Raw genomic sequence first — 128,511 nt, 5'->3', positions numbered from 1 at the left:
AAATGAAAACAAGTCATCAGATTATCTTCACTCATACTGTCAGGCCTTATGTCTGATAGTAGAGACCAATCTTACTGTAGAAAAATTTGCCCATCTCTCAGTGTCATTTGGGATTGTTGATTTTATTCTCAAAACCTCTGTTCTGGCTAAAACTTCAGTGCTGCCAGTTGTAAAAATTGACATGGGCACAAAAATGCTTCTACTCATGTAATTTACTCTTTTGGGGGAAATGGGTATAATCTACACAAGCTAAAGCACTCTTTTGCTTATAAAAGCTGTATTTCCATTAGGAAGTTTACTGCCAGATCTCTGTAGGCATTTTACATCACCAGCAGGTCATGATATAATAGATACAATAATCATATCTAGCCTAGAATAAGTCCAGTATGAAGAGACCTATACAGAGAAGTCAATACAGTGAAAGTTCCATTTACGATCAGATTTTTTTGTAGTGTCTCTAAAAACCTGTGGATGGAAATAATACATTGAAAGAAAGGTCTTAACTTTACATAGAAAACAAGAGGCTCTCAGCTGACTACTATCATTCAGACATGAAGCACTGACATGATGCTGAACAGTTGTATAAATACATTGGCTCATATATCACTGGTAAGCAAAACAATGGAAATCAAATATTTGAAAATATTTAGGGAAAAGTAGAGAACAAACCAGAAAACATCATTATTGCTCCAGTATAATTCCATGGTACAGACAGATTTTGATTACTGAGAGCAGTTGCGGTCCCCCATCTCAAGCCAGGCATGGTGGAAGGCAGGAGGTACAGAGAAGGGTGGCCAGGGTCTGAAGTGGCTTTGCTCAAGGAATGACTAGGTATGGTAGGAGTCTTCAGGCTGGTAATGGGGTGACTGAGGAGAAATGCACAGGTCTCTACAACCTTTAGTAAGGAAGGTAAACAAGAGTAAAGGTTTCACTGTTACTCACAGTCTCTTCCCATACAAGTAGTTGCAAAGGTGCAGATATGAATTAAATAAACAAGCAAGTGATGTATAAAAAAAAAAAAAAAAAACCAACCAAAAAAACAAAAACAAAAAAAAACCCCCCAAAAAACCCCACAGTCCTTCTGGTTAAGCAATTCAGCTCCCTGCCACAGGGTCTATGAATGTAAGGGTCTATGAGGGTTTAAAAAGTGATTGAACTTCTTTTTTTGAAGAAGACAAAAAGTCAGTCAGGGACAACAAAGGACAAGCATATAGCTGAAAAATCTCTCCACTGACAATTTTTTTGACCTGGGAAATTGTCTGGGAGAGCTATCAGTATGTGTTTTTGTGTCCTCTTCCAGCATCCACTGTTGACCATCATCTGATACCTATCAGTAGGCTAAAAGATCTTGGTCTTGCTCTGTATGTAAATCCTTATCCTGTTAGCATCACCCTCTAGTTTTGCTTCTCTCCTTCCCACCTTCTTTTATTTTCTTCATTTTTTTTTCATTCTCCCGCCTTAGATTTCTTGTCATACAGAGCATTGGTAACTTGCTGCACCCTGGGAGAGCATACCTATGACTTTTTCAGTGCTTTTTTTCTTCAGTAGCTAAAAGTATTTTGACTCAAATTAGAGCTGTGAACACCTTTTCTAGTCCTCATTATTGCTTGCTCACGTAGAGACATGTTTTTTTTATTCAGCCTACAATTGCACTTTGTTGTATGTAGTTGTGCAAGAGATGAAAGGATGCCAGACTGAAAGAGGAGAGGAAGAATTTCTCCTCCAAGCAGAGTTTCATTTAAGTCCTATAGGTTTCTTTTCCTAAGTTAAGATGAGAATTCCTTTACATAACACCCTAAAAGCATGACCCAAGCATGACCTCCTAGCTTTCAGTAGAGAACACTTTAATAGCAGATTTTGGAAGTGGGTTGGACAGGACACTTTTCCAGAGGGATGCCTGGGTGGCATGCACTTGCTGTACTTCTACCACTTTGCTTACTCACCTCCTCTGCCCTCTCGGGAATATGCTGGGTTTTGCTGGGACAGAAAGAGGAGCTGCTGGAGCGTGCTGTGCTCGTTCATGGTACTGGCACTGACCCATCTGGCGTGGGCTGTAGCTTGTCTCCCTGCCCAAGGAGATGTGCTGGACACAGCTAATTATATACCAGACCAGAGCCCTTTCTCTCTGTCCATGCAAAACTGGAAGTTTGAGACTTTAATTCACCTATTTCTAATATGTTGACTAAATGGCCCTGATGTCTATTGTACCAAGCAGCAATTTGAGAATAAACAATGAATACTTTATAACTGTTCTTTTTTCTTATTTACTTGAAAATGGAGCTGCTTTCCAGACATACTGGATAGCAGAACCACACAGCACCAAATCATGGTATTTCAAAAAGAGGAAAGCTTTATGTTAAAGAGGACTAATGCTTGGGTGAAAAAGCAAAGCTAAGAAACAAGTAACATTTTAAGTTCATACAAGTCATCAAAGCAACAAACAGTTTGTTAAAAGTCATATTTTTGGCATACGTGTTCAACTGGATCATTATATAAAATCATGGTGGTCCTGGGTGTCATGTCTCTCTCCTTTTTCTTCCTCCTCCTCTTTAGCAGCTGCTCCTCAGCCAAAGACAGCTGAGGCTGCACCTTCTGTTCATCCATGTCCTCATACCCACAGACCCTATTGAGGAGACGGAATGCCCCACCAAAGGGACAGCAATGGCACCTGCACCCTCCCTGACAATTCAACCCAACGGGAGAAGTAAGCCATGCTGCTTTTCACCACTATGTAAAGGAAAAAGCTTCAGCCTTCATAGCTGTAAGGGATCTCCTATATCCCAGGTTAGGAAGTCTGTATGTCATACACTGTGTCATACCTGTCTTGGTTTAATCCTTCCATTCCAACATGTGGCTGGTTTCTGAGCCTCACAGGGGGTGAGAAGTAAAAAAAAAAAAAAAAAAGAAATTGTAATGAAAATCAGAGGAATCTTTGGCTCTGTCAATGGAGAATAAATCTAACTGAAATTAGGTCTGTTGTTTAATAGAACTCAATTCTTACAAAATAAAGTCTTTGTTCTACTGTTGCTGTCAGACACTTCATTCTGCCCTTCTGAAGGCTTCAGGAAGTTTTATACTCCTGCTTTTTATTCCTACAGCAATCAATTGTCCCTACTGTGCAGAGAGAATGACAGAACTGAGCATGCCTTGAAACACGCCAGTGCCACTCAACCATTTCTAATGAAAAAATGACCTCTACCAGTCTTTGTTTCTCCTGGAGTTTCTATACTTTATGTTACTAGAATAATTTAAAAGGAAAATAAAATGGATTTGGAACTTAAGACATTATTTACGTGGGGAAAAGTCTCTTTGTATCGCAATATTTTCTGCCACTCTACTTTTTCACATTCAAAGGATAGGATTATACCAAACTTGCATAAATCATGCATGCATATATATATGCATAGTCTATATATATTGCATTAGTATCTAAAGCTCATTGATTACTTAATGGGGATAATGGGAGAGGAACAGTACAGAAGATTTTATAGCTAAGACTGAAGGAATGAAAGCCAAAATACGGAATTTCTCTGGATTAAGCAGTCTTGTACCCTGTCTCATTGCATTTTATATAACATGCTCACTGTCTGCTGAAGAAAACCAGTATTCATGTTTGGGCACTAACACAGCACCGATGTGTTCCAACAGTCATTGCCAGAGAGATTTCAAATATGAAGGACAACAACTGCAGGTAACTTCAGAGCTCTTCTTTAGCATTAAATGGGTGGTTTTAAAAGAAGTTAGTCATCAACAGAGCATTCTCTGGGGTCTGCCTGCTTCCTCCCACGAGGGAGGCTGTGCAACAACTTGTGCGTTGCACTGAGTGGTGGCCCACAGTCAATATGAAGGTTTTGTTGTTCATCTTAATCTTTAAAATTCCCACTATGACCTGCAAGTTGAAAAGCTTCTTACCATATTGTGCTCCACCACAGCTTAAAGCAAATGACATCCTAGGGCATTTACAGACTCATTCCTCTGTGCCTAAAGAGAGTTTGGGAGAAGCAGGGCCATCCCAGTCTCATACATCTGGTGACTAACAAGGCAAAGTCCTTTCTAGGGGTCTCGACAGTAAGGAATTTTTTGTCATTAATCCTCTACAGCCCAGCAGTTGCCCATTGCATCATACAGGCAAGTATAAATGAAGCTGCCCAGTTCACTTTGACTGCTGGGGGCCTTGGGCCCTTTCCTTGAAATGGCAGGGGCTGAAGTGAGGAAACAGGTGATGAAACAGTGTGTGTTTTGTTAGCTGAGAGGCTGAAGAGTGTTTTATTTTTTATTTATTCCACACTTAACGTTAATTAAATTTTTATTTCCTCCTTGCTAATTTGGGATGCTTGTTTTGATAATTTATGGATGTGTATAATTGTTTAGGTTGAAATTCCATCTTGCTACATTGACTTCCAGGTGGCATCACATTACTATACACATGAGCTTCCAGATGCAAAATTCAATATATATTTTCCAAGAGCTGGTGTTAGACAACTGGTTGCTTTCCCACCTGTGGTGCCTCCTGAATTACTCTCTGCCTTCTTGTCATCTTCTTACTCATAATCTGCCTTTTTATTTTGTCTTTAGTCTCTCTGATAATTATTTACTATAACTCGTATTTCAGGGTCAGAGGCTTTTTGTGCAGATCTAAGTTGTTTGTGAGTTTAATGCCATTTTCAGAGATAACTCTTGGACTAGGAACTTTTGAAAATGATGACAAATGTATCTCTGCCCTTTGTTCTCCTAAATGCCTGTGAGACCTCAACATGAGTAATTTTAAAAATATTTTTTCATTCCTGTGTCTTAATGGATCTTAAATATGATAGCTGACATTTTATTTGTTAATTTACACTTGCAAAAGCTAGGGGAAAATCACTGTACTTAGGCAAGCTGAAAATTAATAAATCAATAGTGGAATTAGAGCCTTTGTTCACCAATTTGTTGGGCTTTCTATCATGCCTGTTACGCTGTTATCTGCATCCTGGATCATATCCAAGCTTCTTACATAATGCCCTAGTGCTTTTGGAGAAATTAGAGGACTTCTGGCACGCATCAAAATAGTAAAATCAGGATATCGGGTTTTCTGCCTGGTACGTGTGCATGGAAAAAGCTCCGTAGGTGTATTAAGAAATATATATAACAGGTTAGTTGCATGGCTTTTGATTCAGGGACTGCATATTTGAAGAGCAAGTGAGAAAATTATTTGCCCCAAATACCCTTCCTTGTGTGTGCTGACACGCTTTACGGGGTTTTGAATGACAGGCGGTGTCGATCAGCTGCGACTGTACCTACCACAGCTGCTGTGCTCTCTCCCCGGGCTGCGGGAGCGCAGCTCGGTGTGCCAGTGAGGCCCGAGTCCCTGTTTCTATGGTGACTTTTCCCATCACCCCGTCAAGCAGCCCCTTTTCAGTGCCTGGTGGTGGGGAGGGAGAGGAGGTGGAGACAAGGAAGGAGCATTTCCAAGGAGAAGCCTGTGAAATCAAAGTTGGAACATTACCTCTGTAGCCTTTATGGTAGAGATGTCATTCCTGCAGGGCAAACTCTGGGGAGCTGCTGGGCTCCTCCGCCCTAACTCCCTCCTGCACACTTTGCATCTGGCAGGAGCACAGCAGAGACAAGGTGCTGATAGCCTGATCGTGTTTGGAGTCCCAGTGAAGCAGTGTTATTCAGCACAGCGCATCTACTCTGGTCTAATTATATTACAAGTGAAATAACAATCAGGCTTTGTGGAGTAAGGGCAGGGCAGGTGACGTTGGAGTCCAGCGACCAGGCTCTGAGTCACACTGGCATAGCAAGACATGAACCCTGGACAGCTGATGCCACTGTCCACAGAGAATCAGGATGCTGCAGGACAGATCTGAGATAATCCTTTATTGATCTGGGGTGCTAGAGACCATTGAACAGTACCTTTAAGCTTAAGGTAACGCCTCTGGGCTGGAAAGCGTGCTGCCGAGAGAATCTTTCTGTCTCCCTCTTCCCTGAGTCTGAGTGTGGGCTTAACTGGGTATCTATCCCAGCAAAGTCAGCAATAAATCCAAGTGTTTCTGTGTTTCATTAATAACTGATCAGTTATTAATGAATTATATATACTGCAGAGGATGCCTCACAGGTTTCATTCGTTAGTGATGGAGCAAGTCCAAGGAAGGCACACAGACTTGCCCTGCTGTAAACCTATACTTGCTCAGAAGAGCTGTGATCCGCTCTTTCCAAACTCACCCTCTTCCTGTGCTCCCAGTTGTCTTGTAATTGTGGAAGAGGCATGTATAGGAAGCAGCAAAGCCTCATATTACAGGGCTAGCCCTTAAAATCTTCTGGGACTAAATTTTGGCTCCACTGAGGTCAACAGCAAATCTCACATTGTCATTAAAATGGCCAGCACCAAATGTTACGATTCCTTGGCCATTTTACTTAATGTCTCCTCTAAGCTGGCACAGGATTGTATACAGTGATTTGAGTACTGACAGATTTAATTTAGGAACTTTACTAAATAAATTGCTATAAAGCAAACACACCTTTTCAAATCACTGCTTATTTTTTTGCCATGATTAGAAAAATACAATATTCTGTTCACTTGAAATACTTCAAATAACCGGAAGTATTCTGGGAATTGTAATAATTGTACTACAACGAGATTTTAGGAGTAGACTTTATTAAAACAGCAGTTGTCTTTGCTGTCTTTGCATGTAACAAATTTCTGTGTGACAGAAAAAAATAAGCAAAATAAAACTCAATGCAGTAAAGCAGATGTCAGTTTTATAATGAAGATTTTCTTTCAAGAGGAAGTACTGTGGTTACTGGAAATGAAGGGTCTGTGTGCTCAGCTGGGGCTGCCGAGGCTCTGGCAAAGAGCAAGGCGGTGCACTCCAAACTCCTGCTTGATGCTGGCCATGGGACCACATGACTTTCAGTGTCACAGTCTCCTAAGGTCATGATAATATTTGCTGCTACCTCTTCCCTCCCTAACCTTAAGATCTAATCCTGGAACGAGCTATGAAAAACATTAACTCAGGGAAGTTAAGTCCCTTCTCTTAGAAAGCACTGAATTCATTTTTTTTGAGGGGAAAAAAACAAAAGGCATTTTTGTCCACTTTTCATTTGCATGCACTTTCCATTAACCCATAATAATTTAAAAAATGACCGAGTCAAAGCACAATTCCAGCTTTCTTTTTGTTTACCATACTCTTAAGCTTGCAATACCAAAAACTCCAGTGCTGAAGGCTTCACTACCATTAAAGCCCATAAAAAGACACACGTGAAAAAAAATTTTGAGCCCAAAATATCCCTCTTTCAGCAAGAATAAGTGGCTTCTTCAGCGACTGCTGTGGTGACATTCTCTCTTGTTGCAGGATTTTCATGAGCCATTGGGAGTCTGCACACTGAAGTATGAACCTGATTTGATTATGTTGGTTTTTATAAACTCTCAGCCCCATTTTCTAAGCTGTATGTGAGAATTTCATAATTATAATAAAGCAGTTAGACTGGATTGCACGTTGGGTACTGTCTTTATAATGCAACAGGGACTTGTACCCCCAAAAAGTGTTGTGCTCCTGCAAAGACAAGAAACTGAGGAGCTGTGAAACAATCTCATTTTATGACTTCCCAGAGTAAGGAATGCTTCTGCTAGCATCCTTCTTGCCATACTAGATAAATTGAATAGTTTCCTCACATGCATAAAGGAGGATGTTGATCTTTATAAAGCAATTGGAGACATATATAGATAGGTGTTTGATGTATACTGTCATTGAAGTAATAGTGATGAAACAGAAAACGATGGGCCTAAGTGCAGGGAAGCTTTATTTCCTATCACTGGAAGCTGAAGGTGCGTACAGGGAGTAATTACAAAGGTTCAGTTGTATATTAAAATATTTTTAATGAGTTCACGAGCTTAATACATAACAGAAAAGTCTTGCTGAGAATGAAAACGTCATTAAGTCAGAACTTCTCTAGTGTGTGTAAAAGAGGTAACAGCTTCTGTTCCCCAGTTACACTCATCATCATACTTGTAATCATACTCAATTGGTAGGGACCAGAGTCGCTCTCAGGCTCTAGAAGAGCATTATAAACCCTTGTGCTCTAGCTTGGATAATGCTAAAATTCAAGTATGTTAAGGTTTTACCACCACAAATCTCTCTTCTACAACAACAAAAGCAGCCTTCACAGCTGCTGTGCTGTGTGTTATCTAAGAGTGTACATCTCTGCTACAGTGGTGGTTGCCTTGGACAGGATTTCTCAATGATGCTTTGCTGGATCTACTCAACGACTTCTGTGAAATTCACTCATTTTTGCAGAAGCCTGCTGCGTAATTTTAACCTCCTTTTTTTCTGTACTCTACTCAATAGTCTTGCCACAGTCTGCCCTGTACCTCTTGGGACACTGAGCACCTACAGACCTTTGCAGGCAGGAGCGTGATGCTCCAAGGCCCTGCAAGCAAGGGCCATGCAAATTGTCCCACAACAGAATTGGATTCTGCCAAGAGTCCAACACTGGAGGATTGCTAAACCCAGTCCTGCGGTTTATGTTTTTCATGTCTTTTCTGCTTCAACATAGACAGTAAATGAAAAAAGTTGCAAGAACAGGGTATAAACACAGTCAGAAATATCCATTTTAGAAGAGAGGGTAAGTTGCATGCAAGTGGAATTGCTGTAACTTTTTCTTCCTGTATTCATATCAGGGTGTGTTCAATAATATATATATTTTCTCAGACATTACAAATACTTCCTGATTTTTTCTCTTTATTTTAGATCAGAATTAAGTGAACACTATGATTACTAGGTCTCAAATTAGTAAAAATGCCATAATACTTTTATCATTTCCAAAAAGTATGACTGCTTTCCACATATAAAGCAACAGAAAAGTGCAGCTAGACATTTTGATGTTTGAATGACTAGGCAGTGGAAACACCTTCTGTCATTTCAGTGTAAAATTTCAGTGGTGTTAATGAATGGTTTTATTAACATTATGCTGTAATTAATGGAGTTAATACATTGGATAGGTTTTGGGGGTTTTTTATATGGCAACAGAAGACTCAAGACGTCTGTCAGGTGACATTATTATCTAGGAATGGGGGACATGTGGCTGTTATGTAGCACCATCCCTCTGTTCTTTGCCAAGTCAAGAACCAAGTAAGCATAGTCACCCTATTCCGCCATGTACCTTGGTGGGCAAACCTTTAAAGAAAGACCAGAGCAGCAATGGTGAGCCAGAGCCTGCCAGAGCCAGGGGATGAAATGCAAGCCTTGCAGGGGCAAGGCAAAGCCCAGCACAGACCTTCACTGCTCCATATGTGTCCCTCTCAGTTCTTGGGGAAAATTAGGACCTCAATTCTTCCTGAACCTCGTTCTGTTCCAGACTGGGATAGAAACAGTATGGGAGGCATGTTGTCTCTCACCTCTGTCATATAGGGGCAAAACTGAACAGCTTCCTTTGAGGAAGGGGAACAGGAGTAGGGGGACACTGCTAGGAATGGCATATGACAAGCAGAGTGTAGGGATGATGCTTACCTAATCATGTTATCTGGTGTGGCTTGAGAGCATGCAATGGGTAAATTGTGCCAAGCAAAATAAACATAATCCAAGGGCATTCGTACATTTCAACCTTAAGCAAATGAGCAGATTGACTGAATATATTTTTGTATGAAGGAACAGGTAATTTTATCCACTAGGACCTCTAATACTTAATCAGCGGTTTATACAACTTGGCTTAGTCACATTCCTGAAAATGAATTTATTGGGCATCTACCTAGTCGACAGAGTTTGTCTCTGCGTTGTGGATTGTAAAATCCAGAAGACTTTATGGAGGTACGAGACTACTTTTCACCACTGCAACAGCCCTAAAAAATGACCAAAAAGAAGAAGAGCAATTAGATTTAGCCATTCAACTCACATTTTGGAAGGGTTTTACAGCTCTTGGTGAAGAATCTTTTAGAGCTATATCTTGTAATCACTACGAAAGCTTTGGCAAAGGATCAACTAATTCTTCAAGCAAGTTTAAAGCACAACTCAAGCCCTTGTGCCCTCATCAGTTACCCTTCCAATTAGTCTGTTTCAAGCCATTCAGATACTGGTGAGATGCATCAGTGATGTGAAATGAGCACATTTATGACAGCAGTTATTTCCATGACTGCCTGGTGAGCACATTTAGTGCATAGGCAGTGTCCCCTGACCAGGGAGTTCTAGAAACCGCACAGATCAATACCTCCCTGGGGCAAGAGCAGCTGCTAGTCTGCCTCCCAGACAGCAAATTTTGAGCCTCCCCTTCAGTATTTCTGCAAATGATGAAAAACTCATGAATATGTGGACAGGGACTTGTCTGTATCTATAACTACATCCATCCTGAGACTTAGATTCACTGGTTGGTTAGTGTGACACAGGGATGTGACATGTATAAAAGACATCATACATACAAGAGTCATAGAGACCAGAGGAGTTATTTCTTATAGGAAAAACAGGAAGGAGCTATTTTCTTATAGCTTATAGAGGAAAATAAGAGGAGCTATTTTCTTATAGGAAAAAAAGTCAGAACGACTCTGAGCCACAGCCTTTTTCTGTACACATTACCTGGCAGCACAAGCTTCATCTGGATCGAACCCAAGCTGACTTAGTCCAAATATAGCACATGATGTTTATGCCGGTTTAAGGCATTATCCTGACTGCAGAAAAAGAGCTGATACCTGATCCAGTATAAAAACTGCAAGGCAAAGTTACTTTTTTACCAATTTTTGAAAGCATCTTTGCTGTTAAAGGTTTGTTTAAAATCATTCTGTATCACATTGCCACAATACTTTTGGTCTGGCACAGGGAGCCCTAAAATCAGACGTACCCCCTTGTTGCATCCATCTGACAACAACTGCTGACTGAGAGAGGAATGTAGATTTTTTTTACTGAAGTGCTAAGATTTGGCTGATGTACATATTTGCCAGTGTATTAAAATCAAGTTCTATCCCAGTCTTCTGATACATTTTTGTGTGTGTGTGTGTGTGTGAAATAGAGATTTAAAAGTTATATAGCATCATCTAGTGGTCATATACAAATTTACAGGAGCCTGCAGTTTCACCACCCTTATTCAGAGTACCTGGCACCAGTGCCGACTCCAACGGAAAAACTGAGGTAAATTCCTTATTTCTAGCAGGCAGCCTGTGGACCGTAAGAAAAAAAAACAAAACCGTGCATTGGGTTAGAGGCTGTGTTATGCTTACACCGTTCGCTTTCATAGTTGTGGAACAAGAACATCAAATATCTTGTTACAAGCTTTTTGCAGGTGAGGTTAAGCCAAAGAATTTTGGTGTGCAATTTTAGTATAAGGATGGTGAAAGCTCGGGATCAGAGCCTGGTGTACGCAGTCAGATTTGAAAAAATAAGCCGTAATACTTTACTTTTTAATTACTTGTTCAAAGGCAGAGTATCAGAAGACGAATCCAAATCTTCTGGCTCTGAGGCTGAGATATTTTAATGAGATTAATTAGAAGAAAATGCAACAGATATCCATGAGGAAGTCACAGACTTCAGAAACCTGCCTTCTGCAAAACTTGGCTGTTTGTGTTCACTGTTCTGGAGGGGTTCTGTCTTCTGCCTCCTTAAGATCTTAAGATTTCAAGATTTTAATATTGGTTGTGCTTAACTGTGTACTGTGTTAGCATGTGTAAATTAACCCATAGTAAAATTACCCCTGGTCTTTCATTTAAATCTAGGCTATAGTGTAAGTCTTTCCTATATCTGTGTCCATGGCATTCCTAGTCATCTCTAACAGGTCTCATCACTCTTCAGAAAAGGCAATCTTCATTATTCCTAGGGAGCACAGCAGCTCTCTTCACTACCTGAACAGCAGAAAAAAGCTCAGACCTTAGTTCCCCAGCTGCTGCTGCTGGATGGTTTCCCATGTTACGCCACCCACAGTGAGTGAGCACTGTGTTGTGGCCCCCCACAAAGACCACAGAGCATGACCCATGTGGCAGTGCAGGCAGGGAGAAGATGAAGACAGGTTATATTGGGAACCAAGGTGGCAACAGGACAGAGAGCGGGATGGGAAGCTGAAGGAGACATATTTTTTTTCAACAAAGACTTTTCTCATCTTCCTGATGAGAATAAAACATGGCAATTAAATTACTCAAGCTGAATAAGGTCATGTACCACATTCATTTGAGGAAATGGCTTTTTGGATTAGGCCAGAAAAAATTAGGAATTTGGACATTTTTTCCAGCAAAATGTTTCCATTCAAAAATCTGCGTTTCTCTTGCATCCCTTTGATAATCCAAGACCTAATTTTTGGTGTCGCAGGGCGATGGACTAGAAAGCCCTGCCCCACGACAGTTGCCCAGTTGTGTGCCTCAGGGTTTGCATTATGGTCCCAAGCTTGGCAGCCCTTGTGGCACTTAGTCATGTTTATGTTTGCTGTGTAACGTCAGCAGATAGCAGTCAGCTACAGGAAATATATTTCACATGAATCTTTATGCATTGGACACTTGTATTACGGAATTGATATTGGTGTGTATGAAACCATGTCGTGAGAAATCTCATAAGCAGAGCCCTTGGGGAGCATCCAGAGTTCGGGTTGCGATCTAAAAAGAAATAAAAGTGAAGTGAAACAGAAGCATGAAAAGATGGACAATGGAAATATTTAGTATGTTTCCAGAAAAATATTATGTTTTAAAAAATGTATTTTCTGTCATGTCTCTGATGTGACATCACTCCATATGCTATCATTAGGTCTCAATTCAAAACAACGCTAGCCTTGCTGTGCAAGTATGTGTCAATACCCAGTCATTTCTCTCTTAGTATCTGTTCATGCATGTCTGCTTCCTTCTTAGAAACCTTTCCTAGGCCTACAGTACTATGATTACATTTCAGAAACGACTGATTTGTTGTAGGAAGTACATGTTAAATATACATCTTAATTTAATAAAATAGGATTGGGATTTGTTTCTAGTGAGATACTCACACTTCTCTAAACAAGACTGAAATCTTCTTTTTTCTTGAAAGTCTTCCTTATTTCCTCTGTCATCGTGAATGAAACAGCAGAACAAAACTACTGTGTTGTATACCAACACAGAATATCAATTAGAAGCAACAAAAGTGTTATTCTTTCCCATGACAGAAGCAAAATTAGGCAATAAATGTAAGGATAATTTATATCTCCTGTCCTTTATTTTACTACATTTCTTTCCAGTTGTCTTGTACCAAATTTATTTTTCCTGCTTACAGAATAAAGACAAATCTGCTTCTTTGAGAAGCATTTTTCCTAGCTCCCCTTTTCTTTCTTGCAAGGGAGCTTCTCCCCTCCCCCTCCCTTTTATTTTTTCATTCTAAGGAAAATGGCTGCAGCTGGAAGAAGGTGGATCACAGTCCTCTGAAAATATTCTCTGCAGTCTCTGAGTTTCAAGTGATGAGAATATCTCCTGACTTAAATTTCAGAATTAATTGTTTATTTCTTCCAAATGGCAAAAAAGCTGTTTTGGTCCAAATTCCTAGTTGATGCTGTCATTTTACATACTTCACATCAGTTAATCTGGGCGCTAGCATCTAGCTACAGATTTACTGCTTTGGATATTTGTGCCTTTTTTCTAATGAATCTTTGCCATTATGCTGATTTTTATAATTAGTTATTCCCACTTATTCTCATTTTCATGTAATTAAAATGCCATGCTAAAAATATAAGTGAAGTTTCAGTTAATTTGTCTTATAAATGGATGCATAATTAATGAAAGATTGAAAAAAGCCAACTCATAATGTGATTCTGGTACTTTTTTCTGCAGTTTGCTCTTTCCTGAGTGTTATACAAATAAACAGCGAAAAGATTTCCTTGAATTTACATGCAGACTTAAGGCTGTATTTGAGTAACTATCTCCAAGAGAAAATAGACATATTATATTAAAAATTTACTATCCTCTTCCTACATTAGACAATTGTTTACAACCCTGATGTTCTCAGGAATATATCTACCTATTTTGGTTTCACCAGATTTTAAATATGTGTTTCAGTGAGTGGTGGTTTTGTGTGGTCTGCCTCAAAGGAAGGAATTCCATCATGTTATGAAAATAAAGTTGATGTCTTTTGTGGTTAGTGTTGTTAAAGAGGCGATGATGAAGATCACGTATCTGTAGGTGATAAGTACTAGAGATATCAAACTCCATGATCAGTTCACCTTCACCTTCTGAGCTAAGGATAACAAAAAGGTTATGGTACCATTTGAAATAACCTATAAGGTAAGTATACCTCCATAATATCACTGTGAAAATGAAAAATATACATGAATTCAGTTTTTCCTCATTCAGGACTGATGGAGAGGAGCTTGCTTGCTTGCTTGTTTGTTTGTTTGGTTTTATGTATATATACCTTAACACTGGTCCTGCAAGCAAGCCTGCTCAGGAAATTTGAGTGCTGCCTGTACTACTGCTCTGGAGCACTCTGGTCTGAAAGAGTACATCTGGGACAGCATCAGGTACTCATTACACATCTCATGTGTAGGCTTGCCCCTAAATCTGTATCTTTACCTTGCTGGTAGTTGATCTTCTTTTAATATTAGGAATCAGAACTCTGGAAATGTAATGGAATGAATCTGGGTTAATTAACATTGATAATATACAACCGTGGGTTGGCCTCAGGGGTGGCAGGTTGGCCGATGTAGATGGGGTGCAGGTGTGGCTGGTTAAGTTAAGTGGTTGAGAGCCAATGAAGAGAGAGCAGCCGAGGAAGAGAAGGGGAGAGAGGAAGAAGCAGGGAGAGCACATGCCCTGGATAAGGTGAGGTGAAGGCAGCAGAGGGACTGACATGAAGAGTATGCTGGTATAAGGTGGTAAAAGACCTTGTTGTAGCTTGATAGCTTGGAGAGTGCTGTGACATGGAAACATGGGATCTACACTTGTTTTTGTAGCCATTTATCCAGCCAGCCTCATGCAGAAATGACTGCTTCATCCAGGAAAGAAAAACTGCATATGGTAAATGTCTTCCCCACAGCTATGAATATGATATTTCCTAAAATAGGAGTGATTGGACTGGATTTGGAACATTATTCATTATCAATTTATTTAAATGTAATAATTTTTTGTGCTGCTGTATGCCCAATTCAGTAGACTGCTTCTGTTAAAAAAATAAAACAAAAGAAAAATATTGTGAACATTCTTCATCAACAGGATTAATTAGCACAATTTAAAGCCTGCATTGTTGGGATCTGCAGTGCAGGTTACTCGGTTACTCTTTCTGATGAGGCATGATCGGCAGACAACATGGGAAGGCTTCTGCAGTGAGAACAGGAGTAGTAGCTAACATGAGAATGATGTTTTCTAAAGAAGGAGAAACTTTATGTCCATGGATACATGGAGAAGCCAGGATATGAGGTCACAGCACCTCCTGCTAGGTCCACCACACATACAATGTAAGTTCCCCTCAGATGCCTGATGCTCTTACCACAACGTGTGCTGCTGCATTAGTGGTAGAGTCCACTCACGTGGCCATGGGCTTTGGCTGATGACCTTTACTTCCAACCACACCTAAAAGAGGTGAAGTAGCAGTTTAAAGTCCCTTTTATAGCCCCATCATGTAGTTTTGCTGGAGGATACTGCAGCCAGAGAGACCCTCCCTGACAAATATGAAAGGTCTGTGACAAAGAGAAAGTCTGTTCAAAGCAGAAGCTGCAGACAATAGCAACAGAGGTTGGTAAGCAACCTAAATATATTCACTGCTACAAATTTATCCAGTGCAATACGTGAAGAATAACTTTAAGCTACAGTGTGGTCTTGTTTACTCTGGAATGGCTCACAATCTCTGATGGAAGTGTCAGGCCATGAAAAAAGGGGTGCCAGGGAGGCTCATTCAGACCAACATCCCATCTAAACGAAGACTCATTCTTCTTCCCCTTAGGACATTTGCCCTAAAAGAAAGTGGGTGAACCTGTTATTGATTTTTTTAATAAGTTAAGATTGATTGACTTTGATTAATTGATTTTATAAAATAATTTTATAAAATTGAAAAATAGAAGGTTAAGAAATATTTTTAATGAAACTTATAGTTGCACAGTAAAAGCTGCTATGAGATCTTCTGTACATCCTGTACCAAGGCTAGAAGAAGGGGCTGGAACCATTGTTAAAACTTAGGTAATAACTTTAGGGTTTGAAAGGTTTCTTTGTATCTGAGCAGTCTTCTGTATGTAGAAGTGTATTGAAATGTCAGAATATGAGATTAATGGAAACTGGGGAGAGTCGACTGGAACAGCTTGTAGTTACCTGCCAAGAAACCGTGAACTTTAGTAAAAGGTAATTCCGGCAGGGGGAGATCGCGACCACCGACTCATGTACCACCTACCCAAATCGTACCCCAGACCCATTTCTAGACCTTTCTAAGCTCTACTGCACAGAATAGGATATAGGAGGAGAATATGTTAACAATTTACGGGAAATATCATGGTTATGCATGAATACTTAATGAATATGTATGAATAAGTTTTATATATTGTGTCTAATTTTGAGACCTGGCGTGCGTTGATCGTGAGAGGACTCGCTCACACACCCAGCCATTAATAAAGAAGTGTCTGCTTATCTACATCACATTGGTGTCGATAAGTTCTTCATTCCGAGATTTCGGTAACAAACCCTTCCTTTTAGTGCTGTTTTACATGACTGTAGGATAGTGACACCCCTGACTACCTGAAGGTTTCTCACCTGCAAAGCTCTGCGTCTGTTCTGAGTTCATTCCAGTGAGGGTACTGATGCCTCTTCCTCAGTGGCTTGCCAGTTCCTTCCTCAGCACGTCCCATCAGAACTAAGGAACTTTATGTTTTGATAGTTTGGGGACTTAAACATTGGCTGCCATTTCTTCTTATAACCACCTCAACTAATATGATGTTTGTTAGATTTTCTGCAGTTACCTTGAAGCAAACTCTGCAACCCAGCTGACAGCTAGTGTTCTCTCTTCAAACTGGGCAACAACTATTGAGATCTGAATTTACGATCTGTCACTATCTAAAGTCTTTTCCAGGACTTGCTGGTCTGTAAGAGCACAGCTGTACTGAGTAACCGGTAGAGCACTTACTAAGAGAGTGGTGAACAGAATAGTGATGCTGACATCACTAATTGTCTTCCTTAATCTTCCACTTACTTAAAATGCTGACATCCCTTAAGGGATGCTATGACTCAAAACCTGACACCAACACCACTCAAGTACAGATGATTTCACATGAGTTCTCCCCTTGCCCTGCTCAAGGCAGCAAACTAACAGGACTGGATTCCAAGCTGGAAACACCAGTGCCAAACTTTCTTGAAGGAAAGTTGTTGTCCTTAAAGTCTTACAAAAACTTCAACTTATTTGCCCATAGAGGTAAGTGGGGAAATGGTGTCAGAGCTATAAAATGAATTATAATAGTTTGCAGGAATATTTTTTATTATGTTAATCTAAAAAGTTATTTTGACTCTTTAAAGATTATCTGGGATGCTGAAGTCCTTTTGTTACCATAATAAGGCAAAAGGCTCAAACTTCAAAAAGTGAAAGAATTCAGCAGAGTCTGTCTAGTAGGTGTGTTCTTGTTGTGCATTACTTACCATTTGGTATATAGCACAAACCCTTTTTTTATCAGATAGCTCAAAAATGACATAATGCAAGCATTATATCATTAATTTATCTTAATTCTTTATTATAAGTCTTTTGAGAAAGTATCTTTTTGCACCCAGACTAGTAATTCATATTTGTATGCCTGCCCAGACTGGTGTTAACGGAGTCTGCCTTTCTAGATGGCAGAGCAGGAGGACAGTTTTTCATGCACGATGAAGTTTCACACAAACAGGAAACCAGTCAATGTACTACATGTAATCTGCCATGAGGATGTAAATGTATAGTATCTCTGTGAAAAATTAGATGTTTGTTCACATCTCTTTACCTTAGGGACCTAAAGTGAAATCACTCATGAAACACAAATGGCTGGTACTTCTCACTAGGAGAATTCAAACACTCCTCTTTGATTATAGAAAGGCAGAGAGAGTTTAGACTTCCAAATTGGACACTTCTTTCAGTGGTGGTAAAAATAACCCCCACCTTTACTCACTCCTTTGTGTCCCCAATTTCTGCCCTAGTGTGATTATGACCTTTGTGCCTCTTGTTTCATAGAATCACAGGTTTCTTCCATATGTCCTGTGCCCTAACTAGTGCCTTTCAGAATCTTTGCTTTTGAGGTGAGCCTTACTGCCCATTACCTCAATTAGAGCCATATATATATATGTAAAAACACAATTCTTGGCATTTATCCTCAGGATTATTTTATAGAATGTCTTCATTCAAGAAAAAACAAGTACCTTTGGAAACATTTCAGAAATCATTATATAAAAGTAGGTAAAAATAATATTGATTTTATTTAAAGTGTTTTTCTGTGCCTAAAGCTAAACTTGAAATTTCAACTCCCTCTACAGTCAGCCAAGAGCAATACATCTTGGTGTATTTTAAATGAGTTACATTCTGGACACGCCTGATTCTCTGCTTTAGCTATCAAAGGAATCTACACAGCTAGGTTAATGTTGAAATGTCCACGGTTAGGTTAGATAAATGCCATCTGTAGGAAGTTAATGAAAGAACAACTTGATTATTTGAAACCTCTGTGAGGCGGCATGATTAGGAAAAGTGTTTTCAGATCTGTGCTAATCTCTGTTGAACACTGTTTTTTAAAAGCCTTTGGGTTTCTTTCTCAACAGTGGAGCCAAAAATAAAAGTAACTATTGAAAAATTGTTATTTACTAGAAAGTATCCTTAATAAATAGAGAAGATGGAAACAGTTTGAACTGAGCTGATACATTTATCTTAAATTTACTGTCAAATATTTGCAGCCAATTTGGACTAGCTTTGATCCAGGGTTTAAAGTTCTTTAAGCACAACCAAAACTCACTCACTTCAAAGAAAACAGGCACTTGTGATTTTTCCCATGCGAAAGGGAGACTACAGAGATAATGAATGATGTGTTTGTTTGCCAAGTGCTCTTTTGTAACCATTGCTTATCTGAGAAAAAGCAGCTGAAGGTTATAAAGTCCTAGAATTAGGTGAGGTGAAGGTAGCTGGACAGTTTTATTTTTGCTGGAGTATAACTTTGACACTGATTTTATCAGTGAAGGGGTGGCCTTTGTATTCCCTTCGGAGTCTACAAGATCATGGAAGTTTAGTGGGAGACTTTAGATCTTTATAATGACCATTTCCACACAAGACAAACAAACACTAAAAATACAGCTAGCCAGCCAGGTGCTTCACAGCCTGCAGCCAGCCCGATTTGGCTGCTTCCAGCACTCTTACAACCTGAAGCTTGCAGGCAGCTGTCCAAAGGCCAAAAGGCAAAGGTGCCGTATGGTCACTGCTGCCCCTTGGTCAGAACCTGGAGCCTTCCTCAGGGTACCTCAGTCCTGACCTAACCCTGCCTGTGCCTGTTGTGGTGTGAGCTCTGTGGCATTGCTGTCCCTTCTTTATCCAAAGGAAGTAAGCAGGGAAAGGGAAGATGACAGCTAGTAAGAAACACAGGGACAACAAGGTTGATAACACAACTGTATAATCCCTACTGCAGCACCTCAGCCTTTTGGGAGAGTGGGTATGTGCCACAGGCAGCACAGACTTGGACGTTTTCTGGTCAGATTGATCCCTCTTAGACATCTGCTGCTGCTCCCCACATCCCACTGGGAGGACAAAGCATTACTCACAGTTTGCTAATCTGGCAGCTCCACCTCAGGGTCACTGAAAAGAGGGAAGGGAAACAAAGACCTGTGCATTTGAGTCACCCTTTTTTGCCCAGCCCTCACCTTTCATGATAAAAGCCCTGCAGCCACAAACAGCTGGCTCACAAACCTCCGCAATGCAGCCCTACTTCAGCATACATGCTCTTCTTACACTGACTGTTACCCTGAGTCCAGTGACTGCTGCAGGACAGAGTAAAAATGATGCCACCAGAGAAGATGTCTATCCCCCTCTGTGGGACCTTGCCCCTGAAAGCCTGCTGAATTTCCTAGTAAAGGACAACAAAATTGTCATCAATGCTTGGAACTATCAAGAACGACTGGGGCTGTATAAGAATTTGCTAAACTCTTCAACCAAATATTTTACTGCCTTTGGATCCCAAAATTTTGGCAATATTCTCTGGGGATTACCGTTGCAGCATGGGTGGCAATTTCGTACAGGTATGAGTTATGTCCTTACGCTGCTGAAACAATAAAGTGTTTACCAGACCCACTTTGGGTCATCCTTTCCAAGGGTTCTGCCTTGCAAACCCAGGATAGTCTCAGACAGTGTAAATTTTGGGATACTGAGATAAGATGCCTATTTGAAAAAGGAATTCTGAATGAAGGGAACGCCCTTGCCTTGTTGAGCAATAGCAATTAAACTTCCTAACAGGAAAAGGTATTGCTCCACATAGGACTGGTCAGAATCCAGAAGATCTGTGGTTTAGAATGGCAATATTTTGCTTAACTAAAAATCTTTGAAAAGATATTCCCAGTTGCTCCACTTTACAGTAGGTATATTTCAGGGCCTGCACTCTGCAGTGCTGTTTTTAAATTGTTAACTAATTAAATTGTTAATGTTATGATCTTCTATTGGTGATTTGATTGTTGGAAGTCCACCTCTCCCTCTGACAAATTGTTTCCATTTGCCCTTTTTGATCAGTTTAGGAGGAGCCTCATTATTTTCAAAATATGTTTTTTACAAAAAAATAAATTTTGTTCTGTTTGTTGGGGGGTTGTTTTGTTTGGATTTTGGGGTTTTTTTTTGTGGTTTTTTTTTCTTTTTAATGATGTTTGAATTCTAATGTCTCATCCCCCAAAAGCCAGTTGTTATCTGGGGCAGTCATGCATGTTTGCTTGTTGGCCGTGCCAGGCAAGCAGAAACAGAAACACATGTGAAAAGTCCCTTGAGGCTAAGGCTGCAATATTTTATCAGGGACTTTATCAGAGAACATTTCTCCCACACGCTACTTCACATGCAGGAGCCAGTGAAGCTTTCCATTCAAAGCTAGAGTTGACTTGCCTTGTTCTAGCAACCATGAGAGGTGGGAAGAAGGGAATAAGAGTCAATGATGTTTTCAGGAACTTGCGCCTGGTGGTAATGAAGCATGAGCAAATGCATCTGTCCACCTGTTGTTTTCTTTATTGGTTGTAATCTGTAGTTTCATGAGGTGGTGGTTTGGCTGAAGCTGTACATTTGGAAGAAGACAGAGATGCCACAGCTGGTGGTGAAGGAAGTCTGCCAGCATTTAGTCGCACCTAATGGAAAATTAACTGCTAAGTCAAAAGGAGGAAAAGGAGGTAGAGTAAGCAAAATCCAAGCAGGCAACTAGCTGGCAAACATATAGCAGCAAGAAGAATTTGGTGGAGTTTAGGCAAGCTTTTTCCTCTTTCCCTCCTTTATGTACAGGAAAAGAAAGGAGATGGAGAGGATGGCTGGTGCAGCAGGAGAGTTGACCCAATGTGTGGCAGAGGCAAAGATGACTGGATGCAGAACTACACTTGAGTGGTGACTGCTGGAAAGGGTCTAGTTATGTAGCATAGACTCATCCACAAAGCGAAGATATGCCTGGTTGCAGTGACGGTTCCCAAATAGAGATGAGGGGTACGGTAGGTGACAGGAAGATCTGCACCTGTTTGCACAGACAGGTAAAAACTTACTGTGACCTGCCAAAGAGTCATAGGGCTGGTCCTTAGACAAGGAGATATATTTTTGAAATTACGTGATCAGAAGGTTAAAAAATTAGTAGAAGGAAAAATATCACATGGTTGGAAAGAGTTTTACAGTAAAAAATGTGAGAAGTTGAAAGATAAATGGGCAAGGGGGAAAGGAAGACATAATTTTGGTGCATACAGTAATGAGGTTAGCAACTAGCTAAACCTAATACAGATAGGCAGCTGGACTAGATTAGTGAGGAATGAACAAAGCACTTGTATATTGACATAATAAACTTTGGCAAACAAAAGCAGGATTTGAATTCATGGTGCAAGACAAAAGGTCCTTCAAAATACTACAAAAGCTGTTGAATTAACAATTCTGTCTGGTTATGTCTGTCACTTATGGTGCTGAGAAAATATTTTTAGGGATATGGCCCTATGTAAACCATAAAGAGCAAGTGAAGCTGCTATTTAATAAGAGTGGTACAAAGATTTTTGATAATCCATTCATGGAAATAAAATTAAATCAGTAATTTTCCTAAATTTACAATAGAGAATAATGTTGAGACACCTATGGCTGACAGAAATGAGACTGTGGAAGTAGAAATTGTCACTTAGGAGTGTGAGAGTTCTACCTACGCAGACTGAGGAAACTGGATAGTCTCTACCCCCACTTGGAAGAATTGACATACAGAAGTGCAAATCCAGGAGCAAGAACTTTAAGAAAGACTCAGGTCATATTGTATGTCTGAAGAGTGGGAAAGGTTGTACCTATATTTAAGAAAAAGGAAAAAAGGGATAAGGACATAAAAGTATTTTTTTCTCTTGCGTCAGCAGTAGATGATACATTAGAACAACTATAGAGGAAAGAATATTTAAAGAAATGGAGCTAAATGGAGGAAAAGGGATAAAGCATAGCTTATGTGAATCAAAGGTAAGTTGTGTCAGACTAACTTGATATCTTCTTTTATGATATAAGTGGTTTTTTATCAAAGTCCAGAAATGCATTTCCTCCCTTTGTAAAATCAAATCACAACAGCTGCGTTTAGCTTTCTCATTACAACCTTGCCACAAAAAAAATAGCACAGAAATCTTGCTGATGACGTTGCACATAGTTGCTAAGAACATACAGCTGGGAGGGACTGTCAGTATAAAGAAAGACACGAATAGCTTTGGCGTACCTGAAGACTGAAGTTAATGATTGTGTTAAGCACAGGGAATAGGAGGGAGGAGAGAACAAAACTGGAGTGTAGACCTGAAACTGGAGTTAGTGCTCTCAGCTCCAAGTAATTCATACATGTCTTATAATTATCACTAATACTGCCTGGGACTCCTCATTTTCCCAAAACACGTAGGCTAACAGTTTTTGGTAAATCTCGCATACAATTCTTCTGCAATATTTCGTCTTTTTCTTCTTTTCCTTTATCCTTCCCATTCATCTCCTTTATACAACAGTGAACTACTGCTGCCTATTTCTGACTCTTTTTGTGGAAGCAGGATCTTGGGAAAAAAAATTGTCTTTCTGGAAATACTAAAAAATACCATTTTTCATTTAAAACCCCCCTCCTGTTGAACTGCATTCCTCACCACTGCAAGTTCATGTTCTCAGCATTCTGCCACTGAAAGATCCAGCCTTGAGCAGCTGGCATGCCCCAAAGAACAAGCTCTGTCCAGTCAGCTAGAGAAGATAATTAGGATAATCTGTATGCACATGCTTCATGATCATCTCTTCTTGTCAAGTAAAAAGTATCAGAAAATTTGGTTTGGCTTTTAAAGACTGTAATGAGGTTTAGATGTCAGAAACGACACAGTCGTTATTCAGCTGACTCATCAGACAGTAAGTGTTCTGCAGTGCCGAGCTTGGAAACTTCTGGAGTAACTCAGGTCATTGGACCTGACCATGGTAATTTCATGTCATACACCTAGAGCAGACTTTCTGACTCACTACATGATTACTTACCACATAATGTACATGTACATTATGCTTTCAGGAATTAGGCTGTTTCTCCAGGTCACGTGCTTAAAGTAAAATATGCCTTACATGCTGTCATGAATAATTGTGAAATGTCTTGCATGTTTGTTAAAGCACACATGCTTGAGAACCCTGCTAATGAGATACAACAACGTTTACATGCTTAGCTTCACAGTAAGGCATGTCTGTATGCGTCACTGAACAGGAAGGGATTCTGTACCACACAACCCAGTTAGGTGAGACACAATTACTAGCACATTTAATTTGTGCTATTCTGCTCATTACGCAGCTCTCCTACACTAGCAGCCTTGCATCTATTGAGAATGTTGCATCAGCTGTGCATGTGTTCATGTCCGTATGTGCATGTATATTTATATCTCCATAAAAATATCACTGCAATGTCCTACTTTCAGACAATTCCATAAATTCTTAGAATACATTTACAGTGAGGAATAAATTGAACTGTAAAACACAATCAAATTACTATGCACTGCATGAAGTATTGACTGAGAAATTCAACTGCTCTATGAACAGTAGTTCATGAAGCAAAGCAACAGTAATTGTTCTGCTTCTCTGAGCAAAATTCTGCATGCTTTACTCCTATACATTTTTTTTACCACATTGGGATTTCTTGTGTGAAAAAGATTGAGAAGTATTTGGTGTATTATTTCATTTGATTCAGGCAGATTAGCAGATCCTTCCAGCGTGACTTCCTGTGGCTATGAAGATGGAGACCTCTTGTGCATATCTGTAAGAAGCTGGTGGTCCTGTAAGTATATGCTATTACAATGTTCTTCTCCAAGATATGATTAGTGTCCTAGAAGGCAATTTAGAATCTTTCTTCCCCTTAGACTTCAGTATTACAAAGTAATTTCAGTGCTACATAATTCTCCATCAAAAACTTGCAGCAAGACACTTAAGTGTGAGTAAATGAAAGTTAATTGACTTCAATAACTTATTTGAGGAAGGATTGAAATGCAAATTTGCAGCCTTAAAAATGTTTACACTGCAAAAATACATGTAATAATGTGTGGGAAACACCATGATGAGTGTTTATATGGGTAGACATTAGTAGAAATTAGTTTTGAATTACTCCAGAGCAGATTTATTTGGTTTAGATGCTAGTACTTCAAACTAAAACTTAGTGTGAGAATATCAAGCAGGAATCTTTGTGGTTCTTGCATCACACTTGGTAATACAAATCTGACAGGACCTTTCTGCCTTCAGTTGCACCTCCACAACTTCACTGTGGTCGGTAGGCTACACAGAATGAAATAAAGGGAGGCTGTGCCCATGATGTCCAAATAAATTCATTACCTTCATTACACTGACATTTACCCATCAGGCTTTCAATATTCAGCTGGAACTTAGTTAATCCTTTGGCCTGATGTACATGAGCTATGAGGCAATTTCTGTTCACTTCAGTACTGGCACTGGAGTTCTGGTAGGTTAAAATGTTGTTTAATTTTTTTTTCATTATTCTAGTAAGTAACAACAAACTGAAGACAATGGCAGAAAGAGAGAGAAGTGTAAAGATTTGAGTTTCCAGTGTCAATGCCCCTGACATTTTCAGTGTTTTCCTCAATATCTCTAAAAATACACTTCCAGAAAACTCAGTCTTCCCCAAAATGGAAACATCCAAAATTCCTGTTAATTTTGCTAATTCAGGCCATTCATATGTTACTCTGTTGAAGTGGATCCCTCCAGTTAATACATGATTTCTCTTAGCCTGAGAGACACTAGAATTTCATTTGTGAAAATGTGTATCACAGGTGTAACAGGAGAAAGGGTCTATCCATTACACCAAAGCAAATATACATTGCAGGAAGCAGTGCCATCTCAATCACTGTGGTATCAAATTTGGAACCACCTTTGCACTAGGCAGCACAGAGAAAAGGCATAGTGACAAACCCTGCTGAAGGACCAGCTGTGAACTAACTCAGCCATAGGTGCTGTTGGCATCACTCCTGGTAGATGTGGCAGAGCACCTTATCCTCCTGTGGGACATGAGGGTAGGTCCACTGCCAGGATGATGGGAGAAATAACAGTGTGTAAGACAGGATACTATAACCAGGTTTTTAAACAGAAAGGAAAAAACGTTTACATCCACTTCTAGCTAAGAGCTTTGCAGAAGAGGAAAGGAAGGAATCTGGAATGCTACATGCAACTCAAGGGTACCCATTTATTGTCGCACAGAGCAATCCAATGAATAACACTTGTAACATCAATAGAAAAAGGACTGATACTACAATGCTCTTTGTCTCAACTGCAAGAACATGTGTAGCCTATTTCCCTCTGGTATTTTTACAGCTACTGTTGATATGGAAACAGGCTCCTCAAACAACAATGCATACCTAGATTTCCACAGAGTTCATCTTACAAGGCAAATTTTTTCTGAGCCCATGAGAAAACATAAAAAAGTGTTAAATTTTCTCATTTGATTAATCAAAAATATTTGATTAATTTGCCTACACAAATTGAACAACCTATCCTAACCAGTCCAAATAGAATCTTCCAAACGATGTTTTTGTTTCCGTTTTTCAAAAGCTGAATGAACACGTTATTACAAAAAACAACACACCCTTTTTCTCTGATTTGCATCAAAGTCAGTATTTTTAGAGACTCAATTTCAGACTTTTTTCTGAAACTGGAACTCTGACTATTTTAGAAGGTTTATTTTTAAAGAAATGGAACTGATAGATAGGATGGGGGGAAGAAAGACAAGACCAACCTATAGATTACAATCCCTACTTACATCTAAAGGCAATAAAATGATGGACTTTTTTAGTTAAAATATTCTTTCCCTTCCTAGGGAAGGGAAAGCCTCATGTCCTTCTTCTTATAGCATATTTTCCCTCCATCACTTCTGTCCCTCGCTCCATCAGCTTCCCTGCTGTCCTGTAACAAGTCCCCCTTTCCACCAGACCTGCTCTGTTCCTTCCCTGTGACATAAGCACTTTGGTAGAGGCCCTCTGAATGAAGCTTCTGGCTGTGAGTCAGCAATTAAATGTATACGTCTTCAAGCAAACAAAAGCGTAAGCATAGATTAAATTTAAAATGTAAATGTAGAGTAAAATGAAAGCTCACTGTGATACTCCAACTTCAGTTTCCAGTCTCTGGGTGGCTAGCACTAGGTGCTCTGTGCGAAGGTGTCCCAAGCAGTGATGAGTAACAAGGGTCATTGCATAGCCCTGTGCAAGCAGGGGACCTTCCTGGAATGCAAACCACCACCCCTGCTTTCTCGGTGTTTGCATTCCTGCTCCTCACTTACTTCTAAACACTGCACATTTGCTTGATACTTACTTTGTTGCCTCCAGAAAATGTATAAACTCAGCCTTGATTTACCCTATTGCAGCAGCAATGTGCAAAAAGCCTTTCAGAGTGCACAAAAAAGTCTTTCTGTTCTGAGCATGTAAGGAGTTTTGGCTGGCCTTCAGGGCAGCCCTCTATGGCATGAGTAGTTTTGTGAGGCCAGGAATGAGCTTGACCAGTAACTCACATTTAATATGCCCCAAGGTGTATGAGACACTCTGTGCTTAAGACCTGCTGTCCTTTTTGCCTAGAATCATATTCTGTATAGTCCTCTCCTGCATTGTTTTTTGCCCTCTGAGTCACCCAAGCAGGTACAAATAAGTAATATATGCAAGCCCACTTAAAAGAATGTAAGTACTTTCTGATGTGAAATCCAGGTTTCAACACTTCTCATGAAAACAGTGAAGAAGTAAGCCCCATCTTAGCAACGACTCCCAGCAGGACACTTCTCATCACTTGAGACTTCTCCTTTGCACTTCTGACTGGCCACACGTTTCCCACTGAATTCCCAGCCAGGGCCACTTACAGGAGGTGGAACAACGGTTTCCCATGAGTAAGGACAGAGATACATGGTAGGGGGTCAGGTTTTATTGATTTTGGTCCTCACTGCTGGGACTGTATACAAAATACCTAGGCAGTCCGTGGCCCTGAGACCAAAGGTGAGCAAATGACTTCTCAGCACGACAGGTCAGGAGTACCCACTCAAGAGGGAGAGCAGCTCGTTTCCAAGATCTTCTTCACTTATAGTTATTAAACTTTATTTCTATGAAACAAGCAAAATTAAGCGGAGAATTTAAAACCCTCCTTTCAAATGAGGAATATCAAATAACTCTATGGGCACTCTCACTGGAGATGTGGTCTGCCACAGGTGAGAACTGAACCTGGGTTCCTATGTGCTGGGTCTGAGTGCTCCAACTTACGGACCAGACCAAAGGAAGCCATCATCCTAAAATAAATGTAAACAAACACACAGGGGTAACTTCCAAACACTTTTCAGTGAGAAAAAACTTTTTTAAAAGGAAAATTATTATTTTACAGTAAAACATCACTAGTATTTTAGTATAGCCTTTTCCTTTCTTATATGCCTAGGATACATAGAAGAGGGTTTTGTAGGAAACCAATACTCATGGAGTACCCCTTAGTCTTTCTGTACTTAGTTTGCAACTAATATTTGAGAGACTTCTGATGTCCTGTCCGTGACAACCTATAAAGATCTAACTTCTGTCAGTTGTTTGTCATTTCCTGCAAAGTATAGCACACTGCCAGCTCATACAAGGCTATTAACAGAAAATATATAAATTAATATTACAGATCATATCTCAGTCGATACAGAGATCATCATTAATGTGTTTCAGTACACGTCCCACTGCTGAATGCAGTTGTATCAGTGGCAATCAGTGCAAGGTTGTATTTGGCTTGGGAGGGTGTTCATTTTTCTCTGCAGGAATTTTTCATTTGCTTGTGGTTAACACCTCCTCCTTTTCAATTATTCTTTCAGGTATGAATTACTACCTGGCTGTCATCCCCTTTCTGGGGGCAGTGGAGGCTGGCCTCTTCGGGCAGCTGCCCTACGAGATAGAAATATTGCCACCAGAGGAGCGAAGAGCTGATTTCTGTTACAGTGTTGCTGACTGCCGGTCTCACATTCCCAAGCTCATGGATGACTGGAAGGCCTATTTTGAAGTACATAATTTTACTTCTTTTTTTCATATTTTGTAAGAAAAGATACCAGAATATTACCTTTTACAACTATTATTACTGTTATTTGTAAGATTCAGACAGCTTGGTTTCCTCTCAATAACAGCTTGGTATAAAAGTAACAAGCAGGAAAAAATGAAAAGCATAACATAAAGTGAGTCAGGGATTAGAAGGCCAGGATTTTTACAGGTTATGGCTTTTTATTTCCTTCCTTTAAGATAATTCTGTATTTTGGACTCTTTCCCAAGAGAGTGTTTTGTTAACAGTTATATTTGTATTCTTCCTATACTGCTTATGTTAGAAATGCAAAATAAGCATGTGAGATAGAACACTACCTTTGAGAAAGGCCTTGCGTTGGTTTTATAGGGTTCATTTATTCCTTTGAACATCTGAAAAACTGAGAATGTGGAAGCTTCATTCAGAAGGACACTTATATATGCAAGTAGATATTCTCTTTCCTCCTCATTCAGCCATTCCCTATCCCAAAGATGACAAGATTTGTAACTTCATAGATTCAATACTATTTTCATAGGTAGACTTCTATATTCAATGTTTTTGTTAGTATTTAAATAATTGATAATGATTAGAAAGTTTAAACCATAAGCAACTCTTGGCAACTGTGAGTGAAGGTAGAGGTTTCAGGTGCAAGACTGGATTTGTTTTCTCTAAGATTTTTCCTAAGCAGTATGTTCCAGAAGTCATTATAAAAGATCCACTCCTTAAATAGCCATAATGATAAACATTAAGGACCATTTTCTTATTTTCTGAAAACCCTCAGAAAACTGTGGCAAAACCAGTATAAACATGTTTTCAAGGAACCTAGTGTTTCAGCATGGAAGCATCCACAGCACTGAGATACAAAAGTCCACTGAATTATTGTGACAGAATACCTAAACTATGTGGATAAAGCCCTTGCTCTGTTGAAGTCAAAGAACAGCAACTCCCGTTAACTTCAGTGGGGATATGTATTCACTTGATAAATAATCTGTGCTTATCATCTATTTGTCCCTATGTCAGACATTACAGTTACTTACAAAGCAGCACATTCTAACTACTCAAAAGCATTTTCCTTTAGCTTGCAAACTTACTATTTTATGAGGTATGTACATAAGTCTAAAAAATTCATTGTGTCTAAACCTCCCCCCACTTCTCTACCTTGTTTCCTCCCTGTTGCTGCAGTACCTGTTATCTACAGAACACAAAGCCGTGAGCTCTGCAACCTTCTCCTCCTTCAGCCTGGATGGTGCCCTCCATCTCATGTGGAAGGCGCATGTTGCCTCCATTGCTTATGCACTGCCCAAGTTTCAGGACAGGTACGACTACAAGAGAGGTGGCCAAGGGGGGTCTTCCCACCTACATGCCTCTTTGGAAGGACTGTACCACAACAAAGCCTGCATGAGCTTTCTTACGTTAGGCCTCTACTCTTCAGGCTCTGCTCTTCCTTCCACGCTCTGGGAACACGGGATGACGAGTGAGAGGTGGCTGCCCAGGCTGCGTGGGCTTAAAATGAGATGCTGATTCCTCTCGGGGAGCCAGGAGCTCTGTTTAGTCTGGGCAGGGGCAGCGATGCCAGGAGAAATTAGGTGTGAAGTGCTGAAGGAGACTTTAAGTCACTGCGGCACTGAAACCACTCGGGATTTTATACTGAACAAAATACACTTGGGATAAAAGATCGACTAATGTGTTCTACAAAGGGTTTCAATTACCTATTACATCTTTATTCTGATCTCTTTCAGCTTAAAATATCTCTCTGATCCAGAAGCAAATTTCGGTGAAGACTGGGCTAATGCTGTAGATTTCATTGCAGCCACACACTTCTCTACAGATTTACTGACTACACACAGCTTCCAGGCCTTCCTGCCCCAGAGGATGCTCATTGAAGGGGATGCCCTCCCATCCATTAGTGACTTCAGTCCACAGCAAAACAGTGTCCTGCTTTCGCTGAGAGCTCTTCACAAAGCAAATCGATTAACAGGTACGAGCCTCACTTACAAATGTCTGTAGTCTGTAAATATTCAATATCTTGCTCTCTCTTCCTATAGTTTCTCCATACAAACACAGGGATTTTTGATATAAAATAGTATAAACACTTCCTAGAGACTAACAGTAAGAATACAACCATAAGTAAACACCACAGGAGAGAGCAAATGCAGCAATGGGATAACACTGATGATACACAGTGAGGATTTCACACGAGGCAAATGCATCGTTTGCTGGAGCAGATGATCTTACTTTTTTTCCCGTAGTTTTCACAGGACACAGACACCAGTTTGTGTTTTGCTGGTGTCCATAAAAGCTGTAAATCAAGTTATTAGATCAGTTGAGGTCATTGCAAAAAAATGGGCAAATAATCATGAAAACAGTTTGTGTGTGTTCTGGGGGTTGTGGGTTTTTTGTTTTTGTTTTGTTTTGTCTCAGCCTGTTGTTTAACAGAGAATAGTACCTGTCCCGGCAAAACTGCGTCCTTAAACAATACTGGCTTCATCGCGCTCACTAAAATAAGTTGTGCATCACCATCCAGCGGTGACACACAGAATGACACTCTTCTGAGGTTTCAGTTCAGTCGTCGGTACTGCTGGGGTCGATACTTTTGTCTGTCCTTTATGAAGGAAAGTTATTTTGAACCTTTAAATGAAAATACAATACAAAAAATACACTGAAAAACTAGTATCCTGAGCTATGCAATTTGTTTGGGTGATCCTCTCCTGTCCATACGTTTCAGTGAAAATTCCCTCACTAACTGTATTTGTAGCTGGAAAAGACACGTAATGAAGCTATTCAGCCTTACAAAAGAACATCACAGTGAGAACATACCTCATACCCTCCACACAGCATTATTTCTCGCAGTTTGAATTAGGGGCCTTAACACCTCTGTCCCACGCCTGGCAGTCTATGCCACAGTCAGGGCTTCCTGACCTGCCTCCGGGGGGGAGGGGGGCACAGCAAGGAAAACCCCAACCTGTGGGTTCCGTGGAGCAAGCAGAGCTCCAGAGCAGCAAAGCAGATGAGAGCAGCACTGGAGGGAGAGAGGAAAAGAGACATGATGCTGAACATGGTAGAGGGAAGCAAACAGAGGGATGAAGAAGTTTCATGCAGGTGCAGCCATAATAATGATGTCCGTAGCTGAAATACCTTGCTTTGCAGGGGGGAGGTTTCCCTTACTCTGAAGGGATGGGCTTTGCATTCAGCTGAGAGTCAAATGCCAGCTAACTTGACCTGGTGACTGATTTGCAGATCAGAAAAGGAGCTTTAAAGTAAATTTTACTTAAGTCTGGATCCACAGCTTCAGCGGGGACCTGAAACACTAGTTCCTATTGCTACAAAAACTCGTGTAACGTGACATACCATTTTTGTAGAGTTGGATCCCTCAGACTTTTAAATATATCCTATGACATGTGAAGTGCTCTTCTGGTACTACAAACTTCAACAGCAGATAGAGCATCTCAGTACCTCATAGGATGGGACCCTGTCCAAACCAGAGTGAGATTAATCTCTTGATTCAGAGTTTAATTACTCTCCTTTTTCATCTAGATGCCTCTGCCAGTCCTGCAGGGACCAGTACGGAGGGAGTGCTGTGCTACCTCTAAAGCTTCTCGACTTAAGGGCAGTCAGAAGCTTTAGTTTTTATGCTCTGCCCCTCACTGACATCCAAAGGCAGAACAGCAGATGCCTTGTTATTCAAGACCTTTTCCGCTGTTGTCATCTTTCCTCTGGTCCATCTTGCCTAGGCAAGAGGGCTGTTTGTTGCCTCCTCTTAACTCCTCATCTCCGCAGTACAATACTGTGCAAATTCAGTTCTTCATTGTTGCCAATTTTATATAAAAGCATACTGTGCAGGAGAATAAACTCCTCTTGCTTTTCTAGCAGGCCGTTTTTTACTTTCAGATTTCCTCTGTGGGCCCTTTATCTACCATAAAGGTCAGCACTGAGAGGAGTGGGGAGCCAGTAGTAACTACCCTGTGAACTGGTGCTAATGCTGGACTGGTCAGGCATGCTTCCTAGAGACCCACTGCTTATTTCTTGGATGAAAGTATTAGGATCATTTGCTTCTTTAGCTTGAGGCCTTAGCTGGCAGAAAGTGCAAATTCTTGGTTGCTTTAGAGTGAAAAAAAAGATGTGCGTGATTATAACTACCAGGCTACTGCTTCATAAGACATGAAGCTATGTACAATTGCAGACCAAGACCTTAACACACATCTTCAATCATTTTGACTTGCAACACTGTTGACAAGGGAACAAGCCCAGCTGTCTGTCAATACAAAGCATCCTAAGCGAAATGAATGGCCTGCTTCTCCCTACACATTTGTAGATAGTTCTTACCCCATCGGCATGCTCCAGCTTTGTCTACATTTCACTGTCTACAGGAGAGCATTGGGTGTTTGTTGCCAGACATGCGCTTCGTCCCTGGTGTGCCGCGAGCTGTGTGTGCTCCATGTTAATTTGACAATGTCATGTTGTGTTTCTTTCCAAGGAGGATTGCTGTTGAAGCTCTGGCAAAAGGCTATGTCCACTGAAGCAGGAAGAAAAATGGGCCGCAAACTGATTGAAGAATTGGTTATGAGCCAGAAGTTTGACCTAGTGGGAATACATAATGATTTGAAAGGAGCCAATTTGACAGTGCCCAGCTTCTTGAGGAAAAGCAGTTCCAACATTGATTGATTTAATCTTTTAGCAGATATGTGTCTGGTAATCTGGCCTTGGTAATTCCTTACAGCAGGATTTCCTGAGTAGCCATGCGCGCATCTCTCTCACACTGATTCAATATTTTTATCCTTAATTTTTCTAATTAACTTATTTGTTTAAATCAATTCCTTATAAATAAAAGACCTCACAGAAAATCTTACTTTATTACTTTTTTTGACTTTCTATATAATGTATCGTTATTGAAGACAAAATTAAATAAAGGCAACTTATATTCTGTTTCAGACTGGTTTGCCCCTTGTATACAAGGATCACACCAGATACGTAATTACTCAGGTCCTTGATGGTCTAACAGATGAACATCAGAAACTTTTCTTTGAAGTTCTGATCCCAGACCAATGCCTTGATTGTTTCCTACCACAGCTGTTATTTTGCAGACCAGCGGCGATCAAATTTGAAGGTTTGGGGCTGTTCAGATCAAGTACTAGAGTATAGATGGATCCTCTCGGTATGCTGATTTGCAACAAGCGTGTGCCTCCTGTGGTACTGTGGAGCCAGCCTTGAGAAGTCCTGAAGCAAACGAGCTTGTTCTGTAGCAGCTCGGACATGAACAGCAGAGATTTCTGGTATTTGATTAATTTCACTTACCTCAAGAAAGCATTGATCTATCAGTTTATGTGATTACATAGTCTGTATAGCCAGGGGCTGTTTTTCCATTCCCCCATATCTATACCTTCTTCTTGCAGCGTGTCACATGTTACATTTGATTACTGAGGAAGAGACGCATTCATACTGTTCGCACTCCCAGCACCTGGCACACTCAGACCCAAGTGCTGATCCCAATCTTCTGGGTGATAAGACATATTGGGAGTTTATTGTAATAACTTGGCATCAGAGGTTGTGGGGAAGAAGGACAGGAGTCCTGCAGGCAGACAGGGGTTGAAAATTCTTAGGAAATCTGCTGACTTTGATCATCCATCCTTATGAAAACTTCCCCTAGAGACCAGGCATGGCTGGAGCTCCCTTTCTGTGGTGAGCAGTGGATGGCCTCTGCCTCTGCATCCTATCACATTATATCCTGCAGTACAGCGTAGTTAAAAATAACACAAGCCTTAGACTCATAAGTCAAAATAAGGGAAAGCACTCAGCCACCAGTTTAGGTCTGCCCCACATTTTCTGTTGCACCTAGCATCTCTGTTGGTAACTGTGCCCCACACACCCTGCTTGGAAGGAGAAAGGCAAGTGCCACTCGCTCCTCTGCTGGAGCACACGGTTCCGCCCTGTTGTGCTCACGTACATCTGTAGCCATTGTAGCAACAGCTCTTCTGAAATGCGTACAGCAGTCAAAGGTTTCCCACAGACGTCAGGGGTGAGATTTAGACTCTTCCTCCAGCGCCAGAATGGCTGATAGAAGCTCCCTCAGCCTTGTTAGCAGCTGCGCGATGGCACTTCCAGCAAGGCCCCTGGCAGGGCGCACCCCGGGTCGGGGGAGCGGCCCCCAGAGCAGCTCTCGGGGCGGCCGTGCCGGGGCGGCTGTGCCCAGGCAGCCGGGAAGGGGCTGCTGCCCCCGGTAGCGCTTTCCGTGTGAAGCGTTCCGCCGCTGCGCGCCCGCCGGGCACCAGCCCGCGGCGTCTCTGTGCTGCAAGTGCAGCTCCGCAGCTCCAGGCAGCCGAGAAACATCAGCTCCTCGGGAGCCCCCACGCCTCCTGACCCATTAACCAAGAAAACGAAGGAAAAGAAAGTGATGTGTGTTTTCCCGTGCCACTTTCCCAGTTTGACTGGTCCTTTCTCCCTGAACTTGCATAGTATTTGCGTGGCAAATTAAGAAATAATTATCAACACCTTGAGCAGTTAAACACTATTCTGTCCTTAAACACTATTTAATAGTTAAACACTATTTTGTCCCAGGACAAAGGTTTTAATTACTCATTGTCATTTTATGGATAAACTCTTAATGTACCATCATTAGCTAATAATTTTCAAAGGAAATGCATTAATGAGGTCTAAGAAAATATGGGAGGTTTTACCTTAATTACCTGGTTCATAGATCAGAGTAATTAGATTCCAACAGACTTTAGGTATAATCTAGAAGTAATTACAACAGCTGCCAGCTGTTAAAATATTAAGTTAGTTGTGCTCCAGAAAAGTTTGAAATTTTTTTTGACCCTTTCTGTGGTTAACTTGGATTTAACCTAAGACGCACTTTGAGAAAAAAAGAAGAGCCATTAACACAAATAGGGAAAACAAATTTATAAACTGTAAACTGCTGCATTTTAGGGGATATTTGTAAAACACATTTTCAAAAAGCAAGTATCTCCTTACCTGAATTTATGACAATATTAGGCAATACTTCAATAATTTGATAAAGAACCATCTTTCTTAACACAGCACTGATCGTTTATGTATTGCCTCAGACACTTTGCCCTAATCCAGGATGCCAGCCAGCCAGGTAAAGGCTTTAGAAATTGGCCAGCAATTGTGCTTTGGATGTTGAAGGACGTATAAATGCTCAGGCAAAACACAGGATGGTAGATTCTTACAAGTAGAGCAGACCCAGGTATCTTGAAATAGAATAGATGCATCCTCATAAGAAAACATGCAGGTATCAGAAACTAAGCAGAGAGAAAATTATCAACAGGAGGCTGAGCAGGTATGGCAGGATGTCTCTGGAGAAGGATCGGAAAGCACTGGAGGAGTCTGCTTATTAGTTAGAGCTAACAAAAGATATCTACCAAAGCAGGGGTTTGTCCAGCAAGGAGGACTCACAAAACAGAAGGGTATTTCCTATTCAGCATTAGTCTGGGGTTTGCAGTCCTGTTCTCATGCCTTTTACACGTGTAATCTCTTTGCTGAGGGCTGCTTAGCCTTAAGCAGGGCCAGGTCCTGTTTGACAGAGGTGCTGTTAGAAGAAAGCATAAATACAACTGGCTGCAGCTCTGGAAAGCCAAGAAATTAAACTTCTGTACATGTTTGCAAATTGCAAGGCTAAGGGAATTGAAACAAACAGCATTTGGGAGGGAAAGTTAGAAATGAAATGTAGTACACAATGAAGAAAGAACTTGGGAGAATAAAAATCTCAGGAAGGAGCCTGCCCATCCTGAAAGCTTGGGCAATGGTACTGAACCCCATGCTCCTCCCACAGCTCTGCAGGGCTGATGGGGGAACCATGGCCTTCCCCTCTTCAGTCTACTCTACTCACACCCAAGTTCATCCACGATTATTTTAGGCACATCAGCTCCTTATTTCTGAGATAATCACATTTATGAGGAATGGTCAGAAGTGAGGTTCTTGTCCTTGTCTACATGTTTGCAACTGGCAGTGCAGCCACTGTAAAATGGACCTGTGCTTTACCAAACACTGTCCTACACTGTCATACTAATAGACATGTAAGGGCTGACTTCTTCAGCAATCTCTCTTTTTTTCCATAAGAGGAATGGCACCCTTCCCTTTCTCTAGGAAACATGCCTCTGCCTTCACAGAGCTGCAAGCAGGTATCAGCAGTCACTTCTTTAGCTTTCTTAGGTATCAATACATAGAACTTACAGGGCCTACAGGTATGGACGTCACAGAATTGTAGAACAGTAGAATCTTAGAATCATTTAGGTTGGAAAAGACCTTTAATATCATTAACTCCAAACATTAACCCAGCACTGCCAAGTCCACCACTAAACCATGTCCCTAAGTACCACATCTACACATACTTTAAATACCTCCAGGAATGGTGACTTAACCACTTCCCCGGGCAGCCTCTTCCAATGCTTGAAAACTCTTCCAGTGAAGAAATTTTTCCTAATATCCAATCTAAACCTCCCCTGGTGCAACTTGAGGCTGTTTCCTCGCGTCTTATCACTTGTTATTTGGGAGAAGAGACCAACATCTGCCTTGCTCCAACCTCTTTTCAGGCAGCTGTAGAGAGCAGTAAGGTCTCCCCTGAGTCTCCTCCTCTCCAGGCTAAACAGTCCCAGTTCCCTCAGCTGCTTCTCATCAGACTTGTGCTCCAGACCCTTCCCCAGCTCTGTTGCCCTTCTGTGGGCACGCTCCAGCACCTCAATGTCTGTCTTGCAGCGAGGGGCCCAAAACTGAACACAGTGTTTGAGGTGCAGCCTCACCAGTGCCGAGTACAGACAGACAATCCCTTCCCTTGTCCTGCTGGCCACACTGTTTCTGACACAAGCCAGGATGCTTTTGGCCCCCTTGGCCACCTGGGCACACTGCTGGCTCATATTCAGCCGGCTGTTGACCAGCACCCCCAGGTCCTTTTCCACTCAGCAGCTTTCCAGCCACTCTTCCCCACGCCTGTAGCGCTGCGTGGGGTTGTTGTGCCCCAAGTGCAGGACCTGGCACTTCTCCTTGTTGAACCTCATACAACTGGCCTCGGCCCATTGGTCCAGCCTGTCCAGATCCCTCTGCAGAGCCTTCCTACCTTCAAGTAGATCAGCGCTCCTCTCCAGCTTGGTGTCTATAAGGGCTCTTTCTTAAACCTGTGCAGGCTTTTCCGGCTTGCTCCCAAGCCTTGGATGTGGAGATAAAGAAAAGGCTTTGTTCATTGTCTGGGTGCCAGACTGCAGAGTGATTATACCTTAAAATGTAGTGAGGAAACAACTGGCACTAAATCTGGCTCTCTGAACTCACCTGCAAATCAATTCTGTGCACACCTGTCTGCAATGAGGGTGTGCCCAAAGCCTCCCACACCTTAAATCCTGATCTGGGAAGAAGAGATATTGTCAAAGGAGCATGGAGAAAGTGATCAGTTCAGTGGGGTGTGAACTGGCTGGAAAGGTATTTCACTACACATAAGCACATTCTGGGGCAGAACCTGGGTGGATAAGTGATTGTATATAACCAGCAATTATGTATGCAATAAAGGATCTCACTTGAGGTCTGTGCCTTCTTATACCACAGGTGTCATCTGCAAACTTACTGAGGGTGCACTTGATCCCCTCATCCAGATCACTGACAGAGATATTAAACAGGACTGGACTCAGTACTGAGCCCCAGGGAACACCACTTGTGATTGGCCACCAACTAGATCTAACTCCATCCCCAACCACTCTTTAGGCTCAGCCATCCAGACAGTTTTTTACCTAGTGAGGACTACACCTGTCCAAGCCATGAGCAACCAGTTTCTCCAGAAGAATGCTGTGGGAAAGCAGTGTCAAAGGCTTTATTAAAGTCTAAGTAAAAAATATCCACAGCCTTTCCTTCATATCTACTAAGCAGGTCACCTTGTCATAGAAGGAGATCAGGTTAGTCAAACTCAAAATAGGGTTTGGAGGACAAGGAATGGAGGCAGTATCAGATAAAGATTTGTTACGAGGTGTTTATACCTGCTTAAAATATGACTCATGTCATATGTTTATCTAGAAAAACCGTGATAATTTTAAAATGTTTTTTAACTGTTTGGTTAAACTCTCCAGGACAGAAAATGCAATGAAATAAAATCCTTTATGTCTCACTTCCTTCGCAAATCGTTTGTAGCTGTGAATGAACTGCTTTTTGTGTACGTTTGCAGGAAAGGACTGCAAACTGGAAAAAAGCAGCAGTTTAGAAATGTGCGATGTTAGGCCCTAAAATACTAACAGAAGTGATCACTGAACCTAAGGAGAACAGGCACCTGGAATAAGGCAGAAAAAGGAGAAAAATCTTTTTGCTGAGTATGTACCCCACGGGGCAACCCCCTGAGCCCCACTCGCACCCTTCCTCTGCACCATGGGGACCAGGGAGGTGATGGAGGAGCAGTGTACTTGCAAGAAAGAAAGATTGTAACTTCTGAGGCTGCCCTAGGAAGAGCTACTGCTTTCTGAGGCTGGCCTGAGCCACCAGCTGCCAGCACTGCTGTGCCCAGAGCCTCAAGGACAGCGTCACTGAGAACTTGTGGATAAGGCACTTGTACGTACAGGCATTTCTTAAATCCTGGCAGATTCAAGCCCGCGAAACACCATGTAGCCACTTCCACATACTCCCAAATCTAAACATACAGGAGGGATTTAAAGTTACATGAGAACATAAAAATGGCTGGACTGAGCTATCCATCCTGGTACCCCCTCTCTGGCGGTGGCTGGCAGCAGTGGACTGGGGCAGGAGCAGCAGCAGCAGCCAGGCAAAGGCAGGGTACCCCCTCCTCCCGCCCAGCCTGCTGGCAGCTGGCAGCCTGCGCTTAGACCAGACCCGCATGGTTCATCAGTCCCAGAGAAAGAGTCTATCTTTACTTCAGAGTAAAAGGCTATCCTAGAAAATACAGAAACCCAAGAAAAGAGACAGAGGAAGCTCATCAAAGAGATGTATTACTGCAAAGCACAGGAAGACTCCCAGCACACAGGCACATTAAAAAAAAAAGAGAGGAGAGGAAAATTAAAGAAAACAGCAGCAACAACCTGCCACTAATACATGAAGTCGAAGCAAGAAAACTCTTTCTCTTTGGAGACTGTACTATCAGTTTTAATATGGTGTCAAGAAGTCGAAAGCTAACATGGTACAGGCGCATCAAAGTGAAAAAATGTTAGCAAAACACTTGGGCAGTCTTAGCAGAGGTAGGAGAAGTATCATACAGGTTAAGTGAAAAGATAACAAGAATAAACAGTGGCTTCTTATTGGGAGGAGTGTGATAGATAAGCATTTGTTTGACACTTTGTATTTAAACAAAAAAGCTTTTGGCATTTAAAGAAGAATGCAGGGAGAAGATTCTTCTTATCTTCCCAGGCACAAAGGCTGGATATATAAAAAATGTGCATGTTGATCATTCAAACAGAAAATGCCATCTCACTAAGGGCTTATGCACACATGGAGTGCTGCGGAAGCAGCTGCTCCTGAGCAGGCCTTCAGTGAGAACTCTCTGGAAATACTTCTTAGCATTAAAAGAGATAAGCCTTTAAGCTAACAAGTCTGTGCAAAAGCTTTTGCTGTGCCAGTCTTTTGCAAAGCAAATATCTTATTATTGAAATACACTTGTATTCTCTTGGCATAGCAATTGCAGTCTGTGTTCAGCTGAAAACGGCTTTCCCCTTTGCAACATCGTCTTCCTGAGCATTAATGTCTGGGAACGATAACCAGATCCCTCAAGGATTGTGATGACATTATAGCTTTGTCAAACATGTATTAGCAAACAGTACGAAATCACTGTCGTCATCTGTATGACATAAGGGAGTCACAATACTTACAAAGTCTTAAACATCAAACACAAACCTTTTACTAGGCTCTTACTTCATGCCTCCTCCCTCCCCTTCACTTTCCCCAGCAAGACTGGATGTCCTGTCCTCACAGAAGAGCACCATGGCCTCCCTTCCATGCCAAGAACTGAATGCAAATGCCACTGTCCTTCTGCATCATGTAAACTGAACAGCCAGGCTAGCTCGCATGTCTGTGATAGGATATGATGTTGGCTCATGTGCCTGAGGAAAAGATACCAGAGACATCTCTGCTACTAATATATTTACAGGGTTCATAAAATCTGCCACTTTTACTCAGATGCATAAAACTCATTGAATTCAATGAGGCTGAATGTACAAGACAGGATTGTTGCGCATGACAAGGGTGGCAGAACCCGATTCCTTATGTGACAGGATCTATGCAGAGAAGAGAAATTGCTTCTTTGGAAGCATTTTAAAGGGAAGAACATGAAAAAAAGGATGATAAGTCTTGGTTTTGTTCACAAACTAAATCCAAGGTTTGTTTTTTTTATAGAATGTCTGAAAGCAGCTTGGTTTTTTTGGGAAAGTAACTGCATTCCACCCTGTTTACACCCATCCTAACACCTAGAGCAATTAACGAGTGCGTTGTTTTTTCTAGCTCTCTCCTTGTATGCCAGATGCTCCAAGTGCTCAGTCATCTTTATGCCCTTTATTGGACTCACTCCAGTGTGTCCATGTCCTTCTTGTACTGGGGAGTCCAGAACTGGGCACAGCAGTCCGAATGTGGCCTCGCCAGTGCTGAGCAGACTCCCTCCACCTTCTGGCAGCGCTCTCCCAACGCAGCCCAGGAGGCTGTAGGCTTTCCTCTCCTCCTTTCTAGCTGCAGAAGTCAGGCTTCTGGTACCTTTGTGAAAGAAAATTGTGGTAGTAACATATCATATCTTTCAGACATCCAGCAGAGGACAACACCACATTCAGTAGAAAAAGAAATCAATAAAATACACAACAAATTCCTTTTATTCAAATACCAGATTGCATTTGCTAACATAATGAATGGGACAGTTTTGAGATGCTGCAAAAAGAAATAAGGATTTTTGTGTAAAAAGCTTAAAATGTATTTCAAATACCCACAAGTGATGTCAGCTAGTTACAAGTTTTGTACATGCCTGCAAGCCTCCGTATTAACTAGTGATATGCAAAATGCTGCATGCTACATATGCATGGAATCAAAGCACTCTGAGCTATATTCTTAATACTTAAATTGCAACTGATTTTAATGAGGATGAACATTTATCTTGAATAAATTAATGTGAGACAATATTGAGAACTTCTAAATTAATTAGTGAAAATTAATCATTCAGTAGAATTTTAATAGGGAAGTCTGAAGACACTGTACTGTATGTATGAAAAGACTTTTTCTTTAAAGTATATTAAGGCATTTTTGTGAGCATTTGCTTTTTAACTCCTCAGTAGGACTGAAAATACGGTATGTCTAGGCTTTCTAGACATGTTCCCTTTCTCCATCCTGCTGTCTGGGATTTCTGGATATGCCACTCTGATCAAGCTGCTGTTGAGCCTGTAAACTCTTGGCACACAAACTGTCTGTTTACACATCAGTTCTCAGTTTTCACTGAGAGTCAAACCACTGCCAGAGGGACATGCAGTTGCCCCAGATCCAACACTTCTAGACACACAGTGCTCACTATGCATGTGCTGCCCACTTCTTATTCTTATATGCCATAAATGACCGGTATCAGACCAGAACATGAGGACTAGGTCCAGTGCCACCCAAAGATGTTGAGCACACTTCACCTGTGCAGCTTGTGTGATTGCACACAGCGATCCCAGACAGGAATATGGCAGCTCTAATATCAGCACCAATTGCATGCTCACTGCCAAGCCCACTGAGATGTTTTTCTGTGTGAGCAGAGGCTCTCCCTGCCGCTACTCGGCACTCACAGACAAGGAGCAGGGCACAAAGGAGGTCCCTCCTTCAAAGCCAAGGAGGAATTGTATCCTTTCAGATACCACGTAAGCATTTAGCTCTAATTTTTCATTTTCAGAAGCATAAAGTAAAAGAAAATCCTTCAAAGCAAACATTTGTTTTCTTTAAAAAAGGAGAAGAGATTGTGCTGCCCTTCCCGTGCCCTCTCTCCAGTGGGGTAGAGTTGGCCATTCATGTGTGATGCGGAGAGGCACCTGGGGCTGCCTCTGCCCCCAGACACTTGTGTGGGAATACGAGGTACCACAGGTTGCAGGTGAAGTTCTTCAACACTGCTTTCCCCAGACGTCTTAAAGAGGGCAGCATGTGCCTTTTTCCCAGTGAGGAGGGCTAGCACAAACACTACTCTTTCAGCTCCAGCTTCTGTCCTTTCCTGGTTGCGTTTGCAGCAAATTGCCAAACATAATAGCAAAATATACAGCTCTAGCATGAGTCTACATAACTTAAGCTGTGCAAGGGGTTATGGAGATGGCAATGCTATCTAATTTAGGTGCTCCCAATTTTTCTAAGTAGCACTTCCCTGTGGGAGGAGTGGCATTGCTTTCCAGGGTGAATGACTTGTCGTGCAACAGTACTACTTGTGCAATAAAGCATTGATCGTTGTCTGAAAGAGTGGCATAATCTGGCTGTTTCCAGTTTTAAGCCTTAACCTGAAGCATATGAGACTGGTTAAAAAATGGACGTTTGCCTTAGACGACCCTTCATTCCCCTTCCTACCCTTCCCTTCTCCAAAAACAAAGGAAACTACCATGCAGCTGTTTCAGGAAGGGGTATTCGTTTTGCGTATGCCCTACAGTGGTTCAGAAAATCAACTGGAATTTCAGTGCAATATGAATGAAGGATTAGACTTGGCATCATTATCTAAACTCATGAATAAATATGTACAGAAGAACTTTGTCCCTCCAAAGGGTCACAAGACATTAGCTGGTTTGACTTCTTATTTAGGACAAGTAAGCAGTTTAGTTTCTCAGGGGATTATTATAGTTAAATTACAGCCTCATATGCTCTTCATGAGACAAGAAGGACATTTTCCTGAGCAGCTTTTTCTTCTTAATGTGTGAAGGACACAGTTTCCTATTTCTTTCCAGTTAATTTCAGAATTCTTTTGCTTCAGATGTCTCTGAAAACAAACAAAACAAAATGATAGGGTGAAACAGGAAACCTTTACATTTGGATTTAAAAATTACACAGAGAGTGCAGCTGAATGAGGTCTTGAGTCAAATTAACGGCTGTGATTCGGGGCTTGTCTGTGCCATAAAATGGTTTGTCAGTACAATTATACCAGCAACCCCAAGACTACAGCAAAAATACAGTTAATATACGACTCCAACACAGCTGTGCCAGCAACTTTGCCTAAGTGTGTGAAATTCACACCAGTAAATTTTTCATTTACTAGTATAGTTCATGTAGTTTAGGGAAAAGTTTGACCTATACAGGGTGAAAGAACTCATTTAGTCAGTGTAAGGTATGACTCCAGCAAAAAGTTTTTCCTGTTGGTTCTCCAGTGTGATTATGCCCATGATGTCTGTGCTGTGTTGCTGATCTGGCAGATGTGGGAGAACAGATAGCCTCCTCTTGGAGACAGTCTTCTAATGGGTGTTCCCTGGGGCTGGGGTAACAGAGTTACAGGCCTGGAGGGAAGTTAATTAATAATTTAGTTAATATTTAATGGCAGTATGCCATCATGCTGATACTTCACCAGCAGGCTCTGTTCCCAGCTTTGCCACCCCACAAAACTACGTTTTAATCTGCCCTTTAGGGCAATGACAAGACCTGTGCATATAGGAAGAATATCTAGATAACCATGGTGGTTTGGTAGTCTTCCCTGCCCTTAGGGTCTCTGAACCTGCAACTGCTTTGAGACAGGCTGCCTGAAGTCCTGCCTGTGTCAAAGCTAAGAACTGAAACATAGCTCTCAGAGCAGCACACAATTCATTTGCTCCCTCTTGACTCTTCCTTCCTTCAGTAATCACTATTGATTGCATCCTGGGAAAAAAGCTTCAGTTTGCACATTAGGGAAAAGTGAAAACACCAGGCAGTAGAAAAATTATCTAACAATGAAAATTGGCAAAGTAGGCGATACCTCCAAATCTGCATTGAAAAATATTTAAGAGGAGGGGAACTTTCAAAAGTGCTGAGAATATACAACTCCAGTCATGGATTTGGGTTCCTTACTCCAATATCCCTGAGGCTACAAAGTTTGCCTCAGCAGGAGGCAAGGGGAGCTACGAAAGGAACAGCTAGCTTAGAGGGTCAGTGGTATGAAAGCTCCAGTGAGATGTCTTCGAAAAACAGTACAAAAGGATTAATGAAGATGTGGTGGGTCAGAAAGGTTGGTTTTCATTTGTAGCACTGTCTCTAGCTTTCAGTCATGCAGGAATCTGTATCTCAGCACAGTCAAGGTAAAATAAAAAAAAAAAGAGGAAAAGTTGCACCTCAATCTGTTTCATCCAATTACATTAAAAAAAAATGGTGCAAACCAAAAACAAAGCAAACTACTTTGTCCAAAAAAAACCACCTTAGCTGTTGAGTTTGTGACAAGAGGAAAACACAGCTGTGTATGTTTTTCATTCCCTACAGCATCTCTCTCTCTCATCTACTTTTCCTTTTTTTGGCTCCTGTTTAATAAGCACACAGGCTTAGTCAGCTGAGACCATTGCTTTTCCAGCACTTGTGTGAAGTTCAAGCCCAGAAAGCAATGTCCTCAAAGAGCCTGACACCAGTAGTCGTTTTCAGCTCTCCAGGTGTCTGGACCATGTTGTTTCCGTCATTTTCCAGCCAGGAGGTTACAAGCAGCTCTCAGCACTGGAAACAGAAGCTGCGTTCTCTGGTTTTGCTGTTGGTATTTTTTTGATGTTGCTGCTTCTGCATGCTTCCATCTCATTTTGGTTTGCATGGATGTGGGAATAAGACATTATAGCAGCACCAGAGGTACTCCAGTTCATTGCAATGAACCTTCTCTCTCTTTTTTTTTCACAGCTAAGAAAAAGCACTATTTACATCTTTAATGTCTTCTAAAAGACTGTCAAACTGAGGGCTTTTCTCATAAAAAAAAAAAAAAAAAAAATCCCCCAAAAAACAACTCATGGCATTAAAAGGAAAGAAACTTGTGTTGTTAAAAAGAAAGTCATACATTTTAAATGTTTTCAGGGTTTTTTCCTACTTTCTCGTGAATCTTTAATGAAAGGTTAAAATATGTTAATGATAGTTGTTGCTATAGCAAGCTCCAGGCATCTGTAGTGAAGTCTTTTGTTTAATTGCTTATTGTTCTGGAGTGATGAGGTCATGTTAACATCATTGACCCTCTGGGCACATTTATTCTATCAAAATTAACATAGCAATGACCTGAGGCAAATCTCTATTCTTTCTCCCTTCTGCTTAGGGTGAGGACTTGCTCTTACTAGTATCTTCCTGGCATGCTTTGACCCTAGTTGTGGAAAGACTTTTTGGGGGCGTACTGGTGAACACTGCAAAAAATAAATACTGATTTTCTCAAAGTACACCTGACTGTTAAGGCTTACTTCTGTATTTCACGGAAACTATTTTTTCCCCTTAACGACTCCATTTAAAAGTAATTTGGATTAATAGATTTAATTTTGATAGGCCATATATAGTAAATAATTAAAAGTGGATATTCATAAATACCATACATGTCCTGACAAAGGGAGGGACCATGGGTGGGAAATAGTTGAGTGATGAATTCTTGAAGTAGAACTAACAAGATCAGATGTTAGGCTTTTTTTGGCACAGATGCAAGAGGCAACACATTTTTGTACATTATTTGCTTTTAAGTAAGCCTAAAACAGCTACTTGGTTATTTTTAATAGCCCCTTCAACCAGTTATGTAGCATACATACTCAAAAGCTGATTAAGTTTCATCAATCATTTTACCTGGCAAGATATTTTATAGGGTTTTTGCCCACATTAAAGGTTAATTTCATGTACCCACATCAAATCCACATTTCTCAAAATGCTCACAAGTGCAAGCATAGAAGCTTGACAGAAGTTTTAAGTGCTAGATAAAAGCCATAATGGACGATTTCTAATGGCTGGGGAGACACCAGCAGGCTGAAGGAGCTATGTACTCCTTGGCTAGCTAATGATTTACGAGGGTGGATACCTCTGCAATCCACTGAGGATGATAATTTATGGTATTGCTTCATAATCCAAGACAGACAGTGATCTCCCTCAAGGTGGCAAAGGTCTGTCCTTTCATGTTTTGCTAGAGCCCTCAAAGACAACAACTAATAAGGTGAAACCTTGCCTTTACTAATAGGGAGTTTAAAAGGCAGGTGGATAAAGACTTAAGCGCACTGATGCCACAACAGTAAGTAGTAAAATTAGATGTAGGTCCTCTAGGCTGGCATTGCTTCTTGAAACTAGGTTTCTCCCTTAATGCCTATAGTCAAAAGGACTATTTTAATCAAAAGAGAGATTCATTCTCTCTTTATTGCAATAGAGCAAGTTCCCATCCTCCTTGGCAAGTGGATTGAGGAAGTAATGCATTATGTGAAACGCCCTACTTTGTTTCATTTTTCAGTCTTTCCTGTAACTTTTGAATTTCTGTGGCTGTGAGCGGGGGAAGAGATGGCTGCAGTGATACCACACACTGCTGTGGATGTCATGTTTCTGAGGAGTCTGAGCATTTCAGAAAAACACCACTTGTTTCAGATTCAGTGCCTGCTTAACTCAAATAGAAGTGTTGCATGCCATTTTAAAATAAATACAAAATGCATTTGAAAATAAAATACCACTTCATAATAGAATTTTTTTAAAATCTTTAAAACACAACATTTCAAGTTTTTCTGGGTTTTCAGGGGTTTCTCTTAACAAAAGAAGCAATTCAGCCAACTCAAGTGAAGTTCATAGAAGGTTCAGCTGTGAGTGAAAAGATCTGGGACTACACAGTTTCACTCAGATATAGAAAAAAAAGTCTAATCTGTGTTTAGCTGGAAATGATGCTTGGAGCTTTTTAGAAGCGAAGGCCCTCTTCACCAACACTTTAAGTGTCTGCAGACTGCCAGAGCAGAGCCTCAAGGATTTAGTGAAAACACAGATAATTCCTGAAAGCTTTTTAAGAGACAAACCTTAGTCATGCACAACAAGGCGTCCACTTCTAAAAAGAGGAAAAGAATTGCATTTAGAGTACTATAATTTGTTACAGCACACTGGCACAAATCAGAAAAATTAGACAGGCTTTCAGAATACAAAGCCTTTCTCTGGGTTGCTGTGTGTTGTTGTAAGGATGACTGCTGGTCTAATCAAGGTTTTGTCTCTATCTGTAAACCTGAGCTTGCCTGTGAACTTTATCACCAGAGCGATGATAGGTACAGCTTTGACAAAGGTGGCATCCCTAAGAGTGACAGGGGGTCACAGGCAGCAGCTCAGAGGTGCCCCTCCTGCGCTATTCACAGAACACTTGGGGCAACAGCAGCAGCTCCCAGGAGACACCCTCCCTCATTTTGGGGAGTGAAGGTTACCGGCCAGTCTGAAAAATCACTCTGCCAGCCCTTGTTTGCATTCACAAGTGATCATAGGTCACACTCACCTTCTTCCTTCAGGGTGCATGCTTATTTCTAACAGTGGTGCCTTGAAATACTTTTGTTATGTTTTCAATTATGTGTTCATCCACATAGTTGTAGTCGTGCTCTTCTTCCTCTTCCTTTTCTGCCTCACACTTTCCAAGTGCCTTGTTTGTTAGACCTGAGCAATTAGCAAAAAATAACTGTAAGGAAATGGAAGACTCTATCCTTGCTGTGAAAAAATATACAGTTCATACAGACAACCACAAAAGCAAAAAGCAAAGAAAGCAACATTCTCCTCACTGTTCTAATTTTCACAGAGATTTTAAATGACTTGCTCAAGTTCCTGAACTTGACTGCCCCCTGGCAGTCTCCAAACCCCACTTGTGTTCCTCCTGAGACTCTCCATGCCTGAGGTGTCTCTCCCTGAAAAACTGAGTAGGACTCATTTTTTTTCTGAAGTTGTGATCTTTTCCTTTACAGATTTTTAAAGGCCAGAAATAACCATTGTTAATCAAGCAGCTGTCTGGCCATACTAGTACAGAGGTTTATCATAAACCGATTTACCTACAAGCCCCCTTGCTACTTTTTAGGAATGAGTAAATTAGCAAGCTATTTCAAGATCTAAGCATCAAAATGAAAAAAAAAAAAAACCAAACCCTAAACCCCAAACCTATGATGAGTTATTTAATGAAGATCTTACTCACACCTGTGGCCACTATCATGTTAATAAGCATTTTCAGGTTTGCAGTTCATTTGCAAGTTGGCTGTGTTTCATATTAGTAAAAGTAAACTAATAAATAAAACAGGCACTGAAAGAATAAGCTAATCCTTGTGATTTGGCAAAGGAAATACTGTTTGTGTGCTCAGATTTGCTAATGCGGCTATAAAGTACAGGTTGCTCATGGATGGCATAGCTAGACTTTCTTCTTTACCAAACACATGCAAACAAAATGATACACTTCTAAGGAAGACACTCAAGGAGAAAGGAAACTAATGTCATCAGGCCAGACTAAATCACAGCTGTCCCCCGTCCCAGACATGTGTAGGATGCCTTCTGAAATGTATATATTTACACTTCAATAACGCATTAAGCAATGAACGGGACAAGCTGAACAATCCCAAGGGGATTCTGAACAATGAAATCAATGCAATTTGCTTCCCTGTTTGAAAAAAAAATATCTATTAGCCTCAACACTGAATTATTGAATCAGATATGCCATCTCAGCCTGCTAAGAAAACAAGGTTTATGTCATCGTGCTGTCTATCCATCCATCTGTCAATCTGTCCAGTACTTTTAAAAGTTTTTTTGCCAGTTTCAGTTAGATTTGAAAAGGGGCAGAAGTCTCAACGTGGTTACAAAAGCGAGAGTTGAATTAGTTCCTCTACTGAAAGAAAAGCATGCAGAACACAGCTGTTATACACTCCGTTTGGCAGCAGACAGCAGGATAAATCAGCATGTGCATATTGGCTGGCCACTCAACACACACGTAGCTCCAGACCTGCTCTTTTTTATTTGATAGGAGTGCCATAAGGAGAGCTTTGGTTATTATCAGGGAAAGGGAAGAGGAGCAGTAGGGGACAACAGACCTGAATACTTAAACCAAATTTCATTAATTCTGTGCTTCCTGGAACAATTTGTATAATTACATTTGCCTTTAGAGTGGAAGGGTAGTGCTCTGCAGACTAAAAATTTCCATTTATCTCACTTGTATTCTCGAGTGAGTAGGATTTTATTTTTTTTTTTCCTTGGAATATACTTGCTGGTTTTGTACAAATTTCAAGGTCACAAACAGGTGTCGTAACTCTCCATTCTGCCCGCCTTCAAAATGTAGGCAACAGAACTAACCCAATCCATCAGGACCCTTGCTTGAAGGAAACCAGTGCTAGAAACCCTGGCTCACATACATACAAGGCTGCACACTTAAAGGCCCCTGGCCATGACCATAACACAGTTTTATAGCTGTCGTAAATAGTTCAGGATTTATGCTACATAAATTAACATTCAACCACATACTAACATTTAGTATTTATTTATGCCTAACTTGAAAACAATAGTTGTGAATTATGTGCAATAATATTGCGAACTAAACATGGTAGAACCACATCTTTATTTCTGCGTCACTTAAGCAAAAATGCACAGAGCTGAAGGCATATGCATAAGCCAAAGTGGTTTTATGAACAGTAGCATTCTCTTCGCTGTGGGCCTGGTTCTGATGCTCCTCAGTGTTAATGAGAACCAGTTCCTTAGGGAGTGTCACCAAAAACTATTCAGTGATAGCACAATCAGAGTCCATAAAACTAATGGACTGTTCCTTGAGCTGGTATCCATCAACCATTCCTTCGCATGATGATGTAGCATATCTTTAAAAACTGTTAAGTGCCACAATCAAAATATTTCATATGCACTGTAAGGTTACAAATTAATGTATGGGTAACGTTTGTCTCCCTCTGCAATCTACTAAGACATTGTTTGGAAATGTTTAATCTTAAATTTAATTTCTTAAAAAATCTTAAATTTCCTGAGACAGACATCTGTTGACCTCTTTCACTGTCCTTTTTTTTAAAAAAAATCTTCTTTGACACTTCTTTTCCAGTCTATCTTGCTGGGTTTATTAAATTCTTAGAGACAATGAATTCTGCTGTTGCACTACTTCTTTTTGTAAAATAAATCCCCAGTGTATTAACAGCTCTTGCAGATGAGAAATGGTTGCCACAAGTTTTAAGCAATCACATATTTCAGGCCCCATCATACCTTCCTGCAAGGGGGCAAGAAGAAAGGCTCAGGGCACCGCTACGCACCCCCCAGGCTCCCAGGTGCGGCTCTGCACAGGGCTGGTGGGGCAGAGCTGCCAGAGAGCAAGAGAGGTGACTCATTTGAAGTTCCCTTTAATTACCCTAAATATACCACTGTAATGCCTCCTCCTTACAACCACTTCCACAAACTCCTGCCTGGATCCTCTGCATATTACTGCAATTAGAATCAGTCACATCTAATAAGCGAGCAAAATATGTAAGGATTCAGAGCTATGCTTTCTTTCCCCTGCCATGCAACAAGTTAGAGTTTGGTTAAGAACAAAGCTGGCTGAAAATGTTTTAATATCATTTACTAAAGTGTACTGTCTGTCCTATGAAATGATGTGATCTCCACATTTTAAATAATTTTCTTCTCTTTTTTTAAACTTATTTCTGCAGATGTGTCAGTGAAGAGTAAGTTTTGTGTTCACAGCCCAAAAAAGTCCAGTTGTTGTTTTTTTTTAAGATAGTTACAGGACCATAGAGGCCAAAGGTTCTAATAATAGTTTTGCCCTAATCAAAGACCGAGATAAAGTGTGGAAGCTGGAGAGTTTTCATACATGCATACAGTAAAGGATTCCTAATTCATATTGCTTATCCCTATGTGTCTAATTCAGAACACTAATATGAAAGCCCTGTGATGTCACCAAAGAATAAACAGGGTTTTTTTCAAAAAATAATTCAGAATTCTACGTTTTGCTTTAATTTTTTTGGGGTATTATGTTTAATTCATTTTAATATTTGGTTTAGAGCACAGCCCTGTAACCAAATGTGTTGCCCTAACTGATGGGACAGCAAGCTACAACACAGGGGTGGAAATTTCTTAAAGCATCTCCCTTGCCAAATTTTGTAGACATTATACATGCATCCTAAATTGCAGTCAGAAGGCCCACTCCTTTTTTTATTTCTCTAGCCCACTAGCCTGCTAAATCAAGTGTCTGAAGTCAGAATATATAAATATCTTCCTTAAAATGTCCTGACAATAATAAACAAAATCAACATAAACACTTTTATTGCAGACTGCAACAATTCCAGAAACCTAAGCCATAAGCAATAAGATTAGGTAATGTTTTAGAAACTGCACTTAAAACAAATTTCAAGGTTAAAGAAAAACCCATGCAGCAAATTTCTGATGAAACTTATTATCCTGCAGATATTGCTACTATTTGTACTGAATTCAAACTCAGTCAAATATAAGAAAATAAGATAATATTTTCAGTGGCCAATTCGGATTTAATTACAACAGAGGAAAAAGGTTCAATTTCTTTAGAAACAAAGATAATAAATCCTATCTTTATTAACATGAACACTGTAAGGAAAGACAATAGAGGCTTTAAAAATGAAATAAAAACATGTTGTTTTTCTTTTCAGAACTATCTGGCCTTTGGTAAGAAATAGTAGTTGTCTCTGTAACCGGTTTTTTTGAAAGCACAGATTCAACAACCTTATTAGGAATTTGAAACAGGTTTGTGCTTTGGAGGGTGGCTTAACATTCATCAGTGGAAGTTTAAAGATTAGTCAGTGAATGGTGCATTTCCTCCCACTCAAAACCCACAGGAGTGTGTCTGTGTTATTAGTCTTGACATATTTTCTAATCCGTTATCTTGTGAATTAGCAGAGCAGAGTATACTCTCTGGAACAGACAAGCTTGCTGCACGCAACAGTGGACTCATGGGGATCCCTTGGCTGGCCAGGAAGAACTGCTATATCATCTAATCCAATCTTCTGTATAATTCTGCAGTTATCTTTGAATTAAGCCAAATAATTCTGGACTATACTAACACGCATCTTTCAGAAAAACCTTTAGCTTTGATTTGGGTATGTCGGCATACAATCCATCACTGTTCTTTGGTCTAGGTCAAATCTGCCTGGGTCAAACTCACACTATACTCAAATTTAGACAAGAGTTTATACAGGGTTATAGTGCAAGGCAATTAAACATGAAGCAATTTCTTAGCCTTGCAAAGGAAGAAACATGATACGACCTTTTGATTTTCCACATGTGTACTGAACAGAGTTTGTTTGAAACCCTCAGTAACAAAGGCTATTCTTTATCTGATCTGTGAGTAGTCTAAGTTTAGCAGTACGTAGGATGAACTTCAAATTAACTAATTGCAGCTTTCATGAGAAATGAGGCAGGAGATAAGTGATCAATGAGCTTATAAATCAGAAACACGGCTAAGAGCTGGGATAGCTGGGAAGTTAGTGCTGTGAATCTTTGAAGGACCAGAGGCAGGCAAGCCCTCAGCAGCCCTAACACCATTTCTTCTCCAAAATACTCTAATACTCTTGGCCATACACCTAGGGCTACCTGCAAAGCACAGATCTCTAGCCATAAACTCAGGGAAACAGATGGGAAAAAACCAAGCCTGATGGATACCTGAAGTTTAAAAGAAATGCATCTACTGGAAGCAGGAAGAATTAGATCAGTAATCTACCATTGTGATTGATGTGTGGCTCTCAACCAGCAGAAAAGAAAACTCTACTTTCACAGAAGGGATACCACAACAAAGGTTAAGATCTTAATGGAATGAAGGCCAAAGGAAATAGAGCAAGAATAGCTAAGAGAAGACAATTTAAAACTTGAAAAAGTCCCTAGAGAAAGCTTTCTCCTCAATTAGAGTGTTTCAGAATTAAAAGCAAATGAAGAATTGGCTGAGAAAAATAGACTTGTGATAGAAAGTGAAAAAATAGCAAATGAAAATCAAGTGCTCCTGGAGATGCCGAAAAAGGTTTATCAAGGACATAAAAATAAGGCATAATGAGGTGGATAAAATATTGCTGCTGGCTTGGAATGAATAAAGAGAGAGAAGGCAAGCACACTCCAACTGGAGCAGATGAGACAGTCAGCAACATTGCCTTGTTTCACAGCAGTGCCAAAACATGTTCAGCAGAAGGTCCAAATCAAGAACAGTTGCGAGAAGTCAGGGTTTAGTGGACAGATCAACATGGGTGATGTTTTTGTGGGTGTCTGTTACAAATACAAGGATTCGTTAATGGCATGGGTGATGGGGCAGAGTGTACCCTCAATAAGTCTGCAAATGATACAAAACTGGGAGGAATGGCTGAGATAGTTGTGTTGCCATTCAGAGGGACCAGGACAGGCTCGAGGACTTGGCAGAGGAATGTTATGAAATTCAGTGAAAGAAAACACAAGGTCTTGCACTTGGAGAAGAAAAATCCCATGCACTAGTACAGGCTGGGGCTGACTGCCTGGAAAGGAGCTTCGCAGATAAAAACATGGGGGTCCTGGTAAAGAAGTTGACCATGAGCCAGCAATGTGTCCTTGTGGTAAAGAAGTCCAGCAACCTCCTAGGCTTCATTAGGGAAGTTGGTGCCAGCAGAGATTCTTCCCCCTCTACTCAGCACTGGTGAGAGCACACCTAGAGTGCTGAGTCCACATCTGGGCTCCCCAGTACAAGAAGGACATGGACATTCTGGAATGAGTCCAGCATAGGGCCATGAAGGTGATCAAGGGACTGGAGCATCTGAAATAGAAGGGGAGGCTGAGAGGGCTGGGACTGTTCAGCCTGCTGAAGAGAAGGCTCAGGGAGGATCTTATCACTAGGTATAAGCTCCTGATGGAATGATGTGAAGAAGATGGAGCCAGACTCTTCTCAGTGGTGCCCAGTGACAAAAGAAACACAAGCAGGAGCAAATACTCTCACAGTAGGAAAATGGTTCCAACACAAAGAATGGAGAGACTGGGCGATGCCCTGATTCTGTTATTGAGCTGAAGCTTTAGTAACAGCAGCTGCAAACTTCTTTTCTCAGCCAAGGATCTCACTTAAGAAGCTACTGCACAGTTCCTGTAAAAGGCACAGGACGACACTGCATGACTCCACTTCTTGCTGCACAGAGTGGCTGTGTTTAGAAAATAATAATTGAAAAAACTTGGCTGTAAAACTATTATATGACTATAACCCGTGTGGCTTTCCCTGTGTGTGAGGAGTCTAGATCCATTAAGTAAAGCACCTACACAGGCACTGACTCCTGTGCATGTGAGTGAACCAGTGCTCAGCATAAATTTTAAGCCTGGCTTACTTCAGCAAGGGTACCTTAGTCATGTTTTCTTCAGGAGCATCCCCCCTGCTTCCTCTGCCTGCCTCACCCCACAGACAGTAACACATGTAACCCATGCAACTGATCCCTGTAGTGTGGACAGAGGTTTTCAAAGTCAGACCCCAGTGATTTGCTCGTAGTTCCCTTGGCACAAAAGAGTATAACATTAACCCATCTTCGTTTTTTTTTTTTTATTTTTTTTTTCTTTCTGGGGTTTAAACAGAGGATACCATACTTTGTAGCTGCCAATATGGAAGCTTCACCATTTAACCCTATAAAATCTAATAAAATCATTAAACAGTGACAAAATGGAGCCTGCAGGGATATTTTTCAAAGCCACAAAATAACAAATTTGGAATTATCTTTCAAAGCAGCCAGATACCAAAATGCCTTTCAAAAACCAGTTCCCAAAGAATAATTTCCACGGCAATAAGGATTAGTGAATATTCAACATGCCACAGTAATTCTTCACTATAAACATTGTGTATGTTGCATTTGGAAGTTTCAATATGTATAGTTTCAAATAGGCAGTCCTTTTTAGGAGTCTCACACACTGAACGACAAGACAATAAAGGGAAACTTTATAGGATGTTCTTATATGGGTATCAGTTATCAGTTAACAAATGCTGTGAGGATGAGTATTTGTGCTTCAGTCTTCCAAATTTTCCAGTGTTGTAATTGATGTGATGTGTTCATATTTCAGATATAGCCCATGACTGACAGATTAATAAAATCAATTGAATTTTTTATATTAACTGCAAAGTCTTTTGGATTTGTCCTTTTATCATCTAGCTTCTCAGCTTCAGTATGTTTCATTTCTGAAAAAGGAAAAAACTTGAAAGATAAGTAGAAAAACTAACCAGCTATCAAAAATGCTTGGGAAATCCAAACAAATGGTGACTTTAAAAACAATTAACTGTCAAGTAATTTGCTCAATATTATTTTTTTCTTCAAAATACAAAAATCTGAGTTGAAGACATCTTCATATCTTTAATGTAAATTGCTTGTTCATCGTTAAAACCTGTTGGAATCAGTGTTTTTTATAACAGATGATGTGTAAGCATCATCCTAAAGCAAAAGGGAAGCACATCTTTTCCACACATCTGTTCCAAAAAACTACTGAATATTCATACTGCAATGTCAAACAAAGTTTAATACCATGCTGCTCTTGAGAGCTTGGGTGAATTTGCCTTAGGCACTTATGGAGGAAGAACAGAAATGTTCACTTTTCATCTCTTTTGATCAAGCCACAGATTCCAAGTGAAATCACACAAGATAATCCTGTATGTAAATTATTTATCAGGGCTGGGGTTAAGCTTTGTTATATTAATAACTCAAACCATAAGGCTTAACTGACCTTTAATCACACTGGTTTCCACTAATGTAGCTTTCCCAGTCATGTCCTTCTTATTCTCACGATGCACCAAATCATTTTGACAACTAAATTGTAATTCTGAAACATCGGCAGCTTGATTTGAGCACAATTTCTTGGTGGTGTCTACACCAAAATTCTGAAATTACATAGAAAAGCACATTGACTTTACATGTAAATTTTTACTCCAAACTGGATGCTTTCAGAAATGTAACACTCAAAAGCAACATTCTTTGGGTTAGCTCTGTGCATTTTAACCACAAATCTTCTGTTTGACAAAGTCATTAATCATGTTTACCATAGTGCTTCTTTTTCAGGTAGGTACATCACAAACCAACATGACCAGAAGGCACTCTAGGTGAAGAAATTACCTTTAAAACATGTCTCCAGTCTTTCTTTTCTTTTTCTTTTTCTGGGTATATGGAGTCATGCAAACACAAGGAGGGAGATTTATGTATCCCTTTTGGTCGATACAGATTTCTTTCCAATTAACTATTTTTATTGTATCAATTGTTCATTTAATGAGTTCTGCTACATATTACATCACAAATTCATATAAAGTCTGACATTTCAATTACATTTATCCAGTAGCATTCACAGCATAGTGAGTATAGTTAGATGATATGAACAGACAATTATGGAATAATTAACTATAGAGTTATTACATTGCAGAAAGTAAGTTATATGGCTGCAATACTTGCACCCCTTGAAATTCAGGCTTGATATATACATTTCCATAATTCTGTGGGTTTTTTTAATTCTGAGGTATTTATGTCATAATTCCTTTCCATCAAATACATATTTTTCAACTGATAAATAAGAGTCAATTGAAGTGTCAAAAAGTATATCTTCAGTGAAGCTATATAGTAGCTGCAGTGCAGGTACAGTCCAATTACCATAATTACACCAGAAAGTATATATTTTAAAAAATAATCAGTATAGATTTTCCATTCAAAATCAAATGGAGATTTTCTTCAGCAATGACAAAGAACATCGTATTCAGAGAGAGGTCGTGTTGGTAAAACTGACAGTAGCTACGCAGTAATAGTGCCTGATCTTTTCAGAATCAACCCACAATTTGCAAAAGCACAGCACAAGCCCACATGTTATGAAAATCTGCCCCCTTTGAAAAAAGATCAGCGAGCAACAAGAAAGTAATTGGTAATTGAAATAGAAAATTTGAGAGAGTATGTTGAGAACAGATGAGGACGAAATCTGTAAAATGGATGGACAATTTTCCTCAGTGGGTGGGTCACAATGTGATGTAAGTAGAAGACCCTCATTTTTCAGTTAGAAGAATCTATGGTAGTTTTCTCTGTTTTCTGACATGAACGCTGCAAGCTCGATCGCAGGGGTTGACTGAGTGTTCAACGCATGTTTGTGCAGTACAGGTTGTGCAATGCTGGCTAGCGCTCTTGATTGCAGAAAAGCCTCTGAGGTCAAGCAAAGCTTTAAGCAGTGATGTCATTCACAAAACCTCAGGGATTTGTACAAAAAGAAACACAGCTGACAAACATTTTGCAATGAGGGCAGAAATGTCAGAAGAAGTTCTTCACAGAAGAGAATTAAAATAACCCAATGGAAAAGGCACTGTTCAAACTAGGACGATACTCGGCTGGTGTGTTGTGGAATAGCTTCACTGAGGTTACAGGACCGTTTCCTTTCTTCCACCAGCTCAGCATGGCCTTTCTTTCTTCTCCAGTTCTTTTCTCGATCATCTGCACCTAAACATGCCCCTGCGCACCACCTGTTTGTTGCCATTCTGGCCCGGTAATATGAACACACACTTTACAGATAGTTACTGAGAAATGTCCACTTCAGCTCAAGGAAAATACATGCTTAAATAACCATTTTTCAAAGCTGTCACTAAACTTGTCCTATCCTCAGTACCAGTCATACCTGTTTATCACAAATGAAAGGTCTTGGGAAGGGCAGGGAAGCATTATTATTCATAAGCAAATTCTTCCTGTCTCCAGGTTACGTGGCACACTTAGCACACAGAAAGCTTTTACTTAAAAGTCAGATTTCAGGTAACAAGGGTACCTTAATTTAAATGGTTGATATAAAAAAGTATTTTTTTTTAATATAATGAATTCTCTTATTTTCTGGTCAGTTTATTATTTAATATATTAATCATAGCAATCAATATAATGAACAAGCATGTTGAGATTGTTTATTTTGCATTGCCTTAACTAACTAAAACCAAGCCTTGGTATCAAAACAGAAAGATCCCCTCGTTATGAAGAAGGCAGCTGAAATGTGTGCTAATCTTAAGAGTCATGAGCAAAACCACATACTGTGATACAGTGGTTACCTGGGGCACCTTGCAAACAAATTAAAATATGCAGAACTCAAATATTTAAAACCAAACAGGATTACAGAAACTGAACTGTCACTTCACTATATGCTGAAATCTGATATCACTTTAACATTCTTAATACCACTATCAATAACAATTATATTAGACACCAACAGAGATAAGATGCTTTGCCAAACTATATGAGTGAAGTCTTACAGCTGTCTTTCAAATAATTGGCAGGCTTAAGAGCATAGGGTTTCCATCTACATGGAGTCATTGTTCCACTAATTTAAAGACGTCAGGATATCAGCCATGGTTTTCAGTTAAGGCCACAACAAACACTAATTCAGGTAAAAACTCGTGATCTGAACTACAGTAATTTGTTATAAACAGACTACTAATGAGAAAACCCCAAATCCCAGCTTATGGAAAATCCAACCAACAGCTACAGGTGCATGAACTTGAAATTTTACCTCATGTCTAAGCATTGTCCATCACATCTCTAGGTTCACTCATTGGCCAGAAACAACTCAGAAGACCAAGCACAAAGCTGTAAGAGGTAAGGTAGCCTAAGTCTGCACAGTCCCTCTCAGGAAATAGCAGGAGTTACATCAAACAGGATGCAAAAAAGTGTGAGAGCTAAGGTGAGAAAAATCACTTTAGTAAGAACAGAAGTTTCAGCATTCTGCAGAAGTTTGAGTGAGTGCAGAGTTTATCGAAGATGCACGAACTGAAAACACTGCAGTAGCAAACTGAGTTTCAGAGTGAATGGTTTGAATTAATTTCCTTTGATTACCTGAAGAGCTTAATGCACTGCATTTGTGTGCTTGTGTGCCTGAGCTCTCTTCTGCAAGCAAGGCTTCCTTCCCTCCATTTGTCGGCTCCAGAAGCAGTGAAATCCGACAGCAGTTTTTATCCTTACGAATGGCACTGCACAAATAGTAACGGTTTTCCTGTCTTCAGCCCCGGCTACACAAAACCTGTTCCAAAAGTGCCAATTACCCCTGCAATTTAAGTGTATGCTAGCTTCCCCTTCTCACAGTTCCAAGGTGCATTCTCCTCTGCCTTCAGAAATTTGGGTTATTAACAGTTGTCTCCCTGTGAATATTTCTTTCCTTTCTGTGTCTAATTGCTTTTGGAACTCATTTATATTTCTGTTATCAACATCATGTGTCAATGAGTTCCAGAGTTTACTTCTTTATTGTGTAAAATCTCCTTTGGTGTTGTTTTTGGTTTTTTGTTTGGTTTTTTTTTTTGTTTTTTTTTTTTACTGCCCTACCTCAGAATTTCATGCTGTTGCTATAATTCCTCGCAGTTAATTTTCTCCCTGCATTCCGGTTTTTACTCTTTTTGCTGAGTCACTTCTTCTTCAGGCTGAAGTGTTTCTGGTCTATTTAATCTTTCCTCTTACAGGATTCAAATAAGTAATCCATGATGCACCAGCTCTTGAAATTCTTGCTTCTTTGCAGGATAGAATCCAAAACTACTGAAGGCAGTCCATATACCACACGGACTTCAGACAGCAGCATTTGGTCACAACTACTCATTAAGCCAAAACAGCACAGGAATTCTTACAATTAAAACAACAACCACCACTTCGGAGCTGCCCAGCAAAAGTAGCGTAACCTCTGAGACAGAACAGCAGAAAGAAGCTCTTAAAGAAGTGAGTAAAAAAAAAGACTGTTAAAAAAAAAAGAGAAGCTAATACGTGTTTCATAATACACATTATTGTTTCAGTTGCTTTTCTTTTTTCTTACTTTTTTTTTTATTTAAGGAAAGAAAACTTCAACAGCATCTAGAACATTCAGAGTAAAGAAGGTGAAATAACATTTGTTTAAAGTACAGAAAAATGTGGGAGTAAATATGAAACCAAAAGCTGTCATAGTCTCTGAAAATGCTGTGAGAGATGTAGTGGCATAAACCAATCTGACAAAACTATGCTTTTGCAGACAGAAAGTCAAGCTGTTATATGATTACAAATTACTCTAGTGAAGAGGAGTACTCATTTGTCAGAGCAATCAGTGCTGGACATGGCACTACACCTTTGGAGTACATTTATTATGAGTCACCCATGCTAGTAGATACAGATCATAAACCTTTTACTGCAATCTTCGAAGACAGCTTGGAGTGGCACTCTTTGCTGCTTTCAGAAGCCCAAGCCAAAGCTCTAGATACATATCTTTGCTTTGACATATACTGCACAGGTATATTTATCTGTAAAATGCTTAATTGCTGCATGCATCTTTCCACCAGAAAAAAAACTGTATACATAGAATGAAAGTGTGATGAATGATTTTGCAGTCCAAACACACTTCACTGTTTCCAGACAAAAAAGGCAATTTATCCCCGCAAGTTACAGATGAAGATTCTGCAAGATATTCGCACAGCACTGTATCATGGGGAAGCCCAAACTGATATTCGCACAGCACTGTAACATGGGGAAGCCCAAACTGGGCTGAATAAAGCTTTTAGCTTTTAAAATTTTGAAGAATATTTTAAGGAAATTATGAGACAGGGAGAGAGGGATATGTATCTGTCTAAGTGAGACAAGTGTATTTGTAGTTGCTGCTTTATAGAGAAAACTTCATGAGTTTCAGAGCAACCTATAGAATGGCAACCTACCTATATAATTTTGTCCCAACCTTCCTTATATGTGCGTGCCTTTCTGCAGGGACAGTTTGGAACTGCAGAGAATCAGTGAAGAATCACAGGTTTTAATTTCTGTATTGTATCAATACAGAAGCAGGGTAAGTGCTATGACAATCAGAGCCACAGGCCACACCGAAACACAGATCTGAATTACTTTGGAGTCAGCAAAAGTAATTCTTTTGGAGTCAGTAAAAGTAAAATTTCTTTTACTACATTCTGAGCTATGTCGGCCAGATTTAGACCGGTGTTAGTCAAAGCAGAATTTCACCCACTGTATGATTAGAAGTAGAAGCGGGTACTTCCACCTAACAGATGGGGAACACAAATTTAAGTAATGGGAACACACACATGGAAACTGCTGACACCTCTCAGGAAATTTGCATCACTATGGCAGAAAGTTAGGACTGATTCATTCCACTTGAAAGGAAACAATTACCTTTAGATTATTACTCATCGGTATCCCAGGATAGCCTTCTTGTATGATCTATGGGCAAGCCAACTTACCTTGCACGTCAGGGTGATTTTTGCAAGGGCACAGCATACCCACGGCTAAGGGTACTGACAAGGGCCTATGGTTTTGTAGTAAAGAATTTTAACGGTCTTCCCCATTGCGCTGATTCCCGTAGGTGATACCAAGCCTTCATTTTCCACAGTCCATTGGAGTGTGGAAAAGTAGAAGAGCTAGTTAGAAGATGCTTCAGAAAGGCCATGGGCAATAAAGAGGATCCTCATTTAGCCTCATTAACATACCGGATGGGAGCACTTTGTAGAATTACTATTTGCCTGCAGAACTTTTCAGGTACTATAAACTACAGATGAATTATTTTTTGCCGAAGAAGGGGTCAAGGTTATATCATTTCAAAGACAGGAACAAAATCACATTAGCCTTTGCCTAAAAGGGACACGAAACATCTGATCAAATTAAGTTTTTTTGATCAAGGTTCAAACTCTTAACGGGTTCCCCCCTCACAAGGTACTTTCTGTGCATGCCGCCAGTAAGACAATTAATTTGACTTTCGTCGTCATTAGTCTGGGATTTCTCAAGGGTTAAAAAGGAGGTGGCTGTGTCATGAGAGAGTCGGGACAGATGGCAGGCAGACCCCACGGTAGGCTCATTCGTCGGGTTCAGATAACGTATTTAAAAAGCGGTATTTTTTTACCTGCGGTAGGGGCAGAATTAATTCATCCTTGTTCGGAGCCCGAGGAAGAGTATTTGGATCGAAGCCAGCGAGCCGCGCAGCAAGCCGTGCGCTCGCTACGGCCCTTTCCGCAACAGTGACGGCAAATGGCGGCCCCCGAGCACTCAGCGGCACGCGGGCGGCCCGGCCTTCTGCCCGACGGGCGCAAACGTCCCGGGGACACGGCGGGTGACCGAGCGCAGGCGGCGGCGGGAGCGGCCCGCGGGCGGGCGGCGAGGGCTCGGGCGGCGGGCGGCGCGCGGCTGCCGCTAGGGGGCTGCCTGCCCCGCCGGATGCGCCGTGCAGCCCGCGCGGCGGGGGCGGGAGCGGCGAGCGGGAGCGGCGAGCGGGGGTCGCGCCTGCCGGGCCGCCCCTGCCCCCGTGCGTAACCGGCAGCGCAGCGAGCGCCGCGGCGGTACGCGGGGCCGGGCCGCGGGCAGGTTCCCCGGGGCGGGCCTGCTGGCTTCTCGGGGCGGCTCTGCGGGGTGAAATGCTAGAATCTGCCGCGTGAGCGGGCTGAGGTTAACGCGGGGGACGTAGCAAACGGGGGGCAGAAGGAGGGCGGCCGCCGCGGTGACTTTTGAGGAGGGGCTGCCGTGCGGCCGCGGTTACGGGCTTTTCAAGGCAATTTCATGGGGGCTTTGGGGAGGTAATGAAACGCAGCCACTGCACTGACTGTTCCCACAGTTCAGGTAAATCTTCTACAGCTGATGGAGACAAAACGGGCTGCCTTATGTTATCAATAAATACATGCAAGAATGTACTGCCATTACATTCTGCTAAAATTCTTTGCTTGCTCCAGAAATTCAGAGCCCCGAGCTTTTTGTTCTTAATCCAATGACTTTTGTGCGCTTATTCACTGCTCACAGTACTCATTTAATCATTTCTTGTTGAATGAGGTCTTTTTCTTTTCCAAAATCTGTCCCAGAATAATGCAGAGTACGTCTCAAGAGACTTTAAAATGAAGCTTTGCTACCAAAGGGTCTTTTATGTCAATGGGTAACCAGAGCTGTCAGCCTCTTTTCCCAGACATTTTTCTCCTGTTCCTGTGTGTACAAGCAAAAGAGAACAGAAAATGATGTTGGGCACCCCTGAGCGCCCTGGGACAAAACAATGCTGTATTAGCCAGCGCAAAATCACCAGGGTTACACCTTCAGATATTGGTGTTGCAAATCAAAAAGGGTATTTTAAAATCTTTTTAGCAATAGTTCAAATGCAAAATACAGAACTGCACAGTGTCCTTCCAGCCCCATCTCTTCCCCGGGGAGCACTTGATCCCCAGAGCCTCAGAGCAGAGAACAGTTTTTTCATCTTCACTGTAATGTATATGAAGTTAGCATTACATTTATTTTTGCAGATATGCCTTTATCTTAAGGCCTGCTTTTGTCTGAGGACTTGGTCTCAAACAGTACTTTCTTTATTCAACACACTGTGCAGTGAAAGGTAAGTATTGTTTTCTGCATTTTACGAGCTGGCAAACTGAAATGTGCTCTTTTCCGTGTAGCTTCAGGAAGTGGGTAGGAACCGGCGAGGTGCCCCCAGCTGTCACCTTTCCATGTACCCTGACTCTTCCCCACCCTGCCTTCGCTGCCAGCCCACCCTGCTCGGTGACTGCAGTCATGCTCATGAGTGTGCAGCTACAGGAATTAGGCATGAGCTGTCTCACTTTGGGCAATGAAACACAGTTAGTAGCAACCTGTGAAAAGCCTGGTTTGCATGGTACTCACGGTGTGAGAAGGCAACCACAAAAGGAAGCGAGAAGTGGACCCCGTTGTCTGAGGAAGAGTCTGATGCCTTAACCCCAAGGCAGGCTTTGCTCTTCTCCTGGGCTATTCACCCACTAAGCACCGAAGTTCTCAGGAGAAAAAAGGTGTACATCTGAAGATGTAAATTATTAAGATCTGCTTCTGTACTACAAACACACCTCACCACAACAAATGGAGGGGATTGTTTGTTCAAAGACTATGAAATGATGCGTTTTCTGAAATCACCACTTAAGCAGAAGATGCGAATTCTTCTCATTTATCTTAATGGGACATTAACTGGAAATATAATTACAAGGGAGAGCTAATTATCTGCGGGTTTGCCAAACTGCAGATGGAATCTACTCAACAGAATGAAATCTGAATGTTGAAGCTGAATGTGAACATAAGTGCAGTTTACCGTGGGGAAAATTTGAATTGAAACCAAATGAAGAGAGGAACGAAATTTCCTGTAACTCCTGACGCAGAACCTCAAGCAAAGCACCCCTTGCTGCACTGTTCCCCTGGCTGCCCCTCACTCAGTCCTCAGGACTTCTCTGCCCCTAAAAAATGAAATAACTGCCACACTGTGTCAGCTCAAAATGCATCTCAGTCAGTCCTTTTTCTTCACCATTGCCCTAAGCAGACACCAAGGAAGAATAAGAACAGAGCAAGGCGATCTGCTACTTCTGAATACACTCTCAGCCTCTTACTATTTTCATCTTATGGAATTTCCTGAGTTTGACGTGGTTTGCCTATTAGTGACCCTCAAAACGCCTCTCTTCCAAGTAGTTGTCCAGTGTCCCCTTGAACTCCTGGTCCACTCCCAGCCTTGTCCTGGCTCCCCTTGGTCTGACTGCATCCTGCCCCATTTCCTCTAATTGTGGTCCTGCAGAGAGGGGGGAGGGGGTGGGGGCAAGATATTTAAAATGAATTGTTTTCAAGTTCTTACTGCTGTGCTGCCCTTCCTAGCATGAGTCTGCAAGTCCAGCTGCAGAGCTCACGCTGCGCTTCCTCTTACTGCATGACAGCAAACGCTCTGCGTGGCAGACAGCAGCCTCAGGAAAGCAGCAGGACACCGCATTGGTAGGAATTAAATACTTCAGACCAGATTCAGATCTCAGAAACCGGGTGTAAATCTGGAGTCACTCCCTGCAGTTTGGAAGCATTATTCTGGATTTACTCAGTCATGCCTGAGCTCAGCATCAGGCTTCTTGTTTTTCAAAATCATCTGGTTTCCAGGCCATAGTGGGGAATGTAACAGCAGGAGTAAAAGAAAAAATGGGTTATTTCATTAGTAAAATGCATTCCTGCTTTAACAGGTATTTCTGCAACGTTTGGATCCTGTCAAGAATTTTGCCTTCACACACGCATATCCACATATAAAAGTACACAGAGGTATGAGTGTATAAATATTTCAGCTTGCCCACTAGAAGCTGGTCTGTTTTGGCAGAAAGAAACTGTTCTGCCCCATTTTTCACTTCCCTCTTTGTTCTTTTTCTCTGACATAATTTTGAACCTCTGACACTAAATTCACTCACAGCTGTGTTAAACTGCACACCAGTGGTTAGCAAAACTGGTCAAGTCACAGGGGGTTTTGGTTTGTTGGCAATACTGAAAAATGTCCTGGGGAGGAGCTGCATTCTTCCTCATCAGAAAGGATGTTTGCATCCAAGAACTTCTGGCAAATTGGGAAGTACCTACCTCCGAGAAAAGCTTCACTTCTAATTACAAGTACTTACAAAACTATTAAAAGTGGACTTCTTGGTCTGTTTCGGTTTGTTGGCCTTTTAGATTTTGAATTTCCTCAATTCAGTGCAGGGAACAAAAAATAAGGGGAGGGAAGGCATGCAAGGGCATTTGCTCCCCAGTAGCAAAATGAAACTGTTTAATACAATGCGCCCACTCCTGCCTCCTGCCTCCCACCCTGAACCATGCTCCCTCCCGGGCACTGGAGCAGGCTGAGGCTGCGGGAGGTCTGAGGTGTCTCCCTGGGTTCTCTCTATGGCAAATGGCAGACCCTGGTCACCAGCTCACTTCAGAGCCAGGCTATAGATTCAAACCATGAGCTGCCTCAATACCAAGCTGTGCGGATGACAGTTAAATGTCCTCCTCTGCTTATAACTGTTTTCCAGCACTTTTATTACATCGTTCCTTTTCTAGGTCCTCTCCAGAGAGCTGGGTTGGTAGGACAGACCTGGCACTCTGGTGGTCTTCAGGGCTATGCCTCCGTGGCATTTATAAGGCCTTTAAAGCCCATTCAAAAGAAGACAGCTGAGAAGACAGGATCTGTACAAATCCCAACCTGTAATTTCTTGGCTTGCAGAAGTCATCTCAGTAAGCAATGTGGAAAACAGTGGTGGTGGTACTTCGCTCGTACACTAAGAAATATTGAGTAGCAGAAGAAGGTTCATATGACGTTGCCATTTCACATTGTATTGTGGAAGTCAAGGCCTGTAATGCATGTGCTCATATTTGTACATAGTGGGTTAGTTCATAGGACAGATGGATGTGCCATACCACAGGCTTCTTCCAACACAGCACCACTGTGCTTTGTTTCCTGTATCTTCTTCCTGGAGATTACATGGCAATTTTCTTGCCTTGCGTGACTGTGATGGTATCCTTGACACTCATTTCTGTTGCTTCCAAAGGAACTGTTCTGGAGACAGTAGTTACTAAAGTTTTTCAATGTATTCAGTTTATTTGGTGTACTGTTAAAAATACGAGCATAAAAATGTACCTACCATCTGTACTGCAGAACTGTGGTTTAAGTTATAGCTAAAGTAAAATACAGGTAAACTAAAATTCTCCCAGTATTGCCTCTTAAAATTATACTGGCTTTTGCACTTAAACTGGAGATAAATCAGGTGACAAAGGATTAAGCCCAATCTAAATCAAAATTGTTTCACAACAAAGCAATAAACCAATGGAAAAACTATACAGGAGAGAAGAAAGAAGAAGTCAGGAAAGAAAAGTTTTTGCTTTTACACAATTCCTCAAAGTTGTTTCAACTGGAAATAAATCACATTTTTGTGAATGGGAATGCTCTTGTGTTAACCAAACATGCATACTATTCCATGTTTGGAACTGAACATTTCAAAAAGGGAGCGGAAAATGGACCTCCAAACTGCTCACCACCTCCTCCTCCCTCCATCCCCTGCAGATGCTACATATTAATTGTGTTGCACGATCAGCAAACAGCATGCCTAACAAGGAGACAGCACAGTAGCTTGTCAGAAGCACCACAGTCCCTCCCCCAGCTCATGGTGAAAAGCAAAGGCTGTGTGTGCTGTGAGGAGCTGCCAACATGGGACCTGCAGCAAGCAGATCTCTTCAGCAAGTCTATGAGGACACAGGCCAGCAGCTCAAGTGGCCTGGCTAAAGCTGTGTGGCCATTTTGTAGCCTGTTACTCCAAGCTATCATACTACTGCTCTTGGAGAGGGTCAGGGACCAATGTTTTAAGCTCTTGGAGCTATTGGAACTGGGCTGTGGAAGCATCTGATCGTGAATGTTGGGCCATGACACCGCAAGCCTTCATAGCTACTGCTGAACCTCAGTTCAAACTCCCTCTGTGTTGCAGCACAAACAAACTAGTAGACTGCAACAAGGCTTTACCATTGGTCAGATTCTACTGTCTGTGCTGTATCTCCTTCCTCCAGAGGTCAGACCATCCTGCTCCTGCTCCTGCTCTTGCTCCACAGGCCACAGCTGCATGTTATCAATGCTAATCAACCCACTGCCTTCATTCCTCTACACCTCTGGAGGACTGTGGAGGGGATCGGTAATGGTACAGTCTTTTGCAAGCAGGTAACAAGCCTTCTGAGGAGCTTTGAGCTGTAGCCAGCCTTCAGCATGGGTCACTTCATTTGTCAAGACTGCCAGCCTCAAGATAGCATGCCCCGTGGTGAGACAGGGGAGGGTGCCCCTGGCTGGTCAGTGGAAACAGGTCAGCTCCTGCAGACCACAAGGAAATTAAGGCAAGCTTGAAAATATAAGCAGTTTGTCTTCATTGCTTTCATCTTTTGGATGTGTCACGCAGGGTGGGCAAGTACTCCCAGCTGTGACAAAAGGCCTGGGTGAGTCACATGGTGAATATATGGTCTGTGTTTAATGATCTTGTTAATGTTCTCACACATTCCAGGGGAAATTCCAGTCTTCAAGCCTACAGGAAGGACCAAAAGACCTCTTTCATTCTCGGTCCCTGGGGCAACCTCTTATGTTCTCAGTTGTGGCGTTATCAGGACCCCCCTTGACTCCTGGTGAGCTCCTCTGGCACTGATGGTGAAGATGACAAAAATGTGTTCAAATCAAGCATATTTCAGCAAACTGGTTGCCACTGCCTGCTTAAATGCACAGTCATGTTCCCAGTCACCTGTCTGGAGCATACAGTTTCTTTGTAGCTCACCTATCCATGATGATGTTCTTATTACAGCTATGGAAGATTGAATGTGAACAGTCTGTTAAGTAAATATTGATGTTTTGCAAGTATAATTAAGACAATCATGTTTTCACAGGAGCAAGCACCTGTGGTTTAAGGTATTTAAATGTTTAGGTAATTTTTAGACCTTTATGACAGATTTTACCCTTATTCAGACAGCATGCTTGACAAATAAGTCTCCTTTCCTTTCACTGGTTATCTCTTTCTGATACAGGGCAATCTCTTCGTTATATAATAATACTTCAGCTATAGTAGTGGTTGGCTTGCTTGGGTTAAAAATAGGAGAATCAAGATTACAGTAATCTCACTGAAGGTTTTTTCTCACATCTGTTCATTGAGTGTAGTAGCTCAAAAGGAGAGCATGAAATTTCAGCCATGTTAAGTATGCATTTGTCTGAAAAACTAATGATACCATGGTAGAACCTCAGCTGTTAGTTCTGCCGTTCTGCAGATGACACTAGTGATTATGCAGCCCTGATAGTGGATGTTGCTGCTCCCCAGTACACATTGATTTATGTACAGAATATGTCCAACTTCATGAAATATTGTCTGAACTTTGCATATAGTCTCAGTGTACTAAACCAGGCCTTTTAAATCACTTTAAGATTTTTCTGGAAGACCTATGTGCAGAAGATAGTCAAAATTATAAATATCTGCATTTCCTAACCAAAATAATTAATTAAATGATTCCCATACTACATTTACAAAGCCCAAGAAGACATCCACATTGGTGGGTATTTAAGCACTGTTGCAGTGGACCAATGCATTAAATAGCTGTTGGCACAGATAGTCCTGCTGTGTCCTGTGTCTAGGTACAGACACACAGCTGTTAAATTCTGAGCTGTCAGTGCAACTACATACATCTTCAGAGGGCTTTGCCACGATGATCACAGATATATACCATATAGAAGATTCTTTGAGCAAATAAATAATTGCTTGGTAGACAATGCTTCAAACTATTGACAAGAAAGTGCTTTTCAGTTTGCTCTGAGGACAAAAAACTGTGTAACTCTCATGAGTTTAATCACACAGGACTCCTTTGGTTTCCTCAGTCCACTGGATTACCTTGGGAATTCAGAAAACGTTTTATTTCTTCAGCCTAAAATTTGATCTTATTCAACCTTTGAACCAAGCTTAATTGTTCATTTGCTTTTCAGTTCAGCAGCCAGCCTTTAAAAATATAATTCTGTCTTCTCCTGAGGCTTCGTGCTCAACATTCAGATGGCCAGCTGGGTCTTTTTTTCTGGTGTGAATACTTTCTTCTAAGGACATGGAAATTGAGATGACCCCAAGCAAGTCACAGAAGGTTTTAAAAAATATTATTATGAATTAATCTTGTGCCAGTCTTGAGAGGTAATACATGTCCTCCTATCACCTGCACAAGAAAGACAACTTTCTCACTCTTACCAATAGCAAGTAGTTCAAACATGCAGACTATATCTTCCCTCAATGGTATATGTCACGTGTCACATTATTAGAGCTTTCATGCCCCACATGGCAGAGGATCTTACAAGCAGTACCACAGGCTGGTCTCCCAGATCTACCAACACTGCTCCCATGCTTTAGCTCCAGGAGCAGAAAGGAGAGTGTGTCTGTTCCAACTGACAGTGTTAACAGCAGCAGGACTTTTCTTCCTCAGCTGAAATGACTGCTGATCTCCAACCTCCCCTCATTTCCTTCCTCTGGTTTGCAAAATGGTGGCAAGCAGGAGAGGAGGAGGCTGAGCTCTTGGCTGAGGTGGCAGGAGTTAGTTGTTGCTGCCTCAGGAAACTGCCCGGTGCAGCCAGCCAGAAATGTGGGGCTTGAGGAAGAGACACTCACCACAGCCAGCTGTGAGGAGGTATTTCTCCCTCCAGAGCTGTTCTTTTCTATGTCTTTCACCAGAAACACAGTTTGTGGAAGTACAGTGCTGCAGAGAGGCATGGCACGGAGCACATGCAAAAATGTTCCAGTACCAGAAAGACTGGGCTGTCTCCCAGCTGTGCCTTCAGCCAGCATCCATGAGCAGATCAGGACTGCTCTAGATCATGCATACAAAGAGGCATGTGGCAGAAGTTGTCTGAGCTGAAATAAAATGGCAAACCTGAAATGACCCCAGCCAAGTCACAGAAAGATGAGGTAGCCGGTGCTGTTGCGAGTTGGTTGAAAAACGGCTTGCTGAGAGTTTAATGAAAGCAACACAAATTCTCAATAGCGTTTGGCTGGTTTTGGCCATTGTTGTCTTCTCGACCCAGTGAGAAACAGCTTAATGCAAGAAAAATATCTAATCAGCTGGAGTAAATTAGACTATTAAAATCAGTGTGCATCCTCATGTGAGTACAGCTATGAACATGCATTAAGTGTTTACAGGAGCAGAGCCTTAGAGGCTTTGACCCTGCCAACACATTCACACATACTTAAGTTTACTATAGTGAACAATCCCATTTGGCACACGGGAAATCTCACCATGGTATTGTACAAGCCTAACAGTTGGCAAGATCAGGACCTTGGACTCAATGTTTTTTACAGCAAAGCATATTTTTGGCACTAAGAAAATGACAAAATGTAGCCAAATAATCTATCAGATACACAAATCCTGTATTTCTTAAGCTGAAAAGTATTCAGGGAAGGAACTATATTTTTCCACAGATGGAGTCAGTGTTAAACATATTGTGGGTGCTACCAAAATTCAAATAATAAATAGAGAAAATAATTTGGCATAATTTATTTATTTGCTTCTCTGGGGATTTATAAGAAGGTTAACAAGAATAAAATACAAATGTACAGCTTGTTATCTTTAGGTCTGTGCTTTAACAGTCTTTTATTTACTTAGGTGTATAAAACTTCAAAACTAACAAATCTATGTTTTGAGTGCCTGGTGACATTTGAAAGCTTATGTAAGTTATGCAGATCTCAGGTTAGCCTCACACTCTAACACTTATTTCAGCTTCTTGGATAACTAATAAGATCAGCAGCAGGCGACACTGCCTGTGACAATGGCTTTTGGGAGAAAATTCCCTAATCTACCTGTAGTTGGACTAAAGTCTCTCATTAATTTCGCATGGATCATTCGGGAGCATCTGTAAGGTAGCAGCAGTTTGTGGATGACACAACCCTGCTTGCCAGCAGAAGCCTTCCCTTCAGCACTCCTAAGACATACAGTCCCAAATTCTGCATTCCTGACTGAAATCATAGAAACAAAGTGCCGTGGATTAAAAAGCTATCACAGGCAACCTGAGGTTACCCCCAGTGCCTCTTTCTGAGTCAGAATTTATTGGGTCAGCAACTTCTGACTCCTAATAGCCCATTTGGCCACCTGTGTAACCAGCATGTTAGCAACAGGGAAACATGCCCCCCGTGACAGTAACCAGCTCCCTTTTGAGGCCCTGTTTTACATCGGCATAGCTCAAAGAGGCTTCAGTGCAAGCCAAGAGCTAGACCCAGGGAGGAGTAAGAAGCCACATTTGCGGTGTAGAGCTCTGTGAAGCCACTGAGTTTCACCATGCTCTGTTTTCAGCAAACCTTTGCAGGAGGTGATCTGTGTGGTTTTGTGACCCAAAAGTTTCATTTTAAGTTTTGGGGGTTGGGTGAAATAAGGCATTTTGGAAGAAATCAGGTGAAAGATGTACATATGTATTTGAAAGCTTCAGGAAGTGTTCATTGAACTGCCTGGTTTCTAGTCCAAAGTAGGATTTCCCTGGAATTTTCCAGTAAAAGTTCTAAGAGGTTGAATTTTGATCCATCGTATGCATGTGTGAGATTAAAGAAAAAGCAGAAGGAAAAGATCTTGTATTTTAAACCAGTTTATCTCTGTATTTGTAGTAGTCTACCAGTCTTCCAGATTAATTTATTAAATGCTGCATAAGCATTTTCTAATGTCTTAGAACTTAATATCAGTAAGACTACAGTTGCAAAGTTTACTTTCTTTTTTCTTTTTTTTTTTTACCCCACACCCCCACCCCCCGAAAAAATGGTTTGCAACATTCATATAGTGAGAAGAAGAAAGCAGAGGCTATAAAAGACTCTGCTGATAAAAGCAGTATTACGGATAGAAATTTCTAGGTTTAAATAGTCCTCATCACATTTCTCTTACAAACTTGAGAATATTCTTTATAGCAATTTCCTAATGTAGCTATCTAAAACTTCTATATTAAGCCCTGGATTCAAGCAGGTATTCATTTTTTATGACTTTACAGGTACAATTGGTACATTGCTCCTGGCAGACTGGCAAGATAGCACACAGGAATTATCTCATTTAACTGTAGATCAATGCCATGACTGCAACTATAAAATTGTAGGCAAATTGTACAGTAACTACAAGGTTATTATCAATCACTTTTAGCTCTGCAGTGGCACAGGAGAGAGGACAGATACCATAATAGGCTCTCTGCTGAGTACATTTCATTAATATACTCTGTTTTCTGCTAGAATCTTGCACATCTCTTCCTCCTGATGGCTACTTTTGTCTTGCTAGTGATAAAAGTAGGACGATCAATCTAGGTTCCAGTAAATACATTAGGATCAGTGATGCTTTCCTTTTTATAGATGAAAAGGTTTGTTTGATTATTTATTATTTGTTAGAAATGTATCACATGGGTATTTAATAAAATCAACCAGTTTCTTTCTGCTTTTACTTGGTAATTATTAGGTCACAGCCCTAAGTGGAAAACAAAGCAAAACCAAAGGTCTGTAGTGGATTTCCTTTGTAGGCAGGTGTTACTTTACTGAGCATGGTAGCATTACAGAGCCATAAAATCAAGCAGCTGGTCAAGCCCCGACACTGTTCCTCAATAATTGATCAGATTTTAGCAGATAACACATGGAGTGAGGAATGAAGCCACACGCTTTGTCACTGCAGCTCATTATCAATGGCTGCAAAGTAATTTAAAGATTTAAAGCAGTAGTACAGGAGAGTAGACTTTACCCTTTGTTAAAACAAAGTTTTTTGCCCATCTCCAATATTTCCTTCTAAAATTAGCCTTTCCAAAACATTTATTGCATTCCTGACCAAAATCCTTCATTTTAGGTAGTCCTCTGACTTCAGCTCTCTCATGGCCATGGTGGATTTCATTGTTCTGGGCCAGGAAAACAGTTGTAACACACACTTGTTACAAAAGGGTCCCTTGAGGGTTTTGCTCCAGAGGAGAACTGAATGCAGTAGTCACTTCCTCCAGGATTTCTTCTTTACCTGCCTATATTTCATCCTTCCACTGTAAAGAGAGGAAGAGGACTGGCTTCCAGAAGAGTAAGGTGGAACATTTATTCCTGCTACAACTACAAAAATGGGTGTCTTTCAAGAACAAGCTGTCTGGTGATGATCTCCAACTACTTTAGAATCATTTTACAAAAATAACACCTAACAGTGTTTTACAAGGTTATTCTAACACAGAACTTCTTGCTAGGCTTTGATGTAGATGTATAGGGACACATTACACCCTTGTGACAAGTGCATCCTTCCAAGGACAGCATCAATTCAACCTGAGCAACAAACTATTGACGTAAAAAATACGACGCAATTGTTATGAATGCAGTTTGTAGGCTGATGATTTGACAAACTTTGTATCTGGGATCTCAGTTTATTTTTCTCCCCAAAAACTGGAGAGAAAAATTCCTGTCAAGGGATTTAGTTCAGGACAAAACAGGTCTGCTAGCCAAGAAACCTAGCTGCTAACCTGCTGAGTGACTGCCGGCAAGTCGTCTGCTGTCTGTTCCCTCTGCCATGCGTTCTCCATCTATTTAGTGCATAAGCGTGTCTGCTGGGACTGCCACTCAGTGCATGTTTCTGCAGCGCTCGGAGACCCCAAGACCCTCCTTCCACATGGGCCTGTAGGTGATACAATGACTGTAAATATCAGTGAAGGGATCTTTACCAGCACACCATTTCCTAGTGGTATTTCACTTCATCCAAATATCCTACTCTTATTTTCCAGTGACTGGCCAAGGCATGTCCCCATGTGTAAGAAGCCCTCCAGCTGCCTAGAAACTGAAGATACAGACAGCTGCAATAGCATTAAATACCTCCCCAGGATCCTTACAGCTAGCAGTAGCCTTTTGTTCTTGGCTCTTTTCATACTACCCTTATACAGTCCTCTTGTATAGCCAATACTAACATGAAAAATGTGAAAAAAATCAAGCTTGCCTTAGTCTTGACCAAACAGACAGACACACACAAAAATATTTTTATATTTAAAATATATATATTTTTTGAATATAGAAAGCTGGAAACTGTCTAAAAGAAGTGGAGGTCTGAGGTCAGAAAAATTCCGCGAAGTTATGGTTAAGGATGCAAAGATGAGTTGATTTAAATATAGTCTGTCAATAAAGAAAACTATATATACTATTGAAAGACTCCTGTCTCCAGCAACCTACTGGTCTATCATCAAAAAACAGTGTTCTTGCAAAAGTGTGCTTATCTGAACCCAAATATATTAAAACCTCTGAGAAAACGTCAAACTGGTTCCTCAAGACAAAGAGTTGCCTTTTGTGAGAGTTCACCGTATATCCTGGTCACCATGACAATAATTACCAGCTGGCTTACAAGGTTATCTGAGACACCATGGGGACCTGTCTTACATGAAATTGAAAGCAGAATGCAGTACACTGTATTCCACTAGGAATACACGAGGCAGGTAAGCATCGATGACTATTGAGATTAAATGACAGGCACAGAATCATATACCAGTAAGCAATAGGATCAGTTCATAGCTTACCCCACTGCCTGTAATCTCTTTACAGGTCACATAAGCTTTCCATGTTAATTACATCAAATGTAACATCAGCCTTAACCTTGACACAGGTTTTTTGCATATATTTGGTTTTTTTGGATGGCAAGCTCTTTCAGCAAAGATCATCTCATCTCTGTTTGCAAACAAAGCAGCCCTTTCGCATGTTTAGCAGCGTTTACCTATGTACGTGGCTGTCCTGCTGACTCCAAATTAATTTTGTCAGAAGGAAAGACTAATGTGCAAGAATGGCAGCATCAGAGCTCAACCAGGGCTACACAGAAGCATGCCTCAGGTACAGCTAAGGCAAATACTCCAGCAATTTATGCTGAGGAGAAAACTGACTGCCAAAACCAGAATACAGCCTTTATGAAATTACTAACATGAGACTTGAAGAGTAGAAGCACATCAGCTATCTTAATTGCATGGTTCTTCTGAAGTGAAGTGCCCCATTAATGATTACATGTCCAGTGTGCAGGTGAGACTGTTGTCAAATCCATCACTATTCAGTCAAAAACCCTAGGGTGAAATTCTGTGCTGTGCAACAAAAAACTTACAGCTGAGGAAGAGGGAGCTCTGATGGCTTAAAACAGTCTTCTTATCATCCAACTTTTAGCTGCCCCAGGAGCTATAGCTGACATCGACCACTTTTATGCCCTACTACTTCATTTTTCACAAGGCCATTCAGAACAAAGGGAACGTTGCAATGAAGTACATGAGCTACCACCCAAGGATGTATTTGTTCCAGTCAGATGTAGTGAAGAAGGCATGCTTAGCAGAGGAGAGACAGGAGATAGGAAAGAGAACAAAATTAGGAAAGTGAAGAGGGGTGGTTCAGATTAACTCATTGCATCTGTCTTAAGTCATACAAAAAGATGTAATTTCACCTAAGAGCAAGCCTTCCAAATGACAATTTATTTTCTAGAAATAATTTAATGACATACGACTGCTTAAGTGCCTGGTACTTTACATACAAATAAAAATGGCAAGTCCCTGCAGTTCAGTGTTGTCATCTAAATCAGACTTTTGAAACTAAGTCCTCTGTGGGTATAAATTAGCATAGCTCTGCTAATGCTAGAGGAATTATTTATGCACCAGAACAGGAAATAGTATGGGGAAAAGAAATTTTTTGACTGTAAAACACCAAGTCAGTCCTGATTGTTTTTATTTAAATTATTAATCCTCTGGGAATCTCCAGTGACTCAATGATTTTACATTTGTAGATCTGGAGAATCCATATATGGATTCATAAAGCGATAGGAACAGTCCTTTCAGCTCTGAAGAAGTGGAAACAGAGGGATGAACCATGAAGAATGAGGGAATTCTATAACCAAGGCTTCTAGGCTGCTTATGTAAAACTCCTGTAATTTCAGCTTTAAAGGCCACGAACACCAGCAAGGAAAATGGTCATAGACTTTAGATATGCTCACATTTAAAGCAAAAATATTCCTTGACTATTAAATATTGTCAGAGCCAGTGTATTCTCTGGGCTTTCAGGTCCCTGGGTGGAGAACTTAGATCTTTCTGAAGAGAAGTAACAAGCGGTAGGGTAGGCATGAGCACACTCCTCATGTCACTGGTACAGTACATGCTGTTAACATTCACACATGGGAAGTAATCTCCTGCCTGAATGTGTATCAGTCACAAAAGAGTGGTAAAAAATTAATTTTTGCTGTAATGGAATGTAAAGCCTTGTCAAAAATAAATTTAAAGTGGTACAAATTACAGCCAGAAAGATTTGTGCCTCTAAACTCTGAGAAGAGGATCTGAGATACTGTCCGCCAAGATCACTGAACTCAGTGACATGGCTGCATTCAGCATTGCCTTGGAGCCAAAGCATTTGTACTTTATTACAACCAGTTATGATCCCTTCAAACAAAGGGACAACTGGGCTATTCATCTTTCAGTGATACACTGACGGTCCTTCAAAATTGATGTAATATTGCTGGTTTGTTTTTTTGGTTTTTTTGTTTGGTTTTTTTTTTCTTCTCAGGAGACATTAAGTAATGGTACTTTTACCTGCTGACATGCATCAAGACAGTTCACTTGTGGAATATTAGGAAGCCGACGGCTATGCTCCTATCTTCTCAGCACTAATTTCATTTATTTCAAAATACTGATGATGCATCCTGTCTTCTCAAGGAATATATCCAAACAGGTCCACAAAAAGCAAATCAAAAAAGCAAGAAGCATGTGATGTTAAAAATATACCTTTAATTGTTTAAAGAGAAAAAAATTTGTGGGCAGGAGACTAGGTAATGGTGTGAACAGAGGCATTAGCAAGTGCTTCATCCTCTGAACTTCTACTGAATACACTTTGCTATGAACATTTTACTCATCAGTCATGTTCTGCAAGTTGAAGGACAGCAATGTTTTCTCAGACTGATCAATTTACAAAATAGGGATTTTATATCACCCCATTTATTGTAAAGTGTAGAACACAGGCTAAGTGACTAAAAATTTTTTTTGCAGATGAATATTCGTTTATTATTAGACTAGGCAGAAGTGAATCAAATTCTAATGTGAAAAAGTCTGCTTTTTCTTGGTTTGATTTCTTTCTCCACAAAAGTGTTGTTTGAAACAGTAGAGATGGAATCTTTCCTTAACTGAACAAGCTTTAAAATGTAATGTAATGATAGCTGCACAAAAATGCTCTTAGTGGTTGTGTATCAGTAGATAATCCTTTCAGATTTGAAAAAAAGCCTTGTCCAAGTCTGTCTCAGTCTGTAAATTATGACCATTTCAGATAAATTAATAGAAAACCCTAACTTATTAGGCTTTAGGTGAGGGCTCGCAATATGGTGTGGTGTTTTGTAAATTATAATTCTCTATAAATTAAATCTATTCACATACATCTGCCAGATGAAAGAGAAATTTTAGTGAAATAAAGATCAGAAAGTAACATGAAAGAGATATAAATTTGCTTTATTGCACCTATTAATGAAAATATGGACCCTGTGTGACTAGTAGCTGGGGACACATTTATTAAATACTGAAGAAAAAAAGAATTTCAGTACAAAATTATTCTGTGGATGATTCCTTTTATCTGCCATTGAAAATTATCTAGGACAGAAGTTCAATACAGTGAGATGCTTGTGTAATAAGCATGAATGAAACGGTTTGATAATGTTCAGAAAGAAAAGGTAAGCTCAAAAATTGTGTACTTCTTTCATGCATTTGACGATATCCACTGAGGAAGGAGAAGTAGAGGGAGAGGGAGAGGACATATTCAATTATACAGCCCTATATGTGTGGGGCAGAATTTTAGCAAATGGTTACAGTTTTTGTACCATCGAGGAATGGAAAACCATGACACATGGGCACTCTCTTACACCTGAAATAGAAGCTGAACAGACACATTGACAACTGCAATGTTTCAGTATATGAGTCAAAATTTATGGCAAGAGTATAAACCATACACATTTCGTCCAATTTAAATTAATTTTTCAAATGTAAATTCATGTAATTAAGTTTTCTTTGTCACAATAAAGTTGTTAAAACTTTCTGGAATTGTGTTGTTTGTTTTTTTTAATTCAAGCTGGTACTTTACACCTCCACCAACAGTGAAGATGAAGTCTTCAGAACTCACCATTTCTCACCTTGTTGTAAGAAAAGCGTGGGGCATGCTATAGGCTTAGATTGTCAGAATAAACACTTGTCATCTTTTCTGACTTACTGTGTGCTTGCATGTTTGCAGAGGGCAAAGGACGCTTTTCAAGAATTTCAATACTTCAAGGATTGACCACTAAACAAAAACAAACAAGAGTTTGAAGGAAAAAAGCCACAGCTGTAACTTCTGAGTGGTCAGTGTTTCTTATGCCTTTGAAACATGCATGGGTCTTCTCATCTGTTCCTGTTATAAAAAATACTACTAAAGCAAAGTGGTGGATGAAAACAAGGATCTGTTAGGCGTCCCACAATCCAGTGTGCCCTTCAATTTGTGGCACTGCAAGAGCTGTGGGAACAGGAGGACTAGCTTACATCTGAATTCTTACTTTATCTCTTTGTTCAGGAAGGATTGTAAGAGAAACAAATCTGAGAAACCCAAAATGTTTCCAACCCTACTAAGTAATTCTGTTAAATGCTTACTTATGCATTTTCTCTGAACAACTTCACACTTTGGTAGGAATGAAATGTGCACAACAGGAAAGCATGGCTCCTCAAACCTTTATTTTGAGGATCTACTTGTAAATTAAATTGTGTTTATGCTTGTTTCTGTTCAGGAATGAACTTCATCCTCAATATGCATATGGTCAAACTTCTAGACTCCTGAACAAGGCTGAAAGACACATGCCACGTACTCAGGAGAGCCAAAAGGCAAGCTTGTAGGCTGGGGATGAAAACAGTTCCCTGAGAATGTGATTTTTCCTCTACAGATGGCTGTGTTGTAAGTTCCTGGATGAAATAGAGACACCTAAACCTCATCCTTCCCTGCCAGAGTGCTTTCTTCTGAACCAGGGTTGCACCTCATCCCTCAGGCCTTGTACTCACACAACACTGCAGTGTTCCAGTCAACACAGCCATGGCATCAGGGCTTCGCTTGAACTGCTGATGGGCTTTGTGCGTACCAGCAGCCATCATGTGGTGAGCTTTTCTCTATGTAAATGTACTAGTCACAGCTCTATCATAAAAAAAGACACCAGTCATTCAGTTTGGGTTAATTACTACACCATGGATTGAGTTCAGCTCTGGGAGTCACAAAACCAGATGTAACTACGTGTACCTCTCTGCATGCTTCACATGTGCTCGCTCTGGCTGCAGTCAGAAAACCTCATCAATACAGTTAAAAAGTGATTCAGCTAACCACAGTGTCTACTTGTCTTTTGAGGTACTGCTGACGGTACAGGCCATAACAGGAGCTTAGAGATACAGCACACATGGCCACCTAAGCAAAGGTGCCTTTCTCTGGAGCAGAGCTGTCCCAGCCCGTCAGTCGCTGCAGCATGCTGGCCAAGCTCTGAAGGAAGACACATGCCACCTTCCTCTCCCGGAACAAATCTTCCAAATTCTTGGAAGAAGTTTCAGTTCCGTTAAAGTGAATGGAGCTGTATTTCCTTAAACCAAGTCTGCATGTGTCCTGTGAGGTCCATCTATCCAAGCACAGACAGCCTAAGACAGAACATAGGCATCAAAACATAGTCGCAGCTGAGCAGCTAGGCAAACGGCAGAGCAGCTGAAGGAGCACTTGCAGTGCAGGTTTTGGAAAGGAAACCATTTGGTGCTGCCTAATGAATGGTGTCAGCTAGAAAAACCAAATGCTCTGACAAGCATTTTCATATTGGAGCAGAGGTTTTTGTGGTTACATCTGAATGACACTATATATTGAGACAAACACAAGCGCGACATATTGGTTAGGGGTGCGTACAATGTGTAAGCATGTAAAACATTTGTAAAGAATTTTTTAAATCAACGAATTTGTGTTGCATACTGCAGTGTGATTACAACTGTGCTGTACCTGCAGTCAGGGTAAAAACTTACACTTAAACTGAAAATTGTAAACACAAATTACATTTCTACATTTGAAAATGTATTTACATTTTAAAAAGTTACGAAAAATATGACGGCAGTACTTGACAATGTGTCCCTTGAAATAAACTGGGAGTTCCCATTAATCTGAAATGCTCAGTATAATGTTTTTGCCACTAAGTATCAAATCTCTTTTTGTAATTACATAAGAGATCACAACCAACAAATAAATAAAATGTGTTTAGGTGCTCAGGAAAAGCAAAGTAGTTTAATCTACAGTCCATAGAAATTTTAGAGTCATATATTATTGTTGCTGCTGTTATTTTTGAAAGCTACTATGATTTATTACCCTAAAAACATAGCTACAAATTGAAATCATGAATTAAAACGTCACCTACTTGACCTTTTCACAGATATGCCATGAATATTGATATTAATTTTATGTATTCAACAGCTGCTGATCAAGTTACATATTGTGAAACGCATTGTTTGAAATATTATGCCACCATACAAATTACATATTGCCATGGCAGATCTTATGTTTTTTTATGTTAATAAGCACTTTACAAACCATTGCATAACCTCCACAAATTTACACTACATGAGTGGTTGTAGAGGCGTATGACAACTTCTGGTCTATGACTGGATGATCTTTGCACTTCAATGATACAAGAAATCCCCTTTGATATCAACTCTTCATCCAAAACAATTCCTGACTTTTATTTATTCATTCAGAGATGAGAAATCAGCAAGCTACTCATGCATAAAACTTTAAAAATTAATGCACAACAAAACCAAAATAAGCACCTTCGACTTTCCCTTGCAATTTTATTCCTGTTCACATTTGCAGCATTTCACTCTTAGCCTTGTCCTTATTTCTCTCAGGCACCGCAATATCAGTGAAGACTAAGTTGTCTCTGCTTGGCATAAAGTACAGTAAGAGATAGTGCTGAGGTGCAATGATTAAAGACAAATAATAGAAGAAAGCATATTGTCTCAGTATGGCTACTAAATTCTGGTATGGGTTGCAGCTTATTCTCTCTTCTGTGTCTCAAGTGATTGAGCCACTGAGGGAGAAAAGATTGCTTACTGTTTTCTTCCCAGTGCGTATATCTGCCATAGGATCAAGCACACAAACAGTAAGCCCTTACACTCATGCAAAGAATTACATTAAATTAAACTTACGTAAGTCTTACAAGATAAAGTTCCTATGTACTCTGAAAAACAGATATCCACCACTGCAAATGAATCTCCAAGAATGGCATATTAATTCACAAAATGCTAGATATTCCAGAATTTTGGCTAGGTTTTAGGTTGTGCTAGTTTTTTGGGGGTAAAGTTAATTTTCTTCATAGTAGCTGGTATGGGGCTATGTTTTGGATTTGTGCTGAAAACAGTGCTGATAACACAGGGATGTTTTAGCTGTTGCTGGGCAGCGCTTACGCAGGGCCAAGGGCTTTTCTGCTCCTCACCCCACCCCGCCAGCGAGGAGGCTGGGGGTGCACAAGAGGTGGGGAGGGGACACAGCCGGGACAGCTGACCCCAACCGGCCAAAGGGATATTCCGTACCCTGTGATGTCATGCTCAGCATATAAATCTGGGGGAAGAAGAAGGAAGTGGGACACATTTAGAGTTACAGCCTTTTGTCTTCCCAAGTAACCGTTACACATGACGGAGCCCTGCCTTCCTGGGGATGGCTGAACACCCGCCTGCCCATGGGAAGTGGTGAATCAATTCCTTCTTTTGCTTTGCTTGCGTGCACGGCTTTGGCTTTACCTATTAAACTGTCTTTATCTCAGCCCATGACTTTTCTCACATTTACCTTTCTGATTCTCTCCCCCATCCCACTGGAGTGGGAGTGAGTGAGAGGCTGGGTGGTGCTTAGTTGCCTGCTGGGGTTAAACCATGACATTCCTTTTTGGCACCCAATGTGGAATGTCAGAAAGGACTGTCATGCTTTAACCCCAGCCAGCAACTAAGTACCACAGAGACACTCGCTCCCACTGCCCACCTCCCCCCGCCCCCCCCACCCCCCCACTGTGGGATGGGAAGGAGAATCGGAAAAAGGTAAAACCCATGTGTTGAGATAAAACCAGTTTATTAAATGAACTAAAATATAATAACAACAACAGCAACAATAATAATTGTAGCAAAGAGGAGAGGGAGAGACAGGAATAAAATTCAAGGGAAAAATTAAAACAAAAAAAATAAGCGATGCCCAATACAATTTCTCACCATCCGCTGACTGATTCCCAGTCAGTCCCTGAGCAGCGATCAGTGGCTCCCAGCCAACTTCCCCCAGTTTATATACTGTTCTATGGTATGGAATATCCCTTTGGCTAGTTGGGGTCAGCTGTCCTGGCTCTGCTCCCTCCTGGCTTCTTGTGCACCTCACTGGCAGAGCATGGGAAACTGAAAAGTCCTTCATTTAGACTGAGCACTACTTAGCAACAGCTAAAGTTGTTATCAACATTATTCTCATACTAATACCAAAACACAGCATTGTACCAGCTATTGAGAAGAAAATTAACTCTAGCCCAGCTGAAACCAGGATATAGGTGAAAATTGAGAGTTAAGTAATTAATTTAATGATTTCTTTTTCACATGCAAAGCCTACTAGATGTTAACAGCACTATCGAATGTTTATCACAAAATCATTCTAATTCTGCATCAGAATACTACTTCTTATCATTTGGTTTCTTAGGAAAACCTTTCTCAACAAGTATATTGAGGAAGACTGGTTTTGCTGCAGTTAGGACCACTTGCCTTCTAGCCCCACTCCACTTGTATGTCATGTCATGAGTAAAAAGCTCTTGGGACATAATAAGAAAGCATTCATTGCCATTACTTCAAATACTCAAATGGCTTTTATATCCTAGCACACTGGTGACCCTAAACTGTGTGTTTTGAAGGAGAGATGAGGGCTGCTTGAAGCTGACAGAAATTTGCTTCTCCTCAGTTAATTAGTCAGACACATGCATGCCCAAATGAGAGCTGAAAAAGGACTTGCCATACTCATTACACCATCTGCAACAGCTTCCCATCGGCTACTTTGCCTCTCTATTTTCTGCTGTAGCAGATTGGTGACTTTTTCCAACTTCTGTTTTCCTCAAAAGAAGCTGCATTTTACCTTTTCAGGCCCCTCTATGATTTCTTGTAGAGAGTGCTTACTATTCATATCTATAAACAAGTTTCTTTCCCAGTTCGTAACCATTTTCTGATCTGTACATATGCTTGATGTTACCAGACTGTTTGCTTCTTGTCCTGCTAGACAGTGAAAATAGTTTGGTATCTCTATGTTTGCTGGCATTATACTACTCATTAGAAAGCTACTTAAGCTCCCATTTATTGTAATGACATTAGTTTATCAGTTAACAAGAACACTTTCTGGGACTTATAATTTCAGCTGGCCTTGAAGTAAAATCTTTATTTTTTAAGTTGAGTCTAAGTCAGGGGTCCTCAAACTATGGCCCGTGGGCCGGATACGGCCCCCCAGGGTCCTCAGTCTGGCCCCTGGTATTTACAGACCCCCCCGCCGGGGGTTGGGGGGAAACCAAGCAGCCGCAGATGGCTGCCTGCCACTGCATCCGCGCGCCGGCCCCTGGTTAAACAGTTTGAGGACCTCTGGTCTAAGTTGTACTTGCTCTGTGGCTTTTGTGTCCTTAACAAACCATGGCTTGCATGGGAATGCACCACCTCCCTCTTACACCCATGGAATCTGCCCCTCCAAGACGCGGTTTATAGATTTTGCCCAGAGTCTTTTCTAAATGACATTTGGTTGAGATGCTTTTCCAAGTGCTTTCAGTCTCAGCCTGAATGTTCATCTGCCTTTATATCCTTCTCAGCTGCTTGTCCTGTCTCTGGCCTTGTTTATAAAGATAGGGTGCTGTAAGTTAGGGTAAGAATTGACAGCTCCTTGCCACTAACTCTCTTTGTAAACACTCCTACAGCACACTAAATTGCTTTGGTTTGAAGCAACTTAATCCTCTCTCAATGCCACGTGAAATATCTAATACTTTCTGCATACTGAGTAACCACAAAAGAGGCCATGCAGAAAACCAAATTAACTGTAATTTCACAGCCTAGCACAGTTCTTTATGTAGACAAGCCATCTATTTCAGTTAATTCTTTGCAACTAGGTCATAGTGATGATATACCAGCATCCCTGAGAAGTTTCATTTACTCTTCCTCCTTTCACTTTCACTGTCATGACTCTAGAGCTAGTGTCTAGTCAATGAGAGAATCTTATTATAGCAACGTCCAAATGTGACACACAGCAAGGATTAAAGTGTTATCCAACTTGTACATGCATAAGCAGGCTCCCTGGAAACAGCATTCAGACTGATATTTTCATTTTCAAACCTGTATTTTCCTCCATTCGAGCAGTCAATGGAGCATCTTCCTGTCTAAGTAAGATCCAATTATAATGAGAGCTTGGATTGACAGGAAACATTATTATAACTGAATGAGCTGTCAAATCCATGATTAATAAGGTTTTTCATTTAGGCTCAACAATAGCAGCATCAGACCACTGCCATATTATTATTCAATAACTCATAACATTTATAAGAAGGTTTGCTTCCCATTTTGGAGGGTAGAGGGAGATCTCTCACATTCAGCTATTTGTATGGGGCAGCAAGGGCTTCAATATTTCATGAGAGGATTTTATCTCTGTGTTTTCTGAAGTTGTAAACTAACAAAAAGCCTTATGCAAAATCTAAGCCCTGCTGTTTAATGATTTAGTTTCTGTTTTCCTTCTAGCTTCCATATTTTTGTATCCACATTCCTATTGAACCTTGAACCATGAGAACAGTGAGGGAATATCAGTAGTGTTAGAAGGCTAGCAGCCTGGGTGTCCAAATCATCAGATGTTGACCGTATAGAGTACAAGTAGGAGGCAAACCTCTCCAGTGCATCTGTGTTCAGCAAGGTGCAAAGCAGCAGATAAACAGCTGGTATTTCACATTAACCACCATGTGTGTATGCATTTTAAATTGAGTCTAAGTTATACTTGCCCTGTGGCTTTCATGTCCTTAACAAACAGTGGCTTGCATGGGAATGCACCACCACCACCATATGCAATTTAAAATAACTTTGTGTGGTTCAAGCAGAGCAGATATTTTTTACAGTACACTAATTTTCATTTTTATGTGAGAGACAATGAGGGCAGGATAGTTGTGAATTAGGATAATCACAAAGGAAAAAGAACATACTTAGAAAGACAAATTGTTCCCCTCAAAGAAGGCTTTTTATAACAAAAATGCAATTCCCTCCATCTTACATAAATTCTGCTTTCCCATCCCATTTCACAGTTTGATAGAAGATAACTGGATATTCCATTTTTCTGTTTCACTAGTTCTCAATTTTACCTTCCTAGCCTACCTCCTTAATCCACTCTTCCATCCAAATGGCGGTGCTGCTCCATCACCGCAAGCAGTATAAATGATTTGGCTGTAAAAGCTGTATGCTAGGGTTGACTTCGAAAAATGGCCTTTTAGTCCAGCATTCCTTTATACATCATCAGTTATGTCCCACTACTTTTTACTTTTTACCCAAATATAATCTATCAATATAAGAAAACACATATATAACCCATACTGTAGTAGTCTCTTTCCTGATTTTCTTCCCTTGCTGACACCTTGCATGCTTGCACAAACTAACCTTTAACATACACCTTTTAGCTTAATGTTATCATCTGTCTAAGTTCCACAGACTGGGTAAATTTATGGAGTCATTCTGAGAAGCATCGGAGTTTCCATCCATAACCCTTTATGTCTTGAAACTAACTGCTACCTTCTGTAAGCCAACAGGTGAAGGCAAGGCTTAAGACACTGGATATACCACAGCAGGTGCAGAAGGCAAGCACAAAGGCTGATGTCTACTATAAGAATAAACTGTGAAGTGGTTAACAAAAGACCAGGCTTACAAAGGCATTAGTGAGCCTCAAGGTTAACATCTTTCAATGTTAAAAGGCACAAGTTCTTTTCTCTTGTTTCTTCCTCTTTCAAATATCCACACTTCAGAATCCAGCTGTCCTAGACAAGTCACTTGCTTTTTGCACCTCTTCTGTACATTAACATTCAGCTGAAAACTTTTAAACACGGTTAAAATGTACTGGTGTCCAGGAATTTCATTGTTGATATTTTTTTTGTATGTTGATACCTTTGTTCCTATTGCAGTAGCCAGTGCACAAAATGCTGCGTGCATGCAAAAATGATGCTTGTCTCTAGAAATATCCAAGATAGGAAAATGAAGCATTGTGTCCCATTTCATACAGAGGAGACAGCTACATGAACAAGTTGCCACCAAGTAAATGAGCATGGATTTACAGCTCATTAACTACTCCATGGCAACTGTCTGTGTGATTATTGCACCAGAGTAAATGTGAGGTAGCTCTGACCCTTACTGAAAGTGAGGCAATGTATCTTGCATTTACCTGAGATTTAAGCATCCATATAAAGTAACTAATGAGCTGTAAATCCACACTCTGTCTTCACACACAGCGGTTTCTTCATGTTTCTGGAGACAGTGATATTTATGTGATTTGTCTGGTGTCATTGAAGCAGCATGTGACAGAAGTAGGAATGTAAACCAGACCCACTGAGCTCCAGCAAACCCCACTCCTTGCATGGTCAGAATTTTCTTGTAAAGCTACTGTTCAACTGCTTGGCACATCTACCTTCAAATGAGAGCAACTCACAAGCAAACTCAGCTACTCTTTTCCTCATTAATACTGCAGAGCATGCATATACCACTTATGCAAAACAGATGGGCCAGTAAAAATAGCTTCCAGATACGGTTTCCTCATTTCACACATAAAATATTATTTACTTTTTCTAAGACACTTAAATTTAAAGTTTAAAAGAAAGCGATGCTTTGGGAATAGCTTTATCTAGTTTTATTCATCAGATTTCAACTCTAGCTAATCTAGAGTCCAAATTAGTGCAGAGTGTAAGCGGTTTATAGCCAGAGTTGGCATGACACCAGCTAGAAAAGAGGTTTTTTTTCCTTTTTTTTTCTCCAGTGACCTCTATCAAGTGATACTTTACTAAGACTCCATCACACTAGTTCAGGTGGACCATTGATACAAGACTGCCTACAGTCATTGCAAGCCTGGGATCATTGCTCTGATTTTTCAGTGGCACCATGGGAATCACAATATAATTGAATACCCAGTGTCTCCTCAAATCCCTTGTTACTTGTTATTGAAAAAAAGAGAAAGAAAAAGAAAAAAGAAAAAGAAAAAGAACCCTATGGTAGGAAAACCTGAACAACAGCATCACATCTTGCCATTTAAAATATTTATCGGTAAAATGATTTCATGTCCTGAGATAGAACAAGAACATAATGCTGTTAAGTACCTTGACAAAGTTCAGTGTAAATTATACACCTTTATATCCATAAAGAAGGGCAATTAATTTTCTCAGTATAGAAACGATATACGTTATTTTTCAGCCTTTAAAAGCTTCCTCATACAATAATTGATAAACTTCAGTATTCATTTCATTATCAACATGCTTTCTTATGTCATGGCTATGGACTAATACATTAAAAAAGCAGAGAGGGAAGTCCCAGGGCTCACACTGTCTTTACAAATTTTAATGGATTTAATGAGCCCCTCCACAATACTCTCTGTTTCTTCATAATCACTCAATTCCTCACTGCAAGGACTCTCTGGAAAATGTGAGTCATGCCTTCAGGTCCTTTGGGATTTGACCCTGCTGTCACACTGACAGAAACTTCCTTATTTCATTTCATGGAACAATATATTTCAAAGCATAATCCCAGCCTTCTGGGATGCTTTCACTTCCAGGATGCCTGGCTGACTACTGCAAAAGTTTGAAATTCATGAGGGAAGGCATAACATAAATGGGCACTGTCAGTGCTTTCTTTTGCATTGACCACATACAACGCTGCTGACTCTGATGAGCATCCTTCTTTTTTTTTTCTTTTTTAGCAGAGGCTGTGGAAACATTAGCTGATTACACAGCGCCTGTAAACATCCCTGGGCTCAGTTGCAGCCTGTGCCAACTAGTGCTTTCCCAAACAGCTCCTAGGTGTGATCTGGGGGTTGGAGCACCCCAAGGCCCATTCCCTGTACACAGTTTGCAAGCAGGTCCACAAGTAAGGAGACCAAAAGGGTTACTAGCAGAGACATCAGCCACCTCATGCTAGTTGGCCTCCAGAGCCCAGGAAAGTCCCTGGAGGGAGGTGTTTGGGCAGGGATGGAGTCAGAGAGCCCGGGAGCTGCCTGGAGTTCCAGCATTTGGCTCTGTGGGAGCCTCAGGAGCTGCCGGGCAGGTCACTGCTGCTGCTGCGGGTGGGCATCGCACTGCAGGGACTGTGCTTCCTGCTGGAAATTCGTTGTGGTCTAGATTATCTCTGGCCAGTTTAAACTGGAAAACTCTTTGACAACTTCCAAGCAGACCAAAATACAGGCCATAATAGGAAGCGCTTCACAGATCAGCTATCCACAAACTTAATTTTACAACCTTCTTGCCATCAGGGGAAGGGCAAGTGATAGAATGCAGCCTGGAGAATAGTCTCATGGGAAGTCAGGCTGCTTGGAACCCCAGCTGATAAAAAGCCATTTCGGGTCCTCCCCCAAATAATGTTTTTGAGGCGTTATTCTGCTGCAGTGCTTCCTAGAATTTTTGATTTATTTTTTTACTTTTTTAGCCTGCTTCATAATTAAACATAATTATGTTATTTTGTTGTGTTATGTGTTTTGTTATAATATGTACTTTCTGCAAGAGAGAAAAAAATGTACCAGCCAGTTCTGTTCTTACTGACATCAATGGGTTTTGGCTCACACACTCTGTGCAGGGTTTTCTTTCTTCTTATCAAGGGTTCCATATTTTCACACAGTCCAATTTTTTATTTCTTCTGGGCATCCTTTTTATTTTGATATTTCCTTTCTCTTTGCTCTCAGAGTAATTCATTTTTACCTCTAAATTAAGCAATTTGCTTTTAACCAGTTGGCATTTTCATCAGTCAGCATATCCAAATGTTCATCTGTACCTTCCTTAATTTCATGTACTATATCAGCATTTCCTGTAACAGTAATGGCTTTCTGCAATGAGACTTACACCTCAGATTGTCCTGCTGGTTTTTCAGGCAATTATCTACTGCCTGTCCTTCTGGCAGGCACATTGCTATCTTCACTGTATTATGGTTTTGAGAGAAACATCAACCCACAGTAATTGCCTGCTACAGACTTGATGCTTCTCTGTGGAAATTTTAAGCTTGTCATATTGTTTAAGAGAGAAGGAGGTCTTAATGCCTGCTCTCCATGTTGAGAATATCAGGAAAACTCCAGTCATTTATTAGCTGGGGCTTTAGTGCTTCCTGCTTCTCCCGCTTGGTTCATACAGAGTCCATAGGGTAGCCAGCAGTACTGGTCCCCCATCATCCAGGTTAGAGTGCTTCTTCAGCCAGCACTGCTCAGTTTCTGCCACAGAAAAACCCAGGACATGAGGTGGGATGGCACACACGCAGGCTTCAGCCCAGCACAGTATCTGGATGCATAAAAGGTTGCCAGAATATGGCCCCCAGGTATGGACATAACTATAAGGATCTCTGCAACAAAGCATCAATACAAAGTCCTTCATCTCTGACTGTCCAGCCTACAAGAGAATTAAATGGCTTGACACTTGTCAGCACCTACAGCCTGCTCCAGTTTTACTCCCAAAAACCCAGATGAAGACTGATGCTCTGCTGAGGTTTGGAACAGGTGCTGCTGGGGAAAGAGATGAAAATCGATGTGCAACTTGGGATGTCCCTGCAGCTACTACCTGATGATGCCTATGTCTTTGGCTTCATCTCACTGCATGAGAGAAGAGCAAGCAGGGGAGATGTGCTGGGAAGAAACAAGGAAGAGGAAAAGAAAAGCCTGTTGGAAAGCAATAGAGAAGACTGGAGAACCAAGGTCATATAAGCTGGGGGAGGCTGAAGGGCACAGGGCAAACGTAGTGTTGGGGTACCCAGGGCACATGGGTTTGGGGGAAATCAGGCACAGGTGGCACAGGATAGGTGTTAGGGTGAAAAGGACCCTATGGCACAGTGTGGATGTGGTGGTCAGAGAGCAAGAAACTGCAGCACAAGAATTTGGAGGGTTTGGGGGCCTGACTCCTGGGTGAGGCTGTGGTGGGGATGGGATTTTGAAAGACTTCAAGAAAATGGTAACATGAGGTGGTCATTGATCTGTAAGGGCTGCACTTCCAGCCTTGCCATGCTGTTTATTAGGGGCTTACAAATCTATTGGGAAGTAACAGGGAGAAAGAGTACACGGGATGTGAGGAAGGAGCGGGACAGAGGGGGTGGGAGGTGAGACTCCAGGGAGAGATGAAACCTCTTCAGTGAGGACAAAGAAAAAGAGAGAGGAAGAAACACAGCTGCAACCTCAGCATCCACAGTGCTGCACCTGTCAGAGAGAAACCCTTTTTCTTACATTTGCATATGCACATTTTTGCATCTGCTAATGAACCACACTTTCCTCCCTCATTTCCAGTGCCAAAGATTATTAATTCCTGAAGTCTTGCTCTTACCTATTTCTTCCTGGCTGTCATCTATGCATTTTCTAATATGTATTTATTTAGGAAGGTTAGTTTCTTGCTACACAGCAGAAATAGTTGTGTTAAATCTACCCTATGAAGGCCCTAAAAACATGAAAAATGCTCTGGAAGCAGAAAAGAAATAGGAGGAAGGAAAGGAGGCGCTGCAGGAAAACTCATTTGCTGAAAAATGCAGCTTATGTCTTATCAATTTAATTCCAGATAAGTCTTCATCTTGCTGTGAAGACAGATGCGATAAATATGTTAATGGAAGATTTCGATAGTTCAGTTTGTAGAATTGCAAAGCCAGATGGAAGTGATAATTTTTCTTTCATTTTAATTTTGAAATACAAAGCAAGAAAGCAAGAAAGTTCCTGATATCGTAACACTGTAATGACTTTTTGAAGGATAATAGACCTTAGCACAGAATGACTATTAACTATCATGCTCTGATACTTGCCATTTTATTGAATTCCTGTTTCCCTGGCTGGAATTCTCTCAGCTTTCTTGCCAGAGCCGAGCAGGTTACTGTCTGTGACTGACTTTCCTAGTTCCACATTCATAAAGATATTTAGCAGCAATCCTAAGTTGAAGCTGGTGAGTATTTTACTGATTCTACTGTTGCTCAGGCTGGATACATGCCTAAGCAGGCCACTGAAAATAGCATTGGAGGGAGCTAACCTGTTTTCCTGTTGATCAGGAGCCAAAACCTGCCTTTTTTTCATTCCTTAAGCAGTGCACTTAGTGCCCTCAGGGTATTAGGAGTAGCAGGACTGAACTGTGGCCTTCCGTGCCTTGATTATGGTCCCCCCAGTATTAACATGCACTGAGCAATATTTGGCATGAGCCCTTGTTTGATTGTTTCAATTTAAAGCAAAGCCATTGAGGGACATATATTACCTTAAATGTGTAGGATATTTACTGCTTGAAGTGATAGGCAAAAATAAAGCTAGAAAACTTTTGCTGCTTGATTCCCCTGGAAGGGTAAGAAACAGTAGATAGCAGTTAAAAAGCCTAAGGAAATTTTAGAAAAAAAATTTCATGCCTTTCTCGTTCAGGGTCCCACCTGAAACATTACTCTGGAGTTACTAAGTGGAAACTTAGTTTGTTATATTCACCATGGTGGTTCTAACTGTGGAAAGAACAGGCACTTCTGGCTTGTTTTAAAGATAATTTTAATTTCAAGAAGGTCCTGACTGGTTCCTCCCACCCGAGCTTCTCTCCAGGAACAATTTGGCAAGAGAGTGAGGCGCTCCATTATCAAGTCAGTAGCATTAACTTCTAGGGTTTTATTAGGTCTTTCTCACTTTCTAGCTAAGCTCACAAATCAGAAACTGAATGGCTTAAGCTGTTTAATTCAACATGGCAGTTAGAGCCCCCTGAGGACTTTATTCCAATGATTCCAGTGAGGAAAATGTGGATTTCTTGTGAATGACTGCTTTTATCCTACATTTTACCATTAGACAAAGGGTACAATTGTTTTGTCATTACTGTCCTCAGCTGAGGGTGCCTGTGGGTACAGGTGGTATTGGTTATTAGACAGATATCTGCCATCTGGTCTTGATATTAGACAGATATCTGATATCTGAAATAGCAGATTAATTTCATCATTTGATACATACTATTTTGTTTTATTTGTTTAGTTTGCATATAGTTTCTTGGGGTTTGTCTTTGTTTATTTAATTAGTAAATAATACAAAATTGCAAACATATGTGGTCTGGAGGTTTCTTACCCAAACAAAATGATCAGATGAGAGGGAAAGTCTACAGTGTACTGTGGAGGAAAGAGGAGAGATCCCCAGGCTGTGGAAGTGAAAGCTGTGTCAGCAGGAGCCAAGACAACTTAATTAGCCCTGTGAAGAGACTGGGCAGAGTGCTTGGTTCATGCAGCTATATTATATTTGAGAATTCATCTGTTGTCTCTGGACTTTGCTGAACTGTGCAAATATCCATGTCTCTGCAGCATTGCACCTTGCATGCAAGCGGAGGCCATTCTTACACTCATCTGAGGTTCCAGTCCGTGCTGGCTGCTAATCTCATACAATTCAGTGACTAACATGACCAGAAGTACACAGTGGAACATAAGTCTTGCTCCTGGCCCTAGCGTTCCCTTTTACCAAGGTCAGAGAACAGCAGGCAGAGACAGCTGGAGCCTCTCTGCCCTCACAGCCTTGCTGTGAGCAAAGAGGCGATCAAAGCACAAGCTGTAGCTAGAGGTGACCCACCCTTGCAGAGCATCCTCAGGTATTGGCATAAACCAGCTAGATCTTAGCCCTCTGTGGACTCATGCAGCAGCAGCAGCATTTAATCCTGGAGCACCAAGCCAAGCAGAGCTTCCCAAGTATTGGGCAAGGAAGACATTCACCATCCTCCAGCAAGCAGCCAGAGCCCCTGAGCACCGGGCAGGGAGCTGCCTGCAGGAGGAGCATGGGCATTCATGCAGCACTAAAGCTTATTCCAGGCTGCCACCTTGTTAGGCTTAAGTTCAGCTCATTAGGACATTCGTCTGTTATTTATGCAAATAAGTCTATGCATAGTCACAAAATATGCAAAGAGGACCATTTATCATTTTGGCACAATTTCCAATTTTCTGAACCCTTCAGACATCCCTGATACATGTAGAAGAAAATGCAGTCTTCCCTGTCACTACTGCTGGCAAAGAGGCCAAGGCAAAGCCTATCTGCTACCATCCACATCCTCTCAGAGGATTCATGGTGCTTGGGCTAGAAAAGATAATGTGTTCTGTGCAACTTTAAACCTGTTATGTTACAGCTCAGGATGTTTAACCTTATGAATAAGGGATCTCTACTTGTGTCACCTTTCCAGGGAAGGAGATTTACAAATCTGTGTAACTAAGCATTTTATTACTTATTTATAACAAGCATGTGACAAAAAAAATGTCTTCTGGAACAGGCTATTTAAATGTGCTTCTTGTCTGGACAGCTGCAGTCTAAGGTTGCTCTGGCTCATGGATGTGCAAAGGAACCTCAGATCATCCCTCTTCTGCCCTTATTGTTCCCTCCTCACTTCAGGAAAATATTATCTTTTGCATGTCTAGTCTAGAGTGAGCATCTACCTGTTGCTCTCCACACAGCTATCAGTAACTGCAGGAGGTCTGAGTCCTCCTGACTAGGGTATGGGTTCACCTGAAACACAACTTTAGGGAATTCTTTCCCAGTTCTGCACCCCAGGCCAGTACCAGGCTGAAAGCTTGCCTGTTAGCTCCAGGAGCCAGTTTATTGCGTATCCTCCCTAGCCTAACAGGATGGCTTAAAAGCTGCCGCAAAGTTCACTGTACAAATTAGCAGAAAAGAAGTTTCCATAGTACACGTAAAGACACAAGAAAATTATGCAGCATTTTGCTGTATTACCCTTATCTGAGTGACCTGCCTTACCCATTCACTCCTCCTATGGTCTATTGTAACCATCTCCCAGAGTATGTGGAGCTGCGGGCCCGCGTGTAGGCTTGGAATTGGCACTCAGGGGAGGAACACCTTCAGCAGGCAAGGAGGGGTACTCACAAAAGCTCCCCTTCCAGGGTAGCTACAACTGGAACTTAATTTGATAGCAACACAAAAAAATAAATTTTCCTGAACTCCCCAAAATATAATTCCATTACTTACATTGCAATTAAAGTGCAGCAAAATCACAGTACAGAGATCTGAAAGTATTTCCAATGTTTTTCCTTCTTCCCCTGTAGGGAATTTGTATTTGCACACGACCACAACTGCAACCCAAATTAAATATCTCCTGATCTCTCATTAAAGTCCATCAAGACGCTTTTCTTTGATTCTTTCAATGTATGCAAGAAAATTGTGGTGGGTTGACCCCAGTCAGTAGCTAAGCACCCATCCAGGTGCTTGCTCACTCCCCCTTGACATCAAGTTGATGATCTCTTCAGAGTGAAAATAGTAAAAGCAAAAGCCAGAAAACTCATGGGTTGAAATAAAGGAAAAAGGGGACACCCCCACCCCCCCCCCCCCCCAGTGATGCAAGGGCAGTCAGTCACCACCTCCCACAAACAGACTGATGTCCAGCCAGCCTCTGAGCTATGGCCACCTTCCCATACCAACCACCCCCTCAGTTTTTATTGCTGAGCATGGCATGGTACATCATGGAATATTCTTTTGTTCTGCTGGGGTCAACTGTCCCATCTATGTCCCTTCCCAACCCCTTTTCCACCCCTAGCCTACTGGCTAGGAGTGGGGCAGCCTAGGAAAAAGAGGAGGCCTTGACACTGTGAGTAAGCTGCTGTGCAACAGCCAAAACACTAGTCTGTTATCAAAGCTGGTTTAGCCACAAATCCAAAACACAATATCTTACAGGTTGCTGTGAAGAAAATCAACTCCATCTCAGCCAGATCCAACACAAAAATTTATGAACAAATGCATTGTGTTAGGTTAACCACAAAGAAAATTGTCCTAGAAGGGGCACTTCTTTCTTCACATCAAGTGCTATTCTAAAACAGCTGCCCTTTTTGCTTCTGATCTGTTTGCCACTTGGGTAAGTGCAAAACCATATAGTCAAAAATATCTATACAACCTGACTTTCTGTGAATTTAATTCTACTGTTTCCAGCTGAGGAATATTATCTTTACAATATGAAAACATATGCTTTCCCTTAATAAAGATTTGAACACAGCCACTTCAAGTCTCTCCCCTTCACTTTTGCGTTGGTGCAGTAAAGGATTATCCACACAAAACTATACGGCCAAGCTTTCTGCTGTGAGTTGGCATGGTTCCGTTGTTTTTCATGGATCAATTAACACACACTGGAGATTTTAGCCATTGTTGTCTATAATGGCTAATTTTCCTATTAAAGAGAACTGAGAGCCATCTGTGTACATGCCATAGGGATACGCCAGTGAAATGGAGACTGTAAACCCACAGAACATGACCTATGCTTATAAGACATTTGAAGACAAGGTGTGATACCTTACCTTTGGAGCCTGTAGTACATCAGACACACCTTGCCTAGGCACTGCAAAAACAGGTTTTGGTGCAAGTGTTGTTGGCTTTTTGGGAGGCCTGGGTGGTGGATGAAGGGTTTGGTTTTCATATCTTCGCACCATATAGTATTGCTCGTCGCTGATTTCTTCCACTGTTGTCTTAGTCACAGGTGGGACGACTGTCTGGACATCTTTGCTGAGCAAATGGACTGACATGTTTAAACGATATACAGGAATCTCCCAGCTTTCCACTGGACTGCTGGCACTACTGATCAGCAGATAAGAGTCTGTGATTTCTTCTTCTAACTGCAGACCCGGCACGGCAGCCAAGATGTCTTCCTCAACAGAAAGGTCCCTCACGGACACTTTGACATTAAAAGGCAGACGAAATTCTTTGCAAATCTCAGAAAGCTGGTACCGTTTCTTGTCATGAATCACTTCCACAAAGCCGCCTTCCATGTACATAGGGAGGAGCACTTTCTTGTATGTATCACTCAGTATTTGTTCACAAGCTAAAACATCTATGAGTTTCTTTCTTCCTTCATACAGAACTTCACTAGTCTGGCATTGCTGGACTAAAAATTGATCTCCAACAGAAACAGAATAAAGCTCTTTATGAGGGGAATCAAAGGCTTTAGTTGCTACAACATGAAGCTGTTCCTTTTCACTTTTTGCTATCTCTAAGTCATAGGCAGTTGGAAACTCCCGAGGTCTTCTCTTAAACTTTCCTTTGTAGCTCATAGGGATTAAAAAATGTCTTTTCGGGGAATTGCTTCTGATCTCAGAGGCTAGGACTCTTGTTGCCTGGTACTTTTTGTAGATGACGATCTCTTTCCCTGTATGCAGTAAGTTACAAGGTTTTTGGCTTCCTGAAGGCCCGTCCATTATTTCAGCAGTCATAGGAAATTCCTTGCTTGTTCTGTCAAATACATCTTCCAAAGACAGTGGCTGAAGGAAAGAGCTAATATCATAACAGTCTGTTATATCCTTGACCTCGATATCTAGATCTGAGAGGATATGAACTATGTCCTTTCGAACTGAAAAGAAAAAGAAATACCTGAATTTTTATTTTCAAACTGACGTTGGAATAAAATACACATGGCCTGTTGGCCAGATACTAAAAATACCTTCCCTGGGGCATGCACGTTCATATGTAAACCAGCACAATTAATAGGGCCAATCAAAATATAATTTTTAACTTGAGATATATGGCTATCAGATATGCAGGAGACCTCACAAAGGAAAGGAGAAACAAGAATAATGTGTGCAAGTAAATAAAATTTTTAAAAAAAGGAGAGGATAAAATATCAAGTTCACTATCTTTCTCACAGCACCTCCAAGTTTAATCAGCTGTTTATTGTATCAACTTTTACTTGAGTACAAGATGTAGTTCTGTTCCTTTCACAGTAATTTATGGTTTCTCCAAAGAAATGGGGGGGGAGGGAACATTTTTAACAAATAAATAGCTTTTGAACCGGTTGTTAACAGATGTTGTTGCTGTGGCCAGTCTGGGAGAAATAAGTTATTCTGATATCTAATAATGAAAACATTTATAATTATTAATGTCACAGAGTCACAGATCAGTCAGGGTTGGAAGGCACCTCTGGAGATCATCTAGTCCAACCTCCTGCAAAAGCAGATTCACCTGCAGCAGGTTGAATAGAGTTATGTCCAGGTGGGTTTTGAATATCTCCAGAGGAGGCTCCACAGCCTCTCTGGGCAGCCTGTGCCAGGGCTCTGTCACCCTCAGAGTAAAGAAGTTTTTCCTCCTGTTCGGGTGGAACTTCATGTGCTGCAGTTTGTGCCCGTTGCCCCTTGTCCTGTCACTGGGCACCACTGAAAAGAGCCCAGCCCCGTCCTCTTGATACTTGTCCTTAAGATACTGGTATGCATTGATAAGGTCCCCCTGAGCCTTTTATTCTCCAGGCTAAACAGGCCCTGCTCTCTCAGCCTTTCCTCATAAGAAAGAGGAAATAATATCACTTTAGAAAAAAAGGCAAAACCTTTGTATAACAAAGTCTAAGCTTATTGTTAATGAATGAAGAAATTTCTGCTATGATGGTCCTCTGTGGAAGTCTTACATCTTTTTCTGTGGCATCTGGTTTTATTCACTATCAGAACCATGCCATTGCATTTAACAGTCTGACAGGGAGCAACAACTTTTTTATCACAACCAAACCCGCAAAATTTTGTATGTAAAACTTCCAAGCACAAATCTGACTATGCAATTAAGACTTGTTTAAGAATCTGGCTCCAAATCAGTGACATCACAGATCACTGACCAGGGCAGTAAGATTTAACAAGCAAATAATATTTAAGGACTCTCTTCAGTTAGACTTATTCTGCATAGACCCGCACACAAGGATAGTATATCCTGGATTCACACTTCTTTGTAGCAGGACATACCAATATTTTACGCTTAAAAGTCAGTATCAGTTGTATTTTATGACAGATTTTTATAAGTGATCCAGGATCTGTTTATTCCATCTCTGCTTTTATCCTATTGGACACCTTCAGGTGACAAGCATCTTTAGTACACAAGGGAAGCCAATAAAGGAGGAATAACTAGTGAAAAAGAAAGTTTTCTATGGGTATTTGAGGGAGTTTCACACACATAATTTGTGCATTATTAAGAATGAGAAGTATAGAGGCTTCCTGCACACAGCCTGTGAAAATGTAGTTTGCTATCCCTCTTATCAGGAATCTTTTTTATTGAATCGTGGATAGTATTTCTTATACTTTTGCTTGTGTCTATTTATAGGTCTTCTAAAAATGGTGAAAATCTGTTTTTCATGGTCCACAAGAAAATAGTTAATGATGTACCATGAAGCCTACTTTTCAAGTTTGCATTAAATAATTATTTAGGACATATTTAATGCTGCTTAAATGTTGAACGCACTGTGAAACAGAAAATGAAATCAACAAATGCAACTTTTACTGGAATATCTGGAAGACAAGTGAATACCAAACATTTCTGAACCTTCAGAAAGCTTTTTAGAAACATTGAATTCTTATTGATTCTACACAGATATCTAAGTAGGCATAGGAATACACCTAAGTGAACCCAGCTTCAGGAGATGGGCTAGATTCCTGAATGTAGCTAGTGTTGTAGAAAACAAAGTATTTTATCTTGCAAAGGTATACTTTCCGAACTCATACATTAAATCACATAGCAAGCACAGCTGAATGTCTCATGATAAGCATTTAACAGCTATAGTGTATTGTGCTAACAGTCTTTATCCACTTTTACTTCTTTCTCTTTTATCCATTTACTTACAACAATCATCAGAGAAAGCTTGACTGTGAAAAGATTTCTTGCTTGATATCCCCATGAATGGCATATTTCTGTTAGGATTTCACTTCTATGGAGCTCATTGGTTTGCTTCTAGTAAATGTAACAGACAACAAAACCTTCCCAAGAGTTAAGCTCCTATCCTGCAAACTTTTAACAGGATGGTTGCATCACAAGTAGAATTGCATCACATTTCCAGCTACTGCCTAGGCTGTCCTCAAGCAAGGTCAAACATTTTAGCTTAAGCTTAAGTTTTTTTGCTTAGGTAGATATCTCAGTTCAGAGAGGGTTATGCTACACATGCACACATGGGTTATTACTGCAGCTCGGCTATTCAAGCCACCATAACTCAGGAGCCTTCCACTGTGTGTCTTTACCCTTGCACACCTTCTAATTTTATTCCCATGACTAATTTCACAACCAGGTTTAAAGTAAGACATAGTTATAGACATTGTTAAGAACAGTATCCAGCAGGTTCAATGTTTTGGTGGAACAACCAGAACAGTGTTAATGTGACATGGAAAAAATAATTTATTTACATATTAATCAAAACTGATAACACAAATTACACCTTTTAAATATATTGGTTTTCTAATATCTTCCTGTTTCCTCAAACCTAGGAGTTTCAGAAATTATCCATGAGTCTTTTTGTTTATATTCTATCGCTATTTTTTTCTGCAATAGAGTAAAAAAATATGAGTTTGCTTTCTGCTGAAAAATAAACAGTAGCTGAGTGTGTTACAACATGTATATCTATATGCTTTTTCTACCTCCTAGCCATAACCATAAATGATCAAGTGGCTTTTCTGTGGCCAAAGTCTGAGAAACAGAATCTGAGAACTGAACAGAATTCCTAAGCTGCGCTTTTTCACTATGCAATATATTTTATTTGCAATAATGATTTAAATGTAGTGATTAATAAAATGGCAACAGAAAGAAATGCAAGGTAACTATATGAATTAACAGATGATAAAGGAATAAAAAAGGGAATATTATTTTTCTTTTTCTTCATCTTGAAACTAGCATCAGTGGCAAATACAGATCAGGAATCCTTGACCAAACCAAATCCTTCCTGACTATTTTAAGCAAGTTTTGTGTCTTTAAGGGGACTTTGCTATACTGAGTTTAACAGAACATTGACTTTGATTCCTACTTACATTTCATTACTGCCTGCACTTCATAGACAGGTGTGAGAATCAAGCAGCCATCAAAATTCTCAGGAAGTGGATTAGAGGAGTCCCATATGTGTAAAGTATTGGAAAGTTTGACAATCCGGTCTCTGGACTTAGGGATTTTCCATTCTGCAATCTCTTTTAGGGTGTATATCTGGTCATCTTCACACTCATAGAATTTTCCTTCTTGTGAAAGGGGCAAAGTAAATGAATGAGACTGGTTATTTCTGACTATGCCACAGTTCACAGACATCGTTCCATTGACCTCTTCCACTGAGTTGAAGGTGATCTGCTCACCATGTTTGATAGTGAGGTTTGTCAGTTTTATATCCTCAGGGCTGTAGAAACATGGATGGCCAAATCTTGTTGGCCCGATAAAGACACTTGTTGTAATTTCTTCAATGCTGACATATGGAGTTTTATCTGCCACAACTTTATAAAGACCTAAGAACAGAAAACTTGCATTATAAAAAGGGAAACATACAAAGCAAGCCATGACAAATTTTAGACTGTGAATGCAATAAAAATGGGGAGCAAAACACATCAAACAATTCATAGCTGATAGTTTGGTTGCTAGAAATGTGACTCTATGAAGATAAAATCAACTATGTGATACAATGTATAGGTGGCTGGAATTAGCCCTTTCTACTCTGCATCTAATTTCTGACATCCAACATTTTTATGTCCACGTTAACATTTTTTCTTTACCAAACAAAAAAGAAAAATCATCTTAAATTCTTACCTGTTCCTCTCAGGAAAACAACCCTTAAGAAATAAATGCAGACATGGTATGAAGAAGAGCAAGACTACTGTGATCAGTGAAATGCAGGATGTTTCTGCCTAAACATCAGTGCTATATATCTTCCACACACAAGACTGGGGATTCCTAGACCAAGTATGTTTAAATATACACCACAAAAGGAAAAGTAGCACCTACAGATAAGAATGAGCAAAAGAAGTAGTTTTTAGCATATCTGATAGTCCAGACCACCAGATGGAGTAATTCAAAGTTTGGGTGTTGTAGCACTCTGGCCATCGCAAGGCAATTAAGGTGGTCAAGTTCTACAAGGCAGAAGCTGCATCTGAGCTTCCCTATCCCCTAGGGACATGATTATTTCATGTTAGTCATGCCCCTTGGAGCTGTCTCATTAGGAGTTCACATCACAAGAAAAACGTGTACATTTCTACGTTTGCATAAGTGTTTTCATAGCAGAAGATGAAGTGGATGGTTTAGAGGACTAAACAGTAGGGTTTAGCTAAACTGTGTGATTCAGCTGTCTTCTTCCCAAGGCACAGCAGTGTGAATGCTGCCTCAAGGAATTACGCTGCAGTTTCCTGGGATAGGCATTGACTAAGGCTTGCTTCCCAGTGAACATAACTGAATGTAGAGGTTATTTTTAGGCCAAGTTTGCTAGCCACAAATTAATCAGTAGCTACAGTGGCAAAGAAGCCAAGCTCCCTGGGAGATACAATGCCTTTTCGCCTTCCTTCCCCTGAAGCCAACTAGCAGAAATCCTACGTCCCTGCTGTCCCACACTCCTGCCTCCCCTGGCCCACACAAAGGGCACTGTGTCTCTGTGGTAAAGGAATACTCCCACCTTGCCAGTTATGGAGAAGGCACGGGATAGACACTCAAGGAGTGCTGCTTGGCAGCACTAGAGACGCTTTCATGGCAGCTCCGCTTCCCATGAGTGGTTCCTGCCATGTCTGCAGGGGTTTATGTGTCCCATTCAACTTCCCCCAGTCATTCAGTGTGGGAACTGAGCCCACACTGGCTATGGCTCTCTTCTTGTGGGAACCAGACTGTAAGGAAGACCCAGCAGATACCCGGCTCTCAGGAAGGTGGGATTCTGCCAGAACACAGTTCCTGCTGGATGCTGAAAAGACACTCACTCCCTTCTCTAGGCCTCCCCTGACTGTGGGATTGTTTAACAAATTAGAGTGGGGGGTTGCTTCCATTAAAAATAACCTCCAAATTGCTTATTTTCTCCTATACCTTTTCCCTTACTAACTTTCACCACTGACCACAATCAACACAACGGAGGGGCCTGCATGGAAGCAGGGGTTCCTTAAGATTGTATCCTTTAAAAAGTATATATCAAAGCATTCCCCTCACCACAAAGCCATATTTTTTTGGCCACAGATTACTGTGATTCTGGCTTCACTGTAACACAACCTGCTGCTTTCACTTCACAGCTTTAACACCCTTCTTGTTACAGGAGATATTATTAAGATTCTGTCTGTTGAGTAGCTCTTTACTGAATTTATCACCAGATTATGCATGTTTGGTTCTAGGTATCCTGTAATGCCACTAGTAACTGTGGGAACTAACAGCTCCGAGGGCTTGTCAGCAGCCTAAACAGTAATAGTCTATTTGATCTACTGCAGAAATAGTCACTAGTTGTGCCTATGTAACTGCTTTCTGCAGTCTGTTCCTTCACAGTTGTGCATATGACAGCTAGCTTTTCCTCTGTGAAATTAGTACCTTTTTGCAAATACATCCTCTATGTATTATGTCCTCACTGCAGCACTGTGGGAAAGTCTCCAGGCTTTTTTTCTTGTCTGCAAGGAAGCCACATCCATGAATGTAGCTGCTCAAGTACAAAGTACAATTTCAACGCACCTCTTATTTACTAGTATTTACAATGTTCCTCACAGCCCTTTCTAACACAATTATTAAGGAAGTTAGCTACCGCAGTCCTAATCACCACTGGAGCTGTCAGTGCAGATCAAGACAAACTGGTTCACCAGCATTTAGAAAACATCACAGTGACAAGGCAGCAATGACAAACTGAAATTGCGGAAAAGACAGCATCCCCTAAACAGCGTTCTGGTGTCATGCTTTGCAAGCACAAGATGGGCATCGTCTTCTGGCAGTGCTGGGAAAAAGCAAATAGGAATATTCTTCATTAAAAAATGTATTCAAACTACATATGATGTATCCCAAGGGCAATAACTATGTTTACCCATCTGTGACACAGGAGCACATGTACTGCCCCTAGAAAACATCCAGAATTGCATTAAAAAGCCTTCATAAACTATGTCAAAAAAGCCTTCTTAGTTGAAAATACAACAAAATGGCAATGTACAGCTATGATAAATATTCTTCTCTTCTGAGTTTGACAGTAGACTCAGGCTCTACTAATTTTGCTGGGACTATGGAGCTATCTGAAAGCCAGTTATTGCGGCAACAAACTGATGAGCATCCTGTGTTGGAAAGCAGGTTTCACATGGAAGCATAATTACCAGATCTCATACAAAATGAGACAACTGATTTTCCCCATGGGCCCAGGCAGACTGATTTTGTCGGAGTTGGGAGCAGAAAAGTCTTCACCTTCCATTCTGCTGGTTTTCTTAATTTCGGTAACAGAATGCTTGCATAGCCAACTAAAAAGCCATGTGGCCTTGCGTGCTTAGCTTCTGTATTGATGATACTCAAAGCAGGGGCATGCTTATGAGTATGTTAAGTTCAATATGCTTCTTTCTATATAGAAAATAGGTGAATATATAAAAAGTTGTTTTGGTATGATGGGTGAAAACCACTGTGGGTCCTATTTAACTGCCATAATCTGCCATGGTATTTTCTCATAAATGGTCTTCTTGCTATGACATATATTAAAAAGAACCCCAAAAAGAAAACCCAAAACACAAACCCCAAACAATATTTTCTGGAACCATTCAGAACCTTACTAAAATCAATATGAATCAAGTTACAAACCCAAATGTTTTCCAAACCTAAGACAGCAAGGAAATATCCAGAGTAGGAGACATATGGTAAGTTTGAGATGCTAAAGTGTGGACATTTTGAGGTCAAACACAAATATTTTTGTACTTTTTCATAAATCATAAAGTGACTGATTTAAATTCACTCAGACTTCCCTAAGAGAGCTTGATGGACTACTGGGGAGAAAGACAGATGGCAATAGCAAACCTGGAAAAAAAGTCCAGCTGGTTTACTGAGAGCTGGCATTATGGCTCATAGGTGCACTTTCTAAGTGTAATCTGGTCTACAACCAAAGGGCACTGATGCCCAATAGTTTTGGGGAAAATTTCAGATAGAGACAAGAATAACTATGCATACATAATTATTACAGGAATGTATAATACTTGTCACACTCAATGAACCCTCTGCACCTAGGGGTATATCTCTAGGTGAAGTATCTACCTAGCCATAATTTGGTAATTAGTAAGCCCCAAGCCTAATCAGCCCATCATTTCCAAGAAAAGTTTGAGGCATTGACATGCACATTGCTAGAGAGAGAGGATTTGGGACTCTGAATCGTTATGGGCAAAAAAATATAGCCCAAGGATCACCCATTTAATGCTGAGGAAAGCATGTTTTGACAGATGTTTTTACCACCTTTTTACAGAACAGTATATTCAGCTCTTTTTTTAACGGTTATGGACTGATAAAGTATACTTCCCTGTAGCTTTATAGACTGTGCATTCTTGGTCTTAAGAGTCCTGAAGGAAAGGAGTATCCTTTTTATTATTATTTTTTTCCTCTTTTCCCCACAGAAAACTGAGAAAGCCAGTAGTTAGGCTCACCTAGTATACCAGCAAGTAGCCTTCAAGGAAGAAAAACAGCAGAAAGTTCTTGTCCTGGTTTACAGCTGAGATAGAGTTAATTTTCTTCTCAGTAGCTGGTACAATGCTGTGTTTTGGATTTAGTACAAGAATAATATTGATAACACACTGACATTTTAGTTGTTGCTAAGTAGTACTTACTCTAGATCAAGGACTTTTCAGTTTCCCATGCTCTGCCAGTGAGAAGGGAGGGAACAGATCCAGGACAGCTGACCTCAACTACCAAAGGGATATTCCATACCACAGAATGTCATGCTCAGTATATAATCTGGGGGGGTTTGCCAGGTGTAGAGGAATTGTAGAGGAATGAAGGCAGGTTAATTAACAGTGATAATACACAGCTGTGGGCTGGCGTCAGGGGCAGTGGGTTGGCTGACGTGGATAATGTGCAGCTGTGGCTGATTCCTGCTAAGTAGTTAAATGGCTCTAAGGGGCATGAAAGAGGAGCACTGGATAAAGAAAGGCCTGGGGGAAGCAGAGGAAGCCCGCACCCTGGATGAAGAAGAGGCTGGCTGGAAGAGGAGCCTGGAGAAGAAGAATCCAGATGCAACAGAGGCAAGAAGCAGGGTGGACTGGCCTGAAGAGGATGAAGAAACAGCATGGACAGTAGATGAACTTTTGAAACCTTGTGGGGTATTGGTGGCTGCACTGAGGCAAGGTGTGGGAGCTACTTATTGAAGTTAACCTGGTATGGGATGGTAAAAGCCTTGTTGTAGCTGGGTAGTTTTGATAATGCTGTGACAGCCAGGAGCTGCTGATTGCTTCTTGGGGACTAGCTGGGCATTGGTCAGCAGGTGGTGAGAAACTGTATTGTACATCCCTTGGGTCTTTTCCCCTTGGGTTTTATTCCTATCTCTTTCTCTTCCCTTTTCATTACAATTATTTTTGTTATTATTACTGTTATATTTTTTCAGTTATTAAATTGGTCTTATCTCAATGCATGAGTCTTACCTTTTTCCCTCATTCTCCTCCCCAGCCCACTGAGGGGGCTGGGGAGAGTAAGCAAGCAGCTGCATGGTACTTAGTTACCAGCTGGGGTTAAACCATGACAACCTTCTGTCCCTGACTAGCAGTTTCAGTTCCCCAAAGTAATGCAAAAGACTGGGAAGAGCTCAGTTCCCAACTTCTTTGGAGCTGACTAGATTGCTACTTTTCTCTTTCCCTCACCTCTACCATGCACTCTGCTACCTCCTCTGCTCCAGCATCCTCCTCTCCCCACCCTGCCTCAAAGGCCCTCTCTCCATCTCCTATCCTGATGAGCCTTCTAGCACTTAACCCCTATTCCTCCATGTATGTGCTGCATGGCCATAGGCCAGTGTCTTGTCTTGTGGCTCGCAGAGGCTGAGATCTCAAAGGGACAGTTGTGCTCAGCTATGTGCCTGTCAGACCACGTAGGAATGAGCAGCAGCAGCTGCCAGGGACCCCCTGAGAACAGGGACAGTCCAGCAATACTTTGGCAGAAGAAGGAATATAACAGAGCAACATGAAAAACTGTGCTGGCACACGGTTCAGGTGTTGTGCAAATTATCTGTCTGCTAACTTGTTAGTGAAAATTGTAATTCAAAAGGCTGTTACATGTAGCCATTTTACCCAGTGTATGAGCATAGAAAGAACAGCCTGGCCCTCCGAGGCATGAAAAAGAACAAATTAGAATGAGGATCAAATGAAATAATACAGTGAACTTGCGGTTGCAGTGGTTTCTCTAATGCAAAGGGCAGATTAGGCTTTTATCAAGGATGTGATTTGCCAGAGCAGGAAAAAAAAAGAATTCTGTAGACTGCAAATGCATTCAAAAAGACAAAGGGTAAGGCTTATTTAAAGCCAGTGAGCCCAGTTCTTCACTTGCAGAGATGCTGTCCCCGGAGTAACCTAAATAGAAGCGTTACTTACTTATGCCAGCATGCACATGGTGAAAGGATACATGAGCCTATCACATGCAAATGATAACTCACAAGAGAGAAAATGGAAAATAACATCAAAGCAACAGATTTCTTTGCATCAACGCTGACAAGAGAGTGCTGTACATGCAATGTAAATACAGTGCCAGCCTCCTAGAGACCTGTGAATATTTTTATTGAAGTAAGTCAATGGCAGTGTGAAAAAAGATCATCTGTGGTTTGGTTCTGTGCTTTGTTCTGGAGACGGGGGCAAACCAGCAATGCTCTAATATGATGTTTCATTCAGAGCTTAGCATGTGTATGTAATAAAGTGAAAAGGAAGAAGGTTGAGAAAAAGCAGACCGGGACATCTTGACTTTGTAAAGCAGAATCATTCTTTGCTAAGAACTGAATTAGAGAAATGACATTTACATCTTACAAAAAAGCTCTGGAATGTGTAAGAGTACATAAAAAGAGAAACGAGAGCAGTGGTCCCTGTTGGGCTAATAAGAAGTGTTGTTATGCCCCTCTTCAGTGCTGGTGTGCAGTAATACATGTCATATAGAGTATGATAATGATAAATTTCAGTGAAATGAACTCTGAGTTTATTTTTCTAGTGGAAAACCCCTAGTTTTCTAGAACACTGGTTGGGAAAGTTCATAAGAATGCATACAAATTGTAGCAATTAGACCGAATTTGAAAATGTGTTCAGTAGGGCAACAACATCCACGTGCCAGGTTGTTAAACTGATCACTTGAATACAAACAAATCCAGATTCACGCACCCGAAATCATAAGTCATTGTGTTTTAAAAATCAGGAGATTCAACATTAATAAATATAGGATTATTTTTATCACTCAGTTGTGTTGGATATTTTAGGCTTAACATTTTAAGTCATCTGCCAATCAAGATTTAGAATATTACTTCCTATATGTGTAAATATTTTAGAGGTAGAAGAAATTTTAATAATAGCAAAGAAGCTTGGATTTCAAGAAAAATACCAAGTATCTTGAGAGTTCACAGTACAGCAGTACTTCAATATCTCTAGATAGCCATAGATAATTAAAATGTCTTTGATCGCTACATGTGGGCCCTACTAGCACTTGAAAATGGCATTCCAAAAAAGTCTTTTAATAAGTGGTCATACAAATGGTTCTGATTCAGTGAGTAAGAAAAACATGAAAGTAAATTGAGGATCTTCTGGGGAAAAGAAAAAGATATATAGGACTATTTCAGAGAGAAATCTGTATTTTGGAGATGGAGAATGAAGGCATGGTAGAAGGTATTTTCCTGTGGAATTCAGATGAAACATCGCATTCCCATGTGCTTTGACATTTTATTTGCTTCAAGAAGTGTGTCCTGTCTCCCTCTGCAGAAAAAGCACGTACCAGTTTGGGCAGTGGTATAACCTAATATATATATTATGCATGTGCACAGATTCTCACATGCCCAGCAATATGTTAGAAGAACATCTATGATGTTACTAAGTCAAGCACTCAAACACTAGAAAACACTCATATTATGTTTCCCTGTGCAGTGTCAATTTAACCTCCCATGTGCTTACAGTACAATACAGTGTTAATTAAGTGTTTACATTCTGCTTTATCTACAAAACTGTAGTCTCATTCAGTGCATTAGCTAGACTGCTGGCCAAAGTGAGTTCTGGATGCAGTCTCTTGAGGGCTGCTGTGTCCTGTGTGTGCTCTGTCCCAGTGTTTCCTACTGTACAGGCTCCCTCCCACATCCCACATACTATTTTCCAGCCCGCTCCTCTCCTCTCCCTGAGGGGCTCCCATTACCTCTGCTGCCTGCAAGAATCTCAGCATAGGAATTGCCCTACATATTTTTTTCTGTGTGAGTGTAGTCCTGCTCTGGTGCCAGTAACCACCTCCACCAACAACTCCAGTCCCTGATCTTTGCATGTCAAATCTTCATGCTTCTGCCCTGCTCTGAGGTCCAGTCTTTTTCTATCAGTTTCCTAACCTAGACATGGATAATCACAGTCCAGCACTTTTCCCTCTGCACTCCAATCACTTCCCTATTTAACACAGCTGGGCCCTAACAGCAGAGGAATTGAGATGAGAACAGAACTGAAAAATGAATAAATATGACATGTGATGAACTAGGTACAGTGCTTGGTAAGCTCTCCCTAACAAGGCCACACAAACAGAGGAAGATCTCTTTCAAATAACAAGTCAGTACCACATGCCAGGTTTCAAGACCAATATAAGAATATTTTTGGACTTCTCTGTGGAACAACCAAAGTGTTTTTTAATCAGAAAACCACATCTATTTTCCTCTAATACTTCTTCCAGGCACAGAGCAGCCACTTTGGCCACTGGAATGAAAATAAATCATTAAAATAAAAACAAAATGTAAGAAAGCATTAAAAATGTTTTATAACCAAAATAATAAAATAAAAATATAGTAATAATAAAGAAATTTTAGTCTGTGCACACAGAAAGGAAGATTTCAGCTCAGACAAGGTTCTGCAAAGTTGTAAGAACTGAAAAGAAGATTTTTGTAGTAGTTCTTACACAGTGACCTGAAATATAGAAAGCATTACTACCGAACACTATAACATTAATAATTTCTATCCAGGCTTGAAAAGAACCGTAAAAGTTGAAATTTACGAATGAGTTCATTGTGTCCTGTGCCATCTGATAAAGTTGTATCCTTGACAGCTGAGTTGTAACGTTGAAAAAATATAAATCAAGACAGCAAAACAGTATAATTAACAAAGGTGATTACTCAGGGTTATGATTCCTCAAAAACATGTATTGATGAAATACTGTACCAGGAAAATTTAGTGGTAATTCCACTTTGGCTGAAAACCGGCTGACTTCATTATTCTCACAGATACTTGCTATGAGCTTATTAATTTTGAAGCCAATAACTTTAATGACTTCTCCTGTTGACAGGCAGCATTCATTTCCAAACATTTCATAGATGGAGCCTGAAAAGGAATACAAAAGGAAAGAAAAGCATTATTTGGCTTTTTCTCACTTTGTCAAGTGTCTTTACCTCTTTGAATGAAAGCAAAAAATACTTAAAATAAGTTATGTGAAATAATATTTATCTGTGATAACTAACCTAATTTTCATTTTCTTCCTTAGTGTCACGAGAAAATCCATCTTGTGGCTTCAGTGATCTCTAGGTCAGCTCTGTGTGTACACTGTTCTTTGATTCATGTAAGGAGAAAGTCTGAAAAACCTGCATTTCCAAGCTTTAGACCAAAACAGAATGAGGTAGAGCATAGGTTCACCTGGGTCATCAGGAGCTGCCTCCTGAAATCAGCAGGCAGTGGAACTTGGGCAGGAAAGGTACAGGGCATAATATATCCCATAGGAAACAACAGACTGTATCAGAAGACAAAAACCAATAGACCTTAGAAGGTGCCCAGGGAGAAGCCAGGAGGCATCAAAGTGCAACCAGCATTTGAGCTTTCTGTAGGAACAGAAAACCTGAAGAATTGAAAACCTGAAGAATAAGAAATTGGAAAACTGGCAAATTAACAGTGGTAATCCCTGCCCCATACTGAAACAAGCCTACCGATTCTGACCCAGCATCAAAAAATTTTGGTTTTTGTCTGTGATGTTCAGAAGTTTGAGAGCAGGAACAAGGCAATCCAATCAAGTATTTCAGAGCTTCCCCAGCAAAATCTGGGACTGCAGCTTGCCCTGCCAAAAAGAACTCTCCCTTCTCCATTCTAGCTGTGGTCAGTCTCTGCTGTTTCGGAAGTGGGGGCAGGGGGAGAACAAAGCAAAACCAAACCAAAAGCCAAGCTGTGCAGAAGGAAAATGCATCCTGGTTGCTGCAGGAGGTTAGCAGCAGCTTTGAGGCATGGGATCAACTAACTATATATAAAGGCAGAGCAGCCTACAAATGGTGTTCCATTTGTAGGTAGAATTGCATTGAGCCCAGAAAATCAGAATGTTGATTTTAATGCTAGCTGCTGCTCTTGCAATACCGTGCAGTTCATTCCAAGAACTTATCGAGCCTGGTCCTGAAGTGACGTGGAAGTACAGAAGTACCCTTTCTGGAATCCTGTCTCAGAATTTCATTTCCCTTGTGGTGAGAAACCTTATTCTCATTTCCCCTCCCAATGTATTGGTGGGTGTATTCATTTGCTCTGCTACTAATGTTGCTCTGCTACTGAAAATGCTCTTTTTCTCATTTTCATTTCTCCCTTTCCCAAAGGGTTTGCAAGGTTAGTTTTGCCCTTCTCTGGTCACATTTTTGACAAAAATTTAGAAGAAACGTATTTCTTTCACCTGCTAAGAAGACCAATTTCCCTTCTCACAATACCTTTAGTAGTCCTCTCTCAAATCTTGTTCAGTTTGAAGTCTTTTCTTATTATTTTCCTTTTAACGTAAGTAACCAGAACAGTCTCAGACAATTAAATATTTAAAACCTGACCTCTGGTTATGTAGTAGCAACTAATAGTTGAGATGGCCTGTACTGAAATATTGCCACTGCCTGCAGAACTCACTTCCCACAGAAAGTAACATTCTTTACCCCACAGCTCTCCTTGAGTGGGTGGGGAGAAAAAAAAAGGCACCTTTTTTTTTTTTTTTTTTTTTTTCCAAGTGTCATATCAGAAATGCAACTAATAGCTGAATGATTTTCCTAATGCTTACTCAAGATTAGATCAATTCCACTCATGACCACAGCTTGGGCTAATAAGCATCTCCTACTGAGTCTGGAATATATTTATCAATTCTGCTGCAGCACTTGCAGGTGACAACCACTTGGTTACCATCCCAGCCTCACTGGAAGTCACTGGGAGTCTGACCTGAGCATAAGTTGCTCTGGTTTTAGGCTAAACTCAAAGCGTCAGTAGGGCACCACAGAACAATGGGTTTGTGTCAGGACAGGAAGGTGAAGGAGGGTAACAATGATCAACAGGTTGTGTAGTCTGTTGTGAAGACATGCCAAGGCAAACCTGTCTGTTACTTGTGCGATGCTCTCACAAATGAGACGGATGCCAGGAAATCCCCAGCTGCTCCCCTGTAGAAGACAGGTACTGATGTAGGTTTGAAACCCTGTGTAGAAGGAATCCCAGTTATTTTTTTTTTTTTTAAATATCGTGTGGCAGATGCTTTTGGCAGGCTGGATGTGACAACATTGCCTGGTTTCACTTGCTGAGAACCCTACATAGGATCAAGGGGACTTCTGTACTTAGGCTCTGAACTCCCACACCAGGCTACTGACTTTCTGTTGCACAGCAGGATGATGATTAGCACAGAGGTATTCTGGATTATAGTGCCACACAAATATTAACCACAGCCAGGTGAAGAAATACGCTGTTTATCCATGCTTCCAACCAATCTGGTACCTCAGCAGAAGACAAGATTGCTGCTTCCCTTTGACTAAAAAAGAACAGCCTGGTTTTCTTATTGTAAAGATAGTGCATAGTTGTTTGCTCTCCCTTTGGTCCCTGAGCAATTCAACATTGAGTAACTCAGATGTCTCCACTGGATATTGCTGCAGCTCCCATCAGTAGGCTGGCTGCTGCTCTAATAAACACATGAGGAATTATCATAGCTCTCATTGCTTTAGCTGAGCTCTGTAGGATATTTTATGACAGTCAGAAAAGTGTATGTGCAATACTGATTTCATATTAGAGTGAGAGGGAGATAAAGATTGAGCAGCCGTGAAGAGGGTAATATTCCTTTTGTGCTGAACCACCTCGCTCCTCACATCAGACACAGTAGAGATCACAAGCAACCATATTATTAGGGAATCCCAGAGGACCCAGCACAATGAGCTCTGCATTATAGAAACATGGAGAGATGAGCAAAGAATTCCAATATTCTCACCTCTGAAAAAACATTTGTGAAAATCTACTCAAAATGGGAGCTCATGGCTTCTAGAGGCTTTTTTTCTTCAGTGCAGGTTTAGATGCAGTTTCTCCAGATCACCTCACTTGAAAATAGACCCCTAGAAATCATTTAACATGTGACAGTAGCTACGCTAATTATGGGTTTCGGGCACGTTTGCTTTCATCTCTGCTAGACAGACTTTGCAAGCTTTCCCCTTGATGCAGCTGGGTGCAGGCGGTGCTGCTCCATACCACACAGGCACTGAGCCAGGCAGGTTCCCTACCTCCCTGCTCTGGCTGATTTCCAAATAACATGGTAGTTGGAGCACAGCAACCCAAGCAACGGCCCCGAGGGGAAGAAGGGAGCAGTTAAGAGGCCGCACCACTCAAAACAATGGTGTGATTGAAGGATACTTAGCCACTACTTCAGTCTATACCTGCAGCAGAGTGGTGATCTCTATATAGACTCCTCTAAATAGAGAAATCAGAGGAGTACCCTGTCTCTGATCATGGATGGTTCTGAAGGACTTACTGCTTCTATCAGATTTACTTTTCCTCAGACACAATAGCTTAACTACAAATTGTACGGCAGAGAGTTTGAGTAGTCCTGCTCTCCATTGCAAATTAAAAAGTATAAATGGAGTTTGCAGAAAAGTAAAAACACTGATCAGTTAGTGACAGGTCCAAGACTGAAGATCCAGCCTGGCAATATGCATGAGAAGAGACTAGCTCTGCTAAACGCTCAAAAATAGATGATTAGATGACACCAAAATTAGCTTTTGACAGAGCAATCCAAATTTGCGAACCATGAGAAATGCAGGTAAACCTACACAGGGTAAACAGTAGCCTAGCACTGTACAGATGACGGGGAATCTAAAACACTACAAGAAAAGGGTAAAATACACAAGAAAAGAAAATCTGCACTCATAAAAGAGAGAAAGTACCTGAGGCAGACAAGCATATGGAGTGCAAGCTGGAGTCTACAAAAAGCATTACATGGAGCTGCAGGCTCTGTTTGAAACATCAAGGGCCAAGATAATGCATTCAGAAAAAAGATGGATTATAAATGCCACACTGCAAGCCACAGAAGAGTGTGCACAGAATAGACACACAAGGCTGTCACAGCACCTTAACTCTCAGGGTCTTTCATGAGAACAAAACATAACATTGTTGAGGAAAACAAATGGATCATATATCTAAAAGTATCAGTTCTAGGAAAAAGTGAGATAAAATTAGAACTTACAAAAGAAAGTCATGGTTTTGATTAAAATGAAACAAAAAAAGTAAATCGAGGGAGCTGGTTGTCTTACCGTCAAAGAAATTACATTGCAAACTATTATATGGGTACATAATGCACTGGCTGAGATAATGCTTTGTAATAATACCAAGGAAAGTGAACGCCTTCTAGAATTAAAAGAAGAAGAAGAAAGAAAAAAAATATGCATATTTTGGCATCATCAAGAAGGGAAATGGTATTAAGCAGCTAGGAAGGATGTTTTAAGTCTTCTAGCAGAGAGGAAAGCTTTTAGCAGAATACAAACGGAGAGTGCCCAAGAATCCCAGGACTCATGGCCATAGGATGGTAATTTTCATCCCAGAAGAGAAGTTGGACAAATTATTCATATAACCACTGAGTAACAGAGGTATGCCACCACATTTTTCATCCAATTAAAGGAGTCAGAGACCAACCTCCAACAGCTTATCAGAAGTAAAACATATATATGAGTGGACAGACAGACAGATAGATGTATATATATACACGTAGATAGATACCTACCTAGATGACCATTTTCATGGGCAATTTGTAGTGTTTTAATTACCTCCTCCTTTATTAGATTCATTTGAAATAGACCAAAAGTTTGAAAGATTATGAGGGTGCGAGATTGGGAGGAGGATGGCTAATGGCCTGAGACCATGACTGCAGAAGCCTCATTTTTAACCATACCAGGATAACAAAACAACGACAAAAAAAAAAAAAAAAAAAAAAAAAAACAACACACACCCACACACACACCCCCATTAAAAAATGAAACTCTGCTAGCCATACTAGAACAGATTCATATTTTTTGGGTGCAATTTCACTTACATTATTGTGTATTTTTCTGCAGCTAGCGTGCCTTAGCCCTTATTTTAGCCATTGCTTGGCGGTTTGCCTGGAATAGTACAATGAAGATTACATTCAGACAAGAAAAATGTTACCTGTGTGATTTGTCATCTAGGCATTTGCAGCAGATATTTCTGCTGATAAAAGAGAAGGAGGGAAACTGCATGATTTTAAAAAGGGACAATAAAAATTCTTTTTCCTTTAAAAACCATGATAATTAGTCTTAAAACATTGTGAAAATACCCACTGTGTGACAATGTGACCCTGAAAGATTTTACTTCAGCTGTGTGACGTGGACTGATAAACACAATATAATGAAAAATAAAATTAAAATTAAAACGGACCTTTTAGCACATATATTTGTTGTTGCACAATGGAAACTGTTGTTTTTCCCACTCAAGCCACAAAGAAAGTGTAAGATGTTGAAAATGTAAATCGAGTAACCTTAAGGACTGAATCTTTTTGATTTGAGAAAGAAGTATGCAATGTAATGCAAAAAAAAACATCTTAGCAGAACCCAGAATAAAGCAGCTTATTTACAATGATCAAGCAATGCCCCTGAAGGCTGTAATTAAAGAGTTTGTTGCCTTTGAAACCACCTTTTCTGGATTGCTACTTGTTCAATAAAAAACACATTTCTATCCCTTCATAAGCTCATCTCTACTTTGACAATCCATATTAGCAACTGCTGTGATCACATCAAAGCAACCATAACAATTTGTTCAATACTTTTTTCCTCCATCTTTCCTAAACTGCTAAGCAGCCATACCACCATGCTCCCTAACATGAGCCTTTATTTCTCATTATAGGTACGAGAAGGGTCTTTCTGTATTAAAAACAACAATATAAAACAAAAATACAGTGAAAGCCTGAGATGGAGAATGTCATTCTTCATGTCAGGGCGGATGACAGTACCATTGAAAGAAATATTTTATAATGGTTGATAGAACAGCAAATATATCAGTCATATGGCCCTTTTTCTTTGCAGAAGCTTAGAGGCCCATTCGGTGACTGCTCTCAGAGTGAACGCTTCACTGATGCTGATAGCAAGTATGGCTCAAAATCAGGCCCATGACTAAACAGCAATAATACATCCCTCTCGCGCTGCACGCCTCTGGGCAGTTTAGCGAGGAGGGCTGGGGAGAGCAATGCAAACAAGACAAAAGGCTTGACTAAGGTGGCACAGAGGATCATTCAGCAGGGCTGGAGCAGCTCAAGCCCAGGCTGGCTGACTCCCAGTCTAACCATCTGTCTGCTACAGGGTACTGCTAAGCACTTCCAAATATCCCCCGTTCTCTTTTTCTTTTTTAACAAAGACCAAGCTTTTCTTCTAACAAAAACAAATGACTTTGCAGGCCAAACACTAGGCATTGACTCCCTAGCCCCGTGAGCTTGAATCCTTGAAGGAGAAAATTCTCCCTTTCATCTCTCGGTAGCACCCACTGAATTCATTGCAGCTGGCAGGCTGAGCGGTCTTTGAAAAAAGATCCAAAGAATCGGGAACCTGGCTGCTTTGCAGGGAGATGAAAGATCTCCCTATGTGTCCTGAAAGAGTAGAACTTTGTCCCGACATCCGTTTCCCAGTGCTCCTTACTCCACTATTAAGTTGTCATCGGTTGCCCATATGGGTGCTGTATTCCCAGATCAGAGATGGCTTTGTTTCAGGGGCTGGTGAAATGGTTCTGCTTTGGCATAAAGGCACGACCCACTGGTGCAGCCATTCAGCCCGAATTGCAATAGCCTGCTTTCCCCTACGACGTAGCTCAGCTGAAATCACAGTTTTATTGAGGCTGCTGCAGGCTCCCAAAGTAATATGAAGGGCATAATGTATCTATAATTAGTGTCAATAAAAAAGATATCATTCTTTATGGACATTATTTGGGGGTTAGCCAGTTGTTCAGAGTTTATGCTCTTTGGCAAGAAGAGAGACCTATTTTAAAGTTTCAGGGAGGAGAGTTTTGCTTAATAACTTTAATCATATTATCCTGTGATTAAGCAGTAAGGAAAAGCAACCGATGTCTGATGGTGAGAAGTTAGGTGTCCTTATTTTTCAGTCAGATACCTCCTGCGAACCAAAGATGCTAATCAGCACACTGGCCTTTCCCCACTAAACTTGAATGAACTAACACCTTGTGGGGAAGATACAAAGAAGCTGACTATCACACGCACAATGGCAGGCAAAGCAGGAAGCATGCCCTAGCTTCTTTCTCCAATTCCAGGCTGTGAGGGTGGCTGCAAATAGTATAAAGTACGTGTATGGCTCTTATCCACCCCTTCCTCCCTACTCCTAGAAAGTGCACCCATCCAGACCCTGGTGAGCCCAGCTCCCCCATGCCCACATGGTGCTCCAGAGGCCCAGGTCTAGCAGTGGTCATGAAGTCGGTAAGAATCTGCGTCAAAGATCCTCTATCAAGTGACAGAGCAACTTACTGGGGTTTGTAACAGCTCTCCTCTCTCTAACATGTCCTAAGCAACAAAAATGTGCAGGTTTGGTCAGTCTGGGACACAAATCCTCCGAGGAGTTCAGCTGCTGAATTGCCACGGGGGTAAACTCCCTTCAAAAGGCTCTGCGCAAAGAAGGCATCTTGTCTTGATCATACCTAATTAGGCTGCAGAGGGTCTGATTTTTGCCAGCATGAAACCATCAAAAACCAAAAGCTGTAAGATTTATCTTTAGCCATATAGAGTCAAACTTTAAATGTCAAGTGCTTTAAGCCATTTCAATCATAATGGAATTTTTTAAAAAATTACTTCTGCAGTTTCTGATTTATTGCTTTCCTGATAGGTTTATGCTTTTTTTTTTTTAATACTTCCTTCTGATTCTCATCTATCCAGAGGGCTCACACTCTGCATGTGGCAGCAGAACTCTGTGCGTGCAGCACCCACTCTAATAGAAAGAGCAAGTGAAACCACAACTCCAAATGCAACACCCTTGACCTTTTGTTTGGGTTTACCCACACAAGTCAGAATGACTGCAGCAGACAAGAGAATGCTAAAAGCTGATTTTGAACAGCATTAGTCACTGTTTTCACTGTTTGTGATTTATTTAGTTTTCTTCATTTTCAATGCAGCGTTGATTACTTTGACCTAAAGGTTGTTTATTGAAGTGTATGTTTAACAGAAAATCCGTGATTTGTTGTACTAGGTTTAAGAAGACTGCTTAAATTAAGTGGCAGGATCAGACCAGAGTGTTGAGCACTTCACACGTGAAGCCCAGAACTGGAAATATATTTAAGCATCTTGCCCTTCTGAGGTCACAGCACGCTGCCTCTTGTACCATTACTGTGCGTTCAACAGAGCTAACCAGAAACAGTGAACCTGGATTAATGCCATGTTCCAACATGCATAGATCTCCAGGTAATGGAAGAAAAAAATACCGTACAAAAAGCCCTGAGACTCAGAAATGGTGCATGGTCATAGGCTTGTGTATCATGAGATGTTTATCCCAGGATCTTCCCTACTCTGTCATTTGATATAGTTGTCCCCTTATCTTCCTAGAGCCCAAGTTTGTGAAAATTGTCTTGGTGGTTTTATAGAATAGCAGGTTCATGTGTAGGAAAACATGGCTCCTCCTGCTGCAGACCTCTTCCTTGCATCCCTGGAGGCCAAAGTGCAACAGCTGGGGAGCCGTCTGCACTGCAGGAACCCAGGACATTGAGGGCAGCTTCAGTAAGCCAAGGCAGAGGATTGACCCCTGCTTTGAGGCAAGCCAGGCAGTTTGGGTATTCTGCCCATCTCCTATGCTATCCACAGAAAGGCCCAAAGTTTAATGTCACAGAAAGGAAATCCCCACAAGGAGATCCTTGAAACAGCTTTGCCCTCAGCACCAGCTACCCAGGGTCAGATTTTTCTCACTGTGTCTGGATGAGTCATCCATTGAGGGCAGCGGCATGAATAAAACGAGCAATATTTGACCCATAAAAGTCAGGTTTTGTTCTCATATTGCATTCACTGAAGGGCACTTTCCTTCTTGTTCAGAATAAAACATGTTTTTGAATCAGCCTGAAAAAGTGCAGGAGAGTTTCAGTGGTACATATTAATAGAGAAAATTTACCAATATGTTCCAGCTGCTGACTGCAAAAAAGAATCCAAACTATCTGTTACTCTGACTGTACCTAGAACTCTTGCTCCTAACCGCTCAATCAAGAGGAAGGGAAACAACTATGTTCAAGGGAAAAACCCTTTCATTTTTACAGACACATTTGGCTTCTGTCTCTAAAAAAATGAGACAAATTAGCAAGTGCAAACATTGTATCACAAATGTCACCAATTTCATGTGCAATTCTCCCTTTGGCATGCATTCAGCTGAGAGTTCCCCCAGTAAATGCATAGGTCATTTTTACTGATCTTCCACCTCTAAGGAATACAACCCTAATTATCTTCATCAAAGCCATTCAAAGTTGTCCATGCCTTAGCCTATATTTAAATTATCTTGTTGCTTTTTATAAGTAAAAGTGCCTTTATTAATCCTAAAGAGGCAGCTTGCTTGTTATATTCGTATGTATTACAGAGTGCATATTCTAGCTATCATTAACTCACTGGCTTTTCACACTGATAAGGGAGCAGAATTTGTTCCCTTCAGGTTGTCTTAAAAACAGTAAAACATCATTCCATCGTACATGATTGTTTTCTAGTGTTGAGAGCTATTCTTGTCTAAATTAGGACTTGGGCAGCTGGGATCTGATATACAAGTGTTCTTCTATTCAGTTTGCCTAGCTGCAGTCACAGGGTTAACAGGACTTTCGCAAGTGGTTCCTGCAGTCTGCTGATGGCCAGCAGAACCCATCACTCCCCTGAAAGGCTCACAGAAGCACATGCTGGAAAGATGCCATTTCCCAGTAACAGAAGCAGAAAGAGTGAAATTGAAACTGCAGAGAGGGTGAGCAGACATGGATACACAGCCAGCAAAGGAGAGTCAAGAGGAACCACGAGCCTAAGCATGTTCATGTTCTTTATGGTTCACCAAAGGGCGTTTTGAAATGGAACTGTTCATTGTCACCAAAGAAGGAGAAAATACCAAGCGGTTTTGTTTGGCATTGCCCCTCACGCAGCTGTCAGAGAGCACCAAGCAGCCGCCCAGAGGGGGGATCCCCACCTGGCAATACTAAGCATCTTTAACTCCCTTAGGTCTGGAAGGTCATTAACCAGAGGTGTGCATGTGACCCCACTGTTGCCTCTTCCCACCATTTTCTCCCTGTGTGGAGAGACCTGGCACTTTCCAGAGCCCCAGGAGATGCAGCAGAGAGGGGAACACCACATTCGCAGCATGCTGCTTCACTGCACTCCCAGCCTGCAGAGGTGGAGCATGCTGGCTTAGAGTTCCCTTCTCCTCAGAGAACGAGGGCAGAGCGTACGCCTTCCTGATGTGCTTCACGGGGCTGTCATAAGGACATGTCCTGGCACTGGGATTTACACAGCACATGCTGGTTTTGAACAGCTGAACTGCAGAGAGGAGCTACCAAATCTTGCTGTACTCTGGCAAGCCCCAGTCCTTGGGGCCCTAATCCCATTGCTGATGTGTGCATTTAGCTTTAGGGGAATAAAAAAAGGCAATGTGGGATTTCTATTTAGGTGGAGCAAAAATGGGAAGGCTGTGGGTAGGGAACATGGCTAATGGCAAGAAACACCAACAGAATAGGTACCTTGAGCAGTTTTGCATTTTTCACAATTAAAATCTGACACTTTTTACTGTCCTGCCACTGGTTAAATTAAGCCTGCATAATATTAAATTCAATTACCCATAAAATAATTATATCGGTATTAAAACAGACATAATTTTTGCAACATAAAGATGAAAGCCTATATTTGCATGCTATCTGTAAAAATCAGTGGTCATACAGTACTCAGCTCACTAAGCATCAATATTTACTAAAATGTTCAAAGAAAGATATTCAATCAATCAAATCATTTTCCAATGGATTTTCAGTAGTTTAATTTTTTTAATAACATATTCTAATGAGCTATTAAATTGTCATGTACTTCAGTCTGCACTGTAGTTCTTTTCTAATCAGTGCTGATTACCAAGATATTTGTATCTGGCAAACTAGCTCTCATTTTATAATCAGCCTCCCTATTCCCTTCAGAAATTCAACAGTCCAGTTTCTGTAGCAATGATGTTATGACTGCAAAGTCCTAAACAACTGCTCTGAGAAGCATCCCTGGTGTTTGCAGAACCACCCTATTCTTTCACCCATGTTTCTGCTTTCAAACCAGCGATGGCAATAATTTCTCCACTTCTGTATGGTCCTTTGAGTGTGATGAATGAAAAGCACTTCAGAAGAACTTGGGGCTATTACTAACCTCCCATGCTCCTGACTCTGTATAGCGTCAGCCAGTTGTAGGTGGTGACTGCAGGTTGGGGCACTGACTATGCAGCCACACACCGCTGGATGGAAAGGGGAGGAGGAACATGGGAGTATGAAGAAGCTTCTCAAACCTTGACTATCCTGCCTGAGACAAGGATAAGGATTTAACCAACCCCCAAAGTCCAGGCATAGCTTGAAAAACACTGATGTCATCCTAGAGAAACCCTTTCCTCTGTTTCAGGGCAGGAACAGCGAGGTGAACAGGAACAGAACTTCCTCAGAAAGGTGTCTTGGTCATAGTATTCACTACCAACAGCAAAAGGTCAATTGCCTGCAGCTTCTCTAGCTGAAAGTGTTTTGAATGGAAACAAGTCCTGTGCATTTGCAGTTTGGGGAGCTACAGTTAGATATATCACAATTCCGTTAATAGCAGCAGGAACATAATTTTTTGTTGGCCAGTAGATTAATGGTGGAATGGGTGCATGCAGCAATATGTTTTCAACTTACTCTCCACCAGGAACTGCATCAGGAAGACTTGGGTCTCAAAACAGAGTCCTGGATTACATTTGGTGTAACATGGGTATGAAGGAAGAATAGGATCTTTTAGACCTTTCACCTTGCCCAAAGCAAGCAAATTCCCACTCTTTCCCTAGAGCTTGACTTTGCAGCTTCTAATAAAAATACCTCACCACAGGGAAAAAGATGCATCCATCCTTACAAAGACTTCCAGCATTATGCTTTCCTTATGCTTCCAGAGGTACTGAAAAACTGTCAAGAAAAGTGTGGCTAATTTGCAGGTCCTATATTTGCAAAATCATTTAGACCTAAGTGCAGTGTGTGCAAAATGTTGCTTCCAGATAGAGTAAATGAAGAGTTTCATCCCCACAGGACATAGTCCACCACAGAAGACCAGTGAATGAATTACACTGCTGTCATCTTACCACATAATTACTATAGCTTTCTTTGGTTGGCTGTACAACTTTGACGTGACAGCTCTAATGGATTTAGTAGACCATTATTTACTCCATTAGCCATTCTATGTACCTGGTTAAGCTGACATTAAGAAACCTAGCACTTTTTTCTGGGGTTGTTGAGAGGGGAATATACATAGCATGTACATATGTAAAAATTCTCGCTATTTTAAATTCTTACACCAGAAAATTAATTATCTCTTGTGACTGAGCAGTTTCAAAAAATCCCATGTAATGCTTTAAAAATTAATATTCTCCCTCACTATCTGCCTGTTGTGCTAAGAATGGTTAAAGATTCCTATGAAATCCAACTTGATAAAACCACTAATCCAAGTAGGACTCAGCTGACCAGGCTGACTTTGTAGCTGTGTGGGAGCTACTACAATCAGTGCACAAATGCTCTGATTTGGTCCCTGCAACCATAGCAATAAACCTGTGTTCTCTGTCAATAGACCTGCCATTACCCGCAATGTGATTGCCGGTGTACTGCATGTGGTAAGAGAAATCAAAAGGGTTGTTGGGGGCACAGGAGGATCTGCCTGAGGAAGGACCAAAGAATGGTCCTAATGGAAATTCAAAGTGCACAAAGTGGTCCACTCTGCTGTTTAGCAATATAACAGGAGTTACCTCAGACTCTCTCTGAAGCACTACTTTCGCTTCAGAAAATGCAACATAAATCATAATGCAATCACAGAACAGTGTGTTCACCCCTGCTGCCAGGTATGGAGGGGAGAAAAGTGTTTGGGAGAGGTCTGACATGGACAGAGATCTCAGGGAAGGAGGAAGGGAGGAAAAGGGAGAGTTTGGCCTGAGAAGGTCTTCTGCAGCCCTAGATCCTGCAAACTTATCAGGCACAGTGCCTCGAGCATCTCAAGCTTCCTCTGAAGCAAAGAAGAAGAGAGAGGAACCAACACAACCTGCTAGTGGACGTTGGTGTTTCTAGGTACTTGCAAGCATTCTGGGGATACACAGACTGTGAGGGCAAAGGCCCAAGTGACGTGTCTGATTCAGCCTTACTCGTTATATAAGCAAGAAACACTTGCATGTATGTTAATGCTGCATCTAGCCTGCTGGTGAAAACACCTAGGAGCACAGCTGAGAGGAAGCCACCGGGAGCAGAGGACAGGAAGAGGTGTGCTGCTGAAGACTGAAGAAGCATCAGGGCAGCACAATGGCTCTGGCTTTTAGTGCAAACTTTCCTGGCTCTAGAGCACATACCACCCCCTCCCAGGGCTGTGCAGGCTCTTTTATTGTAGACATTCATCAGCTGTCTCTCACATGCAAGGACATTGCTGCAGAATGATCTGTGGGCTGTCTTCACTGGGTTTTTTTTTGGCTTGTGTGTAAGGGTTTACACAGTAAATTGAACCACAAGCTGAATACCCTGGCTCCACAGATGCACTGGTATGAGTTTTACCATCCACTAGCAGTAAGATGTAGACTGTAGGAACTCATAAACCTGACGACAGCTGGGCTACCATAATTTTGTCATAGCATTTTGTATATACATATATACCTCACAGTATTTTGTGTACACATATACACATATATACATGTACATATACATACAGTCTCTATTTATATTACCTCTGCTTCCTAGGTGTGTGGAAAGAGACAAATATGGTGGCTACTCTAACTTAAGGAGGTGATCTTCCTATTTTTTAAATTCCCCTCTTCATCACTGAGGTAATAGCCTCCTCATCAAGAACTTAATTCTGTTCAAGTTCTTGGGCCAGTTTAAAATGTAAAATTTAGACAGGCCACATGTCAAAGGTTGGGAAAAGCATATTTTCAAAAGTTTCTGGTAATTTTGGCTGTTTATTTCCCAGAATGTATTTTTGTGTATCAGTACTATTCATGCATCCTAGGCAGTTTCCAGAGCAGCCAGGATGGGCAATCAGGAGAACATGGACAATACGCTACCATCTCAGCTTAATTCTGCCCATTCCCATTTTCTTTCCATCCCAAGAGGTTGTTCTTACACAGGGAAGAATCACCCACTCCGGCCACAGCTGCAGATCACAGCTCAAACCTTCCACGGCCACAGCGAACAGCAGCCACCTCCTCTCTTTTCCTACTATGAAGCACTATGGGGATTTTTAGACTAATGTGAAGATAGATATTGTGGATCCTGAGGTGGGTATTTGGCTGAAGCTGAAACAGGCTTCAGTTCATTTCATGAAGCCCTCTCTGTTTTATTTAATGTGACCCCACATTTTGCCTTGCCATGGCAGGGAGGTAACTTTCTTTTCATTGGTTGGTACATGGGCTTGACATGCTGTTTTCACTGTCATTAAACAAAGTCCATGCCCTGACCGAATGCAGAACTTTTCCCTCCAGTGCAAGCCTCTTTACCACCCTTCCACTGTATTTTGAGCACAAGGAAAGCCTAGAACTAAAAACATCAGAAAAAGATTCACAGCAGGAAAACCCTGTCTGGCTCATACCCATCCCTTTGTATTGTTGCACCACTTGAAGTACCCCCAAATGCATGGCAGAACTTCAGGAAAACCTTATGGTCCCTCACAGTCACTTTCCAGACTCCCTGGTTCTTTATTTCTGAGACAGCACTCTCCATGCCAATCCCAGAAGAGCAGAGCTAGGCTTAAGCAATTAACCTCTGTGAGGTGATTTGTGATTGCTGGACTGATGGCTCTGCATGAGTGCGAACCAAATTCATGACTAATTCCAGTATTCTTTCCAGGATACGATGAGGACTAATTACAGCTCCTTGCTCACTGCCTGTGACAAAACCAGATGCACACCATAACAAAGACATTTTCAAAGCCATTGATCATTATGCTAGTTCTTCACAGGGAAAATTGCAGCTGGTGGGAAACTGCTGGGAGACAACTCTGTCACCATCCTCCTGCTGCCCCCCCCCCCCCCCCCCCCCATCCCAGTCCCAATGGAGACCTATTGTCAGAGGGACTTGCAAAACCCTTCCAGAAAGTACCCAATGCTCACCTTGGAAATAGATGCCTGCCTGGATTTGGAGGACCCTGGGAAGGGCTCTGGGGTCCAGAGAATGAATGAACTTCTCCAGAGTAGATGCCATGGTCTGCAGCAAGGCAGCATGTGGGTTTGGCACATAAAGACGAGTGAAAAGCTTTCGAAGCAGCAACTCTTGCAGCCTGGTGCATGCTGCACCCGGGGGGAGTGGCACGGGGCGGTACTTCTGCTTTTTCCCCTTAATGGCCGCTTCCTCCCACGGCTGCAGCTGGAGTGGGGTGAGGCAGGGGGATGCTGAGCAGATGGCCCTGCCACCAGGTTGGGGTACCCGTACTCACTGAGGGTCTGTGCCAAGCTGGGAGAGGTGTAGGGGGTGCTGTGGTGCTGGGCTTCGGAGGGGGCCAGAGGATCTGCCACAAAACTCCATCTCATTGGTGATGGTTATTGACCCTGTGAAAAGAAGATATTTCATGAATATCAGCCCTGCCTAAAGTGGGAGAAGACATTATGTCTGGGTGGGGGCTGGGTTTTTCTTTTTTTCCCTTGGAGCACAGCAAAATAGTTTGGTGTCTGTTCTCTTCAAAACCACTAACAACCTTGGAAGAAAAGAAATTAAACCATTTTGTTCTGATGTTTTTTGCTGTCTTAAAAATTGTACCTAGATTTAAGACATAGAAATAGAATACAAATTACTTCATCATGTAAATGGACATTAAACCACAATGGTGTTATGCAAAACGGCCAAGATCTGTTAATTCACCAGTGGAGATTTGAATTTGAGATGCTGCAACTGGGAATGAATTTCAAGAGGCTACTGCATGGTACCAGGTGAAAATCAGATTGTGCTGAGGGCAGATCCCCAGCACTGGTCCCAACTCTGCTGTTCTGAGCCTGATCGAGTGCTGTTATTGCAGCAGCAGTCTTCTGAAAAGTAAGACCAAAGAGCAAACAAGCAGCAGACTCAGATCACCAGGAAGACTGAAGTGACTGTGATTTCATGTTCCCTTACACTGGTCTTGTGCTTCCCTAAGGTGTCAGGAAAAGTAGGAAGCATGATGCTGGGACAAAACAGTGAGTGAGATAACCAACTGTTTGTTTTCAAAAAGCATGGTAGCTGCATTTCATCTGTATTTATTAATTTACAGGAGACAATATAACTCACATATTAAAATTCAAAACGGAGTGGGTGTCCGGGCTTTTGAGGTGCCAGGCTAACTATGGGGTTTGCTTGGGCTTAACAAATATTGCTCTAGGGAATGTGAAATAGGTTTTATAAGGGGGGAGCCTGCAGGTGCAGAGCTCACTGTTACCTTTTGTTAATGTTGCAGGTGCTGCAGGCAAGCTGAATAACAGGACTTTGGGTCTCAGTGTGACAGGTGTTACTGAAAGCCATACTAGAGAACATGCACAGCCAAACACTCATCAACTATTTTAATATAAAAGATCCTTCCTTCTCTACTCCCTACAACACATACTTGAAATTAAGCAAATATGATTGATTTGGGAGAGAGCTGGGGAAATCACATGCATTCAGTGGTAATCAAAAGAGCCATATTGTAAAAAGCTGGTTCTTACAGGGCACAGAGCATTGAAATGTGTGAGTGGTTCCAGCTATTTCAGTGGGACATCTTTATACATTTTAAAATGATGTGTGTTACTCTAGGAAGTCACAGCAAATTTTCTTCGTGTACCAGCTCCCCAAATTATCAGGTATTGTGTTGGTGATGGCAGCTGGACTTTACCTGTCCACATTGGTTTGGTCATTTTGGCCTATGGATAAAAAGCCTTTAAGCCCATTTCTACTGCTCCTGAATTCACTTGTATTTGGCTCTTCACTTTGATAAGGTTGCCAGGAACAGTACCACAAAAAACATTTAACATAAACTGCAAACGCACATAAAAATTAATAACTGCTTTCAAATTTCCTTGAATCCAACCAGGCGTGGATTTCATACAAGAAAAATCAGAACAAAACTTGTTTTATGTTGCTGAATGCAGCAGCCCAACAGCATGGAGAAGGCAGCTGCAGCTCCATGTTCCCAGGGTCAACCAGCAGCATGTGTTCCCTATAGGCACGGATGCACACACACGTATACAGCACCCATACACATAAATCAGCTCAACCTATGGAGAAACCACAGCACTCACACAACCACCAACAGCCTCATCCTGTGCCCCCCTCTGGCTGATCTGGATGAGTCTGTTAGTGGGAAACATACACATATGTACAGATGCGGTGGGGATCCTTCCAGGAGCTGGGCTTAGGCACAGTGCACCTGGTAACTGGCCTCTGATCCTCCTGCCACTGGGCATGTCAGCAGCCCTCAGGGCCCAGAGCCCCATGACCGTGGCTGGTACAAACTCCCCTAGCACACGTAAGCACCCCTCCCCACCTCACACCCCCTGGCTCCCAAGCCACTTGCCCTGCTGGCACCCACATGGCCCTGTGACCCATCGTCCCACTCCAGCTGCTGGCACTCAGACCCCCATACACACAGCGTGCATGTGCACACAGGAAAATAATCAGGAATGGAGCTGAATGAGAAGCCAGGGTGGGCTGTGCTGATGTGGCACAGGGCATGGCCAGACAAGCGTACTGACCCCCAGCCTGCTTATGTGTGACAAGCTCCTTTTATCCCCTTAAGCCCTTAAGGTATTTTCCCACCCTCGTTCCTCCCAAAACTATCATCATCCCTCCCTTTCCCCATCTTTGGTTCATCTCCCAAACATCCCATAGCAAGTCTTGTACTTGGCTATAGCCCTGCATCCCATAATGAGTCCCATAACTCTAAGTATAGTCCCTGTCAGTCTGTAAGGTGCTCTGGAAAGCCTCTCCCCTCAACTCACATGCTGGGTGTCATGGCCAGCTCAAGATGTGATCCCCCTTCTGCAATGCCCTGGGGGGCTCTGGGAAGGGCCCCTTTCTCTGATGGGTTATCGGGGTGCCCTGCCGGTGCCATGCCTCTGTGCCAGATGAGAGATGGCTCTCCTGTAACATGCCTGGAAGTACCCCGGGCAGGGTACCTCTGGGGTTCCCCCACCTGCCGTTGTTCCTTTGAGCCCCTGTGTGTGTGCAGAGACCAGCTTTTTATCACACAACCCAGCAAAACCAGTCGTCTTAGGTGCAATGAAGGAGCATTATATGCACTTGTCTGAAATTGCAGTCCAAATCAGGAATGCTATCCACTGCTCACATGTTATCAGAGCCATCCGTGTCTCTGCTAGCACCTAGACTGGTAAGTGAGAACCACTGATTTGTTCTCCCAAATGCTCTGCAGGAGCTTTTTCCAGTTTGATGTGCAATGCTAAGTGCAGAGAAAAATAATTTGCCATCTCCAAACCATCCTTAATCCCGT

At 41.2% G+C, this 128,511-nt stretch overlaps 2 protein-coding genes and 1 long non-coding RNA gene across 10 annotated transcripts; 2 read left to right on the top strand and 1 right to left on the bottom strand.

Annotated features, from left to right (window-relative positions):
• The first annotated feature begins 10,933 nt into the window (after nt 1–10,933).
• On the top strand, nt 10,934–41,208 carry LOC308065015 (protein LEG1 homolog). The gene is made up of 6 exons (XM_080390440.1): nt 10,934–20,113; nt 24,247–24,333; nt 28,375–28,559; nt 29,754–29,887; nt 30,311–30,549; nt 33,046–41,208. Exons 1-6 carry the CDS (start codon nt 19,744–19,746, stop codon nt 33,231–33,233), a joined length of 1,203 nt encoding a protein of 400 aa, XP_080246566.1. The 5' UTR covers nt 10,934–19,743; the 3' UTR covers nt 33,234–41,208.
• Nucleotides 41,209–41,341: 133 nt separating this feature from the next.
• THEMIS (thymocyte selection associated) lies at nt 41,342–128,112 on the bottom strand. 7 transcript variants are annotated; one of them, XM_080390425.1, is made up of 7 exons: nt 125,171–128,105; nt 109,797–109,955; nt 100,521–100,979; nt 96,063–97,108; nt 56,082–56,235; nt 47,893–48,047; nt 41,342–43,464 (listed from the first exon to the last, which is right to left on the bottom strand). In XM_080390425.1, exons 1-6 carry the CDS (start codon nt 125,259–125,261, stop codon nt 47,902–47,904), a joined length of 2,055 nt encoding a protein of 684 aa, XP_080246551.1. In that variant the 5' UTR covers nt 125,262–128,105; the 3' UTR covers nt 41,342–43,464; nt 47,893–47,901. The 7 variants fall into 7 exon arrangements, with proteins under 7 accessions (XP_080246551.1, XP_080246553.1, XP_080246554.1 ...); XM_080390427.1 differs by lacking the exon at nt 125,171–128,105 and adding an exon at nt 110,093–110,223; XM_080390428.1 differs by lacking the exon at nt 109,797–109,955 and having other exon boundaries at nt 125,171–128,106.
• Nucleotides 56,247–78,614, top strand: LOC308065022. Of its 2 annotated transcripts, XR_013928624.1 has the most exons (3): nt 56,247–62,707; nt 63,580–63,665; nt 77,098–78,614. It is a non-coding gene; the product is annotated as an uncharacterized lncRNA (long non-coding RNA). The 2 variants fall into 2 exon arrangements; XR_013928625.1 differs by having other exon boundaries at nt 56,247–63,665.
• Nucleotides 128,113–128,511: the final 399 nt, after the last annotated feature.

Source organism: Falco punctatus, assembly GCF_963210335.1.
Source record: "Falco punctatus genome assembly, chromosome: 5".
Taxonomy (NCBI): Eukaryota; Metazoa; Chordata; class Aves; order Falconiformes; family Falconidae; genus Falco; species Falco punctatus.
Note: the sequence above shows the minus strand (reverse complement) of the source record. Positions and strands in the feature narration are given on the sequence as shown.

Coding starts and splice junctions, on each gene's coding strand:
- LOC308065015 (XM_080390440.1), top strand. CDS start 19,744: ATGATAAAAGCCCTGCAGCCACAAACAGCTGGCTCACAAACCTCCGCA. Junction 20,114..24,246: donor TGGGTGGCAATTTCGTACAG/GTATGAGTTATG, acceptor CATTTGATTCAG/GCAGATTAGCAGATCCTTCC. Junction 28,560..29,753: donor ACTGGAAGGCCTATTTTGAA/GTACATAATTTT, acceptor CTGTTGCTGCAG/TACCTGTTATCTACAGAACA.
- THEMIS (XM_080390425.1), bottom strand. CDS start 125,261: ATGGCATCTACTCTGGAGAAGTTCATTCATTCTCTGGACCCCAGAGCC. Junction 109,956..125,170: donor GGCAGGCATCTATTTCCAAG/GTGAGCATTGGG, acceptor ATTCCTTTTCAG/GCTCCATCTATGAAATGTTT. Junction 56,236..96,062: donor ATGTACTACAGGCTCCAAAG/GTAAGGTATCAC, acceptor ATGTAATTTCAG/AATTTTGGTGTAGACACCAC.